The sequence below is a fragment of the Clarias gariepinus genome, chromosome 24 (assembly GCF_024256425.1).
Source record: "Clarias gariepinus isolate MV-2021 ecotype Netherlands chromosome 24, CGAR_prim_01v2, whole genome shotgun sequence".
NCBI lineage: Eukaryota > Metazoa > Chordata > Actinopteri > Siluriformes > Clariidae > Clarias > Clarias gariepinus.
Genome location: NC_071123.1, coordinates 16,481,820 through 16,625,998, shown reverse-complemented (window position 1 = coordinate 16,625,998; position 144,179 = coordinate 16,481,820). Strand labels below are relative to the sequence as shown.

The 144,179-nt window shown below is 39.8% G+C and overlaps 4 protein-coding genes across 17 annotated transcripts; all 4 read left to right on the top strand.

Moving 5' to 3' along the window:
* The first annotated feature begins 2,467 nt into the window (after positions 1 to 2,467).
* On the top strand, positions 2,468 to 38,962 carry rasa4 (RAS p21 protein activator 4). Of its 2 annotated transcripts, XM_053485692.1 has the most exons (21): positions 2,468 to 2,714; positions 5,828 to 5,884; positions 9,354 to 9,467; positions 9,714 to 9,775; positions 22,815 to 22,947; positions 23,111 to 23,192; positions 23,880 to 24,014; positions 25,449 to 25,540; positions 28,313 to 28,430; positions 29,909 to 30,062; positions 30,152 to 30,216; positions 30,309 to 30,421; positions 31,999 to 32,191; positions 33,231 to 33,368; positions 33,642 to 33,786; positions 34,172 to 34,344; positions 34,426 to 34,563; positions 36,748 to 36,883; positions 37,134 to 37,254; positions 37,338 to 37,399; positions 38,795 to 38,962. In XM_053485692.1, the coding sequence occupies exons 1-21, from the start codon at positions 2,650 to 2,652 to the stop codon at positions 38,920 to 38,922; spliced, it is 2,424 nt and encodes an 807-aa protein (XP_053341667.1). In that variant the 5' UTR covers positions 2,468 to 2,649; the 3' UTR covers positions 38,923 to 38,962. The 2 variants fall into 2 exon arrangements, with proteins under 2 accessions (XP_053341667.1, XP_053341668.1); XM_053485693.1 differs by lacking the exons at positions 2,468 to 2,714; positions 5,828 to 5,884 and having other exon boundaries at positions 9,408 to 9,481.
* An 18,614-nt stretch (positions 38,963 to 57,576) lies between these two features.
* clip2 (CAP-GLY domain containing linker protein 2) lies at positions 57,577 to 92,836 on the top strand. 3 transcript variants are annotated; one of them, XM_053485274.1, is made up of 17 exons: positions 57,577 to 57,716; positions 60,403 to 60,604; positions 67,265 to 67,788; positions 80,456 to 80,580; positions 81,238 to 81,451; positions 82,097 to 82,294; positions 82,433 to 82,536; positions 82,623 to 82,683; positions 85,782 to 85,832; positions 86,654 to 87,532; positions 87,629 to 87,686; positions 87,766 to 87,849; positions 88,841 to 88,997; positions 89,725 to 89,884; positions 90,930 to 91,118; positions 91,369 to 91,431; positions 91,541 to 92,836. In XM_053485274.1, the coding sequence occupies exons 2-17, from the start codon at positions 60,490 to 60,492 to the stop codon at positions 91,550 to 91,552; spliced, it is 2,994 nt and encodes a 997-aa protein (XP_053341249.1). In that variant the 5' UTR covers positions 57,577 to 57,716; positions 60,403 to 60,489; the 3' UTR covers positions 91,553 to 92,836. The 3 variants fall into 3 exon arrangements, with proteins under 3 accessions (XP_053341249.1, XP_053341248.1, XP_053341250.1); XM_053485273.1 differs by lacking the exon at positions 85,782 to 85,832 and adding an exon at positions 83,192 to 83,296; XM_053485275.1 differs by lacking the exon at positions 85,782 to 85,832.
* Positions 92,837 to 95,399: 2,563 nt separating this feature from the next.
* On the top strand, positions 95,400 to 116,718 carry gtf2ird1 (GTF2I repeat domain containing 1). 10 transcript variants are annotated; one of them, XM_053485612.1, is made up of 27 exons: positions 95,400 to 95,674; positions 102,301 to 102,430; positions 102,606 to 102,747; positions 102,953 to 103,135; positions 103,307 to 103,490; positions 104,507 to 104,805; positions 104,949 to 105,044; positions 106,369 to 106,452; positions 107,497 to 107,680; positions 108,226 to 108,251; positions 108,404 to 108,527; positions 108,792 to 108,835; positions 108,928 to 109,008; positions 109,315 to 109,401; positions 110,422 to 110,475; positions 110,560 to 110,625; positions 110,890 to 111,073; positions 111,198 to 111,262; positions 111,547 to 111,612; positions 111,711 to 111,978; positions 112,285 to 112,313; positions 112,425 to 112,472; positions 112,571 to 112,648; positions 112,921 to 113,113; positions 113,205 to 113,242; positions 115,412 to 115,527; positions 115,638 to 116,718. In XM_053485612.1, the coding sequence occupies exons 2-27, from the start codon at positions 102,305 to 102,307 to the stop codon at positions 115,704 to 115,706; spliced, it is 2,934 nt and encodes a 977-aa protein (XP_053341587.1). In that variant the 5' UTR covers positions 95,400 to 95,674; positions 102,301 to 102,304; the 3' UTR covers positions 115,707 to 116,718. The 10 variants fall into 10 exon arrangements, with proteins under 10 accessions (XP_053341587.1, XP_053341585.1, XP_053341582.1 ...); XM_053485610.1 differs by having other exon boundaries at positions 112,568 to 112,648; XM_053485607.1 differs by having other exon boundaries at positions 108,913 to 109,008.
* A 3,888-nt stretch (positions 116,719 to 120,606) lies between these two features.
* dtx2 (deltex 2, E3 ubiquitin ligase) lies at positions 120,607 to 134,426 on the top strand. 2 transcript variants are annotated; one of them, XM_053485723.1, is made up of 9 exons: positions 120,607 to 121,340; positions 122,993 to 123,536; positions 126,306 to 126,364; positions 127,152 to 127,274; positions 128,250 to 128,314; positions 128,477 to 128,638; positions 130,132 to 130,293; positions 130,599 to 130,688; positions 133,335 to 134,426. In XM_053485723.1, exons 1-9 carry the CDS (start codon positions 121,037 to 121,039, stop codon positions 133,584 to 133,586), a joined length of 1,761 nt encoding a protein of 586 aa, XP_053341698.1. In that variant the 5' UTR covers positions 120,607 to 121,036; the 3' UTR covers positions 133,587 to 134,426. The 2 variants fall into 2 exon arrangements, with proteins under 2 accessions (XP_053341698.1, XP_053341699.1); XM_053485724.1 differs by lacking the exon at positions 127,152 to 127,274 and having other exon boundaries at positions 120,608 to 121,340.
* The last annotated feature ends 9,753 nt before the right edge of the window (positions 134,427 to 144,179 follow it).

The following is a 144,179-nucleotide window of genomic DNA, read 5'->3' as shown; positions in this document are numbered from 1 at the left end:
TTTGAAGAGCCATATTGTAATTTCTACCTTTATATAATGTTTTTAAAATACGCATCATAAAATAATATAATTCAAATTCATTATATTACAAAAAATATTTTTGGATCGAAGCATCTAAAACACATAATGGTTTGGGAAGAAATTCATGCACATATAATGATAAAATCCTTTGTTTAAAATCAGCATATACTTATACAGCAAATACAGTGTATAATACATACAGACTGTATATACTGTACCTAAACATTTTGTGTAGTTTAGGAATTGAGCTTCATTTGCAGCGAGTCCATGAAAAACAAGGGAGATGTGAAAGAGGTCAAGACAAGCAGACTGTTATTGCAGTGGGTGTATCTCTGTCTTTCACAAGGGTTTATTTCCTTAAAATGGAATGCTAGCCACAGGGTTGCACAAATCAGTGCACTAAATGCATCAAGAAAAACATCTGGCTTGAACTGTTTATTAACAGTCCTCTATTGTTTTTCTACTAACTGTACTATTAATAAGAATAATGTTATAATAATAAGGGGGGGGGGATTCCATGGTAATTTTATAGCACAGTTTTATATTGGTTCTTGATTGATGTTCGTTAAAGCTTGATTAAAGCTCATTAATGACAACAGCAAACAAAGGCTTGCTTTCACATATGGCTACTGTAGCACAAATTGCTGAGATACATGTAATTGATGCATGCAAGGATCTGGATCTGGACCATAAAGAAATGGAAGGAGGAGGCCTAGGCTGATGAATCATGTTTCATTGTTCATTATGTGGACGGCCATGTGTGTAGGTATGTACATGTAGGTATGCATCTCTAACCTAAATAAGCAGTGGCACCAGCATGCATTATGGGAAGAAATCTGGCTGACAAAGGCAGTGTAATGCACTGAGCAATGCTCAGCTGGGAAAGCTTGGCTCCTGGCCTTCATGTGGATGTTACTTTGACATGTACCACCTACCTACGCATTGTTACAGGTCAATTGTGCCTGCTTCATGGCTGGGGTATTCTTTAATGTCAGTGGCCTCGTCCAGCTGGGTAAATTGGCCATACTGCAAAAAGAAATGTTCTGGAATGGTTTAAGTCAGTTGACAAAGAGTGCAATAGAATAAGATTCCTTAGATCTTGCCTCAACTAAGTAGTAAGGGGATGTGCTGAACAAACAAGCCTAATCTATGAAGGCCCCACCTTGCAAATTACAAGATTTAAAGGATCTGAGGCTAACATTTTTGTTTTGATGTCACTAGGAGAACTTACACAATATAGGGCAGGTGGTTTTAACATTATGGCTGATTTGGTGGTTTTGAACACTATATTATTTGCCGAGTAGCTTAAAGTACTGGCAGAGCTGTTGTTAAATACAGTATATTCAGTGTACAAACCAAAATGTTTTGGTATTGGTGATGGATACTCCCCACCCTGGAGAAATATCTGTCAATCACTTAAGGGGTCGAGTTGCCAGCTGGATGGCCAGTTGTCATTCACACACTACGGGCAAGTTGGGAACGCAAATTAGCCAAACCTGCATGCTTTTGTGCATGTCTGTGGGAGAAAACTGGAGTTCCCGGAGGAAACCGACCAAACACAGGGAGAACATGAAAACTGCATGCACACAGGCCTGAGGCAGGAATCAAACCCTCAACACTGGAGATGCGAGGTCACAATGCTAACCACTAATATATATCTATATAAATAAGAGAAAGTTTTTTTTGTCTTTACATTGGTCAGAGCTCGCTCTTCCAATGATATGTCTATGTTTCATACATTGGAGGACCCAAAACCAGTCGCAGAAAACGTTTTGAGCAGTTATTGGCAGATTATAAACCGCAAGTTTTGACTGATGTGTCAAACTGTAAGTGCTGGACAGAATTTAATAAAACTTTTGCAGTATCTAGATATATGTCTGAAGTTTAACCTGCACCATAAGTGAAGTCAAAATGCTGAGTAAAAGTGATGTTATGAAAAGTTATGTGCCGTATTTAATAATCAACTTTAAATTAGGATGCTAATAAGCTACTTGCTCAATGTAAACAAACACCTGCACCAATATATTATATTATATTAATAATTGTAAAGTAATATTTCTTTGTATTAATAAGTTAGGCAGAGAGTTCTGCCATACAACCTTAGTATAACCTTTTAACTATTTCTACAAACTCTTTTCTTTTATTTGCTTTTCCTTATATATATATATATATATATATATATACAGTAAAAGCAACCTGGAAAAAAAACACATTACTCTTTAATGAAGAGTATATAGACTGCCACGCCCTCCTTCAGTGTTGCCAAATACGGGTGTTTACATAAACGTGTTATTCGGTTATTCAAATGGCATTGGCTCGTTTTACTTTTTCGGGTGTGTTTATACCAAACAGTAACATCACGTCGGTTGAGTTTTAAAGTGAAACAACAGGAGTTTTCCAAACGTTTGAGGCGGTGTAATGTATTCCAACCTGGCAACCCTCACAACCCATTGCACGCGCACTGAGCGTGTCGTTCTTAGGTAAATCTGTCTGTAGTGCCCCGGCGCTCGCGCGCGTGTGTGCACGTGCATGTGCGTGTGCGTGCGCACGCCAGCTGTTTGCCCGAGACCAGTTGTGTGTGTAGATATTTGTCATATTAGTCCGTGATAGCGGGCTGCACCGGTACAGATGGCCAAGCGGAGCACCCTCTTTATCCGGATCGTGGAGGGCAAAAATTTGCCCATCAAAGACATGTGAGTAACAGTTTGATGTCATTTCCGGGGATAATGTCAGCATTTCAAGAATTTGGGTTTTGTGATTTAAATCTTGGGTGGGAAAAAGTTCATCAGGGATCCCTGGATGTGCAGAAGGACTCATTGAGATAGTGATTGTGAGATGCATTGGTTAAAATATCTATCTATCTATCTATCTATCTATCTATCTATCTATCTATCTATCTATCTATCTAATTTTTAAGATCAGATCCTATTACATTACAGTGACATTGCTATTATGAACAGTTGATTTATATTATTTATGTTAAGTTATAATTAGTTTTTCTATATTAACATAATAGATGCATTTTCTTTCTATATATATATATATATATATATATATATATATATATAATATTATAAGAATATGTATATATCCATCCAGAATTTCTGTGACAAGCGTCATGGATCCTGGTAAAAATAACTGATATAAAGTTGGATTTAGGGGGATTAAAAAGCAAATTTTGAATGGATATGGACATCCATAAATTGCTCTCTAATCCCCCTAAAACCAAGTTCATATCAGTTATTCCAACCATCCTGTTTGGCAGAAACAGTCCTCGTTCCCTAATCGATATTCATCTCAGTCACGACCAGGTAACATGATTATAAACAACCCCATTCATTGTTGATGGACATGACTCTAAAAACATTAAAAAAAAAAACTCTTGGTTAAATATGTAATGTAAATTCCCTTGGTTTTTAAACGGACTTCTCATAGTTTAATCCTAATCATAGATTTAAAATAAAAAGTTGCATTAGTTTAATTTTTCAGCTTGGACATTTCCCAGTTATTGTCAAGCACGATAATAACACGTCTTGCGACGGATGGAGCTTAATTCCTCCTAATGGAGTGTGAGCGGCGAGAGCACATTTTCAGGGTAACAGTTTGGTATTAGCATGTAAGCACACGTCAGACGAGTCTCTAAATATTTGCTCCAGGTGACACGTCGAGCGAGTTCCCTGCTGGATAGTGCTGCCCATTTATCTCTAGCAGGGGCTTTGAACCAGAAGTGAAACAAGTGCTTTTTTTTTTTTTTTTTTAGTGCTGACTTGCTTGGTTATGAAACCCGTCCTCGCCCACAGCCTCAAGCAGTGGTGCATTAAAAAAAAAAGAAAAAACAACAGAAAAGATAAAAAGAAGAAAAAACTGCTTGTCGACCCAAGTTATTATTTTTTTCAAAGATTTTAAGAACGCCCCAGTTTTTGTTTTCTTGTTTGTAGCCTTGGTAGAGTTCCATTATGCGTGTGTGTGTGTGTTCTGGCGCTGAGGGACAGATGTCGTGTGGAGTGTTTACACTGACACTCTGGCGACTTTGCCAAGCGGACCGGCGACAGATTGCATCCGGGCGGCTTCGCCGACAGCCCTTACACGCGCCCGGCACTTGGGAACATGAGAATAAACGCCGTTCCATCTGCAGAATCATTTCGAAGAAAAGAGCAGTTATATAGTATATAACACTGGCTCCCATGATCAGATCAGAGAATCGAATTTGGCATTATGAGTCATGTGCTGGTTGTACACGGCCAGTGATGTCCATGAAACCATTTCAGCATGTCAGTGACTCATTAGTTTAATACTGAACTAGATCTAATTGGAGTTAATGCATTTGTTTTCTTTTGGTGTTTTGTATCAGTCGATGTCCCGCGAGCAAATTGTCTCACACGGCCCTTTAAAAAGTTCACTGGTTGGCTTTGGTACAGGCTGCGTTGCTGGACTTTGTCATCTTTAAGACTCTCCAGAGATGCATTCCAAAAGAAAGTGTGTGAAAGAGAAAGAGAGAGTGTGTGTGTGTGTGTGTTGGTAATGGAGATGTGACCTTTTTGGAAAAACAAGAGTGCAAAAAAAGTGTTATTTACAGTATAGTTACAGTATAATGTTGTCGTTGGTCTTTCTGCTGCTCCCAGCAAAATAATAATAATAATAATATTAATGATGTCATGATGTCCTCACAAGGACTGTAAAACACAGATGTGTGTTAGTCTGTGTGTGCGCGCACATCGCTTTCGCTATCATCTTTCTGCAGGTACTGTTGTGTAGACGCATGTCGCGTGCGGTTCAACTGCCTAGCCACGCAGCTGTCTGATCTAACACCTGAGTCTGGGTCTGACAGACAGCTTTTCACCCTTACACTGATAACAATAGGCAGAGATGATTCACCTTATCCACTGCCACATTCCCTCATGTTACACACACACATACACACACGGCGCTATTGAACGCTAGTACCTCTGGCAATCCATTTCTCCCTCCACTGTCTCTGTATGGACCTGTGTACAAAATATGTCCTATACAGGACCCGTATATGTGTGTAAACTTTTATATAAAGCTTTTTAACATATAAATGACTTAACGTGACAAATTGCATTGGAAAAAAACGAGCATTCTACTGGTTGTTACACTCAGCATCTGAATGAGTTATGTATGACACATCGTATTTGCGATGACACCAGAGCTTGGTTTTCCAATCCTCAATCTTCATTGGAGACTCAATGACTAGTGCGCTCAGTTGACATCACCAAAAGTGATATTAGTGAAAAAATTTCTTACTTTTTTTTTTTTTACGATGCATGACATTAAAGGACATTGTTCGAGTAAGCACCCAGACACATCTGTCAATTTATCTGTCTGTGTCTGTCTTTGTCTCTCCCTGTGCCTGTCTCTTGACTGGAGACTGCTTTGAACTGATGCTCTCCAAAGGCTTCACCGGGGACTCCTTCGTGTAGGCGTAGCCTTTGGCGTAGGCTTTGACACACCAAAGGATTCGCATCTCAACCTGTGGCACATGGGATGAAAGAGCAATAGGAGCAGGATAGAAAAGAAATCCTGTGTTTTGTGTTAAGGGGTTTGTTACAAATTAAGGCTGGATTTTGTCGTCTTTCCATGCAAGCGCAGGGTAGCCCCGAGTGGTTTCGGGGACGGACTTATAAAACTTATAAAACACGGAAAATCATGCTTGTTTTATTTTTTTTTTGGGGTCTTTTAAATGAAGTCTGTTCCCTATATAAAAAGTTTTGGAATTTACAACTTTAACCAGTGCTGTTTTACATTTTTCATTCTGCATTAACTGCTCTTATTAATGCTCTTGTAGAACCGGAAGCAGCGACCCGTACTGCATCGTGAGGATTGACAATGAGGCTATTATAAGGTAAAGTATAATAAAGTAAAATTTCCACTCTACTTAAAGGATGCCAAGCTAAAATGAAACAGGTTCTCTACAGCAAATAACATTTCCGTTCCTGTCTTCGTAATTGTAATCCTGAATATTATTCGGCTGGGACAAACTGCTGAGAGCGCCGCTGCAGAAAAACACCACGTGCTGCGATCGGTTGCGTCGGCATTATTTATCAATGACGTCGCAACCCCCTCTGTGTTGAATCGAGACCCTGGGTGCGGCTCTTACAAATCAAAATGAGTCACGCTTCGTGCTAAAAAGTCCATTAAGAAGGCGTCATCGCATCACTATCAGCACGAACTGACTCAAATGCTGCGTATGTTTCTCACTGCAAATGGGATCCTGTAATTAAAAATGTTCAAATATGGCGAGGTGCTGTTGAGTAATGAGAGCGCTTAGTCACGAGGAAGAAAATCACGCGCAAACCCTAAGACAACACGGGCATTTCAGACCAGGGTACACGGAAAGCAAACTCAAGCATCTCTGGTTAATGGGTTACTACAGGAGCTGAATTGTCTTGTGTATTCCTAATCACTGAGTGTTGACTGAGCTCTTACTGAAAACACTTCAGTTGTCGCTTCGTTCAATATCTGGTCGAGTTATTGCAGGCGAACAGACCGTTACTGGTATTGCCTGTGTTTTAGTTAAGGTTTAATGATATGGATAAATTCTGTATATAGTTTTATGGCTGTAGGATACAATTCATACTCCAGATAATACACAGCACCAAAAATGGTGTTTATACCATGTTACATAATTTCATTATCATAAATCCCCCCCAATATCGTCCAAGTAAGATAAGTATGAAAATATTATAGATAATAATATAATAAAATATATAAGAATATAGTTTCACAGTAAAAGAATGCTGGACACATACTTTCACTGCGATTATTACTGGGGCAAATCCAGGAATTTTTATCTTCAGACAGGAAAACAAGGTAAAATACACGGATGAAGCATAACAACAACACCACTAACAGCTGAAATGAACACCACTGATCACTAGCTATACATCAGTAAACTCCTGAGAGGATGATGGAACAAGGCTCACCCATGCAAGTGGGAACCCATTGGGTACAATCCCATAGAAAAGCCCATGCAGCACAAATTACCTAAGAAAAAGTCAACACTGGCCATCATAAAGGCACCAGAACACCCAGTGCACCACAGCCTGGTGGCAGCCCAAGGCCACCAACCTGGCATTCAAACTCCCCATACCCCAATCCGATACAGCACCCAAAGGATCCGCTGTCAACGTCCCACAGCACACGTCCAGATGCCCTGAGGAACCACACACTGAGGGGACTTAGCTACCCTGATGGACAAGGGGAACCCCATGTTATGGCTGATTAGTAATGTAAAGACAATAAGATAAGAGGACATGGCAACAATGGAATGTATAGTGAAAGAAGTGCAAGAAGGGAGAGAACAGGGAACAGGTGAATACGTTCAGAGCTGTAACGATGGGACACCTGACCTGAATTTGTTGGTCAGCATTGGACATCTACTCCCCAATGGAGCTTCACTGTTGTCTATCGTGCTCATATATGGAAGCGAGACACATTTGAACAAATTTGGTGTAAAAGAACTCAAGTGGCTTGCACTTCGACTCTGTAGCACCAACGCCAACTCCAAACCTCCTTGTCTAACATCAGTGCTCGTTCTCGCCAAAACTGTTAAGCCACCAACCGCTTAACTCCACTCCACGCTTCTAAATATGGTGGAAAGCCTTCCTGGAAAAAGGGGGATTATTATAAAGTAATTTATATATATTAAAGGATTTAGCCTAAGAGTTGCCTGTGAGATTGTTTTTATTTGCAAGAGAAACCTTGAAAGAAGCTGACTCAAAACTTTTTCCGTTTAAGGAAATTGGGCAGGTCAGAAGAGGTCTGGCTGTGGGTGGAGCCTATTTCTAGTGGCTCTATCCTTTACATGGCAATCTCTCAAACAGCACCGTTAATGCATGTAAGATTGTTATTTGATGGAGTAAAAGAAAAAACAAATGGGTTAGATAAAAGGAGCTTCTTTGGGTAATTAACTCAGTTATAATCCTTTATAGAGGTTATTGATGTTTGATGTTGGAAGTCTAGCACTTGTGAAAGATTCCATGCCAAAGACTTTGCTGTGTGGTGAACCACAAAATTCCATGAGATGGAAAATCATCACTGAAATCTGTTTCAAACCTGTGTGATGCGAACAGCTTCACTCGCGAGGTCATAATTACTGTATTACCCGAAGTGATAAATATTAAGCATCAAAACCTTCATACAAACCGTTTAAAAATCAGAAACTGTTGTTTTAAGGAATTTATTCCCCGTGTCCATTGTGAACGTCTGAGCTTTTAGCACCTTTTTATGACTTGAATGAGCAGGAAGTGCTTGGATTTGCACAACGTGCATAATGAACAAGAGAGCATTGAAAAGGAGCATTAACTCCGTACACAAAGGCTCAGTGAAAGTCCAGCAGAGAGCCTTTAATCAGACGTAATTCTAATATAGATGTAAAAACAAACAGCGGTGAAAAAAAAATCAGACTGTTTTAATAAACGTGTTTATTTTCGAGAACTAGGAGAGCAGCAGAAAATCCTGAACTAAAGCGAAGAGCAAGAGGGTTATTCTTTGGAGTCGGATTTAATGAAATGTCTTAATCTCAAATCGGAATCTATACATGGACTTAACATACAGATGTCCGGCACTGGTCCAACAGAGAGCCTGGATTAAAATTATATTTAATTTATAATGTAGTTTTACACTTTGATACAGTACAGAATGGGATAGTAACTTTGGCGTCTTCTAGGCGTTTAGGTCAAAGTGGGACTTTTGATTGTTTAGAATAACAGAACGCAGTTAAAAAGAGTTAAAAGCTTTATTTCTCTATATAATCCCCTGCTTTACTACTAATGCACTTATCCCAGCGTTTCACTAGTGCTTTGATACCATCAATATAAAAAGGAGCTTTACATCCAGAGCACTGGCCTCCCAGGAACTCCTTTAATGACCCAAACATGTTGATATGGCTTAGAGCGAGGTCATGTGGCAATAACTCACACCTCAGCCGGGATCACTATTCACCATTTAAATGTTTTACTAAGAACGTTTATAATAAGAATCTCATCACTCTATTGTGCTTGAAGTTTCTGTAAATGTCATCACAAGTCCCGGTTTGACTTGAACACAGTTCACACCCAGTTAGAGTAAGGTCAGAGTACTTCAGCTAGTGTAATGATAAAAGTTACATCAATGATTACATCTTTGTATTTTGTAATTCATCTAATTTGTAATCAGTAACAGTTTCATATGAACTTATCTCCCACTGAGAATACTTTGCCTCAAGTTAGTACTTTGCACATTCAGCTGTATTAAGTGCTGTTCTCAGCAATTTGATCTGTTTTTACCGAAATACTGCTTCTCAAATATATTTCTGTACACTTCCTTCTCAGGACTGCAACAATATGGAAGACGCTGTCGCCTTTCTGGGGAGAGGAATACAATGTCCACGTTCCACCCTCCTTTCACACCGTGTCTCTGTACGTGATGGATGAGGACAATCTCAGGTCAGGGTCCCGATGTGCGTCACACTCAGTCACAAACACACAAGCACTGCCGTTTCCTCTCCACTTAACCAATTTAACACGCCGTTTGCTTCATCGTGCTCAATCGTAAGATGCTAATAACGGTTTGTTATCGCTGATTAATGTTTCTCCGCTGTGTAGACTGTATATATGGTTTAGATAGATATGAATGAATGAACACTTTGAATTAACACGCTCACATGATTTTCCGATCTGGCTTGGTTCCAGCCGTGACGATGTCATCGGGAAAGTTTCCATCAGCAAAGACACGCTTAGCGTCAAACCACAAGGTAAGTCACTTCCGACTAAAGATACCCCCACCCCCCCACCCCCACTTCCAATTCCCACTTCCATGAATTGACTTAATACTTCCTCCTGTACAAGTTGGGTTTCACAGAGTTGAGATTTGGAATATTGCGTAAAATATAGATATAAAAACATTTTGTAGGTTATATTGCTATATAATTTGATTTCGAAATGCTTTGAGTTATTTAATTATTTAGTTGGATAAAAATTTTATTGGATTTGTTTTGAAGACAACAAATAGATACACACTTTATATGGGTGCAAGCAAAAATGGGTGCACCAAGTTTGATTTGCAAAAAAGAACAAAAGAAGAGCAGCATTCAGCGATTCTGAATGAAGTTTTTTTGTAGTCTGAGGGTGTACCCGATGCTGAAACAACTCATAAAAGAGCGTAAACGGCAGAGTATGGAACAGAAATATCCTCAATTGTGGACCGAGAAAATACTCAAAAGTACGGTGGTCAAAAAGTGCAAACCAAAATAATAAAACTGAAAAACAAAATAACAAATTCAAAATCAAAATAACAAAACTGAAAACAAAATAACAAAAACGAAAAACAAAATAACAAATTCAAAATCAAAATAACAAAAACGAAAACAAAATAACAAAAACGAAAAACAAAATAAATTCAAAATCAAAATAACAAAACCGAAAACAAAATAACAATTTAAAAAAAAGTAACAAAATAAAAACAAAACAATAAAACGGAAAACAAAATAACAAATTCAAAATCAAAATAACAAACCCGAAAACAAAATAACACAACCGAAAAACAAAATAACAAATTGAAAAACAAAATAACAAAATGAAAACAAAACAACAAAACCAAAAACAAAATAACAAAACCAAATACAATATAACAAATCGGAAAACAAAACTACATATCCAGAAACAAAATACCAAATAAGAAAACACAACGACAGACCAGAAATGGCAGGTATAGTTCGCAAATTAAATTCTTATTGCTGATTGGATGAGACATCTGTCACTCAAGACAAACAAGAAGTACTATCAAGTAAAGTCAGAACAATTTTTAAAGCACATTTAACACAACTTAGTTGATCAAAGTGCTGTATAAACCTAAAATACTGATATGAATCCTTAAATGAAAATAGGTATATTTTATATACATACTATATTTTGAGTGACAGATGTCTCGTCCAATCAGCGGTCTAATCCAATTTGGCTGAATTGTCATTGTGTTTTCTCATTTAGTAATTTGTATCTGGATATGTCGTTGAGTTTTCGGTTTTGTTATTTTGTTTTTCGGTTTGTTATTGTGTTTTGCACTTCTCGGCCACCGTACAAAAGTCAACCAACGGCTGGAAAATGTATCAATCCTTACAGTTTTTTGGGATTCTCAAGGGCCGGTCATGGAACATTATCAGGAAAAAGGTTTAACAGTCAACAGTGCTCGTTACAGTGAGAGGCTATACAAGGGCACCTACTGTACGTTTTGAGGTGTTTAATAATCCTCCCTATAGTCATGATTTTACTCCATCAGACTTTCCCCTGAAAGCAGCTCTATGGGAATAAAGATTCACTTCTGATGAAGAAATGAAGTCAGCAGTGCATTTGTGGCTCGCAGCTCATCTTAAACAACATTATTTTAATGCAAGAATTTGAAAGCTTGTTGGCAAATGTACATCATTTTTAAAAAACTGTAAATTATGCTTGGGTCTTGCGTCTGCGATCGTCTCTTCCACGGCTCACACAGAATCCTGGAATAGGTTGGGCTGTGAAGCATACACCATTGCACCCTTCATTTTCAGAGGAAAGAAGGCAACATTTGAAGGAGCCTTGGAAATGTGACAGCCTTAGTCACGACGCTGTGATGGAATCAGAATTTAAATGGGTCTTTCGAAGGATGCTGCCTGAATTGAGACAGACAGACACATCGGTGTATTCCTAATGCTATGCTTTTAACCAGAGATCCTATTCAACTTAAAAAAAAAACATTATCATGATTGAGGAAGTGTCTTTTGCGGTATATATTGTTATTCATTCTATCGCTCAAGCCTAGCAGCTTTATATCATATAAAAGTGGCATAAAGCTACTAAAGGGAAAAAAAATGACCTGTGGTTGCCATGGTTCCACTAAATCCCCCCCAAACCTCACCACACACATGTAAATCATGTAGAACCTTTTCACAAGCTTTACATTTACACAATAATATTCCAATGATAATGGGAATGATATCTCAATCGGGATACAACCGCATCATGTAAACAGTTTCAGTCGGAACATTCTGACCCGATCCGGAATGAATTTTCAACTGGAACGAGAGGAGTGGTGTAAACCTAGTTAAACATTAGCCATCTGAACACTCAATCTGATCGTTAGAATAAATATATACTTTCTGCACAAGGGTAACTTCAGGTCATGTGACAAGTTTCCAGGAGGGAACGCCTCTCTCCCACTTGTCCTCACTTTAAACATTCATCCACTGGGTCTCTGGCTGAGGTCAGGGCACTGATTGATTTAAGTTTCATACTTAGGAAAGCATCTAACCAATCACGGATGAGACTGGATTCTTACATCTAATCTGACCTTAAAATTGGAGGGAAAAATCCTTTTTCATCTTCTGTTATGTTTCAGAACCACTTTGACAACAAACAAAAAAAATTAATTGAGTATGTAAACACACGTCTTATCGGATCAGCATTGAAATCTCTCATCACAATCTGATTAAAGAAATGCCAGACAAGGATCTGGTCCAACCTTAGTAACCAGCCCTCTATACACCATCCTCATACACATTACTAAATGCATTCCAGACCCTGATCAACATAAAAATCTCAAAGTTTGTATAATTTCATGCTTTCATGCTCCAAATTATACCTATATTGTTTGAGCATAGGGTTCAGTTCTATAGTTACACTTGTGGTTATACCTATGGTTATAGTTCAATATCCTGAGAGAAGCAGACCTCTGAAGTTCACATAGTTTAGAAGCCCACCAGGAGGCTTCAAGCTGTTGGCTCAGCGGACTGACTCATGCAGGGGCAGGGCTCAAGTCTGGAACTGATGTTAAGGAGGCTAAAGACAGAGGCGACTGAGTCACAGAGCACTGCGTTGGCCAACGTTAGCGCCAGTTATTATTCACTGCATGCCGGGGGCGATTTGCCTCGCTTGACCCTGCATCGGAACACTCTGACATTTGGGGACATAGTTACTTTTTATGTCATAAATTGAACAAAGAAAAACTAAAAAATATTATTGTGGCACTGTGCAAAAGTTTGGGCACCCTACATAATAAGTACTTAGTAACACCTCCTCTGGCAGATATCACAGATATCACATAAGATCTACCCACACATTTTTAATGATGTTTTAATCAGGGGACTGTGATGGCCGTTCCAAAACCTTCAGCTTGTGTCTCTTGAGGTATTCCATAGTGGATTTCGAGGTATGTTTAGGATCACTGTCCTGTTGTAGAAACCATCCTCTTTTCAGCTTCAGCCTTTTTACAGATGGTGTGATGTTTGCTTCCAGAATTTGCTGGTATTTAGTGGAATCCCTTCTTCCCTGGCTGCAACACAACCCCAAAGCATGATAGATCCACTGCCATGCTTAAAAGTTGGCAAGGTGTTCTGTTCATAAAATGCTGCTCTTTTTTTCTCTCCAAACATGCCTTAGATGATTGTAGCCAAAGAGTTCTATTTTAACTTCATCAGTTCACAGCACTTGTTTCCAAAACGCATCAGGCTTCTGTAGATGTTCTGTTTCATACTTCTGACGTTGGATTTTAGGATGGGGATGTAGGTAGGGTTTTCTTCTGCGGACTCTTCCATGAAGGTCTTGTGGAACGGTGCACCACCACTCCTGAGTCTGCTAAATCTTTCTGCAGGTTTTTTGCAGTCAAATGGGAGTTTTAATTTGTCTTTCTGACCAGCATATGAGCAGTTCCCTTCGAGAGTTTTCTTGGTCTTCCAGATCTCATCTTGACCTCCACAGGTCTCTTAGTTCTCTTAATTACGTTTCTCACTGCAAGCTGACAACGCTTAGCTATCTTCTTGTAGGCTTCTCCTGCATTGTGGGCATCAATGACTCTCATTTTCAGAGTCTTACACAGCTGCTTAGAGGAACCCATGCTTGTTGAGTGTCCGCAAGTGTGTGCACAAGGTTTGAATAGTCAAAGTATTTGTAAAGCTTCGAAATTGGCATTTACTAATGACAGCTGTTGCCATGCATCAGATCTAACGAACTGATTTTTTTACTTTTTACAAGGTCTGAAACCTTGTAAAAAGATTCCGAGACTCTTAGGGCACCCAAACTTTTGCACAATGCCATAATAATATTTTTATATTTTATGTTTTTTTTTATTTCATAGTTTTAAAAATATCTAGAGTCTAGAATGTAGATAATGAATCAAACCTTGTGTTTAAACTTATGGCTGGTACTGTATATATATGTGTGTGTGTGTGTGTGTGTGTGTAAGAAAAAAAATTCTGTTGCGTTCGCAGCCTTGCCATTTGATATTTGATACCAGCCGCCTCGAGTCGAAACCCTTATCACGACTACTGGAAATGTAATGCAAATTAGAGCCCAATCGTCGATCACACATTGCATTAGTCCCATTAAGCCTCAGTCATTATACCGGTAATGTGACATGGTAAAAAGTGGCCTGTGTTTTTTTTTTTTTTTTTGGTTATTTTCAGATCACATGATTGCCCTGGTTCCTGAAATCTCCCACGCAAACACATCTGAAACCTCTGAGATAGATAAGAAGGTGTTTTGTTTATTGTTATAGGGATCGTATGGGCGTCGGTGTTGGATAAGACGATATTGTTACAACGGTGAAGGAAGGAAAGAAACACAATGGGGCATGTTGTTATAGGAAGACAGTCCAATACTAAGTTATTGTTCTGTTGACATTTGAGGAGGGTGTGCAAGTGTAGTTAGTTCACTTAATGAAATATACACTTTATAGAAAAACCGCAAAAATGGGTTCCCTTTTTATATAAACGTTCAGATTAAGACATTTTTTCTTTTTGTTGTTGATGTGACAAAAATTTGATTAAAAGATCTTTTTCTGGATCTGAGACTTTGACCAGTTCGAACCTCTAATCGTTACCTGTGTACATGTCATGCAAATCAGAGTCTGTTCCCCATCGCGTTAGTCCTGATGGTGCATTTAAGCAGCAGCCATTTGTATGCACACCCTCTACTCCTCGGCCTCTCCATGAAGCGAGACAGCTTTTGTACTCTCTTTTTCTCTCAAGGCACGCCGGTATGACTTAATGAGAAGGCTGTGTTGAAGAGGCCATGGAAATAGCAGCGCGCTCCCCGCGCCGCGGTTGACAGGGTGTGAATATGTTGCCCAGCTAGAGCCTAGCGAGTGACTCGAACTCATCTCCAGGGAGCTGAAAGCGGTTTTTCTTTTTTTTTTTTTTTTTAGTGCGAGATCTAAAATCACAACACGATGGCTTTTCTAATAAGTTAAGGCTAAACCTGCTACTATGCCACCTATAGCAAGGGCCTTTTAATCTGGTAGCGGACTGTATGTGATACTCTGATTAAACAGCAGCCTGACCGACTGACTAACTGACTGAATGACTGACTGGAGCCGGGCACGCTAGTGATAATGGAAAGTGACGTGTTTGAGGGGCATGACGCAGGCGTCACGTTGAGAAGGGATGAAATGCGAGATGGAGGAAGGAAGCGGGAGGCAAACTGTATCTCGCGATTCCAGGTCAGTGAGTCATCTGAAGTTTTTTTTTTTTTTTTTTATAATTAGATCATTCACATATTTATATATCAAAGTATACCACAGTGCTGTTTGACCGGTTTAGATTCATTCTAAATACGTTTCCATAGCAACACCTCATTCACATGGACGTCAGCCATTACTTTAAAACCTTGAAACATTAAGGATAATACTGTGTGCCACCAAAACAGCTCTGATACTTCCATGCTTGACTCTACAGGACCTCTTAAGGTGTGTTGTGATAGTAGATCTTAGATCTAGCACCAGGACTTTAGCCGCGTATTCTTTAAGTGCTGTAAGTTGTCAAGGATCAGAATTGTTTGTTTGCAATTTGGAGACTGGATGAACATCTCAGACGATGTAGCGGTAAGCACTGTCGCCTTGCGCCTCGGGGGTGCGGGTTCGATTCCCGGCCAGGTTCGATTCCCACCTCTGTGTGCATGGAGTTTGCATGTTCTCCCCGTGCTTGGTGGGTTTCCTCTGAGTACTGCGGTTTCTTCCCACAGTCCAAAGACATGCAGATTAGGCTAATTTAGTGTTCCCAAATTGCCCGTAGTGTGCAATTGATTGGCACCCTGTCCAGGGTGTACCCCTGGGATAGGCTCCAGGGCCCCTGCGACACTGTACACAGGATAAAACAGTATAGACGATGAGTGAATGAGTAAGGATAAACATCTCTTTGCCTGCTAAGCTCCACAAACAGCAAGCTGTGATGCACTGGATGTTCTGGTACCTTTCTATCACAGCCAGCATTACCAGTATTTTCAGTTACATTGGCTTTCCCGAGCCATCAGACCACACAGGCTGGCTTTTGCTTCCCGTCAGGCATGAATATGCCTTGGGTACCCACGATACTGTCACTATTTTACTGACATTTAATTGATAATCAGTGTTAATGGTATGTCTGAACAGTGTACAGAGCGTATCATTAGATCAATACAGGCTGACCCTGAGATATAAAAAGGTGCCACTGGCTGCAGACAATCTTTTTGAAGCAGAACCATTCGAAAGGTTATCCCCCAGTGTGTGTGTTGTCACTTCCTGCAGACCTTTACAGCTTCACATGCTGGATCTTTTATAACTCATAACACCGATATATATTACTCTGAGGAGACCGGATTTTCCCTGTGATATTTCTTTTTGGTCGTTTCAATATGAATGCCATGTCATCTCCCAGCACTGCAATTGGATAGTCTAATAGTCACCCACACACCCACACACACACACACATTTGTCTGGCGGTTATTATAGTCATTTTCAATCCAATTTTCCTCTCTAACTGGTGCCGCAGGATAGAGTAACAAACAACGGTTTCACTGTGCTTTCGGGCGAGGTCTATTTCATTTTCTTTTCTTGTCACATTTTTATTTATAATTTTATTTTTGCCATCCTGGGACCACAGGGATATGGTCTGGAAATGTTGGGCAAACGTCGAACAGCGCCGAGTAATTGACTAAATTTGCCCAACTCATTATTGTAACACTATTTCGAAGCAAATGTCGGATGCGTCTTTCCGTTAGGTTCGAAAATCACCGGCGTGTTCGAAACCCCCTGGAGTGACACAATGCGAAACGGCAGAAGTGTTCTTTCCATTTAGCTAAATGGTAAAATTGACAAGGCTTGGCCGGGTGCAATTTATGTTCAAGCTACTCAATGGAGCAAAACGAGGCATAATGAGCCATGACAAGACTGATTTGGAATACTAATAAGGAGAACTTCTGTCAACTTTTCTGTTGCGATTTTTAACGATCAAGCTTGGAGCCTGTCCCAGGGAACCGGGGGCACAAGGCAGGGATCCGCAATCGCTCCCATTTTAGAAACAAAAATCAGCGTGACTTTGGATCACACACGTCGAGCAGAGGCAAGATTTGAACCCCCAACTGCGGAGACGTGATGAGACACCAAAGTGCCCACATTTAGCAATATTAGGTGTAACTAGACAGTGCAACATTTCAAATGTAACCATTGGCGTATTTCTTTGGTGTAAGTGGAAAAGTTTATAATGGTAAGGGTACCTCTGCTCCGGTACCTTCAGGTTCCATTACACATTTTTTATTTGTTAAAAGCACGTGTCTCCATGTGTTATAGTATGTACAGTACTGGAATGAAATTAAAAGTGATTATACTGTCTATAAGCCAGAATTCACACTTAGTGGTTTTGGTCAAGCAGCCTGGATTTTAACTTCAGCTTTTCAGGCACTTGAAGCCACTGACCTCTATGTAACTACAGTATGAGGCTTCTCCTTTTCGATTCTCGATTGATTTCTAAAGTAAGATAGTCGTCTTCTGTCTTTGACCTTGCTTTCTACTTCCACTTCCTCACTGGATTCCTCCTTGCTCGGATTTTGTAATTCTGCCAAAGCGCACACGGGTCTACCCTTAAGCCGCAGATATGACTTAATCGATTACACTGCGCTTCCTAAAGCCTGAGGCACGAAGCAATTGATAAGATGTCAGGTTTATTTTTAGTCTTCAGCGGATTTATGTCTCTAGACAGACGATCAAGATTCAAGCTAACAACAGAGCTTACAACTGTTAGACATAGTTATAGGTAAAATATTACACCACCAACATGGGATCCATTCTAATGGGTCAGAGAAAAAATGGGTGTTTTGTACAGCGGTAAGATCACATATTTCTACAGTAACAAAGTTAATGTGTATAGTCACATTATGTAAGGATACGTACTGTACTGTAGGTTTAAATAACATTTAAATGAAGGAGTCTCCAGTGTCAAAGCTTTGGAACATGGGAATGTCCTCAAACTAAAAGAAACTAGTTTCTCACTAACATGACGAGCTGCATTTAACTTGAGGGAAAGAACAAATGATGAATTGTTTTTGAATAGAAAAGGTTTAGCTTTGAGATTTTTATGTGGTATAAAAGAAATGAAACAGTTAAGGAATAGCTGTCTGTGGGTTGTTCTACAGTGACATGACTTTGAACCTACCAAGAATATTTTTAAGAAAATGGTTTATATAGGGTTCAACTTCAAGTCTTACATAATCCGCTCACTATTTACTATGTTTCCATGAGCCAGTGAAATTAAGGAATGTTTTACATGTAATTTTCTTGTTAGAAATAAAAAATATATATATTTGCATATCAATGAAACAGAACGCACAAAACCTTTTTTTTTGGTTCTTATAATTTAAATTGATATAAGCTGAATAGGGATTGGCCCCCTGTCCAGGGTGTACCCCATCTCGTACCCAAAGTCTCCTGGGATAGGCTCTAGATCCTGTACATAGAATAAGTGATATAGAAGATGAATAAATGGATTAATAAGTCTTATAGATCTTCAAAACATGGTCCCAGCTGAAAAACAACTCCTGCCTTCTGATATCCCTGAAAATTGCTCCTTTTTCAAATGCGCCATTTTAGTGTCTGTAATATTAAATAGTGCACTGGGACACCCCTTTGCTGACGTGCGTTTTCTTAGCCAATGAGAACGCAAGAAAAAAACACACCTTTTCCCCCACTCATCTTTAGACCATTATTGGGCATTTCCCACTTGTTTTATAGCTTTTCCAACCTAAGGTTGGTTAAAAACACACGGAAATGTTTATTGTGTTTATTTATATTTAAGAGTTTTAATTCACAATGACATCTTCATTGTTCAGCAATATTGAAGTTAAAATACAATAAACGACCTAATGAAGGCTAGGTTAGCTGTTAGCGGTTAGTCGATAACCTGTCCATCTTAAGAAACCCGACAGCCTGTAGATAGTTCCATATCAGTCTGGTTTTGAATTTTATATCACTAAACAAATGTAATTAAGGATATAATCACTTATATAAATAACACTCTTATATAAATACATAATGGATATCCGTTGCTAGTGAAAGCCAATACGTGCTAAAGTTAGCAACATTAGCCCCAAAGACTGACAAAATTCAGCAACCGAGTTTTAAAATCAGATGTTAACAATTAGATGTGCAATGATACACAAACGCACAAGTGTTTCAGCAAGACGTAAAAAAACTTTTCACTAAAAAATATACCATGGCGCCTTCTTCAGCTTTTGATTTAGGAACATTGTGTGGACTTTATGATCCAAGAAAAATCATTTTGTTTGTTTGCTTTTATTTTCCATCAAGTTTCTTTCCCAAATGTTGTAATGAGACCTAGTCATGTGACTAAGCGCAACATTTAAAAAACAATTGCAACTTTGCGTGTAAAAAAAAACATCCTTTTTTTATTGTACAATTTTAACACATTTACTTGGTCACGGTATATAAATCGTTCAAACAAAGACCCTTGTCTTCTTAAAACATTTTAACCAGTGTTTAAATGAGTTATTCTTTTGTTGTGAGGTTCAAAAAATGAGCTGAAGACATCTTTATAAATGTTTGACTAACGACATTACTTTGTGCAGTACATAGAATCTGCTGTATTCTTTTTCCATTCCTAACGTGCCAGATGGCTTTTTTAAATCTAGCTTTTTTAAGATTCTTGGCTTCACACTTAGAGCTTCAGCTTCTCACTAATTCCCGAAGCAGATGTTCATTACTGATGGCTGTTGACATTATTTCGAAAGTGGTGCCGCTGCAAACTAGGTCACCCAGTTTCCCGTCATCCGTCTGCTACTGCGCTTGATGAACGCGTAACGTAGCGCATATTTTATAGCTAGAACAGAAAAAAAATCCCGAATATGACCCTTTTATCATTGCCATTGTTTGTTGTTAATGTACAGGGTGGGTGAAAATGAACTAGGCAATATGTAATGGCTATAGAACTTCTAGTTCTATAGAACCTTCTGGTGCACCACCCCATTTTGCTCTTAGCATTTTCCAGGACGTTGGCTGGGACGACAAGGACCTCATGAATGGCCTGCAAGAAGTCCAGATCTCCGTCCATGTGATATTTTTCACAAAGGATGAGGTGTACTGTACAGGACAAAGCCTTGCACACTGGAGGACTTGGAGGCTTGGATTTAGGAGGTTCTCAGCCATATCCCTAACTACCTTCTTCAGAAGACATTCAGTGCATTCCAACCTTGCCTGTTCAAGAAAACTGGTTTACGCCACCGTGCCTATGTCGCAAAAAGATTTGCTTTCTTTTTCCCATGCAATAAATACATGTACAAATAGTTTTAATAAATTTTTAGAAATCTGGACTTTACCTAGTTACTTTTCACCCAAAGTACTTTTACCTTTTTACTTTTGTATTTCTAGTGTATATACGCACTTCAGATTTACGTACGTAATGTCTTTTGACTTTGTAATTATAAATATGAAAAAAACAATAAGCGAAGGTGTGTCCAATAATGATTCATGCACCACAAATTACAATGCAATTACAGCTTCGAAACAGCTATGATAAGAAGCGATTAGCCTTTTGGCAGCATTGTGTTTCAGTTTAATCCACTTCTCCTTAGCAAATCATCTTTAAATCCTCAGTGTAATGTGGGTCCCTGTAATGGAGTCTCAAAACATGATGAGCTTAATTTCTTATCGCCAAAGAGCTTGATTTTTGTTTCGTCTTATTCCCCCCAATTTTTTTTTTTTTGCCTTAGCAGGGGAGTGTAGAAACAGAGATGATGAAAGCCCCAACTATTATTACTGCACTTTTTCGGCCAAGGAAACTATGAACAAAAATGCGGCTCACTGCCAGGAATGGGGTGCTATTACTTTTCTAAGGAATCAGGATGATGGTTCTCGCAAAAATTTTAAATATGACAATTTGTTTGGGACCTCCGGTGAACAACTTTGCTCTGGTTTTGTTAAAAATAGGTTACACCCCTTTCAAATCCGTCCTTGAACTCATTCCATTGAAAATGAATGGAGTTTTACAGTGTAGAAACAGTGAGTCAGTAAAAAAAAAAAAACATCTGTTTCTAAACTGCCTCTTCTTGCTCTATTTTGCACAACCCCCCCCCACAAACCTCATACCAAAACGTTCAACTGGGTTACCTCTCTCAAGCAACCCAAAAATCACTACTCTTGCACCAAAAGTCCCCAAGAAATCCATCTCTGAGTCAGATGACAGGCCTCCATATTCAAGTGAGTGAGCTGTGCAGAGAGGTGCGCTGTTATTGTGACTTGGCTTAAGCCATGCCGACTCTCCTTATACACACCCACTGGACTCATAGTGATTATATCTTTGTAACTTTGTTGGTGCGAATGAGCCATTTATACCGAAAGTGATGCACCATCTTTCAGGCCCTACTTCGCAGTTTCTCCAGAAATCATCTCCAGTTTCTTACTTCCTTCTGTGGAATTCTTGTTCCTGCTGCTTTCATGTCCCCTTGCAACTTTTTTTTTGTTGTGACAACTGACTTCTTTATTAGTTTGGAGGCATGCTCAGAATTTCTGCGCGTGCTGGAAGTATATTAAACAACAGAAAAAAGTCTCTAAATGCTTCTTTGCCCTTACTGTAGGTGTTTGTGAATTGTCAGACAAAAAAGGCACCTCCAGGGTCCGGGTTTGATTCCCACCTTGGGGTCTTTGTGCATGGAGTTTGCACGTTCTCCCTGTGCTTGGTGGGTTTCCTCCGGGTACTCCGGTTTACTCCCAACAGAAGAAAAACATACAAGTTAGGCTAATTGGTGTTCTCAAATTCCCCGTAGTGTGTAAATGTGGACTGAAGGTCCTAACATGGTTGTAAAAATGGGAATAAATACAATGGCCACCATTGAAGGCTATTGGCCTCCTCGGCGTCTAGTTGGACTACAGAGGTTCCTAGATGGATGGATGGATGGATGGATGGACACATAAGAAGAACTGAGATGGATTCTTTTCAAGTTTCTTTGACTTATGCTAAGTGAATATATTGCTTTTTTTAATGGGCGGGGTTAGGTTTTTTGGGTTATTGTATATGATTTGCAGGCGTCAGGGATCCATTATCAGTACACAAGCGGCTCCTGGATTTTCCAGGAGATGTGGGATGTCGGGAATCTGATATGATGTGTGTTTACATACTTTCTATTCTATCCTATCAGACATAATAAGCATTTCATCACATATGACACTGTGTATGGTTGGAGACATAACAAATAACATTTGAATTTGAATTAGATTTTCCTCCAACCCTGACGTTTGGTTAGTTTTCCCATTTTCTCAGATAAATACCACCTTATGTGTTGTGATTGGTTAGAAGAATTCAGTCTCATCTATGAAATGTGAGCTAATCACTGTTCATTCCATACAGGGGATGCAAGTAAAGATGGATTGGAGAGGGTTGGTTGTTTTTACCAATTGAGAATTAAGGCAAAATTTCTTGCCTGGACACTCAAGTGAAATTATGTTTATGTAACCATATTCAGAAATAATATTGACTGAATGTTGGCTGCTGTTTTTGCCGCATGCAGGTCTGGATAGCTGGATGAACCTGACTGAAGTCGATCCCGATGAAGAGGTTCAGGGAGAGATTCACCTGCAGATCTCACTGCTGGGGGACGGCGACGTGCCACGCAAACTGCGCTGTCAAGTTCTGGAGGCCAGGTAACTTTAAACCACATGACTAAATCTGATGCGTCCCAGCAATTAAACTGGACTGAATTCTATAACAAAAAGTTTTGGGTATTGAAATGCTTTGGTCTGGTTCATATGAACTTATTAAAATGTACTTTTTGTTTTGTTTTGTTTTTGTTGCTCTTTTTTTTAGGGATCTTGCTAAAAAAGACCGCAACGGAGCGTCCGATCCATTTGTCCGAGTCAGATATAATGGCAAAACCCACGAAAGTGCAGTAAGTAAACGTGTCCTCGGGTTTCCACTAGTCCCCAAAAGTTAAACAAATGAAGCTGGGGAAGGGTGAAGGAAGGAAGAGGAACCCTGTATGACATGCCATCCTTTGTTTAGCTTCTCCTTCTCTCTTGGTCTCTATGGAGGGAGAGATAGTGAAGAAAAAAGTAATGAAAAAGACTATAGAATAAAGGTAGTAAGATGGAAGGAGTGGAAAAAGGATGGATGACAAGGGAAATTTAAAAGGATGGAAAAAGGGTAAATATCCAAGTAAAGCTAGGGAAAAACGAAAGGACGGGAATATGAGTAAAGAAATAGCTGATGGAAGGAATAAGTAACAAATGATAGATAAAATGAAGTGAAGAATTAATTAATGGAAGAAAGAATAATAGAAACTTTCACACTGTACTAAACACATTAATGATTTTTTAAATTAATTATAAACCCGTCTTCCCACGGTTCAGTGCACAAATATCAAATGTCATGAATATCTACAGTACTGTGTATGCTGCTAGCAGTCTTGCTAGATTTCTTTCTTGTTTATATTTTACAGTATTTCCCCATTGTCTAAAGATTTATGACACTTATATCTTAAATATGGCCAATATGCATCTGATGATGATGTGCTTAGCTCTGTATCTCCACTTCATCGCTAGCTGCTGTAGACTTACGCAACACTGTGGCTGTGTAGGTGGTGAAGAAGTCTTGCTATCCACGCTGGAACGAGAGTTTCGAGTTTGAGCTGGACGACACTCTGACCGACAGCCCTCTCAGCGTGGAGGTGTGGGACTGGGACCTGGTGAGCAGAAACGACTTTCTCGGAAAGGTAAGTTCTCAAAAGCATTAGAAAAAAATCCCTCAATGTGGCTGTGTGCCAATTCCCATCCACGAGCCACTTCTTCACTATCACATGACCGAGTCAGATATTTGTAGGATGTCATATTAGCAAAGACATGGGATGTGGGATGTTCTATTAGCAAAGACAAACTAATGACCCTCTCTCAAGCACATTTACATTTACTCATTTGGCAGGCGCTCTTATCCAGAGCAACTTACTTATCCTTTTCTTTTATTTCTTGTCTCCATCGCTGTCCTTACTTAGCCCTTGTTTGCTGGAGCTGTGATTCTGCAGGTCTTTTGTTGGTCAGTTTGATTCATTAAATTGATGGGCCAGATTTTGATTCAGGATCAAATCACTCTTTAGATAAATTTACAAATGTTAAACATTTAGAATTCCTTCTAAATATACAACAGCTTTTGCAGAATTTTGCTTTTTTCGTCCTCTTCTTCTTTTTGAGTTTATGGCCGGTTAGTGCAATACTGCCATCTACTGAGCTGGAGTAGGGGGAAAGAACAATTTCCACAAGTTATATACGTTTTCAGTGTGTATCAGCTACTTCTAGCAGTTCTTGATAAGTTCTGCCAGAAATATAGCTGCTTTAGACAGTTCAGACAATAAACTGCTGTCGAAGTGCTGTTGAATAAGATCGAACTATTAAGGAAATCACAATGTCCAAATCAATCAGTTCACAGCTCTGTTATTATATGTTTTTGTGCATTATAAAACCTTATCTTCTATATTCACGTGCCGATTTTACAGCTAGTATGGATTGACGCTTTTTTAATATTGCCTACATATGTACATACATTTGCAAAATTTACAACTTTTTGTCGGGCTCTAAAACCTGCATGTTATACATGTAGGGCATTTGTAAAACTTGAGGCAATATGATGATGCAATATCAATACCAGAATAAATTCTGATTATAATTTTATAATGTTGTAGTAATTGCAAAAAGTCATAAGGATTTTATTATTAGTATTATAAGTGTATTCACATAGGTTATGGGTGCCGTTTAATAGGAAATTAAACAAGAAATCAAGAGAAAACATGTAAATTATAATGGTCTTATGATGGAGCCTAGGGGAACACCAGAATGAACCTGAGCTGATTTGATGCTCTGTTATTGAGATCATACTGTATGTTCGACATATTTACATTTGTAATCGATGCATTCCTAAAAAAGTAATTTATTTATGACTAAAGTGCTAAAGTATGTGCCTTTGTTTTCTTTTGTAGAAGTGTAGAACATGACCTCATCAATCATGTGCGAGGTCACATTTTAGGGTTCATTTCAAGTCAGTCAACCCGAATTTCCCACCCTGCGAATAAACGTCTCGATCATTGTCTCCGCCTCGGCTTACTTTGACATTTAATTTTCGAGTCATTTGACTTGTCATGTCCCATGCTCTCCCTCAGGTCCTTTTCAACATTAACAGGCTGCAGTCGGCACAGCAAGAAGAGGGCTGGTTTCGCCTGGGGCCTGACAAACCTAAACACAGCCAGTACGAGTAAGTGGTTTACATTCCTGCCATCTACGCCCCAAAAGTCTATACAATGAAAGAGTAAAGAAATCTGAGGAATGAGATTCAGAGACAGGCTTGAGACCTGAGCTGTGCAAGAATCGAAAAACAATAGTCATGACAAGAAATACAACATAGCTAGCATAGGTTTGTATCGGCTCGAATGATAGGACATCCTAAAACAATAAACAGAATGTTTTTCTAAATATAGTTAAATATCTACGTATATGGACGAATCTTTTTTTCATTCAATAGCCTGTATCTCATTTACTTCCTTCAGTCAGTGTGTACATGGAGGATTATAAAGCAGACTAAGATGATCTCGGGGCTTATGAGAATACAGGGATTGGGTCACTGTGATGACAAATGTGGCATCTGTGAATGTTTGTGTCTGTGAGAGAGAAAAGGGGAAAGCGATGAGGATTACGAGGATGTCACGTGTCAGGTGTGACAGAGTTTATAGCACGGATCGTCCATCCATCTGTTCATTCATGCATTTACACACTTTTTCACTGTGTGGTCAGAAGATGATGATTCATTTTTTAAAGCAGTACCTGACATTATATGATGCAAAAAAGAAAAGCAAAAAAACAAACGTGAAATTAATAAATAGCACAACAGATGTTACATTTATGCATAATATTGTAGTAAAGCTAAAAATCATAAATATAAATATGTAAGTATGAAGACCTACTACAAATCATAGAAAACTACCAAATGAGTAAATAGGTAAATTAATCAGAAAACAGATTTAATATTTATGATTTTCTGCATCTGTCACTTTTATCTTTTAGCTTTAATTATATAAATAACTAATATAACTAAAAAAAATTGATAGATGGATAGATAAATAGATAAATAGGTAAATGTAATATTTAAATAAACAGAAATAAAAGATAACAAATAATTAAACAAATATACAGTATAATCTATTATTTTTTATAAAAAATAGGAATAACATAAAAATCTCTCAATAGTTCCGAAATAAACAAGGAAGTAACTAAAATAATAAATTTATAAAAAATTTATAAATAAATGGTTAAATAAATAAAAAAAATATGTTTTAGCTGTTTATTACAGTATATAAATAATTACATAATTCGGCAACTCAAAAAATATGATAGATAGATAGATAGATGTAATATGTAAATAAAAGGGAATAAATAATTAATAATTAAACAAATTAATATACAGTATAATCCATTATTTTTTTTTTACAAAAAAATATGAATAAAAAAACAATCTTTAAATTATTCCGAAATAAATAAGAAAGTATTTAAATGAATAATATGGTGAAATAAATAGAAATAAAAAATATATAATAAACAAAAAATAATAATAAATAAATAAAGTAATTAATGAATTAATTAAATAATGTTCCAAAGATCTGATGATGACCATTGCATCGCATTTCAACCCATTCTTTTACAGCATGTATGAAAAATCATTGACATCCTTCTCCGACATGGTGATGTAATCCTAATGAAATTATTTGTAGGAAAAATCTGAAGGCTAAGAGGAAAAAAACTAAGCGCAATCTTTACATCCTTTTTTTCCTGCTTAATGCATGCTGGAATAAGTCAAGCTGCCATCGTTATTATTATAATTTTTTTCTTTATCTAAAATTTTCTCATCTTCCTCCTGATTGTTCAATTTTTTTTTTTAAACGCCTCTCCATCTGCTGCCTGCTGTTCGGTGACTGGCTGCCGATGGCGGTGCTTGGCACACGCTCATTTGTCTTGAAAACTCCCACTCTCCCGTAAGTGATAGTCCTCTTTGGCATTGAGATCATGGAGTGCAAGTGATGGAGTGGAGCTGAGCGAGGGTGTGCTGCGAGTAGGCGCCGGGAAAAATATCATGCCGGAGAAGAAGGAAAAAAAAAAAAAAACAGATGCGAATCAAAATAATGGCTGGTATTTTCTCATACAAGGCTTGGCATTGCAGCATGTTCTTTCTGGAAAGGAAAAAAATTAAACAAAATGGCACAGTGGGATGGGATGAAATGGAAATTTTATATGCTGCAGATGACATTTTTTTTTTTTTTTTCATGACTAGTCCCGTATTAAAACTTGTATGCCCAGAAAAATTTTAAAAAATCGTTTTTAAAATATAATATTATCAACCAAAGCAAATCATTTCAAATAATTCTCGTAGTTTGCTGAAGCTCATATAGTTCTCGTTTCATTAAACATTTCAAACAGATCAAACAGGGTGCAAAAACACTTTGATTTGTTTTTTAAGCTCTGACAGATCGGATGCTTCTCTGACCTTCGGCAGCTGCCGCCTCCAGACCGTGACACTGTTTTTCCTTCCCTGTGCTCGTTTTCAGTCGATTTCTTCACGCCAGCTTTCTACACCTCCATCTACCCACATGCTGTTAAAGCAGTCTCTTTTATGGGCCGTTTTATTCACAGTAATAGAGTCATTTTCTTTTATTATTGTTTGTCTGTCCTTCTGGCCATATTTCCTGGAACCATTTAAGTGGAGTGAGTCAGAGCTTGTGTGTGTGTGTGTGTGTGTGTGTGTGTTTTTTTTTTCATTTTTTTTTTTTCCCGTAAGCTAAAAGCAAGACAAATCGCAGTATTACACAAGCGTATGAGATGAGTGAGTGCGTTTCTTACACTTATTTTTCAAAATGTAGTAAAACCTCTTGACTTCTATAGAAGGTTAAATATCATTGAGGTTTGTGGTGATGGCAAAGCTGTTCCTCAATACACATCTCTCTTTCTCTCTGTCTCTCTCTCTCAATTTCTCCCTAAGAGGTACTCTGGGCTCCTTGCGGCTGCAGCTTCGGCTCAGACATGAGACGGTCCTGCCGTCTAGCCATTACCAGCCACTCACAGAATTACTGGGCCGGTCCGTCGAGACTCACCTCAACGTGAGTCTGAGTCATTACCACATATATGACTTTACAAAGTGGCTTTTATTTCTGTTATTCTAATTTTAGAAAAAATTACTTCCTCCAGCTTTGTCTGATGACGACAGTGGGGATGGCATAACCAATTCGCTTTAAAGGGAAACCAGCTCGGAGCTTATTTTGCTTTCAAAAGGGGTTATTGTTATATTGTTCTTGATTAGCTTTTGTCTGGATCACCATGAATGGGTCCATCTGTGTCCAAAAAGAAGGTACAGTGAAACCCCCGATTGCGAGTAACACGGTTTGCGAGTGTTTCGCGAGACTGGCAAAGATTTTAAATAAATTTTTACTTGAAAAACGAACAAGTCTTGGTTTACGGGTACCGAGTATCATGTATCACGCATGCGCTTTTTGTTTTGAACTGAGCCAATGTTTTTTCTCACTCTTGCTCTGCGGAATTGTGGGTAATCATCTCCTCTGCTGGGTCTTTGTACGTGTCTGTCAGTGGTATAATCAACATCCGTGCACGCATTTTCTCCCTCAGCCTATCGTTATGTGTGCGTGCGCGTAATTTGACACCTTGCCGCGTTCACACACACACACTCTCTCTCTCTCCCTTTTGCTCTTTCTCCCTCTCTCTCGCCTTTAGTGTGTGTGTGTGTGTGTTTGTGAATTGGCACGGTGTTAAATTACGCGCGCACACACATAACGACAGACCCAAACACACACACACACACACACAGCGCCTGCGCGCATATATGGAAACACTTATCTGTCCGGATTTATTTAAAAAAAAAAATTAAAGGTAAAGAGAAGTTCTATTTTTATTTTATATCTTGTGTTAATTATTTTTATGTATTTATTTTTTGGGGCTGTGGAACGAATAATTCGAGTTTCCATTATTTCTTTTTTTTTTTTTTATATATATTTTTTTGTTTTTTTTTCCAATTTTCTCCCTAATTTAGTCGTGGCCAATTCCTCCCCGTCACTAGGGGGCTCCCAAATTAAGGCTACTACTACCATTCAGCCAGGAGGGCGAAGACTATCACGTGTTTCCTCCGAACTGCTCGCTTACGCACCATTAGGGGCAGGAGTAACACACTCTGAGGAAAGCGCTAGCTGCTCCTTCCGCGTACGCGAGCTCACAGACGCCCCTGATTGGCTGTAGAGCCGTGATTAATGTGGGAGCGCAAGTACCTCTCATCCCTCCCCCCTGAGAGAGCTCGGCCAATCAGCTCTCTCTGTGCCTCCGGCTGTGAGAGGAAAACAGCATCACCCGGGGTTCGAACCTAAGTTTCCATTATTTCTCATGGGAAAATTTTATTTGGTTTACAAGTGTGCTTCCGGAACGAATTATGCTCGTAATCCAAGGTTCCACTGTATAATATGCAAAACATAAAGACATTATGTTGCAGAGCAGTCCAACTTCTTTCTTTTCTTGCTCATCCCCACCCTATCTCACTGAAAGCTCTAACATGAGAATACGGTCTACGTTATAGGGCAACTGGCCCGACCTGATCCTGCTAATCGATGAGACGACGACGTCCGAAAACAGACAGGAAGTAGCCACGAACCTGGTGAAGCTCTTTCTGGGTCAGGGACTTATCAAGGAGCTCCTGGATGTACTTTTCAAACTAGAGCTGGAAAAGAACAGTACGTACAGTATATAAAAAATCTTATTTACGAAATCTTAACCTGACGACGTGGTTAGTAACACCCACGCTTTTTCTGATGTTCCTCAGCCGAACCCAACACCCTATTCAGGAGCAACTCTTTAGCTTCCAAGTCCATGGAATCCTTTCTAAAGGTAATTGAATGAATCATATTCTTTTTTTTTCCCCTCCAAAGATTTGAGTTTATTGTTTTAATAAACGTTTCAATGTTGTTTCATGCTGGAAGGTGGCCGGAATGCAGTATCTCCACAGGCTTCTGGGTCCCATCATCAATCGCATTTTTGAGGAGAAGAAGTACGTGGAGCTGGATCCTAACAAGGTGGAACTGAAAGAAGCTGGGTAAGAAAATGAGCCTAGCCATGAAGAGCCACAGAAAGTTCTGGCAACAGTGTCTTCTCATACGGCCAATAGGTTATGTCAGCGTTTACACAGGGAAACGTAGAGAGGAACAGAGCTAGCCTAGGTTTAAGCAAAAACAACACCTGCCAATCTGATTTAATTTAACAAAATGGTTTCAATCCCTTGATATTCACCAGCCTGTAAAATAGCACTTCATCCATCTCGGGACTGGCACATGTGTTCACCCCCAGTGGCTGGGTGTGGGATACAACCCCAAGCCATTGTGAAGCCTACCAGTGAACCACGAGTGCCATGATTCATGTGTTGATTTTTTAAATTTTTATTATTTAAGTAATCTCATAATGCATAAGTGTTATGTCATAAGTGTTTTTTTTTGCCTATTATGCAAAATTTACTTTTTAGTTTACATTTTTGGAAATTCAGACACACCTCAAGTGTGCAAGTACAAACAAAAATCATCAGTTTTCTCCATGTATTAATATTATCTACGGCTTAAACAAGCCAATTAGATTTTCCCTCTAATGTGACCTCATATAAGAGCCATGGTGTAACTCAGCAGTAGCTAATTTACATAAATACTGAAACAGCATGTAAGTGAAACAAAATGAGTGCAAAGTATAAAAATAGCTAAATTATGTGACTTTTAAAGTGATGATGCAATGCCATACAACTTCACACAAAAAGAAAAAAGATGAGCTGAGTGAGCACTAATCCCTAATGCTTATGGATCACTTTATTTAAATTAATAATTTCATCCAAGTCTAAGCACCTTTATTACAGACCCATTATAAGTGTTTGCAGCATGGAAAGTTGTTCTACTGTCTAAAAGGTAATTCAAATTAAACTCACTCTAATGGACAAACCTAGAGTTATGGCTAGAAACCTTTTTTTTTTTTTTTCGTTCCAATACTGTAGCTCAATGGTTCCGAACCCTGTTTATGGAGGACCCTTTGTTCTGCACATATTAATGTATTCCTGGCACTATCAGACTCATTTCTATTCATCTTCAATATTCAATTCTGTTAATTAGCTGATCAGTTGAAGGTCATGGTGTGCTGGGAGTTGAAAAAAAACTTTTATAACACTAAAATGTGCTGGGCACGGGGTTCTCCAGGTCCAGGGTTAGGGACCACTGCGGCAGATGATTAAAAACTCTCTTGAAGCAAAAATTGCTCTTTTCTCTTGACCTTCTTTGGTGTGTCTAATACCCCGTGAAGATCCACACCTGGGCTCACTTGAGGCTGAGTGCAGCTACAAGTGGGCTCACTAGTCTGTCTGATTAAGTCTGGGCACAAAACTTGTCACACTGTTTCACTTCTTCAGCACCAGACAAATTCCCTCGATGGATCAAATACGAAACAGAGAGACGGTTAGTAAAGGCTCGTTTAAACCCACTGTGAGAGACATGGTCACATAATAGTTCTTTAGTTAACGAAAAATTCCACAAAACTATTAGAATTGTACATTTCCTTTTAGACGCCCCATTACTAATAAGAACTGTTTAAGATTTTAATGTAGAACTCTTTGCTGTACTTTTATTTGCTTTGGGCTTAAAGGTGCACGGGACTGCATCGGCTGCAGACGGAAGCCGACGTGATCCAGCAGAGCTCCAGCCTGCTCCAGTCGTACCTGTCCGAGCTCATGACGGCCATCTCGCAGTCTTCCTCCTACTGCCCGCTGCTCCTCTGCCAGGCCTTCCAGCAACTCTACCAGCGAGTCCAAGCACGTTTCCCAGACCCAGAATACAGGGTAAAGCTCTACTCATAAAGTCAGCACCAGGCTTTCTTTTGATTTTGATGCGTTCGATTCCCACCTCTGTTTCAGTGTGCATGGAGTTTGCATGTTCTCCCTGTGCGTGGTGGGTTTACCCCAGGTACTTGCCAGTAGTGCATGGTGTACCCCGCCTCATGCCCTAAGTCTCCTGGGATAGGTCCAAAGATAACGATAAAGATAAAGTGGTATAGACGATGAGCGAGTGAGTGAATGAGACGGCAGACGCATTCGAATTCATTTACTCTATGAGCTGTACAGTGTGTGTTTGCTTTATTCCAGCATTTTAAAGCCTAGGTGTCTGTGATTTAGTGGCTCAACCTACTGCGAAACTTGGAAATTTGCCCTTTTGCTGAGAAGTGCTCAAAATGTGCTTAAAATGTGATTTATGCTTCATTTTATAAGTGAGGAAATAACTTTTTATTGTTTCGAATAAATGTCATCAAGCCTGGCTCCTGAAATATATGGAGTATTCTAAACCGTAAAGACTTGGAAGTGTTAAGTAAGAAACACAATGTTTCCTGGTGTTTAAAGAAAACTTTTAACACCAAGGTGGTATGCCAAAGCGATTGGTTTCTTTTTACAAGGGGCGTTCAATAACTAGGACTCCTTGTGAATGAAGGCATAAAAGCGATTGACATTTATAGAAGAGTTCAAACATTCAAAAGGTTTAAAGATGTCTGTGAATGACGACCCCAGCCGAGGCGGACACCTTGTCGCCAACTGGCGGGAAAGACGCAACAGTCCTGACTGAGCTCAAAGCCATTCCAACATGTTTGGGTTATTAAAGGAGTTCCTGGGAGGCCAGGGTTTCAGAGGTGAAGCAGGAATCTGGACATGGCTCTGGCGTAGAGAAAACCTTTTATCTTTATGGTGCATTAGTGTAGCAGAGGATTATATAAAGAAATAATGTTGTTTAATTAAAAGTCCCAGTTTGACTTGAACAGTCCTCACATAACAATTGCCTTGAATTGGTAAGTACATTGCTGCTTCCTAACTATGTCACTCTCTCTTATAGAAAGTGAAGTTCATCGCTGTGACAAGCTTCCTGTGCCTGCGCTTCATTTCTCCTGCCATCATGTCCCCTAAGCTCTTCCACCTGAGGGAGAAGCACGCCGATGCCCGCACCAGCCGCACTCTGCTCCTCCTGGCGAAAGTAACTTCGGCTTCAGAGTCATTTCACAACATATCATCTGACGAGAGCTGTAAAGGCGACCTGATATGCAAAATTTACTTTTTAGTCATTTTTTTCAGATCACGTCTCCACAAAACAGACCATTATGAAAAATATTTTTGTCAGACATTGCAGTTTTTAATTAGTGTTACATAGTCATGCATTTGGGTTAAGGTCATTAAGGTGTTTCTGAAAACAACTGACCTTGATTCTTGACACATTTTAACCTTAAGCTAACACGATCCCGCTTTCCAGGCTGTTCAGACCATCGGCAACCTGGACACGCTGGTGTGTTGCTCTAAGGAGCCCTGGATGGTGCCACTGCAGCCTGCCATCCAGCAAGGCATCGCCCAGCTTAAAGACTTCATCACGCGCCTGGTCAGCTGCCACGACTCGGAAGGTAAACTGATGAATTCAATAAATTGTAATTTTCCTTTTTAAATAAAAAAAAAGCATGCTCATTCCAACTTGTCGTATTTGATCAAACTGGAGATGCCTGAGCAGTCAGAAAAACTCATGCTTCTAATGAGATTTTGGAGTGATTAGTTGCGAATTAGTGTAGGGAAGTCCATTAAAAAAGCATGCAGCTTGTCACGTTATTGAAAAACAAAAACTGCTTCTGTCCTGAAAATCTAAAGGAACAACCTCTGACTGTTTACTGGAGACTTGCTAATGTAAACAGACGTTTCCCAGACAGTAGTCGTATTCTATCACACGACTGTAGATGCAGCACCTAATGTTTGAATCCACTTATAAATATATTTTATTCACGGTTTTTCCACCAGACCTCGGTTTGCGAACTCGCATGACCCTCCAGTGCGGCTCCATGGAAAAAGAAGGCTTCCTCTTCCTGCACAAAACCAAAGACAAGAGCATTCTCATGACCTCTCCCTTTAAGAAGTATTACGTCATGCTCAGCAAAGACACGCTGTCTTACTCACGGACTCAGCATTCCAAGGTGAGTGACACTACATTAACTTCTCCAGGTCTCATCCATTCCGAATTCGCTTAATTCGTTTCTGTTTTTACGACGAAGCAGAAGAGCTCGTTCATCTCCCTGCCCAAGATCCGTGCGGTGGAGAAGGTCGAGGAGAAGTGCTTCGGCAGTGCCAACGTCATGCAGATCATTTCGAGCGAGGACTCCGGGCAGCAGGAGACACTTTACCTGGATTGCAAGGTACAAAAGGTTCAACAAGGGATTACAAACCAAATTCTAATCCAATTCTAATTGCTTTTCTCCATAACTTCTATCCCTGATTGGATCACTGGCCAATTCCCTAACCAGCAAATTCTTTCTTTTTACCAAAGAGAATGAATAAATGTCTTTCTCCCAAGCCAGGTATTGCAATTCGCCCTCTTCAGACACCCATTATTGGCTAGTGTCACTGTGATTGACAGGGAAGAGACAGCGTGTCAACCTATTCACCCAGAGCGCACAAGCAATCTTGTTATTTTGAACCCCTGGTCACAGATGTCGGTGGCATCATCGGGATTTAAACGCGCCGTCTTTGTAAATGCTTTTTTGTTGCTCCACAAGAAAGTAAAGAATTTAACTTTGCATAATAAAACTTGTTCTCCCAACCATGCGCACAGCTTGTGTATAGTCCCACACAATTATGTTGTTTTTTTTGTTGTTGAATATTTTATAACCAAACTCCCACATCTGGTTATATAACAATTTGGCTGGATCCTATAAGGGTGTATATTTATTTATTTTTTGTTTTTTTTTTCCGACTTATGTGAACCTAGCTGGTGATTCTTATGTTGCATAACGGTTTGGAATATTTTAACCTCCCGCCTATGAAATCGGCCATAACATTATATATAATCATATATCACATGCAAATGAACTTGAGTAACTTCCAATGGTTAATATGTTAATATTAATATGATGTTAACCCACCCTTTGCAGCTATAACAGCTTCAACTCTTCTGGGAAGGCTTTCCACAAGTTTTAGGATTGTTTCTTCGCTCTAATTCATTCCAAAGGTGTTGAGGTCAGGACTGTGCAGGCCAGTTAAGTTCTTCCAAACCAAAGTCGCTCATCCATGTCTTTATGGGTGTTGCTTTGTGCACTGGTGTGCATGACGGCCGTCATGTTGGAACTGATATGGGGTTGTTTTTCAGGAGTTGGACTCTGCCTCTTACCTTCAGTGAAAGGAACTCTCAATGCTTCTGCATACCAAGACGTTTAGGAGAATTTCATGCTCCAAACGTCCTGTTCCTACATGACTACGCACAACAAGGTCCAACTGGTCCAATATGACCAGTGCACAACTCAAGGTCCATAAAGACATGAATGAGCGAGTTTGGTGTGGAAGAACTTGACTGGCCTGCACAGAGTCCTGACCTCAACCTGATAGAACACCTTTGAGATGAATTAAAGCGGAGACTGCAAGACAGGCCTTCTCGTCCAACATCAGTGTCTGACCTCACAGAATGGTCAAGAATTCCCATAAACACAGTCCTAAAATGTATGAAAAGCCATCCCAGAAGAGGCGAAGCTGTTATATCTGTAAAGGGTGGGCCAACATCATATTAAACTTCATGGATTGACAATTGGAAGTTCATATGCATTTGAAGGCGAATACTTTTGGAGATATAGTGTATGTACAGTACCAGCAAACCGGTGACAGGATCATGGGCACGCAGGGCTCATCCATGCCTGTATGGAGCAAAGTCCAGTCCGTCTGATCTGATCCCACAGAAAAGCGAATGCAGCACAAATGGCTGAAAAAGTCCGAGCTTGCGACGATAGAAAAACAACAGAACGTCCAGTGCACCACAGATCACCGCACACGGGGCCCGGCAGGCAAAGAGCAGAAAGGAAATCCGACTCGGCCTCCAAACTCCTCAGATCCCAACCTGATTGACAACAAAATCCAATTCATGGAGGCCCCACTCCACAGTCTAAAGCATCTTCTGCCAAACACCACAGCACACCCTCAGAAAGCCTGCCGGGCCACAGCCCAAGATGGGTCACAAAAGGAACCCAAAACCTAGGTGGTTTTAACATTATTAATTTTAATGCTATGTCTGATCAGTGTATACATACAGTAGAAGAGCAATTAGGAATGACGTTAGTAAAGAATCAACCCTCGAAGGTCAAGTGTTGCCCTATCAGCTGCTCTTTTGTGACATTCTTTAATTTAACTTTAAGTCACAGCTTGTCATTTGATAATTTGGATAATGTGAAGCCCCGGGTCTTAAACTTACTCTGAAGTTGGAATCACCATCCGTAAAAATGTTGAGTAAACATTCTCATTCAGACATTGTGCTAATTGGGTTTTGTAATAGCTGAGGCTCAGATATGTCTCTCTCTCTCTCTCTCTCTCTCTCTCCATGACATTTCTTTCTTCAGAGTGTAAATGAACTGAATCAGTGGCTCTCGGCTTTACGGAAAGCATGCAGTCACAACACCAACACTATGAGCTGTTATCATCCAGGCATCTACAAGGCTGACAGATGGAGCTGCTGCCACCAAAAGGAGAAAACAGGTACTGCAGATGGTACAGCAAGTGCAAAAGTTGGAACGGCTGATGGTTTTTGTTTGGATGAAATAAAAATATATATCCATTTTACAGTTATTACAAAAGATTTTAAAATTGAAACGTATGTGAATACTTAAAAAAAAAAAAATCAAAGACAGTAGTTTAATTTGTGCACATGCCCTTACCCCTGCTCTTACCATTTGACCATTTATATGTATAATAATAACCGTCTAAATCTTAAATCTTCCTATTTCAGACCCAGGCTGCGATAAGACCAGGCACGGCGTCACCCTGCAGGAATGGTCCGACCCGCTCGATCCAGACCTGGAAGCTCAGCTGATTTACCGCCACCTTAGCAGCGTCCAACACGCCATGAGGTACTCACTGACTCACTCGGACTCACGGTTCATAAATATAAAAGCATGAAATTTGACATGTGATGCTTTGTAATATATTCCAGGAATAAATATTATGAACTGATAAAGCAAGAAGAAGCTGATGACGAAGACGATGATGACCAAGGTAATGTGAAAATTCTTTAAGAGTTCACAGATACAAAACTGTTACTGTAAATACCAAAATAAATGTGTTAGGTCACAATTATATTCAACTAGCTCTGCGTCAATTGAAGCTCACGCTTAAAACACAACGCAGAGGCTTGTAGTTGAAATAGTGGGCATGTGGCTTATAGAGATCTTGATTGATCTCTATAAGCCACATGGCCACTAATCAATGTCATATACTGCCTGGCCAAAAAAAGATTTCATTTAGTCACCTTTAGATTTGATTACAGCACACAATGTGTGGAATTAATTCTTCCACAATTACAGTCATGGAAGAAATTTTTTTAGTATATTCAGGTCAGCTGACTTAAATTTATTGCCACATAACGTTGCTGAGTCTAGACCTGAGCGACTGAAGCAACCCAAGATCATAACACTGTCTCCAGAGGGGACTAGTCAGAGGGGACTATGCATGATGGGGGCATTGCGTCATGCGCTTCCCTTCTTACCCTGACCCTTACCATCACTCTGGAATAGGCTCAATCTGGACTCATCAGATCACATGACTTTTTTCCATCACTCCAATGTCCAATCCTTACGTTCCCTAGCAGATTTAAACCTTTTCTAGTCTCATTAACAAGTGGTGTTCTTATGGCCACACAGCTGTTTAGTCTCAATCCTTGTCACATTGTGTGTATTTCAAATCTCCTTAGTTGTTTTCTTTGCTCGATGCAGCTCAATAATTTCACAACCAAAATAAGCTAAATGTGGGAATATAGAAGAAAATGAAGAACAATATACATGACCTGGCCAAAAATGGTCACCATTTCAGAAGGATCAAGGAAAGGAAAGAACTAAGGAGGTTCTAAATAGCTGGAATTGGGTTAAAAACCCTTTAACACATAATCAAAACCTGGAAGGGTTGGGCCCCCGAGAGACACGGTGGTAAAGTTCTCAACCAATCATCTGGAGATCGCTAGTTTGATTCCCGGGTGCTTTCTCAGTGGGTTGAGATGGAGAGGTAATTAGCGCTCTCACACCAAACATAGGTCTACAGCCAATCATGGGTGTCTGTGGACTCACGCAAGCGGAAGTAGCGGATAGCTCCGAGTGTGTTACGCCACTCCAACGGTGTGTGAGTGAGCAGTCCAAAAAGATGAGATGATAGTCTTTGGCCCTCCCTGACTAGTAGTAGTAGCCCTAATGTGGCTGTTCCATACTGACGTCTGGGAATTGGATACAACTGTATACTGTAAGAGTAGAGCTGAACCATTGAAAAGAAATGTGTTGTTCTCTTTCCTTGACCATTCTGAACTGGCAAGGTTTTTTTTTTTTGGCTTGGTAGTACATACTTATACTTAACATAATCACTTGTTTGGATACTTTCCTCATGATTTCTCATTGTTTCTTCCAGATCAGAAGAAGGTTGACGGTATAACCAGCCTTTTGAAGATTCTCCAAGATCTTCAGGAAGCTCACGCCGTGGTAGAAGAGGAGGAACGTTTGAAAAACAAGAATGTTTTCCTCGAATTACAAACATAAAGACAGAAGCTACCAAATAAACGTATTAAATACTGGGTGACACCAGTGGGGGTTTAATACTGTATGTGAACCTGCTAAACTGAAACGCAAAGAGTCCAAATTTCAGAACGGTGTGAGAGCAGGTTCTTATCTGAGCTATGATACGTGGGCTGCCTTCAAAAGAACTTCTTTCTCAAGCAAGTGTAGGACTAATAGTGTGTAGTGCGTATTTTACATGAGTGTACATAAGTGTTACAGGTTATTAAGGTCACCAACGCAAGTGCACTGAAAGTTATGAGGTTTGGCTGGTTATTCTTGCTTTTATAGGCACTTTATCAGGCATGGATTTTATCATTGTGTTATTTAATCAAACAAGCATTACTTTTTTTTTTCCTTTGTAAATAACGAGTCCACAAGTATACAGTATACGCTCTTATTTTAAATGATTTTACAAGTGGACTTCCTGTGTACAATTTTATGGGTTTTTTTTTTCGTACTATTAATTCTGCACTATTTATTCATACCCTGTTCCTGATTGTTTGTTTAGTGGTTCCCAGAAATTCCCGAGGGTCTGCCACAGCATGGATTTGACTAATTAGCCTCATATCATTGATGGATCCTTGATCTCTGATTTAAACATGTAGGTGCGAGACGAATCAGTATTTTAATCTCTGAAGGTGGAAAGGTTGTGATGTGCGTTATCACAAAGGAGTAATTAACTACAGGGTGATTCATTTGAAATAGGCCCCCGAATATCCTGTAATAAGTCTCACTATGATGAAGCCTTCTAAACCAAAGAAAGTTTTCTTCTAGACACATCTTGTCGTGGCGCTTCACGTGTTTTGAATGTACCAGAGCCAGTGACAGAAAAAGAAAACCATATTTCTTTCCAAATTCACTTTGACAAATTCACTTTTTAAAAATAATTGGTGACCCAATAGGTTTGCACTATGAAGATGCGGCCTCTTTTAAGTGAATAACCCTGTATATAGGAAGCAGTACGTCACAACATCCTTTTTTTTTTTTTTATCTCTAAGCGTCATGACACAGTCGAGCACAAGTTATTTTTTGCACTGTCATTTTTAATTCTATTCACGAGCATTGCAATACTAATGACAAAGATAAAGTGTATGTATTATGTTTAAGTGTTTCACAACAATTGTGACCTTTAATCAAACTTAAAGCAAAATCAACCGAAAACTGTGCACTGTTGAATGCAAACGTTTGCTTTTTGGGTGATTTAAATCCCTTTTTTAAATGACACCTACAAAAACAATATTAAAAATGAATCTGCAGTATGTGCAACAAGAAAACAATTCCAATCTTGAAGCAAATACGTATATAGTGATTAGTGCAAAAGTGTACATTTAGAAGTCAATACAATACAAGTAAGCACGTTGAGAACTTACTAAAAATGGCGCTAGATTTTAATTTCCTACGGGTGTGCAGATTTTTGCACCCAATGGTATGATGTAGGAAAATGATTGTAATACATGTCAAGTATTATAATTGAAGGTTTTAATGAAGGAAACTACAACTTTCATGAAGGTAAATGTGTGAAAAATAGGTGCCTACTATTACAAATAGAAGCTTTGACTTTTAACACCTTGCACCTTCAGCGTCCGCATTCGATTCACGTCTCGGTTCTTTGTATATGGAGTTTGCATGTTCCCCCCGTGCTTGGTGGGTTTCCTTCGGGTTCTCCGGTTTCCTCCCACAGTCCAAAGACTTGCAGATGTTGCTAACTGGCGTTCCCAAATTGCCCCTAGTTTGTAAATAAATATGATGGTCAATATTGGCCTCCATGGTCCCTAGATGAACTATAGAGGTTCCTGGATGGATGGATGAATAACCATATACAGTATATATATATAGCGAATAATATTTAATTCAGTGCACTATACCCTTTCCAAATCCAATTCTTGCATTTCCAATCCAATCTTGCATTCCTTGTGGGCTCCTGCCAATAAGCAGCTCATATTATCTCCACATTATTGACAGTATTGCTAAGTGATGCGGCACTTGGGATGCTCCATCTGTGCTCAGTATTGATACAGTTATCAATTATTCAAATCTTGAAGTATATAGTTTCTATTGTTGCCACGCTTCAATTTGTCAATTGTCAATTTTGTATATTATATTAGTCTGTCCAAAACCATTATCTTTTACAGACATGCATTTTTTATATGCATTATAGCGTGTTCTATTGTCATGACATGAATGTATGCATGATACTGTATGAGATGATTTTTAGGTAACAGCCTTGTTTTGTACACTAGGTGGCTCTGCAACATTAAAAAATATATATCCCACAAGCCTATTGTATATAAATCTGTGAAATCTTTAAAAGGGATGAATTGATTTATTTGTTAAGATTAATCCATTGATTAGATCCATGAAAGTGATGATCCCTAACTGAAAAGTCGCACTTATTCAAGTAATTTTTGAATTCAAGCATCGACTACACTTTGTCTTGTAGCATGATTTTTAAACGCTTACTGGTATTAAACACTCAGCTGTTATAGCAGGACTGCTTTTGTGACGCGCCCAGAGTGATGATGGCTTCGACAGAATGGATACTTTCTGTAGGATGAATTATTGATGCCATATGGGTTCGATTTTAAATCACAAGTGTGCACCGGGACTAGGACCCTTTAGGATAAGTGGGCGATTAGATATGAGACTAGATGAAGAAAGAACATTCGTTAATATATCACTGTATACAAAATCTTTATTGTGCTTTAGATAACTGAGATTTAAGTCACCAATTATGTTTTTAAAAGAATTGAATCTACTAGAAGCTGTAAGTCAGTAGAAGCTGTAGAAACCAGTGAAACTAGTTTATTTTTTTCAAATAGTGAAATGGTAAAATTTGCCGTGGAAATATCTGAGACGGTCAGTTTTACCACGGGAATGAAGGTGGGCAAGATATAACTTAAAGTTGAAGCTAGAGGGATTTATCACAGGAGGGAGCAACATTGGTAAAATATTCTGCAGAAACAAGTGGGATAAGTCAGGAGTGTCAGGAAGGATTGGTCAAAAACAAGACTTAGTTCTGTACACTTCATTCCTCTGTTTTGTGTTAATAGGAGAAGCCTTTATAGAAGAAAATTATTACTATTGAAATTTTTTAATATTGGGGGCAATTCTACTTTCAGGAGCAGGTAGGATTGGTCAAAAGCTTCTATGGAAGTCGGTGGAACTGGTCAAACTTTCTGTGAAAGTAGGAATTTTAAAGAGAGCCCCAAATGTCCTGAAAGGTGTATAATTTTTTTTATCTTGTACACGCAAGATATTATCTTGTGGAAACAACTCATTTATCTTGTGCAGGTTTTTTATAGTTTGTTCAAAAGTTATTTATCTTGTGGAAACAAGTAATTTATCTTGCGGGAACAATTGTTTATCTTGTCTGAATAATTTACTATCTTGCGTGCCCACAGCTCACCTTCTAACCATAAAGAACATAACTGTTGAACAATAAAGCAGTAAAATACCTTGAATCATCAAAGTGTCAATGTAAATGCAAATAATCCATGTTTCTATGCGAAAGATTAGCATGCCTTTAAAATTATGCAGCTAAATAACTTGTACACACAAGATAATAACTTGTCCCTACTGTACATGATGGATAACTTGTGAAAACAAGATAAATACCATGTGTGCACGAAAAGATTACTTGTTCCAACAAAATAATAATATGTTCCCCAAAAATTAAAAACTGGTGGAAACAAGATAAAAAACTTTTGCAGACAAGGCAATAACTTGTAACCACAAGATAATTAACCCCCCCAAAAAAGAAAAAAGAATTAAAACTGGTCAGGATTTTAACGGCTTCATGGGTTACAGATATCTCTGGTGTAAATCACTATATATGGCACATTATTTATTTTGTCTTTTATCGTATTTATATTTTTCCATAAAGGACTAACACATACAGAGGAATGTACAGAACTGTAGGATGTACAGTAAAATCGGAATCATACTAAACTATGGCCAAAACAACCAACTATATCATACAATCTCAACATACTGCTATTAATATGATGTAGCCTGAGACTGTCTCACAGTCCGTTAAAAGCAGTTTATTTGCCCTAATGTCTTGCCTTATTTTCAAGCTTGTAAAGTTGTGTCAAGTATGTACAAGGTCACTTATAAATGTACTTTAGACACTAACACGCACTGTTTTCCAATAAGAAGGCGATGGACCAGAAAAAAAAACTGTCCCATGGGTATGTGTTCATAATAGACGGTTAATAAATCTTTGTACTATATAAGTCTTGCATGCTGTGTCTCATAAAAAGGAGCAGTTTCAGTGAATCACTGTGTCTTACAAGCTGGGGGAGGAATGTGTTTCCTGTTTATGGCTGTGAAACTTGAGCAGTCCATATGTTTTTCTCATCCGCTTGCCCACACAAATCAGACCAGCACACATCCTGCTGTCTTTGGCCACTAAATAGTCCATGTATGTGTTTCCATAGGTGGCATAGTATCACAAACTGTTAAGCACAGTCATGCGAACATTTCGAAATAGCCATACGCTGTAGAACTCTCTCCTGTCCATGTTGAAAAACCAAAAAATATAGCTTTATATAGCTTCATAAATGAAATATGGCATATTACAATGCTAGGTAAAAGCTTTATCATAATGATTCTATAGACTTTTGGGGAGAATCTGCCATACATATGTTTAGTTTGTAACTATAGAATATACACTGCCTGGCTAAAAAAAAATATTGAGCTGCATCAAGCGAAAAAAAAAAAATAAAAAAAAAATAAGGAGATTTGAAATTACTGAAACTTTTTAAAAAAAAAAAAAAAAAAAACCTCAACACATTATGTCTGCCTGAACAGATAGTATTGAACTGTCAACTTTGTGGAAGAAATGTGGTCAGAACAAAAAATCATAAATGGAGATCACCTAAACACTTGATGTGGGATGTTCAAATCAAAACTTTTTTGAGGACTTTTGATTGTGCAGAATAACAGAATGCAGTTATGAGATTAAAAAACTTTTTTTTGTATCCCCTCTATATAATCTTATAATATAATCTATATTACTAGTATTTCAAATAGCATGGAAGGAGAGCATCCTGAACTATAGAAAAGCTCTTAGTGTAGCTAGATCAACATATCTCTCCACTCTTATAGAAAATAACAAAAATAATCCTAGATTCTTATTTAATGCTGTAGCCAAATTAACCAGAAATAAGACCACTGCAGAAATCTCCACAACAACATCATGCAATAGTGAGGACTTCATGAACTTTTTTAATAATAAAATTGTAAATATTAGGCATAAAATTGAGGTTTTGAAACCGAACAATGTAATTGATGCAGATGTTAATCTAGCCATGTCAGACCAGAACCTAGAATACTTTACTCCCCTTGAAGAGAATGAACTAATTTCACTCATCTCTTCTTCAAATTCATCAACCTGTATATTAGATCCTGTACCGACACATTTTCTTAAACAGATAGTACCAGCAATAATAGAACCCCTGTTGAGAATAATTAATTCTTCACTCAGCATTGGATATGTTCCAAAATCTTTTAAATTAGCAGTTATCAAACCAATAATTAAGAAACCTGACCTCGACCCCTGTCAGCTGTCCAGTTACAGACCAATATCAAACCTCCCCTTTATCTCTAAGATCCTGGAAAAGATAGTAGCGGAGCAGCTATGCTCATATATACATAGAAATGGCATACATGAACTGTATCAGTCAGGATTTAGGCCTCATCACAGTACAGAGACAGCGCTCGTTAAAGTAGTAAATGACATCCTATTGGCCTCTGATTAGGGTTGTGTAACTATGCTTGTATTACTTGACCTCAGTGCAGCTTTTGACACTGTTGATCACGCTATTCTTCTTCACAGATTAGAAAATGTAGTGGTAATTAAGGGTACAGCCCTTTCCTGGCTCAGATTCTATCTGACCCATCGTTATCAGTATGTAGACTTAAATGGTGATTATTCTGCATGTTCTCTAGTGGAGTTTGGCGTTCCGCAGGGTTCAGTTTTAGGTCCACTGCTTTTTTCCCTTTACATGCTTCCTCTGGGCAACATAATCCGTAAGCATGGTATTAGTTTTCATTGTTATGCTGACGATACACAGTTATATGTCTCAGCAAAACCTGATGAGAAAAAACAGCTTACTAAAATTGAGCAATGTCTGCAGGACATAAGAAATTGGATGCTAATTAACTTCCTTCTGCTAAAACCGGATAAGACAGAAGTTCTAGTCATAGGACCGCATACAGCTAGGAGTAAAATTTTAGATCACACCGTAACTTTAGATGGCCTTTCTGTTCCATCAAATGCAACAGTGAAAGACCTTGGTGTGATTATTGATTCCAGCCTTTCATTTGAAGCACATGTAGATAATATTACCAGGATAGCATTCTTTCACCTCAGAAATATTGCCAGAATAAGAAATTTATTGTCGCTAAACGACGCAGAAAAACTAGTTCATGCTTTTATCACCTCTAGGTTGGACTATTGTAATGCCTTACTGTCTGGTTGTTCAGCTAGATGCATAAATAAGCTTCAGCTAGTCCAGAATGCAGCAGCGAGAGTCCTCACCAGAACCAGAAGATATGAGCACATCACTCCTATCTTATCTTCACTCCATTGGCTCCCTGTGAAATTTCGCATTGATTTTAAAATACTACTCTTGACATATAAAGCATTAAATGGTCTCGCGCCGCAGTACCTGAGCGAAATGCTAGTGTCTTACGATCCGCCACGCCTACTTCGATCAAAGGATGCAGGCTGCTTGTCAGTACCGCGTATTATGAAAAATACAGCTGGGGGCAGAGCTTTTTCTTATACAGCCCCAAAGTTATGGAATAGTCTTCCAAATAGTGTTCGGGACTCAGACACAGTCTCAGTGTTTAAGTCCAGGCTAAAAACCTATTTATTTAGCCAAGCATTTTTATAAATAGATTTGCCATAGGTAAAGGAGCAGATCTGGGGGACTCATGGACGTAGAGTATTATGGTGAACTGGTATGTTTGGATGCTGTCTTCCTCACTCTCACTGATCACTCAGGTTTGCTGACGGTGAGGTGATTGTTTGCTTTACATGTCAGGAAGCCCTCATGTTTGTGTTTCCTTCTGGCTCTCCCTTTTAGTTATGCTGTCATAGTTAGTCCTGCCGGAGTCTCTGCTTGCACTTTACAGTTAATATACATTCACATTATACATTGTGTGACTGTGACCATACCTAACTGCCATCTCTCCTCTTCTTCTCTTTCCCCCCCTCTTTCTTTTTTCTCTCTCCTCCTGTCCCCCCCTTTCACTCTTTCTCTCTCTCTCTGTCGAGCTACACATGTCGTTCCTGAGCTGCCAGTGATCCAGACTCCCTCTGCCCTCCGGACCTGTCTGACCCATCCTGGTGCCCCGCTTCTGGCTGAAGATCTCGTCACATGGATGCCCTGTGTGTCTCTCTGGGATGCGTCTGGTGTCTGGGAATGATTCTCTCCACCTAGAAAATGGTTCTGGCCTTGACTGGTGTTGGCAACTGTTTCTCTGGGGACTTGACAGTTCGATAGTTCATGACTGGAACTTCTTACAAGTCTACCTGGGTCTTCAATAACTACCTGGACTCCATATTAACATCAATTAACATCAGCTATTATAGCTGAACTGCCTCCCACCCTACACACTGTATAAATGCAGATCATTTACTGCTTTCTGTTTCACCCAGATGAGGATGGGTTCCCTGTTGAGTCTGGTTCCTCTCAAGGTTTCTTCCTATTACCATCTTAGGGAGTTTTTCCTTGCCACTGTCGCCCTCGGCTTGCTCACCAGGGACAAACTGACCATTTTGATTCATACAAATTGTCACATCTGAGCCACCTCAGTCCTGGGGAGTAAGATCTGGCTCACCCGTCTACTGAGCCGTCGCTTTGTCTCCCCCTAGTGTGTCTGCGTGTGTAACATGTCCTCCCTAATTCCTAGATTACCTGCACCTGTGTCTACCCCGTGTGTGTCCCTATTTATTCCAGCCGAACCCGTAGCCCCTCGTCTGTTCACTGTTTTCACCATGCTTTGTGTTCCCCCATGTGTCTGATCAGTGTGTGTTTTTGTCTTAACCCAGGACTGAGGGAGTCTGCAGGCGGAAGACCTTTTTGTTTCGCTCACGGAAAAGTTCAAGTTCAAGGCTGACCCTGAGGCAGCGCTGAGTTCCTCGCAAGGCTGTAAATCCAGTCGTTTGGTGTGACCTAAGTACTCTTCATAATTTCCCGCCTGCAGACCCGGCCTGGGGAAGCTCGTCCCCATTTAGTTTTGTTATCTTTGGTTTCGTTTCGTTCTGTGTTTTTTTGGGTTTGTGAATATTAATAAATATTCTTAATTATTTCCAGCCCTGCGTTTGCGTTCCTTCCCACCATAGTCATGACAGATGAACAGACCTTTTTGAACGCAGCAGGGATACCCCTCCCTGAAGATGAACCCCCCTACCTTGATTACGTCCGACGACAGCAAGGACAGATTGACGCGCTGGCGAGGTCAGTTCTCGATCTGTCGCGCGGCGTCCAGAGCCTCGCCACTGGCCCGTCCTCACCCCAACGCCGGTCCGCACGCTCTCCACCACGTGCAGCCCCACCGGAGAGATACGCCGGAGACCCCGAGGGGTGCAAGAAATTTCTTCTAGCCTGTGAACTCTATCTGGCCGACTTCCCTGACCTTTCAGAAGGGAAGAAGGTCAGTTTCGTCATTCAGCAGCTAACGGGGCCGGCGATGGACTGGGCCGCGGCGGTGTGGAACGCCGGCGGGAGCACCACTTCCAGTTTCCCACAGTTTCTTCAGGAATTTCGCGCGGTTTTCGACCACCCGGACCACGGAAGGACGGGGGAACAACAACTGCTGAGGCTGAAACAGGGACCATCTACAGTCGCGGACTACGCCGTAAAATTTCGGATCCTCGCCGCGGAGAGTGGCTGGTGCGACAAAAGTTTGCTCGCCAGGTTCCGAGATGGACTGCACCCCGACCTGCAACTGGAGCTGGCATGCAGGGACGCGGGCTTGTCACTAAATGACAGTATTCAACTAGCGATTAAGCTGGACCAGCACCTCCGTGGCCATCGCAGATCGTATCCAGCGAAAGGAACCAGCGGAGGGTCCGAACCGCGTCGACAGCTCAGCCTCAGCAAAACCCCCGTCGAACCGCGCGAACCGAGCCCGCCGGAGCCGATGGACGTGGGCACATCCCGCCTGTCGGCCCAGGAGAGACAACGAAGGCTGTCGTCGGGGCTATGTTTTTACTGTGGGGGGGGTACACATCAGCTTCGTAATTGCCCGTTACGCAAAGTAACTGCACACACTCCACCGCGCTCACACCACAGTTTTTGTGTACAAGCCACTTTATCATTTAATAACCATTCTATCTCTGTGTTTCCCTTAATAGATTCGGGTTCGGCTGGAAACTTCGTCTCATCTGCAGTCCTTTCCTCGCTGCAAGCTCCAGTGTCGAAGCTTCCGCACCCGATCACAATTAAAGCTCTAGATGGCAAAACCTTAGTATATTCGCCTGTTGAACATCTTTCCGTGCCCCTCCGGTTAAAATTTCCCGGTCATGCGGAGGAATTAAAATTCTTTGTGATTCCTCAGCTAGATCAAGCCGTCGTACTGGGTTTACCATGGCTCAGTTCTCACAATCCCAATATCGATTGGGCAGGCTCACGCATCATTTCCTGGTCCCCAAGATGCGCTAAATTCTGTACACCGTCCACGTTAACGGTCCAAACCACCACTATTGAAAGTCCGACCGCCCAGGTATCGACCACAGTGCCATCTGAGTACACTTCGTTTAAAGAAGTATTTAGTGTTAGGGCAGCCGCACGACTTCCCCCTCACCGTCCGTGGGACTGCGCGATTGATCTCTTGCCGGGGAAAACACCGCCTTGCTCACGCATTTATCCATTGTCCGTGGCGGAAACACGGGCCATGGAGGAATACGTGACTGAGGCTCTCAGTCAGGGGCTCATCAGCCGGTCCACGTCACCTGCATCGGCAGGTTTCTTTTTTATTGAAAAAAAAGGCGGGGGTCTTCGTCCATGTATTGATTATCGAGGGCTCAATGCAATTACAGTAAAATATAAGCACCCCCTGCCCTTGGTACCGGCCGCTATCGACCAGCTCCGCGGCGCGTCCATATTTTCCAAACTCGACCTCCGCAGCGCCTATAACCTCGTTCGTGTTCGCAAGGGAGATGAATGGAAGACTGCATTTAGCACGACATCAGGTCATTACCAATATAACGTGATGGCTTATGGACTGGTAAATGCACCTGCGGTGTTTCAGGGGTTCATGAATGACGTGTTTCGACATATGTTGAACCGTTTTGTCATAGTGTATTTAGATGATATCCTAATATACTCGCGGTCATATGTCGAACACGTCCGTCATGTAACCGCCGTCCTTCATCTACTAAGGGAACATGGGCTCTATGTGAAAGCAGAAAAATGTGAATTCCACAAGAGTGAGATCGCATTCCTCGGCTATCACATAGGACCACAGGGGGTCGAAATGGATGCGACCAAGGTAACGGCGGTGCAACAATGGCCGGAACCCAAGACAGTAAAGGCGCTACAGAGCTTTCTTGGGTTTGCTAATTTCTATAGGCGTTTCATTAGGGGCTTCAGCACAATGGCAGCACCGCTCACCGGTTTGTTAAAAGGGAAACCACGACGGCTACGCGCGTTTTCGCTGGAAGCACGTACGGCTTTCCAGCGCCTAAAACACGCTTTCACCTCTGCGCCTATTCTAAAACTGCCTAACCCAGAGAAGCCCTTTTTAGTCGAGGTCGATGCGTCGGAGGTGGGGGTGGGAGCAGTGCTGTCACAGCGCCACGGCCACCCAGAAAAGCTCTACCCCTGTGCTTTTTTTTCACGGAAATTGACACCTGCCGAGCGCAACTATGATATCGGGAATCGCGAACTGCTAGCAGTCAAAGCGGCGTTAGAGGAGTGGAGGCATTGGTTGGAGGGGGCCAAATATCCATTTGTGGTACTAACAGATCACAGGAATCTAGAGTACCTCCAACAAGCAAAGAGACTTAACTCTCGTCAAGCCCGATGGGCGCTGTTTTTCACGCGCTTCCATTTTACCATCACGTACCGTCCCGGTTCAAAGAATATAAAGGCGGATGCGCTATCCCGCTGTTTTCCGACGCCGGATCCGAATTCGGATCCTGAAACCATACTGCCTCCGTCACTTGTCGTGGCTCCGGTAATGTGGGATATCGACTCGGAGATCACCCAGGCGACACGGTCCCAACCCGTGCCGCCGGGGTGTCCACCGGGCCGAACCTACGTCCCGGAATCACTTCGGGAACGAGTGACGATAGAGGCACACTCCAACTTATCTTCAGGACACCCCGGCGTTTTGAGAACCTACCATCTCCTGGAACCAAAGTTCTGGTGGCCAAACATGCGGGAAACCGTGAAAACAGTAGTTTCGTCTTGTACAGTTTGCGCAACAACCAAAACCCCTCGATGCTTGCCAGTTGGAAAATTAATGCCCCTGCCCACACCGAACAGACCATGGTCCCACGTAGCCGTGGATTTTGTAACGGATCTGCCGGTGTCAAAAGGGTACACTACAATATTAGTCGTGGTAGATCGCTTCTCTAAGGGATGCAGATTCCTCCCATTTGGCTCACTTCCAACCGCCCTCCAGGTGGCAGAAACCCTATTCGATTCGGTGTTTCGCTACTACGGTATTCCGGAGGACATTGTTTCAGATCGTGGTCCCCAATTCATCGCGAGGGTCTGGAAAGCTTTCTTCCAGAAGTTGGGGACCACAGTTAGCCTAACGTCGGGTTATCACCCCGAATCTAATGGGCAGGCAGAGCGGACTGTTCAGGATCTCGGGAGGTACCTCCGGGCATATTGTAGTAGTCGACAACATGAGTGGGCAGACTGCTTATTCTGGGCGGAATATGCGCAAAACTCACTGAAACACTCCTCGACCGGCTTAACGCCGTTTCAATGTATACTGGGGCACCAACCACCGCTTTGTCCATGGGATGCCACTCCCACCGATATCCCCGTGGTGGATCAGTGGTTTAAGAAAGCGGAAAAAGTATGGGAGGATGCGCACACAAAGATCTCCCAAGCAGTTCGCCGTTTTAAAAAATTCGCCGATAGACGGAGAAGGGAAAGTCCTCCGCTCCAGGTAGGAGATCGAGTGTGGCTCTCGACAAAGGACCTTTCCCTTAACCTTCCATGCCGCAAACTCTCCCCTAAATACATCGGCCCCTTTCCCATTGTTACATGCATTAACCCCGTCTCCTTTAAGTTACAGCTACCTGCACATATGCGTATTAACCCTGTCTTTCATGTGTCCCTTCTCAGGCCAGTAGTACGAGGGCCCTTGGACGGAGGCGTCGCAGAGCCTTCGCTCCCCGGGGCTGTGGAAATAGCGGGCGCCCCTGCGTTTAGGGTCAAAAAACTTCTAGACTCCCGGAGGAGAGGAGGTGTTCTGCAATACTTGGTAGATTGGGAGGGGTACGGACCGGAGGAGCGCAGCTGGGTCCCGGCCCGTGATGTGCTAAGCAGAGAACTCATTACAGAATTCCACCTAACACGGCCGGATCGCCCAGCACCCCGACCTCCGGGCCGACCCCCCCGCCGGCAAATCCCGCGGGTCGGTGGATCCCGACTCCCTCCGGTCACGCAGAGAGCGCGCCCGCACCTCTCCCGGGCAGCCGGTCCTGGGAGGGGGGGTAATGTCACATCTGAGCCACCTCAGTCCTGGGGAGTAAGATCTGGCTCACCCGTCTACTGAGCCGTCGCTTTGTCTCCCCCTAGTGTGTCTGCGTGTGTAACATGTCCTCCCTAATTCCTAGATTACCTGCACCTGTGTCTACCCCGTGTGTGTCCCTATTTATTCCAGCCGAACCCGTAGCCCCTCGTCTGTTCACTGTTTTCACCATGCTTTGTGTTCCCCCATGTGTCTGATCAGTGTGTGTTTTTGTCTTAACCCAGGACTGAGGGAGTCTGCAGGCGGAAGACCTTTTTGTTTCGCTCACGGAAAAGTTCAAGTTCAAGGCTGACCCTGAGGCAGCGCTGAGTTCCTCGCAAGGCTGTAAATCCAGTCGTTTGGTGTGACCTAAGTACTCTTCATAATTTCCCGCCTGCAGACCCGGCCTGGGGAAGCTCGTCCCCATTTAGTTTTGTTATCTTTGGTTTCGTTTCGTTCTGTGTTTTTTTGGGTTTGTGAATATTAATAAATATTCTTAATTATTTCCAGCCCTGCGTTTGCGTTCCTTCCCACCATAGTCATGACACAAATTCACATTTCATACAAACTTAAATAATTCTTTTGACTATGTAAAGCTGCTTTGCGGCAATGAAAATTGCTAAAAGCGCTATACAAATAAAATTGAATTGAAAAAGAAATTGAATTGAATAATCCCCTGCTACACTAATGCACTTATCCCAGTGTTTCACTAGTGCTTGGATACCATCAATGAGCCATGATCAGATGCTTTACATCTGAAGTGCTGCCCCCCCAGGAACTCATGTGGCCCAAAACATGTGGAAATGGCTTGAATGAAAGGAGGGATGCGGCAATAAATCCCGACCAAGTTTCTGTAATGTGCAAGTGGTGTTTGTGAAGGATTGTGTGTACAGTTTCAACAGACAGATGTGCAAGTTGGTGATAAGCTAACCATTGATTTTTCGAGGACCAGGCGCTCCACTCGCTGAATGTTCACAGGAACGACTGCAGTGGGCTCCGAGCCACCTCGGCTGGAATCGGCGTTCATGGGTATATTGGCTCTATTTAAAACGTTTCCACCATTTAAATGTTTTACCACGGCTAAGCATCTCATCACTGTCCTGCGCTTGAAGTCTTCTGTGAATGTCAATCAATTTTACACCTTCATTCGTGAGATATTTTATCATATACTGTATGTAAGTCCCGGGTTGACTTGAGCACCCCTCATACAGTACATTACACGCTTATACTGTATCAATGCACTCGTTCTAATATGTCATTGTTTCAATAGTATTAACGTGGAAAGGGACTTATGTGTCCAAATGAGAAGGTGAGAAGTTGCATGGTACTGTAAAAGAATCAACAGGAAAGATAAACAGTAAAACCAATAGCTACAGGATATTTAACAGTGACAGCCAGAGCATTTCCAAATTTGGGACTAAACTTCAGTTTGCTAGGGAGCATAAAGACTGGACTTTGAAAAAATGGAAAAAAAGTTAATGTGATGTGATGAGTCCAGACTGATTGTATTCCAAAATGATGGTGCATCCGGGTAAGAAGAGGAGCGCATAAAGCGATGTACCCATCATGCATGGTGTCTACTGTGAAGCCTCTGGAGACGGTGTTATGATCTGGGGTTACTTTAGTTGCTCAGATCTAGGTTGTTCTTTCCTGATATCACAGGTATATTCCAGGACTCATATTGTGAAGGAATGTTTCTGGGATGTTCATGAGGAATCATTTTCACACATAAGCTGGTCCCGTTATTGTGTGCTGTAATCAAAGCTGGTTGAATGAAATCTAAGAGTGTGTGACTTTTTCTGGCCAGGCAGTGTATGACATATTAGAACAAATGATAATAGAAACCTTGCAGCAGGACGGATTGTCAAGGCTGCAGTTACTGAAAATTAATGACTTTCTCTTCGGAATCAAGCATTTCAACATGACAAGTAAAGATTGCTCGAGCAGCCTGAGGTTGGGGTTTTGGGTTCAAGCATTTAAACAGACCGCGAGAGACAAATTAGCATACATTAGACCTGTGTAGAATTATCTGAAGTGAATCTTCCGTTGCAATAACCTTTGAAGGAGCTAAAAAATTTTTGGACTGGATCCCCGGTTTGAGTACACCAGCATTATAAGAGCTTCGCAGCCTAAGCACTAAAAAAGGGGCCATAATTTCGCTTCATGTAACACTGATATTGGACCTGTTATTCAAGCATTTTCATGTGTAGGATAAAATGACTTGAATAATAGATGGCGTTAGAAACTGTGATGAAATTGAGAAGAGGCGAGGCAAGTGACCTCAAATTACTCCTTCCAGAGGTCTTTTACCTCCATGCAGTTTTAATAATTAATATCTTAGCAGCTTGTTGTTGTATCCAAATTTCTAATATATGAATCCAAATCTGTGAACTCATTTATTCATGCATCAAAGTAACAATTCAAGCTAAATATACAGAATGCAATTAATGTAGGTGGGGCCACCCCTTACTTTGTTTTTGATCCTATCATCATCACCTTTTAGTGTGTTCTTGCCCTCGTTCATCACTCCACATTAAGAGGTTGCCTTTAGTGTGTTATTGTCCCTTTATCACCTCTCTTTGCCATTATTTAGCATGTTTACACTCCTCTTTGCCACCCTTTTGTGCTCTTGCCCTTCTTTTTAGCACATTCTCACCCCTCTCACCCCATATTCACAACCTTTTAACATGTCCTTGGCCCTCTTTGCAACACCTCAGTGTGTTCTTACCCTTCCTTAATCTATTCTCATCCTTTTTTACATACATGAATGTGTTCTTACCCCTTTTCACCAACATTCAGTGTGTTCTTGCCCCCTTTTGCATCCCTTTAGTGTGTTCTTGTGTTTCTCCATCATTTGATGCCAAGTGGTGACCCTTATTGTGTTAGTGCCCCATTTTTGGTCCAATTTAGTAGTGTATTTATTGCCCTTTTTGCAACCCCTTGCTTATCTTCACAGCCCTCTGTGCCACCTTTTAGCATGTTTATGCTCCTCTTTGTCACTCCTTAGTGTGTTCTTACCCCTTTGCCACTGATTATTGTTGTCTTACTCTTCTTCGCCATACCTTATTGTGCTCGTAACCTTTCTTAGTGTGTTAGCTTAGTGTTAACTTTTTTTTGTCCTTCTCCACCATCATATAGTGTATTCTTGGCTCTATTTGCTACCTATTAGTATGTACTTGTCTGTCTTTGCCTTCTGGACACACCACTGAAAATGAGATTTCTCCAGTCACTTTAACACTCTGGCTGCCAAAAATCCTGTATGCTTGATTTTTTTTTTACATATGTACTGGTTGCTAAGCAATAAGAGACAGTAGCTTTTCCTGATTAGGCTGCATGAATGATGAATGACTCTGGGGCGGCTCGCCGGAAGTGGAGAAACTCCAGAGGTGCCTTCCGGAAGCAGCGATTTCATTCGCTCCATTTGTGATGCACAAGCAGGACTGTTCGATTCCAGAAAACTACTGTAGGATATGACTGATTCTGATTCAAACTGTATCGTTTAGGTTGAGTCCGCAAAATAATTGTCTAAATGATATTCAGTCAGTCAGAAAATGGAATAATAAATAAGTGCTAATGATAGCGTATGTGGCGTATGAACAAGATACTATGTTGTTGCCACTACTTACCAGGCATTGAAGCTAAATAGTATGATGTGTGGCCATGAGATACTATGTTGTGGCCACAACTTAATAACCCTATAGCATATAGCCTCTTTTAAACTATACACAAATTTAAATTGATTTAGTTTAAACTGTTAGTATACAGTATATGGATAATTATTTATATTTATTCACTGAAACACAGCATAACTCCAGAACAACAATCATAAACACATCTAAGACATGACTAATCTCAGTACCACATGTTCTAAGGTCATGGCCATAACATAGTATCTCATTGCCATGCTTTACACTATTTTGTTCCCATGCCTTGGTAAGTTGTAGCTATAACATAGTACTTGGTTTGCACAACCAAGTCATGGCCACAGATTTTTCCCACAATGTCAGAGAAGCTATTTACCTTTATAAACTTCATGCTATTGTTTTTTAGATTTATAAAAATATATTTTTGTATAGTAATTAACATAAAGTTCATATTAAATTACTGCATAGAATTGGATCGAATCAAAATTTACCTGCGATTCACAGCTATAGTTACTACTAATCATTTTTGGGATTAAATAAAAGACATATGTGAGATCGTGTTTAAAAAAAGCTCTTTCTGAAAATTGTTCAAAAATGTGTGATGAACTTGTTTGATTATTTGGCTTCAACTTCTAGAGTTGGAATCTGACTCAACATCAAATTCTCAGCTGTAATACATGTGTAAGCTTCTAACTTTAAACACAAACAGCCATTGCAAAAAGTTTTGAAAATTACACAAATATTAATTTTTACAGAGTCTGCTGCTTCAGTGGGTTTTTTTTATTATAGTTTTTTATGTTACTATGGTACACTGAAATATGATTACAAGCATTTCATAAGTGTCAAAGGCTTTTATTGAAAATTTATTTTATGCAAAGAGCCAATGGCTGCCTATTCTTGCATAATCAATGCTTGGAGTTTGTCAGAATTTGCATGATTTTTGATTGTCCTCCCACCTCTTGAGAATTAACCACAAGTCATCAATGGGATTAATGTCTGAGGAATTTCCTGGCCATGGACCCAAAATGTCTATGTTTTGTTCCCTGGGCAACCTAATTAGCACTTTTGCCTAATGGAAATAATTTCTCACCAAACTGATCTCGGATGCTTGGGAGAAGTTGCTCTCAGATGTTTTGCACTATTTATTATATATACATGTCTGTGTTCTTAGGCAAAATTGAGAGTGAGCCCACTCTCTTTGCCTGAGAAGCAACCCCACAAATAAATAATCTCAGGATGCTTTACTGATGTCATGACACAGAACTGATGGTAGCGCTCACCTTTTTTTCTCCGGGTGAGCTTATTTATGGATGCCCCACACAATCAGAACAGGGATTAAACTGAGAAAATTACTTTACCCCATTCCTTTTGCAGAATATTAGTCTGTCCTTGATGTTTTGCCTGGAGAGAAGAGGCTTCATTGTTGCCCTTCTTGAAATTTATTAAGCTGAGCGCTATCATCAGTCCTGTGTCAGACCATTTATGTGTTGGGTTGTTTCTTAGCTAAGGGAGTGGGAAATACTGTAAATACTGTATTTGTGTCATTCTTAAAACTTTTGGCCACAGTATCTATATACAGTCATGTGTAAAAGCTAGTATTCCCTTTTTTAATTATGTTTTTTTTTATGCAACATCATATACTGTATGTCTTAGATGTTGTAGTTTTTTCCCCAACTGTTTTCCAATGACTGTCCTTTATGCTTGTGTACGAGCTGCGAATCACCACCGGACAGAGTCGATTCTTGTCGAACCGAAAAATGGCCTCGACTCCACAAGTTCCGATTCATTCAATCCTCTAATCGGCTCATTTCGGTAGTGATTCGCAGCTTGTGCACATGTGGACACATTTTTGACTAAAAACAAGCTTAATATTTATTCCTTTAATACAGTTTTGTTTGATACACGTTCCTGCAGTGGTCCTCTAAATTAGAAAAAGCTGTGTAATGAAAACACTTTATGTAATCACATAAAAACAATCACAGCTGTAAAACTACAATGGGCACAATGGTACTTTCAAACTGAATTAATGAATGAATAAACACGCTGTCTGTGGTGTTTTCTGAGTCCACACAATGATAGATAAAATCAGGTCATGCCTCATGTTTAGAACTAGGGACAAAATTATTGTAAATTAATCATTTATGACAGAAAAAATGGTCATAATTGTACAGTTTGCTACAAAACGTCCCCGGCGTTTCCCTGCAGTTAGCATCCTGCTACACTCCACCCTCTCCACCTCAGCATCCATGTTTTTCGCATCCAAGTGTGTGTGTGTGTATGAGGGAGTGTGTGAGGGTGTAGGGAGTGGCAGCGACAGAGAGCTCGCATGCCGGCGGATACGCGAGTGTGTCTCATTCAGAGGAAAACGCGACGCTGCTCTCGGGCGGTTTCCGTTAGGACTTTATAACGGCTGGACTTGACGAGGTAAACGCCATTTCTATATTTTTGTTGCTTTGCTGTAACGGTTGCGGCGCGTGACAGGGCCGCGCGAGCGAACACGCCGCATAGCCAAAACAATAGAGCACAGTTTCGTCTGCGGCGCGCGCACGTTTATAAACTTTCACAAACATTATTTTGGGGGTTTTATTATTATTTTGTCTTCGTCTTATCCTCCTAAAGATATATTGTAGATGCTGATTAATTAAAGCCCAGAAGCGCTTTAAGAGAATGAGCTCTACCTCTATCTTTTTGTCTATCGCGCTTTTATTAATATTTTTATTATTATTTTGTAAAATAAATTATTAGTTTCAGTATTAGCTGATCATATGTATATCTCATATATATACACGTCCAGGAATTTTACATGATGTCTAATGTTTAAGGCTCTGGTGTGCCACATCTTATGTGAAGATGATGTATTTAGCATAGCCTTCAGGGACTGTCTCAGTCCTCTCCACCAGGGGGCATCGATATGACCAATGCACGGTATGATTACTGTTCTGTCTCATATCGCGGTTATCGATATATCGCCATACAAATACTGTGCAATGATACAATACAATCAAAAGTCATGCCAATAAAGTAAAATATGAAATAAACAGACATTAAACCTCACTTGACCTTAATTTATGATTTCTTTTGGCACTGGCTGCTTTTAAAACAAAACTGAAAGTGACTCCCTTTTCTTTTCGCTAACATTCTTGGGACCCATGGTGCTATGTCTTCACTAAATCTTGCACAAAATGTCATAAAACTCTCAAAAATATGTAAACTTAGTTCCCTTGGTTTTGAATAGCTCATGGACGTTCTGTATCCGCAACATAGCTGCCATTATTATAAGTAACATTATAAAAATTAGCGCGTGAAAAGCCTCAGATTTGCCTTTTTCCCTAAACTCTGAGCGAAGAAGTCTTAAACCCACTCATTACACACTCTTACACCAGTCTCAAAACACTGCAAGCGCTAAATAATTGAAAATCATGTGCGTCAGAAGCCCCGCCTCATCTTGCGCGCTCACTGTCAAGTTGAGTTTTGAGACTTTGGAGGTGGTAAAACGTCACCATTTCTTTATAATCCTAAATATGGTACATACTGTACAATTTACACATTTGACAGATAACCGAGATATGTGTAAAATGTTAAACGCTTGTATTCGAAGTTTTGTATTGCTTGAATGCTGCTTTAGGTTTTTAAGTAAGAAAAATGATGTTATAAGGAGCAGGCTATGTTTAATTTAATGTTAAAATTTAAACTTATTTTGAAGGTTTAAAATATAACATCAAATTGGGATATTTATAAAATCATGATACTTATAGAATTTTAATCGAATTGGTGCTTAGGTATTGTGATAGTAACTGGTGATTTAATTCCAACTGTTTATGGGATTAATAATTAAAATACATTTTCACAAAGATACAGAATAAACAAAGGACATCACACAAGGTGACTGCTAACTTTTGTAAACCATCAATTTAAAAAATATTTTATTGCAGTGTTTTTTTTTTCGTCCTTCTTTGAGACAGTTACAGATTGAATCATCTCCTGTTTTTCCCTGTTTTTCTGCTGTTAATTTTGGGGTGTTTTTATATTCAAAGTCTGTTTCATTTTGATCATTGAGAACACAATCATCCTGTGCGTGGGAACTGTGGCCAAGTCCACATGAAGAGGTGGTCTTGGTCACAGTACTGCCTGTAGCGCAGGGGTAGCTCAGTGGTTAAGGTATTGGACTATGGATCACAAGGTCCCAGGTTCAAACTTTACCACCACTGTTGGACTTTAGAGTTAGGCCCTTAACTCCTCAGATGTATAATGAGATAACAATGTAAGTTGCTCTGGATAAGGGTGTCTGCCAAATGCTGTAAAGATGTATTTGGGCATGGATCGAAACAAATATAAAATCTGTATGGCACTTATCAATCTCATCTCCATATCAGATTAAGTAGGAAGGTACACAAAAGCATAGCTCGACATTTTCCTCCAAATATCAATAACATTAGGCACAGCGTACAAAAAAATGTCTATAAAAATGCACATTGTTTTATGATAGTATTTGACAGCCTGAGTCAAATACCTTATGTGTGTCAACATAATAAAACATTCTGATTATGCTATTTAATAGATCAATTAGAAGACAACAGCAACAATTGCATCTTTACCATCACTGCTTATGTCTTTCCTTCTTGGCATTGTGTTAACACACACCTAAAAGATCCAGATCAGCAAATTGCCAAAACCTCCGAAGTGCTGATGATCGATTAATCAAGAGCAGCACCTGGCTACAACTTACCTTCTTATATTCTGTAGTAGGAGTAAGGGGGTAGTATTGCCATACAGTATTGCCTTTTTTTTGGCCCTCATTTTTGTTAAATAAATATATTCTATGGAGGTTCTATACGGAGTTCATTGTTTTGTAAAAGTTGGTGATTTTTTTGTTCTTTTTTATTCTCAGGAACCGTTTCTTTTTCATATAGTTTTGTTTGGGTTTTACATTATGAAAGTGTATCTTTGGATAGAACTTTTTTTTTTGTGATTTGCACAAAAATCACAGTACAGTTTTTTTTTTTTTCAGTACAACCACTGTACTTTTTTTTTCACTAAATGTACATATAAGATAGATATAAGGTTGTAAATTACTTCTGTAACTGTCTGATCAGATCACACTTCTTATTAGTCCTACAGATAAAATGGAGAAAGAGCGACCCGCGTTCTGAACATTTAGTGCCTCCTGGAATCCCCACCCACCTTTCAAGCGGACACCATGAACATGCTGAAGTCGAGCGGCCTTAAGATCCCTGGCAGGGGTCCGAAACACTCGAGCCCGGTGGGACGAACCACCACGGGGTCACCGTCCTCCCCTGCAACTCAGAAAGACAGTAAGTCACCATGTAGTCCCTAATCTCTCCCCACCAGTGCATAACACGCAGGAAGTCATGAAGCCTTCCTCTACAGTTTGCCATGATTCAGCTGTTTGTTTTTTTTTAGTGATGAATTGTAGCAGGGGATTTCACGGAGTCAGGTTCAGGAATGAGCTCTCGACTCGTTGTTTTTTTCCATCACAGTGATTTCTAAAAGAGAGAGAGTATGAACTGAGTAGTAATCTCTAGGGCTGAGAACTACATTGTGTGACACAGAAGGGCGTCATGGTTTAGCTCCATTGTGGAATGCTTTGAGCGGGAAAAGGAAACGCAGGAAGTGAAGTCTCGATATGTAAACAGCAAGCAGCCTTTAACTGCACACGCTTTATAAAGTAAAAAGTCTCGTGGTTCGCTGTTTATTATGTCATGCTATGGTGGAAACACTGTCATAAACGGCTCGTATTATTACTAAAATCGGTGCAAATATTCCCAGAACATAAGTAAAAAGTTAAAATAAGTAAAATTTGTAGCAGCTTGCCTTTTTGTTGGATTTTATAGTCTTTGTCTTTTTATCCAGCAGATAGAATTATGTGCTTATGTCTCCAAGGAGCAAGGACTTGTCCAAAATATGACATCTGGTCTCATGATGTCTTTTGAAATTAAACACAGGGCTGGAGATGAAACTGTAAAAAAGTGATCATTGGAATTTTTGAATTGGCAAAAAATTCATATAAATGTGAATTGTTGGCATGGTGAGGTTTTCCATGAGGACTTGTTTATTTAGGCTTTTTTTTATAAGGAGATATAAAAGTAAAGACAGGTATAAGGTTGTACAATATGTAATCCTCTTTCAGTGCACTGCAAAAAATGACATCTTAGCAAGTAAAATGTCCTTGGATCTAGCCAAACCTGTCTGTATCATAAAATAACAAAACAAATATAAGATTATTAACCTTTTTTCCAGTCAAATGTAATCTGGGAAAAAAAAATGCAAGCAAATTGTCTAGTTTACTGGGAAATACTTTCAACGAATTCTTTCCATAAATAAATTCCAAAAAATTAGCAAAATGATGTGCCCGTGTAACTAAACCGTTTTAGCTTGCACTTTAAATTTAGTTACTAGAAATGCACTTAATAATCTTACATTTGCTTTGTTGTGACCTATTCTAAGAAAGTTAGGGTTAGGTTTGCTTAGATTCAGGAATCTTCTCATTTGCTAAGATGTAATTTTCTGTTCGCACTGTAATCATACAGACACATGGAGTTATTGGAAGATGATCAACTACATGGTGGTCGCAGTGTTTCTGCTTTCCACGTGTAACTTTATTAAGTGGATGCATTTTCAGGTGTTTCAGGAAAACTTTAGCAAAGATTAGCATTACAAAAGACGACTCACAGATTCCATTCAGATTGTCTACAGACTCTTGGAAACAGCCTTTCGGCTGATCAGATTGTCCTCATTAGCTGGAATATTTCTAATTGCACTTGTTTGACAGATGTGGTGTTCCGTGAGGGGTGTTTTGGATTTGGGAACGGCCGCTGTATAAATTACATTAACTCACAGACCTTGACTTGATTTTTAGATACGACTTTTCATCAAAACCACATCACAGTGAACAAGGTTTTATTTTTTATTTTTAAAAAGGAAAGGAAATGCTTGTATATGGCAAGTGAGGGCAGGGCTAGCTGTCGGAGAGCCAGGCGTAATTACAACACAGTTCGCCAAACGTCACATTAGACAATGAGACAGCGAACCAGAGTGTATTTTGGTTCTCAGTGTATGTGTGTAATGAGTATCATTACCATATAAACACTTTGCTTTGGAGACAAGGCTAAGTGCAGTCATAGGTCTGCGCTTAATGTGCCAGTAAGATAGATATTAATATTAAATTGACCTGACTTTCTGATTCCAGGCATTGAATATATTAATAGTCAAGATCAAAAAGTTGAAGTCGATTTTTTTTTACTTGGCTAGAATAAACATGGAAAAGCGAAATGAAGTCTGGTTGGTGTTTTCCTGTAGGAAAGACAGCTAGTGGATTGAGCTTTGACTTGTTGAAATTTAACTAACCGTGGCTAGAAATGAAGCCAAGACAATCGGCAAGTGATCGAGAGCCATGGTCAAGGGGACGTAGAATTGTGGGGAACCTGTACAAAAAGGAGAAATACCGGAAGCAGTGAAACAACTTTGTTGTTAATGATGTTACAACAGCTATAAACACCTCTCTTGTTTTTTCTCTCCAGAGTTGGTGAAGGTCATCCAAGGTTCAGACACTGGAGACTTAAAAAAAAAAAAAAATTAATAAACTAAATTTCTAACTTAAATTATAAACTTTTAAAACCGAACCATCCAGCATACAATTCCCTGTCTCAATAACTTTGGTCAGTTACATTCTTGACTTCGCACCTGGGAGTTGTCTATTATAATTAAGCAATATCACACTCGAGGCTGTGCGTTGTGTTGTGCTGAATATCAGCGCAGCTGTGACGTGACGTGCGACTGTGATATTGCTTTTATACAACAGTTCTACAAACACCATTTATTCTCAACAGACAATGATTTGTTTTAACCATTTAGCATTCTGTCAGTTATTGGGGAAACTAGCATTGAGCTGATAATTGACAATTAGCATCTGACAGTTAGTCTAATTACCAGGGTAAAAGTAGTTTAAAATTTTTCGTTACTGTTTAGCTAAAAGGTGAGGAGAAGAAATCATTAATGTGGCAGACAATTCTAAGAAACTTACGAAATTGATACTGTATATTTCCATGTATTCCACTTTAGAAAATCTGCTCACTTCTGGGGTTTTAGGGTTGAATGTCAAATAGCATAAAATGGAAAGCTAGTGCTTTATATAGGTTGTTAGAATAAGTTGGATTGCCTTGTTACAAAGACCAAGTAGTGCCCTTCTTCAGGGGTTAGTGATGGATTTGGGATTCAGCCTTGTGTTAAAAGCTAGTTAGCTTTGTCGCTCTTGTTAGCCGTGAACAAAAGAATACGGATTCTTGCTGAAAGTGCTTTTGTGACTGATTTTGATTGTGGGTTTTGGCAGGAAGGTGCTCTCTCCACTTTCAAGTACTGCAGAGTGATACATATAGTTAAACATCTCAGTACTGTTATGCTCTATTATCAGCACACATGAAATGCCTCTAGTCAAATCAGATCACTTAGTCGGAACTAACTGTTGTATTATTGAAAATAATAAACACCTTCTGACCCCTCAGAATTGAGAATTTAGCACCACTGGGACATAGCATTACTGGGGTACTGAGATTTTCGGAATTGAATTCGTTTTTGATAATCAGCCGATACTCTGAGCTCTTATCTCCGCATTAAATCATTATTTATTGGTTTTCAGGAAAAAAAAGTCAGGTTTGACAAGGTTTGTTTGGTGATGAATCGAATTAGCATCCTGTACTCATTTCGGGGTTTTCCAGCAGATGTTACAGCTGCTACATTGACTCAACCGTTCCAGTTAGGGATGTTGTACAGTAAATGATCATAAAGGATCGTACAGTCGAAAAGGAACATGCTATACAAACATGATGATGAATATCCAAGTATCTAGAGATCTAAGTATCTAGCAACCATGAAGGATGGGCTGCTATGAGACTCCCGTGTGTGTGTGTATATATATGTGTGTGTGTGTTGGTGTGAGAGGCTGAGCTGAGGTCATTGTGCCTGTCTGTCCTGCTGAATGTTTCGATTCAGTCAGAAGGAGGGGATGACTGCCACAATAGTGCCTCTTCTCCTCCTTTGGCCCCAGAGTGTGTGCATTCAAGTGTGTGTGTGTGTGTGTGTCCTTCCCGATTTCCCGTTACCCCAGCAACTTAGCCAGAGGGGCAAAGATGTCTTGGGCCTTCAGCTCTTTCGGCGCCTCGGCCCACGACTTCCGGCGTGAGTATTGCTGCTAACGACAAGCTTTACCGCAAGATGATCTGAATACACCCTCTGACAAACCCACATCCACCTGTAGGGTAGTTTTCTTGACTTAAGAATATTGAGGATTTTAAAGCTGTTACTGTTTTTAATAAGCTGTTTTCTAATTCCTGTATTTTGAGTCTTATTATTATTACAATTACAACTGAACATTAGAACTTGACCACTGAGTAATGAAAGAAGATGGCCTCGTCTAATGAATGACATATCTTTTACGTCATACAGATGGCCGGGTGTGAGTGTGTTCATCACCTACAAAGGTCTAGTGGACTTCAGGTCTTAATTGGTCAGAGCTGTTTTGGTGGCAAAAGATGGGAGACCTACACTACTCGATGTTAGGCAGTTTGTTACGATGTTATGGCTGATCGTTGTGCGTGCGAGAGAGATAAAAAGATATGAATATGAATCCATCTGGGAGATGGCCTAATTATTCCTTCATGAAGATTAGTCGAAAATGGATGGCTAAAAAACTGACACACACCAAGACCTAGGAATCTAACGGTTCAGTCAGATATTTAACAATAAAGCTCTGAACTGTAACCTCTTGAAACCTGAATGTCCACATACAAGGACATGGAATTTCTCCTAGTTACTTTGTCTTTATGTTTGTGTAAACTTTACATATTAGGACCATATTTTGCTAAAGTTATTTTTGTTTGAAAAAAAAAACAGTAAGAAGTACTCCTCCGAGTGGCGCAGTGGGAAAGTGCTCGTAGCTGTAAACTCTCGCAGCCGGAGGTCTAGTGAGAGCTGATTGGCTGAGCTCTATCAGAGGGGAGGGATAAGAGGTACTTCGTGCTCCCACATTAATCATGGCTCTACACCCACTCAGGAGCGTCTGTGAGCTCACGCAAGAGGAAGGAGCAGATAGTGCTGTCCTCCGAGTGTGGTACTGTATGCCGCCCCCAGCGGTGTGTGAGTGAGCAGTTCGAAAAGATGCAGTCGGCGGGCGTCACATGTTTCAGAGGAAACACGTGATAGTCTTCGGCCCTCCCAGCTTAGTGTTGGTAGTAGTAGCTTAATGTGGGAGCCCCCTAGTGACGGGGAGGATTAGAGTAGAGTCAGATAGTAAAGTCAGAGGCTGAAGAGATCAAATCATGCATAACTTAAGCACACTATAACCGAAAAAAAAGGATATATTAATTCTAAGGTATCAACATGACAATACTATTTTAAAATAATAGAAATTAGAGTCTCGTTCTCGGACACTTCTTCCACAGGATAAATAGAGTGTGATATCTATTGTACACGTTTCTGGACGTGACCTACAGGATCTCCGCAGAAGGGCATTGGTGGCTCAGTGGTAGGTTTCTCGCCTACCATGTGGAAGGCCCAGGTTCAATTTCCAGCCAATGCCCAAACCCCAGCCACAGCCCAGATGCAGTGCCAGTCCCAAGCCCGGGTAAAATGATAAGGTTATGTACGGCGTGAAACCTGTGCCAAGATCAGTTTGTCCGCTGTGACAACAAGAACTAAACATAATCCTTTATTACAAGCAGTCATCACTAAATGAAGAACTCCCCAACCCTCACTCAAAGCTACAGTGCTAACCACTGGTCTCAGATGTCAAATAATTTACGTAAAATTTTAAAGCTAATGCACTGGGAGGTTTATTTTTCCTTGGAAGTATTTGGTTTTGTGCTTTTTTATATTTTCCAATAACCTTCGTTTGGCTGCTCCTGTCAAGGGATCAGCCGACCATCTGATCCGCAAACAACATGACACAGGTTTTACCCCGGTTACCCTTCCTGACCCAACCCTCCCATTTATCCAGGCTTGAGACCAACACTCCATGCAGTGGCTAGGTAGGACGTCTCACAACCCAAGACGCCGGGGCTCAAAGCAGGATCCCTGGATCCACAAATCAACAACCTAGAAATAGAGGGGAAATGCTAGTGTTTTTGTAGTGATTACTCATTTGTAATATTTGGCTCAAATTGGTGTTTGATTCACCCTTAAGCTTAAATTATGTTTTGCTGAATAAGCGACCATGGCGTGTCTTGCTACGCTGTCTTTTTTTTTTGTTTGGTAGGAGTCTGAATGCCCGTGTTTAAACGGTCCAAATGACCCGTCCAAATGCAGGTGATGATGAGCGAAATCTAACCACATTACTGTTTCCCACCAGTGAGCATGAAACATGCTATCTCACCGATGCTAGCGCTAATTTGCTTATATCTTGACTTCATGCTTGACCATGTTTGCCATTTGAACATATGGAAGCAATTGGCTTAAATACCTAAACCCCCTCTTCCCTTTCTCTTTAACTGGGTTTTGCAAGACCACAAGCTGCACAAAACAGCCGCATGTGTCAAAGGCTGGAGCTGATAATCTGTGAATTACGGTAAAACACCCACTGATTTGGGGAAAGCAATGTAGTGCTGAGTGCGGCATGAAGACTGCCGTGACCTGGAGGACAAGATACGAGCCAACTCTCTAATCCTGTGCAATGAATGAGATGTGTGGGGAGTGTGCGGTTGGCAGCCGTTTCAGCGTAAATACTGGAAATATCTTACAGCTGAATAAACCAATGTCAAAAAATATTAGAGTATATTATGAACAGAGAGGCCTTACTATGGAAATCAGTTATACTTGTATAAATTGCTGTGAGTTTTATACACTAGCCTAAAGTTTTATAATTAAGGAAATGTATTGTGTCCTCTAAGAAAAAAACAACAACACATATTTGTATTGTGCAATTGATTGATTTATTGATCGAGTAATTAAACGTCTCTTTCCAGATGTTCCTCACAAACAGCCCGCGCCTGCCCCGAGCAGCAGTGCATCAGACAAGTCGAGCTCAAAAGCTTCTGAGGTGGGCGACGAAGTGCCGAGTGACTTTGCGCTGGGTGAGCGCGTATGGGTGAATGGTGTGAAGCCGGGTCGTGTGGCTTATCTTGGTGAGACCCAGTTTGCCCCAGGTCAGTGGGCAGGAGTCGTTCTTGATGAACCAGTGGGCAAGAACGACGGCTCAGTGGGCGGCGTGCGCTACTTCGAGTGCTTGCCTCTCCAGGGTATCTTCACACGGCCCTCCAAGCTCACGCGCCAGCCCGCAGCGGAAGCTGGCGACGGCCACCCTGCAGACCCTCTTACTGGACCGAACTGCCAGACCGGCACCGGTTCCCAGCGGGTGGTCGTACCACTGCGAGAGGGAATACTGAACAGCGCTGCAAAGACCGGAAATGAGTCCGGTTCCAACATGTCCGACAGTGGCTCGGTGAAGAAAGGTGGAGAAAAGGATCTGCGAGTGGGAGACCGCGTGCTGGTAAGTCTGCTTTGACTTTCAATTTTGATGCAACGACTTCAAATCCTAGTTGAAGTTTACCCTATATGGACAAAAGAATTTGGCCAAACCTGTTAATTATTAATTTAGGTGTTTCAGTCAGGCACCTTATCCTCAGTAAAGGGCAATCTTAATGGTTCAGCATACCAAGACATCTTGGACAATGCTATGCTTCCAACTTTGTGGCAACAGGTCATGGAAGGTCCTTTTCCATTCCAACATGACTTTGTCCCAGTGTACAAAACTATAAAGACATGGTTTGATTACTAACGTGTGGAAAATCTTAACTGGCCCTAACACAGAACCCTGATCTCAATCCCCTTTGTGATGAACTGGAACAGAGATTACTAGCCAGTAGTGATGCCCGCTTTTATGAAATTATTTGGCCCGCCCCAGCCCGCCCCGCACCACTGTATCTACTTTTACAACCCGCCCTGCCCCACATCCGCGACCATTAAATAGACTTACTAGGCATTGTTATTGAAATTTAGCAGCTTGACCTTTTTTTTCGTTTAATGATGTAAATTCCCGACCTCAATTTCTTCCGCGTTTCGTCTTCAGTCTTCACTTTTATTTCTTTGTTTTTGTTGTGACTGGCAGCGGTAGCTGCTTGGCACTTTCGTGACTTGTCACGTGACGTAATCTTATTAAAGAACTTAATAAAATATGAAAATAGATATTCCCAAATATTTTATATGGGCTATAGGAATTGCACACAACATACATGGATTTTTTTATTTAACTTTGTTTTTAATGACCCGCCCCAACCCGTCCGGCAAATAAAGTGACAATTTCTTTACCTGCCCCAACCCGACCCGCGGGTAACCAGACGACCCGCGCATCACTACTAGCCAGGCCATCTCGTCCAACATCAGTGCCCGACATCATAAATGCTCTACAGATTGAATAGGCAAAGATTTCCACTGAAACACTCCAAAATATTGTGGATAGCCTCCCAAGAAAAGTGGAAGATGTTATAGCTGCAAAAGATGGACCAACTTCATATTGAAGTAAACGTATTTGCATTGCAGGTTTGGCCAAATACTTTTGTTCATATAGTGTACTGTATGTTTAAAGAAAAGATACTCTGACCTGCCCTAACCCTTCCCAGATTTTAAATATCTCTACATCCTTCCATCCTCTTATAGCCTTCATCGAGAGCTTGCTATTGGTCCACTTAATCTATGTCTTTATGCAAAGTCCATGGGTCAGCTGTCTCAGAAGGAAGCACGCAGCAGCCTTTCTATGCTGGTGTCATCTCTTGATTGGCTTTGGGTCAGATTGCTTTTCGTTTAGCACTGCGTTGGGAAAAAGCTTTCTAAGCAGTCAATAGCATTAACCAAATGGGATTACCACCAAGCATCCCCCTCCAGTGATCAGCTATCGATCAGCAGCTCTAACTGTTACTGTTTTCCATTAATAAGGGCATGGTGGAGGCGTTACGCACTGGTCAGCATCAGCCTAGATGGTTAAAGTTCAGAGAGTGGACTTAGCCATGAAGGGAAAGTGTGAGCGTTGTAGGTTGTGCAGCGTTAATCATTCCACAAATGGCATTCTATGATAAATACCCCAGTGTTTGTTTTTGGGCGAGTTTCCACGATTTTCTCCTTAATTAAGTCGTAGCAATTTCCCACCCGTCTTTCTGTTTGGGTACTCTCCTATCAAGTTAAAATCTACCACACAGGGAGGGCAAAGGCACTGTATGATACGACTGTCCAAGACCTAAAATGGAAAGGCAGAATGGAATAGAAAGATTTCACTACAATCAAAAGAGTAAAGATATGGTGTGTGGGTATGACAGCAGTAGTAGGAGTGAAACATGAAGTATTATATGTAATGATGTGTGTGTCACTAGCAGTGTTACTGCCTATGTTTCGAAGTGCAAATTAGACTTCTAGCTGCGAAGGGCTGCGGCACCACTCGCACTCTTTGGATGATAGGGCGAATATTTTACTGTTGCATCACTCTCGAGCCCAATTTTCAATATTATCAGTGGTCTGAGCCTGTCTGTACAACCCGGGGATGGTAAATTCTGAAATCCGATTGGTCTTCTGTACTTCTATTATGACACCTGGTCCATATACAGTAAATGTAGAGTAGAATAATGTATAATTGTTGATATTTGGAAGGAGTCTCTAGTGTCAGCTCTCAGAAGTAAAGTTAGGCTTTTTTTCTTCTTGACCTTGTGCTTTCTCTGTAACAAAAGAGGTTGGCGAAGAAACAATGGCATCTAGCTATTATAACAAAGGTATTAGATAGGGATGCACCGAAATTTCGGCCGCCGAAAATTTTCGGCCGAAATAGCATTATCGGTTTCGGCCGAAACGTAAGAAAGCGCCGAAAATAAAAGCCGAAATTGTCGCCACGCCTCTCCCATCCTCCCGTCTCGTTCGCGCTGTCATTACGCATCAAACACGGAGTATGTCGGCGGTTTGGAAGCACTTCAAAGTTTCAGATGAGGACAGCAAAGTTGCAATAATTTTAATTAATTTGTAGGTTTTTAATACAAACAAAAAGAAAATATTTTAAACATGTTTTTTAATGAAGCCATTTTCGGTTTCGGTATCGGTTTTCGGCCAAGTGCATCCAAAAATTTCGGTTTCGTTTTCGGCCCAGAATTTTCATTTCGGTGCATCCCTAGTATTAGAGTAATAGAGTGGGAATAAATTGATTCAATTACCCATCACAATTCTTTTGTATGGCAATTCATAAATCAACTATTTGTCTTTGAAATATTTTTTAACTTGCATTTAAGGCAGTAAAAATGACTAGGACCTTGGACTAGGAGGATCTTTAAACTGTTGTAAGATTGAATTATTTGCAAAATTAGTTTAGCATTGTAACATATAGTTACAATTCTAAACAAACTTTGCAAATAATTTGAGATATATAAAATGTATATATTTATAAAATTGTGTCACTAACAGAATGGCACCTAGGTATCGTGATATCCTATCATGTGGTCCCTGGCGATTCCCATCCCTAAAAGGAAATAACTTCTTTGTGGATCTACCACAACATTAATTGTTAAATCCATTGTAAGGTACTTACGCAAGAGTTTATTTCCAGGTTTATTTTTTTTTCAACTAGTAACTTACGCAATGTGTTATTACATAATTCACCCAGCTTGCTTTATTCTAGTTTATTATACAACTTTTTACTGATATCAACATGCCATTCGGTTTTGTCGATGCTTTTTCTTAATCTTCTCCATTGCAGCCGAATTGCGTCAGCGTGTTGATCAGAGATTTTCCTTTTGTGCTTTTAGTCTGTTTTCACACAGCCTTCAGGTCGCTGCTGGCTGTTTGTAATTAGACACCATCCAGGGAAAAGCTATTCATTTTCACTTTCTTTGTAAGAGTTTTACAGCTGAGTGCAAAACTTCACCTGCCCTTAGGACCAAAATAAGGGGTACTGTACAACTGATTAATGATGGACATTAAATATGTTTCTTATTTATTAAAAAGATTGCTTAGGTCAAACTGTGTAATTTTATAGTATAAATATTGAATAAAAAATTTGTATCTACCTTTATGAATGTCATGTTAAATCGCTTCTATTTAAAAAATAAATGTGTCTGGTACACCGAAACCTTGGCATACGAACTCAATTAGTTTAGAAGGCGGGTTCTTCAGGAAGAAATTTTTATTGCTATACAAATGTTCCCATAAGAAGTAATGTAAATGCAGATAGTCTATTTCAGCCACCCCCCAAAAACATATATATAATTTTACCAATTTCCAACACTGTAATGAAAATTTTGCATATAATTTTTTTTTTTTTAATTTTATTTTGTGAACTCGCTTTACTTGTCTTTTCATCGACGCAAACAATTTTTGTACGGCTCCCTGATGTACACGCAACTTAGCTGGTATTCCTTTCCATTTGTTTGTTCTCAAGGTGAAGACTTGTGAGGGAGGGCATTTGTCTCATATAAATATACTGTATAATATATATGGGGGTGCATATTTTTGCTTTTAGTTAAATATGTACAGTACATCATCCCTTGATAGTGATATTAACGATAAGATTTCTTTTAATGGCAAGTACTTTAAACCTTGACAAGCTGTAGTTTACATAAGGAACACGCACACACATATGAGGATGTGTATCTAATATTACCGTCGTCATGGCAACAAGATGTCTGGTTATGCTTCCAGCATGGCGGGTAGGGAAAGTGATTTAATATAACATTGGGATAACGGAGGCAACAGATTCTACAATGAGTAAAGCACATCAACGTGTATACGTACATTCTGTGTGGTCAACTGAACATAAAACCGAATTTTTGTTTCACAGCTGTCAGAGAGCAGACTTTTCTCTGCTGTATTCCCTGACGTTAGCTCCCAGGGAGGGATCTCGTATTACCATGACGGCGTTAAAGCACGTGAAGGACTCCTCAATGTCGTGTAACTCAGGAAAGCAAGCCTTTTGGTCAATATGCACAAAGATAGTGGTGTTCCTCGTAGTATCTCACATGGTAGAGGAATAAAAGTCATTGTATAATAGGATAATGTGTTTAGAGATTCCATTGGCAGTAAAATTTAAATATGTTTTTAAGAAACACTCAGACTTAACTTTATAATTGTCACTTTAACACATTAAACTATTATTGTACATATCAATGATGCACGCACGAACACACACGCGCACACACACACACACACACTCTCTTTCTCTCTGCTTTACACAGAAACACTGCTCTGTCGCAATTCTTTTCAAAGGTAAAGTGCAGGTTAATTTGTTTTATTTTTACTTTACAGCAGTGATTTCGTTAGTGTGTCACTCAATTGAGTGTGAAAAGAGTGGAGAAAGGGTAACTGTGTAAGACGAGAAGAGGGAGGGGATGCACACACAGCGCCTGCGCGCACAAACGGAAACACTTATCTGTCGGAATTAATTTTAACTTTTTTTAAAGGTAAATGGCAGGTTAATTTGTTTTATGTTTATTTTATATTTTTTGTTAATTATTTTTATATATTTATTTTTTGGGCAGTGGAACGAATAATTTAAGTTCCTTTTATTTCTTATGGGAAAATTGGTTTATGAGTGTTTTGAAATATGAGCCTGCTTCCAGAACAAATTATGCTCATAATCCGAGGTTTCATTGTATTATAAGTGAAAATATCTCAAATATAGTTACATTTATGTACAGTCTTAAACTTTATTGAAAGTCTACAGCAGATCGAATATAAATTATTAAACTTCAAAAAAAAAAAAAAGGTAAATTTTAAATTATTTTTTACTAAAATTGTAAACAAAAAAAATATTGTTCTATTGACAGATCATTTTACTAGTTTTAGGAATTTATTTTTTAAAAGAAGCAAAATTCTCTGCCAATAGAGCAAGAAATTTTCACTTTTTTTTACAATTTTAGTAACATTTGACTAGAAATAAGCGTAATAATCTTTACATTTGTTTTCTTGTAAACTTATTTGAATAAATTATAGACAGGTTTGGCTAGCTTCAAGAACATTTCATTCGCTAAGAGATTATTGTTTGCAGTGTTCCTGAAAGCTTTACTCTGACTGATACAATGCTGACACTGGGGACTCCTTCCTAAAGCGCTAAAGTCTGCTCAATAAAACATTATGTATGTTTTTCAGTACAGTTCTAAAGAGTGCCTATTTAACTTGCTGTGTTGTTGTTACCTAGTTAGGCCTACCAGCTCTTATGCTACATTTAGAACAAAAAGTCTTAATTTGCTATTTTCGACCTCTGACTAGAAAAAGCACAAAGGAAACATTTTAATTTTGTATTCCTGTTTTGAAACTTGTGACCGTCTGTTTATTCCATATTCATCATGTAATGTCAAATCAAAATGGCTGCTCATATTATTAAACAAAAAGTAAAGTGTCTGTGGGTGTGCTGTGATGTCTGGCACCATGAAGTGTGTGTTAGGTTGAGGTCTGGGGAATTTGGATCCCAGGTAAAAAACCCGTGAACTTGGGCTTTGGTTCCGCAACCATGGATTGACTAGAGACTTAAATCCCTATAATCCTGTCCCCAGTTACTGATATATAATTGATAATCAATGTCAATCAATTTACCTGACAGTGGTGTTGGAGTGCTTTTACATTAGTAGGCATGATCGAGTCGTACCGTGCCCAGGAACGATTGCTTTGTCCCCCCGTCCCGTGTTTACATTATAATTATATGCAACTTGCGTTTTTTCAATTCTCCCATACTGCAGGTGGCAGTATGCACCAAGTTAATTTAAAACACAAAGAGAAGAAGAGAACGAGAAAGGCAATCTTCACGCTACGTCTAATATCATTGATGTTTCAGAAATGACTTCATCAGCTATGGCTAAAAATGAGATTGGCGTGTGCTGCTCTCACACAGATTTTAAAAAACACAAATGGCCCTTAATGTTGTGGCTGATCAGTGTATATCACTTATCACAGTTAATGGCTTCACTTTGTGTTTTTTTTTTTTTTTTGTCCCTCATAAATTCGGCTTCTACAACTAGGAAATAGAGATTCCCATCCTGTAATGTGTAACACGGCCTCAATCAGTTTCACTCAAGTCATGGTAATTCCATTGGGGTTAAATATTGACATATTGTATATTGATCTTTCTATTGAAGTAGGTTCTCGAAACCACAAAAGGATTATAAATCAACAGCCAAGGTTGGTTCTTTACAAACGCCCTCAGGTTAGGTTTCATAGAAATGACAGAATGCATAATTTAAAATCGCAAGCTGGCACTTTTCAGCTGCCTGTATGTAATCGCAGGTTTTGTCTTGTGGAATGCAGAGTTAGCTCTTAACCGTGGCCTGTTTGAGCAACAGGAAGGTGGATTGTGTGACTGCCAAAGTGAAGGCTCGGGCAGATGTTCTGCCTGCTCTCAGCGCTACAGTTTTGAGAGCTATGTCTGAGAGAGAGATAGGGATCAAGTCCTGTCCTTTGTATCCTGAGTCATATTTTTAGTGCGCTAACTGACCGGAATTTGACATGTTATTTCTTTTTCACTGAGTTCTTGCTTTGATATTGCAGCACTTCCTGTGTCACCCACTGGGATGGATTTTTAAAGCAAACATCAAGGAAGTAGGAAGCCCGAAAGCACGGCCAAATTTTAAACAGACTCTCCTTTTAATCTGTGCTTGAGTTGCCTCGTCATTCAGAAACCTGGACACTTTAAACAATTGTGGAGTGAAATTTGATGCTCTGGTAAAATCTGGCATCATAGTCCAAGATTTATATCGAATCCTACACTTATGTGGAATGGGATGGAAATCAAAGTTAGTGTTTAAAATGTTTACAGACTAAATCTTTATCATCGCATCATTATTACATGTAGTCGAGATTCTAGGGCATAAAACGTTACTGGTTATGTACTTGGAGGAAAGTAAATAACAGGTTTGTAGTTCCTGTTATCGCTCTGAAGTTTGTTTATTTTCAAAAACATTGGGTGGTTGGGCGCTATCAGTTTTTTTTTACTTTTGAAAGAACATGTCATACATTTTTATCCATTTAACATCACAGAACGTTCTCAAAGCAAGTTAATGTCTGTTAAAGTGCCAGTCCAAAGCACATCTCACCCTTATGTCCATCTGGATGTGCTCTCTACCAGATTAGAAAAAAGCTTCGAGGACAAATAAACCACCTCCACCAACACCTCCAGTAAGATTTAAACCAGACACGGAAAAGCATTTTTTTTTGCTTTTGCTCACAGTTTGCTTTTGTTACATTATCGCCACATGTGCAATAAGGCTGTCTCATCTGCTTCCTGTCTCGTCGGGAAAAAAAAAATTAAGAGGGACACTAAGTCACAGCTGCTGAGATTGAGAACTTTTTCACTGAGGTCCTGCAGAAACTAAGTGATGGTGTTAAAACTGCCAGCAAGAATTGCAATCGTATGTATTAGTGATGTATTCAAGTGACGGAAGGTGGTAGCTTAAAAATCAAATTATAGCAGCTTGTTTCAGCTCAAAAACAAATCGTCTGTCCTTACATTTCAACTGGAACGTAACGTGTTCTGATAGTGGAGGGTTCAGGGATAAGCCATGTTCCAGAATATTATTACGTGTGTTTAAATAATGAGACGAAACATTGGATTATTCTAATGAAATAATGTTGGTCTATGGAAGTTTAGACACCATATGACCAAAAGTATGTGGACAGTCGACCATTACACTGGCAGTGGCCAGTGGTTGCTCGAACAGTTAAGTCTGTAGGGTACTGGGTTTTTGATAGGAAGATTAGGGGTTCGAACTCCAGCACAACCAAGTTGCCCCTGTTCAGCCCTTGAGCAAGGCCCCATCTATTCCAGAGGCGCTGTATCCTGGTTGATCCAAGCTTCCTAACTGGGATATGCGAAAATTACAATTTCCCTAGAGGATAATTGTTATATTATTGGAGTTTTTGGGGGATGAACTGGAATTGGCACTAAGCTTGTGCTCTTGACCTCAGATCCCGACCACACTCGTGTGGCTGAATGAGCATAGCCATGCTTCAAATTCAAGTGGAAACCTTTTTCCAAAGCGTGGAGGGTTTTTATGAGGCTGAAGAGAGGTCCAGCTTCGTATTGATACTCATGGATTTAAAATAGGAACGTTTGTGTGTGAAAGAGAGATCGTCCAGTATTAACATGATCTCGCCCATATATATCATAGATAAATAATTTTCTGTTCGGGAATGCTTGGATGAAAGAACATTCTTCAGTGTTCTGACACATTTGTTAGATGTAGTGTAGGTGAAATTAAAATAGTGCAAAATTCACTGGTAAGTTAATGATGCAGCGATATAAGCAAATTATATATAAGTGCAATAATAGTTAATGAAAAGATTAAAAAAAAAAAAACCTTTAAAATCTATCCCAAAATTAACACCAACAGCCAGGCAAGGAGAAAAAAAAAACATGCTCACACTGCTCCTCTGTCACATCCAGGGTGAGGGTTAGCTTTGAGATACACACACACAAAAGCTCCTCTGTCTGAGGTTTTTGCTGGAGATACGACCCTGATCACTGTGCAACCCTGGCCCGTGTTTGTTAGCCCGAAATGAAACAAGGTGGCTTTGTTTCCTGGGCAAAGCTGTGGCACCGATCCACAAAGTAACGCATGTGGAAAGCGATCCAAAGGGGATATTGTAATGCTTCCCAGAAATCAGTAACAAATATGATAATTAAAAGAATATTACTTTCAAATAAAATTTGGGATATTTATTCGAAAAAAGTGCCACAGGGCTCTATTTCAGGTCCGTTTTCAATTTGGAATATATGTTTATTCCTTTGTTTAGAAGTAAATGGTTTGACAGGAAAATGAAAACTCCATTTTGGCAGTTTTGAGGACTGTATTTTTCTTTCAAAGGAAGCAAGAAATATTACAAGCTATTAGGAAAAAAATTTTTTGTTGTTTCTTTGAGTCACACAAGTGATATATAGCACAAATGGCAAAAAAATCGTTTAGATCAGTGTGGATTTTGGATAATTTTGCAAAACATGGTCAACCTGTCCTCCAGTGGATAAATCAGGCTGCAGTTGTTTGTGGCCATGTAAATACACAATTTAGTATCAGTAACAGAGTAAAAATGCTTTGATGGTGTTTTTTTAGTAAACCACTGGCAGCAACTTGGAAGAAAACAATGTTGAGTTTTGTCACACAAAATCTTTTTAATTGCACAGTTTGTTAAAGATCAAGAAAAATACAAAGACTTCAGATTGCAATATCAGCAGCATCTTTCCCCCACAGGTTTCAGTTTTATTTTGGTTTTAAATCACAGTGTGCCATAATGTAGTATAGGGTACATCATATAAGTCAAATGTTTGCACACAAGTTTGGATTTATTTTCTAAATAAATATCTAAAACAGTACTGGATTTTAACTACTGGATTTTAAAAAACTTATGGAATTAGGTAAATAAAGCAACAACCACAACAAGTTGCTATTTTAAGAAATGAACTGTTCTGGAAAATTTCTTGCTTGACGAGTATTGTCAAGTGCATTTGTAAAATGTATCAAGCGCCATAATGAAACTGGCTCTCATGAAGACCACCCCAGAAAAGCAAGAACAAAACTTACCTTTACGGCAGAGGAGGAAAGTTAATTTAGAGTTACCAGTCTCAGAAATCACCAATTACCAAATTAACCTGTTAAAGAACAAAATCAAACAGATTCCCAAACTCATAACACGTATATCTCATGTTTAATGCACACTACATGATCATGTGCGTCCTGACTGCTGTAGCGTTATTTTTCTGCCTATTTTGCTTACGGAAATGTAGTTACTATTCTCCTAAATGCAGCAAAATGAGTGCTAGTGACAGTTTAAAGCTTCTTTAAGAAGACTAGATACAGATTTTCAACAGAACTGATTTCTTATAGACATTCATGTGTGCCTGAGTACAATAATTTGCCAAATGAGTGAAAAATGGGACTTATCTCATTTTGCTGGCAAACTATTCATGTATTGATTTTTTTTTCAACAAGCGAATGTGTCTGTACATTGATTGATTGAAGTCAAATAAAGTGTAAGTCATTTAAAGTGAGGAGCATGCATAACCTCCTGGTCAGGGGTCGGGAATCATGAGTTATGCACTCTAGTCGAATGCAGCATCAATCATACGTCAGTAATGTCCATTTTTCAAGGCAAGAAATGTCAATGCACTGCTATTGTTCTAATGAAATGGCAAACTGCTGTCATTCCTAACATGGCCAAAAATAACCCAAACAATCCTATAATTTTTTATCTCCTTAATTTGGTTTGGGTAAATGGCATGAAAGTTCTTTTTTTTTTTTACAACAGTGATAGTGATGGAATTTGATTGTTGCTCATATGCTACAGATACAGCGAATAAATTCCTGTTAAACATTTAAATGTTACAACAAAAGGCTGAACAAATTGATTTTCAGACATACAGGAGGATTTCTCAGGGTATATCATGGCAAAACACCCTTGATTGGGGACAAATGTACTGTATGTGGAGAAAACAATGGAAGAAAATAGAAAAAATAAAACACTTGTGGCTCAGGGCTGATGCCCAGCAGTTTGCAAGTACATGGTTGGTTAAAGTCAGCGAGGTCATTGCAGATCTCCGATTACTCATTGTTACTTCACAGTCCCAGAATTACGCTTCTCCAGACCACATTCCCGGGTTTGAAGTGATGCAAGTCACTTAGCAATGAAGCAATTCATTTGATCTGCTGGGAACCAGAACTGTTGTCAAACTGCTTCAAGGTGGTCCTTGTCCTTTTCGGGGGCTGGGGGTCGTGCGTCATGCTTTTGCACCTGGATGCATGTAGGGCGGATCAGACCCGTGCCGAATTCGATCTCGGATTGAGCGCATACTCATGTCGACTTGCAGGCATGCAAATGCCATCCTGAATTTCTTCCGAGAGTTTGACACATACTTGCGTTCTTTTCGGATGGACTGATGTTAATCTTCATACACATCATTACTCCATTTCTTTGTGTGCTCGTAAGGCATGTATTTTTTTACACTGCAAGTATTTTCTGATTGTAGGTGTATGTCCTAAAAATGTTAATGTGAAATTCATATTCTAGATTCATTGCACGTAAAATGAAATACTTAAAAAATTTATAGAATTACAGCTTAAAGCTCAAGAAAACAAAATATCTCTTGGTCTAGATTAGTACACACACACCAGTCATGTAAGCACACTTCCACATGTTCAGGGGATGATCAATGACTTCTTTCACAAGGTGGTTAAGCCACAGAAGGTTATCGCTGAAAGGGCTGGCTGTTCAGAGTGTTTTTCAAAGCATATTCGTGGAAGGTTGACTGGAAGGAAAAAGGAATGGAGTGAGGCTGGAGTCAGTGCATCAAGAGCCACCACACAAAGACATCTTCAGGAAATAGTCTACGATTGTTGCATTAATGGTATCAAGCCACTCCTGAATCAGAGACAACATCAGACTTTTCTTACCTGGACTAAGGGGAAAAATTGAACCGTTAATCAGTGGTCCAATATTGTCATGGCATGGTTTTGCATTCTGTTCTGAATCCAGTGTTAAGATTAAACAGTTAGTGATGATATGGGTGACATGTCATCTGCTGGTGTTGGTGAACTGTATTTTATCCAGGTTTTTTTTTTTTTAATATACTAGATTTTTGATTTTCATAAGGTGTAAGCCATATTCATCAAAATGATAATACATATTCAAGACTACTTGATTTAAATACCACAAGGCTAGATGTTAATGCCTGTTCCATATTAATTTTCTTTCTTTCTTTATTAGTTACACTGAGGACTAATGAGTGACACGTTCAAAAATTAAAAAACGATCTTCAAGGTTGTAGATAAAGTCCTGCATTGATTTGTAATTCATAATTTGTCCTTTTATTTAACATTTCCATCATCAGTACAAAGTGCCACAAGGCTCTCTGTTAAGTCCTGTCTGAATTCGAAAGATATTCATTGTTTAAATACAATATTAGCTAAATAATGTTTCTTAATTTAGGTCATAACCTTCTTCATTATTAATATACTTTATATAGTAGCAAGCAAAACGTGATGCTACGTACTTCACCGTGGACAATTAATATAATTTCGACATCACATTATTCTTTAGCAATACATGCTAAAAAGATGCAATAATAATGCAGCAGATAAATTCTTGCTAGTCTTGATATTTATAACATTGTGCCAACCCTGACTTCTCAAGCACCTTTATTCTCTCCTCAGGTGGGCGGCACGAAGACTGGCGTGGTGCGCTACGTCGGCGAGACAGACTTTGCCAAAGGCGAGTGGTGCGGCGTTGAGCTGGATGAGCCTCTAGGGAAGAACGACGGAGCTGTGGCTGGGACAAGGTCTGGGTCACGAATCTTACTCCACCCACATAATGATACGCTGCGCTGAAACCAAACACATCTTACACAGAAAAAACAAATAGCTTGCTACCTTGTATTACATTCCACACACACTGCCAGCCAGTCAAGGTTTATTTTTTTAATAAAAAGTATTTATAAAAGTGGTCATTTATATTCAAAAATTTAAGCGTAATAAAATATAAACCTCAGGTGTATGTTGTGTAAGTCTACACATATGACTAAAGAAAGAAGAGTAGAAAAAAACTGATGTGTACACAGATGGTAGAAAATCATGGGCGATGTCCAAAATAATGTCTGCATGACTCTGTGGCTTGAAGAAGCTGGGTAAATAATTGAATTACATCACTGTGTGCATCTGGCTTTTTCATGACTACAATTACACACAAATTACTAAGTGCAGTTTGTTCTCTGTGAGCTAAAATATTTTCTTTCTATTCCCACTAAAATGCTGTCACACCTCCTCGTATAGAAAACTCTGACCAGTCCGAATTGAGAATTCTATAGTGCCCTGATTTCTTAATAATAACTTAGTTTATTTTTAGTATTTTATTGTCTCATTTCCAGCATTCCGATCCACTTAGAGTACCCAGCTAGACCTTGGACCTACTTCTTCATTTTTGTTCCATCTGTGTTCAGGTACTTCCAGTGCCCACCCAAATTCGGCCTGTTTGCCCCCATCCACAAGGTGATCCGCATCGGCTTCCCATCCACAAGTCCGGCTAAGGCCAAGAAGAGCAAACGCGTGGCCATGGGAGTGTCGTCACTGGCTCACAGCCCCAGCAGCTCGTCCATCAGCTCTGTCAGCTCCGTGGCCTCCAGCGTTGGCGGCAGGCCTAGCCGCACTGGCCTGGTGAGGGAGACAGGGGGGCTGGTTTGTTGTAGGAGTTAAGAAGATATATATTAAGTTAAGATACTTCAACTATTTAATCCTGTAGGGGAAGTGGAAGAGAGATGGCAGTTGGTAGCATTTATTTGCAAAGCCGGATGGGACAGATTGTCTGTTTAGAGATCCACAAGTGAAGATCAGAATCACTTGTATATGGAATAAACTTAAGGTATACTTTAGTACGTGGTATCTTGGTATACGAATTTAATCTGTTCCGGAGGCGAGCTTGTATTGCAAAACGCATTTCCCATAGGAAATAATATAAATGCAGATAATCTCTTCCGGCCACACAAAAATATTACAAATATTACCAATTTTTAACACTGTAATTATATTTTTGCATGTAAAATATGAAATAACTAAGCATTAAGCCTCACTTAACCTTAATTTATGATTCCTCTTATGCGCAAAATGCCGAAAAAACCCCTCTTTTTGTTCAGCTCAGTTCTGAAACTTGTATGCTGGAAAAGGCAAATTCCTTGCAAACTTTCTGTTCTTAAGGCAAGAGGTTTTTAAGGCAGGGCATTCGCATGTCGAGGTATTAAGCCTATGACTCTCATTACTCATTTGGTCATGTGACTAATTATATCACCCCCACCTAACTCGCAGTTGACAGAGACGTCGTCCCGTTATGCGCGCAAGATCTCCGGCACCACCGCGCTGCAGGAAGCGCTGAAAGAAAAGCAACAGCACATCGAACAGCTCCTGGCCGAGCGCGACCTGGAGCGGGCCGAAGTGGCCAAGGCCACCAGCCACATCTGTGAGGTGGAGAAGGAACTGAACACTCTCAAAGGCCAGCACATGCAGGTACATCCTAGTCCTATAAAACTATAACCTTGTCTGTTATACTGCAGTTAGCTGCTCTTAATCATAGATTAGCCTTTGATTTACAGTTTTATAGTAGAGTATTTCCCCAGTTATCATCCTCTTTCCCACCTTGTTCAGTATGCAGCAGAGGCGGAGAGCAACCTGCAGCAAGTACGCACCCTGTTGGCCAATGCGCAGAGAGACAAAATGGAACTGGCCAATCAGCTTGAAGAAGAGAAAAGGTACGTCGTACCTTTTGTTTTGTGCGGCTTTATTCTCCAAATGAGATGCTTTCCTGACTCCTAGTGGTTGTTCTGTGCTAAAACAGGAAAGTCGAGGATCTTCAGTTCAGGGTGGAGGAGGAATCCATCACTAAAGGGGATCTAGAGGTATTTCACCGCACTAATTATGTGAAATTAAAAAATAAATCCCAAATCGCACAGAAGTATTCACTATACACACAGTGCACTGTTACTAACTCCTACTAAGTCAACTAATATAACATGTTTGTTAAAGACTAAAGGGGGAAAAACATGTACAATTAACTTCCTAAAGGCTGTTTGTTCTGTTTGGACAAACATGCCCATTAAACATGAGCAAAAACAATAATTGTTCTAGAATAGTGTCTTTTTGGATGTTATAACAAAGAACAAAAAATACAAAGGTGTGAATACTTTTGCAAGCCACTTGACATCTGTTCTTTGTATCCTCCTGCCTCCCTTCACCTGTTTCCTCTCCTTAAGCTTTGTGAAAGGATATCTTTTCATAAAGTCAAAACTCTCTTCTTCTTCTTCTACTTTGTGTCCTGTTTTGTGTGTTTCTCCTTTCTCTCTCTTTTTTTCCCTCTTTCTTTTCTCGTTCTTTTTTTTTTCTTTCTTTCTATCTATCTTTCCATAGACTCAGACCAAACTGGAGCATGCCCGTATTCGGCAGCTCGAGCGGAATCTGCGTTTGGAAAAGTCCAAAGCAGAGAAGCTTCAGAAAGAGTTAGAGGAAAAGATGGTAAACACGCAGCGAGAGTAAATGTCGCGCCTGCTTGTAGCCATCTCCCCCTCCTTATCTGCTTTTGGTTCTGCTTTTTTTTTTTTCTTGGTTCTGTGATGCACCAGCCTGGCCTGAGCTTCTCGCTCACATCCAGCACGTCAAGGTCTCCATCATTTACTTTGCAGCTAGAGCCTTCTATCAGTCTCATCGACTATCCTCGTCATTTCATTCACTTCAAATATGTTAAGCGATTAATACATAAATTGGCCCTGATTCGATTTTTCTGTTGTATTTTCCCATAGTTTTACAGTAAGAAGGTCATTTATCTTGGAGCCCCCCCTTAGCTGTCCATGCGGTGCAGTTCCATCACTGACATCCAGGGCCATTCCAAACTCTACTTTCTGTCTTTAGGACCTTTCTATACTCTGTATATTATAATCCTTTCTATTCCACCTGGTTAGGAGTGTGTCGGAGTTATAATTCCACTTGTCATGGCCGTGATCTCTAGCCTAGAATGTCAGTAATGTGATTTTTGGGATAAAACAATTGCATTCATGAATGGTTCCTCAGTGGGGTTTCAGTCGGAAAGTTGGCTAAGAAGAGAGAGAGTCTCTTTAGTGAGGGTCTTCACCCAACCTGAAAATGTTTCTCAAGAGCAGAGAAATCATAGATAAGTCAGGGTATGTCATGACGCATCACCCAGTGATAATACAACGTTGTACCATTCTCAGATACGAACTTTGGTTCATTGCCCTTAGTTGTACCGTTCATTCTTTCCAATCGTCCGATTCTAAAATCACACACAGGTTGTCATTCTAACGCTTTCCTTATGATAATAAAGAGAAACAGAAACGGTTGATAAGGTAAGTAGCAGTTTTCCTAAATTAATGAAAACAAATCTTCTAGTTAGCGTAAAGTAAAAAGTTGACTACTTTTACACCGAAGAAAGGATTAAGAATGAATTGAGACGTACAATATAAAAGGCAGCATGGTGGCGTAGTGGTTAGCACTGTTGTGGTCTTACACCTCCAGCATCAAGTGTTCGATTCCCACCTCGGGGCTGTGTTCCATGTTCTCGCCATGCTCGGCAGTTGTTCTTCAGGTACTCTGTTTTGCTCCTACATCCATAGACAATCAGAGTAGGTTAATTGGCATTCACAAATCGTATGTGCATGTGTGCTGCGATAGCTTGGCACCCTGTCCATGGTGTACCTTGGTTTGTGCCCTGGGATAGGCTCCAGGCCCCAGGCCCCCATGACCCACAGGCTAAGCAGTATAGAAGATGAAAGAACGAACAAAATTAACTCAAAAATTGGTAATTCTAGCTAGCTGACTGTTTTGCAGGTTCTTTGTTGGTGAATGTGTAAAAAAAAAAAAAAAAAAGGACCATATGGTGATCAATTTCCTGTTATGAAAACTGCACCCTAGGGTCCAATATTATCGCAGTCCTGTATATTATAAAAGAAAGGTGGCAAAGTTTATGCTATACATTTCAATAAAATGCTATACATTTTAATAAAATATTGCCTGGAAATTGAAACAATTGAAATGTTGATGGCTTTGCCTTTACATGACATAATACAATCTGCATTGTATACATATGGCACTGTTATCTTTGGAGAGTATTATTGTTTTTTTTTGGCAGGGTTTAGCTCTATTTGTCTACTTACAACAAAACATCAGTGCAAATCAATACAAAGTTCTTCTAAATGATAACCGTTATTCTGTGAATTGATGATCAAAATTAATTAGGTAGTAAATCTCGCAAATATCGCACAATTTTTCAACTGTTAGTTGAACACATTAATAATCAATTATCAGTTATTTGTATATACTTAATGAAAATAAGGTGCTAATTCTTCCTTAATTTTCTGTAAACAGCTGTTGAATTACTTCTCTTATCTCTCCATCAACATTTAAAATTTAGGATGATATAAATACAATCTCCGATATTGCTCCTTGCCTAAGCTGTAATATGTGAGCTATGGAGAGACATAATGCACAACAAATATTGCGGAATTGGTTACATTTTGAGTTGTAATTAATCGTGATTGATCATTAACATCCCTAATGTAAAACATATAAACTGGCCTTTGCAAAGACCAGATCTCGAACCAGTTCTGAGTGTATGGTGACATGCTTGCCACCTTCATTATTAAAAGACAAAATCTGAGAAGATCTTTTGAAAGAACGGTCCTCAGCTCTCCAGCCCAGATCTAGAGAAAAGCAGAATCAATTCCCGGTTGTTCTGGTGACATTTGTCAGCTAAACATATTACTAAGACATGTTTTCTTTATCATTATTTTGTCGGATATGTATAGAGTCTGATTGCTGACGTTCAATTTATTTTTTCTTTTGACACAATAAAATCTTCCTTACAACCAATGTGTGGGAAGCTTTTCAAAACTTAAATGGAACATGTTGTTTTGTGGTCGTTGAACTGGGGGAAGTGTCACATGCACTGACCCAATTTTCCAATTTAAGCTTTGCTGTTTATTAACAGGGCAGAAGGCGCCATCAGGCAACACCCATGAGGTTGGGTAAGAGTATCAAGGTGAAAGAAAACTGCTAATCCAGTGTGTAGTCCAAACTTTCTAAACATTTTCCTAAATCAGCAGTGAGCTCTAAAAAGAGTGGTGTGATCCTTCGCTCTCTGTTTTTCTCTTCCCTCTTCTGGGATTGCATCTCCGAACGTTTTCCGATGCTGTCTGATGGCGGCATGTATCTTCAGTGATTTCATGAGAAATGCAAGGGGACAGTCTCTGTAAATCTCTGTCAAAACTAACACTAGGTCTCCTCTTTCAAAACCCGGGATACTTCAACTGGTTCTTCTTTCACAGCTCTTTAGATGTGTGTGTGTGTGTGTGTGTGTGTGTCTGGAATGCATCATCTCACATTTGCTTGGCTGCTTCTAGGAACGCAGAATGACTTGGCTTGCTTGGGTTTGTCTCCTTTCCTCTCGTAGGTTGCCTTTTCTATGCTTTTCATAGAACATAAAGCGTGTGTAAAATGATGCTTTTGAATTGGACTTTTTACTTGGCTGAAAAAAGCGTCAGTTGAATTGAAATTGTGCACGTGTAAAGTGACGCTGAGGATGCATTAGACTACGCTGAAGGTTCTGCTTTTGTGGGCAACTTGACAGAACATTTTATAGAAACCTACTTAAGTATAAAATCTGGAAGATGAATTGTGATTTCCGTTGGTTTGGCTTAATTCCAACATTTTACATTACCATACAGTAGTTACGGTGAGTTTTGACAATTCTCGCCATTAAAATGTTCTGCTCTTAAATCAAACCCATTCAAAGCAGGAACTAAAGGCTTGACCACAATCATAAGAAGAACAGGGTATAAAAATCTCTTCTTTGTCTACCAGCAAACCACGGTTGAGGAGAAGAGCCGGGTAATGCAGCTAGAGGAGGAATTAACCCTGCGCAAAGCTGAGGTGGATGAACTCCAGGCACGCCTGCAGAGAGCCTCGTCTTCCGGAGTGGAAGGTGGAGATGTGATTTCCAGCTCTGAGGCTCTCGTTCTGCGTGAACGCTTTGAATCTGCACGCCGTGAGGAAAGCAGCCAATTACGAGAAAATTATGAGGCCATGCTGGCCGCCAGCCGCCAAGAAACTGAACGCGTCAAGGCCATCACAGAGCGGCAGGCCTCTGAGATCACAAAACTCCGCCAACGGCTTCAGCAGGCCACACGTGAAAACATGGAGATGATGGATAGCTGGAAGGCCAAGCTGGACACTCTGGTTGGGGACCACCAACGTGCCCTAGAGGAGCTCAAATCCTCACTGATCAACGATTCCAAAGCTTCTGAGACCAGTGGAGGAGACGGAGATGGTCCCACACCTGAAGTGAGAGCTACTGTAGAGAGCATGAGGATGGAGCAACAGCTGGAGGTGGAGAACCTCAAGGCCAAGCATGAGATTGAAGTGGCTGTGCTGGCCAAGGAACGTGAGGAGCTTCGGGTCAAGGTTCAAGAATTGCAAGATAAGCTAGAGGAGAGCGAGGAGAACACCAGGAACAACCAGGAGCTCAACGAGTCCGTGGAGAAGCTCCAGGAGGCCGAGCTGAAGGTCACCGGATTAAGAGAGAGGCTAGAGTTGGCAGAGAAGAAGATGGCCGACTATGAGGCTCTGCAGAACGCTGAAGCACAAAGCCGAGCTGAGATCCGTGATCTGCAAGAGAAGCTGAGGGTTAGCGAGAATCGACTACAGGCTGTCGATTCTGATCATATCAGCCAAGATGTCAATGTGAGTTATTGGATTGTAAATTTAAAAAAAAAAAAAAAAGTTTGAGGTGTTTAATGTGAAAACTTTGATAATGTCTGCATTATTATTTTTCCTCAGATGATAGAAAATAATGACAGCTCTGAAGAGAAGATTAAGTTAAAGCAGAATATGGAAGGTATGTAAACTGGTTAATTTTTGTCATCATTTGAGTGATAATGATTGTGACTTTAATTAATGGTTCTACATTTCCACAGAAACTTTGGAGAAACTGGCAAAAAGGGAAAAAGAAGTTTCCACTCTTACTACACAAGTAGATGACCTCAAAACACAGATAACGGGTAATGAATACGTTCTTCGTCTGGATTCATTTCCTACAGTGAAATCTCAGCTGTATTGGGAAACAGTGTGTGTGTGGGGAATCGGGGGATACTTCTTTCTTTGTGGAATGCTGGGAGCAAAGATTCCGTGAACGTCTGGGTTGTTTATGGAGAATGTGATGATTCAGAAGAGCTGGTTTTGATTAATCGTATGGGGAAGATAGAAAGAGGCAGTGGACTATGTGACGGGTCATTCTTTGGTCTGCGATGTGACAGCAGATTTTTCCTTGTATCTGCTTATTTTGCACAATACGCACGTCACTTCACCATGTTTCTGAGCAGTTGGATCGTTAGATTGCAAAGGGTCAGCAATATTTTTTTGACATTTACACACTATTTGTAGTGTGTAGGGAAAATAACATCATTGACCAGTGCACTGTTAAACAACTAAAGTACACCATCTGGGCAAAAGTAATTAGCTGTTTCAGGAGGGTCAAATTAATGGCCTGCAACAAGCAAAGAAAACAGTAGGGCTGCAACAACTATTCGATAAAAGCGATAAAAATCGATTTAAAAAAATCATTGCCAATTTCATAATCAATTCGTTGTGTCGCGCGACGCAAAGACATTTGATTATTAAAAAATAAAAACTTTAGTTTAGAGTAAACACACTCGGTCTCACGCGTTGATGCTAGCAGAGTTCCGCGCCTCATAGACAGGGCGAAGCAAAGAAAAAAATACGAGCGGAGGTGGAGGAAAGATACATGGCGGAGGCTGCTGGGTCTTAGTGCGTGTCTCTTACTTACAGCTGACGACCTGAATGTACTGAATGACCAGGTTATCACAGGCATATCACAGGGGTTAAAACTGTAAATTGGAGGAACAAGGAACGAGGAACAATTTAACACATGAATTGGCCACCACATTGCATACCTTAATCAAAGCTAAAGGCATTTGAACGAAATATTTGTGTGCAAAAATGTTTTCTATTTTCAATATCATTTGCTTGTAGCCATGGAGACTAAAATCCGTGTGGGGGAGAAAAAGGTGGACGGCCTCCTCAGAGACAAAATGCGTATGGAGGCAGAGCTAGAGGCCATCACCAAGAAATCCCATGATGCATCAGGCCAGCTGGTAATCATTAGCCAGGAGCTTCTAAAGAAAGAGAGGTAAGGAATGTTAGCAAGGTTTCAGAAAGAGGTATTAGAGCCGCTGATGATTTAAACCCCCGTCCATCTGGCGGCTGATTTAAGTTGCTTATTTTTGATCTTGTTTTATGAAGTAAACTTTAGATCAAAGCGTCTACTCTTTCTCTTTCTCTCTCTCTCTCTCTCTCTATTTCTTTATTTGTACACAACAGAAACCCTGTAACCAATCGCTGTTCGAACTTTTTACTTCTTCATCTTCACTGAAATCTGCTGGCTGTCACTCGCCGTCCCAAAGTGCTCCCATGAATTCTTCTCATTTCCCCATTTAATCCACTTACGAACCATTTGGGTTAATGAGGACAATCCGTCTAATTAAAACTCCTCCTTAAGTGTTATTCAGCCTTTCAGATCAATGCTTATATCCTGGCTTGAAATGCCACCTGTGCTTATAGTGGTTATTTACATTTATAAAATAAGTGTCTTAAACAGATATATAGCCCCAATAAATGAAAACGATCTAAACTGGTTGTTTAAGTTGAAGGGATTTTGTTCAGTGCTGTTTGAGAGTTTTGTGGAGTTCAGGACTATAAAAAGCTCATACTGTACCATCAGTGACTAAATATGATTGAACATTTTTTTTTTACATAATATAGCTTTCAGTTTCAGTAGGTAAATGATGTACATTAAAAAAAAATTGAGAACGTGAGATCTGTCCTGAATTATGTGTTTATTTCCACATTTGCGTTAGGAGTCTGAACGAGCTACGCGTCTTGCTGCTGGATTCGCCGCGCCACTCAGCCGGAATGGACCGCGACCTGAGCCGCGAGCTGCACAAGGCCGAGTGGAGGGTAAAGGAACAGAAGCTGCAGGATGACATCAAGACTCTGAGGGAGAAACTGCTGCTTCTGGTCAGCCTCCATATGGTCCACTATTTTGATTTACATCATCTGGGTAGCTCAAAGACCTCTTGGCTTTCAAGAATACTCTAACTGGATGTGCTTTATTACTTTGGCTTCTCTGATAGAAATAGAATTGTGCTATAGTTTTTTTTTAAAGTAGCGTTTGAGTTTTGAGTGCACTAGAGGGTGTTGGATATAATTCCGGCGATACATTGTGACAGTAGAAGCCTAATCAGTTTGAGAGATACCATACGTAGAAAACATCTTGGTCAGACTGATCTAGCGTCTAATCGAATCTAATGATCTATAATCATTAGTACTTTAATGTATATACTGATCAGCCATTAATATTGAGTAGGTTCTTATACACAGTGCATCACATGCAGCATTAACCTTTTCATCAATTTGACCATTTGACAAGCACATATTGTTCTTGACTACACAAGCCAGCCTTCACTCCCCATGTGCATCAGTGATCCTTGGTCAGTGTTTTTAATTGATTACATTCAACTGGTTTCAATCAAAGAAAATTGAAAAATATATTCAGATGTCCTTTCGGTCTCTGTCCATTCCTAAGTAAGATCATCGACATTTTATCCTTATTTTAAAAAAATAGAAGATAATCTCTGGCAAAAATAAAATAAAAAAATCAAGTCTACCACATGTTTAATCAGTGCGTCCAGAGCTGCTGTTCAAGTCATTACTTGACGTGATATCTGATTACCCACCAGAGCTATGCTCAAAAACTAATCAAGTAATTGTTTAATTTAAAACCCACTTGTCACGTGATGAGAAGGTATATGATCACTACAATAAATATCGTACATATCAGTTAAAATCATCTTGGCTACATACTCTTTGAATAATGTTTGCTAAATGCATGACCTCAAAATCCTACCATCTTAAAAAAAGACCGACTTATAGAGCTTAAATCACAAAATTCTTGTTCGGAAACATCTGCGTCACAAACTTGGGGATCAGACTTTGGTCAGAAATTAGACATAGACATGTAGGACTAGTAATAATACCAGGATTTTCTCTCCCATAACCTCAGGGGCGCGAGAGGTCGTCACCTGAGCATCGTCGCTTCTCTATGATGGAGGCGACAGGGAACGACGCCGAGGTGGCGCGCCTACGCCAGCGACTCTTGAGCACCGAGGAGGCCTTGAGGAACGCGCTGGAACACAACCAGGAGGTGGACCAGCTGGTGCAGGCCATGCGCACGCGACCCGATAAGAGCCAGGTAATGCTGCACAAGTGGAACAAATCTGATTTTTCCATCTGCTCTCGGGATGCGGTGTGATTTTTAAATCTTAAATATGCAAACAGGATACTCATATCTGCACTTTTCAGATTTATCATTGGGTCCTTTGAAATTCTCGCGCTGTGGTATATGAATGGTCTAACGCAATTCTACCACCTTTATTCGTTGGGTCTTCAAATTAAAGCGTTCTTTAAACGAAAGGTGTTGTCCTTTGATTTTTTTTCCCCAGGCATACAGCAGCACGAATTCTGCAAACGGGATCCATCAAGAAGACGCTGCCTTTACGGAAGAGGTTCATGCTAACACCCATCTCTTTTATTTTGTACCTGACTTCATTTCTAATTTTGCCTTCCACTAACTTTAAAAACTCATGTATACTTTGTATTCGTCTGTCTGTTTAGGGACAACACTGATGATCGGAGTCGTTGAAGCAATGCTCAACCAGTTAGGGAAAAATCCTGGAGGTACGCTGAAAAAAAAAAAAGAAGAAAAAAAAGAGAGACGTCAACTTCGGATCAACGTCTCATTGGACTGCTTTGCATTTGTTTTTACAGCTCGCAACAAGCCGACGAACAAAACCGCAACCACTTAGCAAATGTGTATGTAAAACAGTGTGAGATGTTATTTAAAAAAAACAAAACAAAACTAAAAAGCGAACAAACAGAGCGTTATCTTTAAAGCGGTACGTTGCGGTAACGGTTTTAGACTCGGACCGCTAATCCACCTTGTACACTACCTCCAGTACGGACAATTACTCCGAGAGAAGCGAAGAAAACGCAGCTGCCTTCATGCTCGAGACATCCATGGAGTGAAGTGCTGTAGTCTGATCGGCCAGGATGCAGTTTAGTAAAGCTTTTTGGCCTCGGTTTTTACGTTAATTTATTTGCTTTTTATGCTATTGGAGTTAGATGGAGCAGTTCTTCTCGATTTTTGCCTTGAAAGACTCGCTACTCTCCCATAGCCTCTGTAGTTGAATGTCTGAGTCAAGGAGACAGTCAAGATGTTTCCATTCGGGCTTGTTCTTGTTCTTGTTCTCGTTTTCTTTTTTCCCCTCTCATGTACTGTACGAATGCCACAGTGTTCAGCCACCAACCAGTATCCATCCTCTATAATCCAGTAAAATAGTGCACCATGTTAGGGATTCCAGCGTTTCCGATTAATGGGACTTCACCACTGTATTCCTGTAAAAGACTTGAGAAATCAGACGCTCAGACATATTATTCAGCCTAGTACTGTGTTTATGCTGTATATTTATGTGTCATGATACAGTTTCCACCGTAATCGCCGACCTGCTAAGTCGAAGCAAATTTCTGCCTTTATGAACGTACGTCATCTAATTCAGCGACAGTAATGATGATGCACGATTCCACAATTTTCTACACGCGAGCACATTACAATTTGAATGCTAACAGGTCTGTTTAAGTAATGATATCCACCCTGTTACAACAATTAGCCCAAAAACGGTTTCAGTCTTTCTCCGATTGAATATTTCGGAAAAATGATTAAGGGATTTCATATCGGAAAGAACGGATAAAAACGATAGGGCTGGCCCCATGTTTTGCAAAAAAAAAAAAAAAAAAAGGAGAAATTTCAAGTTGTTGGACTGGAATGTTCTTTTATGCTGTCACAATAAAGCGATTTACTCCCTTGGCTCTAGCTGTAAACTGTCCCCGGGATTCAATCATTAAACAGAAATAAAACAATGTGTTGTTTTGCTTTTTTCCATTCTTTATTGTTTCATTCAATTTCTTTTGCAGCAAATAGATTATGTAATATGTATGACGATATGTTAACTGGATTGACATTGACAAGTGGTTTTTCCCTGTAACATTTTCATTTCTGTCTCAGCAAACCAAAGGTATTTATCACTGATGGCTACATACAATCTATACATACTACAACTCGTCTAAGGTTTAGAGTTTTGGGGTTAGTGTTGGGGTTTTATGTATTGGGGTTAGGGATTGTGTTAAAGGTTAAGATTTTTGGGCATGGGATTAGTGGTTAGGGTTAGGTTGTAGGGATTGGGGTTAGGGTTGGTGTTTAGGTGTTAGTGGTTAGGGTTAGGTTTTAGGGTTAGGGGTCAGGTTTAGGTTTGGAATTAAGAGTGAGGATTAAGGGTTAAGTTTAAGGAGATGGTGTTAGGGTTTAGGATTTTGGTTAAGATTAGGCTATTCTCAATGCTCACCCTGTCTCATTAGGGTAATGTCATTGTTGGGGTGTTGATTCTGGCAAATCACAGGCCAGTATGTGTAATCCTAGACATAAGCAAAAAAAGGTTATTATTTATGATATATGGAAGGAGTCTCCAGTGTAAGAATTTTATAACAGTTTTTTGTTGTTGTTGGTTGAAAATGGATGAGAAAATAGAGGCTGATAATTAAACAATTATATGAGAAATAATGATAACAGAAACATGTTCCACACTGTTAACTGTAACTAAATGGTTCATGTTTTTTTTTTATAACAAAAAAATATGACTAACTTGTTTCAGAAATTAACTGTGCAAATGTATAAATTGATTGTGTTAATACTACATTATGATGGTGGCCATTAATTGTTGCTGGAGCTCGATCAGCCTTGGAGTGGATACAGGAACTCTGCTTTCACCAGAAGACAACTATAACCCAGGTACTTTAATAGCTAAATAATGCAACAACGTTTCCTGTTATCCATGATGTTCTTATCACCCTTAATTTCTTTCTTTTATTTATTTATTTATTTATTATTATTATTATTTTTACACATCCTTTGTTTTAATGCACCGCACATCTGGCAGTGATGACTCCCATTAGCCAGTAGGAGGCAGCATCTTTATACTTCAAATTAATGGCTATAAATCATTAATTCATTTTTCAGATATGAATAGAGAAATGGCCATGAGAAATGTTTGGCTTTTATACAGAGTTGTTCCTGTTCTGATAAAAGCGCATTGTAAAAGAGTGGTATATTGGACTAATCAGGCTAATATTTCCTTTGCTTATAACTTGGGTTTTATGATGTGAATTGGTTTAATGTACATGTGTAACTCTCCTATATAAATTTTTCCATGTTTTCTATTGGGAATGCCCCGATAGCTGATATTTTGGCTGATGGTAGATATCAGAATAAAACACAACAAGGTGTGCTGTTATAGCCAATAACTAATCGGTGCCACAGTGTGGTGGTCTGAAGTGGCATCATTCTGTGGGATGGATATTTATTGTATGACAATTTGCTGCAGTATATTTGGAAACACTTTGGGATGTTACAGGAAAATAATAAATTTCCTAAAAAATAAAAAGATGAGTATTATCATGTGTAATTATATGGCATGTGTCAGTTTTCTATTTATTTCAGACAAAAAAATGGCTTTGAAACTAGAATCAAATAGAACCAGACCTGAAACCACTTAAAAATTTTTTTTTACATTTTAAGTCAGTAGTCTGAATCAGCCCAGAACATTTGTTACACTAAATAAGGAAATCGTCACCATGATCTTTAGCAAATACACAAATACTGCGATAGACGTTTAAAAGATTCATCAACTTGTCAGTTTGGCTTTCCAAGAGTATTATTAATGTATTTTTAATGTAGGCTTGAGCAATAGTTATATATATATATATATATATATATATATATATATATATATATATATATATATCCTTAGACCAAATATCAAAGTAAAACATGTATACAGTATAAATCTATAATGTATAAAATTACAATATATTTTATATATTTTTCATATAATGCTTTTCAGAGCATTCCCAGTTGGATGATTTTGAGCTTGTGTTACAGTCGGTGTGGAGTTTCAAAACTCCATGTCCATGCAGGTGTTATCTGGGTTCACTGGTAAAAAAAAAAAAAATTATAATAATCCTACACAACTGTCACTTGTAAAACATCTAGTTGTGAATACATACAAACAAAAACCTGGTGTCTGATCTGGCATGCATTCTCTCACCAGTGCTTCACTGCAGGGTTGACCAGGACTAAAATGAATAATATGTCTAATAGTATTGTACAGGATCAACTAGATCTTTCTTTGTATCTTGCCCTTTAAGAGTTCTTTCTTTCTAAGAAATGTTCATGTGTAAAAGTGCACTCTTAGGTTGCAAAGAAAAATAAGTTCTTATATATTAATATAAACAGAATATTATAATGTTTTTATTCCCTCTATACAGCCCCCACCTAATCACAGACACACACACACACACACACAGATGGCTCTTTAATCCTGTATGTAAATCCCAGCCAATGGATGCGGGTGTTGAGCTGGGCTGGGATTAGCGGAGGCGAATGAGTTTCAATTTTACTGGATTACAGAACAAAGAAAAAAGGGGGAAAGGGGACAGTGTCCCTGCGTTTAAGACAAGCAAAAAAAAAAAAAAAAAATCTCAGCGTAATCTCACGGAGAGGAAGACGAGCGTGCTGGAGATTATGCGCTGTCGGTGAAGTCGGCGTGCTTTAGACCGGGATTCCGCCCTGCACTGTTGGATTAAAACACGGAGAGAATAAAAACACAAACAACAACCACCCGGGCTGGGATTGACAAGGTAAATACAAACCACAGTTACTGGGAAAACAGTCGTCTTGTTTTGTTTTTCCCTTCCGGATTTTTTTTGGTTGACTTATAACCAGGTAATAACTAAACCCTTCTCGGGCACGTGACTTTTTTTATGGCTGAAATTACAGATTATAATTCTCAAGGGGGGAGGAGGAGGAGAAGGGGGGGGGCGGCTAGCTAGCCAGCGTTAGCACGAATTAGCAAACCATGCTAACTAAAAAAAAAAGAGGGGGCAAAACTCAAACCTAGATAGTGTTTTATTTAATCATTTTTGTGCGACTAATGAAGCGTGTTTCGGTTTCTGGTGCTGTTTCGTGCACCGTCTCTAACGCGACACGGATTTGTTATTTATTATTATCATTATTTTTATTTTTATTATTGTTTGTTCGCCGTTAGCAACTTGCTGTAAAACTGAACACTTTCTATTGTTGCTGGTTCAAGAGGTGTGTGTTTGTTTTCTTGGTAGTTAATAAAAAAGAAAAAAAAAAAAGAAAGAAAAAGAAGCAAAACGCTTCAGGTGCAGAAAATATTGTCTTGTTTTATTTCCGGCTGTGAAATTCTGCCTAATGGACATTAATAACATGCCATGAACTGAGAAGGTCATGTTTGCAATGTCAAATGCACATTATTACTGCTGGCTGATAGGTGACTACTGTACACCAGGAGGATAATTAGAGTAAATATTATACAAAGCTGGATGTGACAACTATTTAAAACAAGAAAGAAAAAAAATCTGACGCCTTGTTTCCTCAAACTTTTATGTTTCGCTTCTTTAAATAAAGGAATAAATAGCAAGTCTAACTTTAAATAATTGTTTTTTTATTTATTTGTTATGTTCGCAACTATACACAATATGATATGCAGTGAAATGCTTATACGGCTGTTCATGACCTAAAAAAGAAAAGATGAGATAGTAAGAAGCTAGAAAGATAAATAAATTTTATCAATAACAGAACAGAAAGAATTGCATGTAAAAGGAATGCAAAATATAAAATCCACAAATGTCCAGATATAGAGTAACAGTAGAATAAAATCTACCAAATGTATGATGTATAAATTATATGGAACGTTCAATATTAAAAGCGGTATAAGAAGGCTAAAATAATTGTTTTCATCATAACATTTGTTTGATGTTTTACTTAACACAGAGTGAAATTTACCAGTTGGTCGAATATCATTTTCTTAAACCTCTTTTACCTAAAAGATTAGGTAATGTTGTTATAACCCTTGTGTATTTATGATACAAGACATTCAAGAGACTTTATTTGCCATTTGTACACATACAGACAGTATATTGGTACATTGGAATTTTTTGTGCAGAAACTCTCAGAGTTGGTGATAAGAAAAGAAAGATAAAGTACAGTAAGTCCCCTACATGCGAACATTCGAGTTATAAACTCTCGAAGATACAAACATTCGTTCACGCATGGTCTAAGGTGGAAGTTAGATCGCACACAAGTTTTTTTGTTAGTTTTTTTCTTTCTTTCTTTTCCGCCCAATTTTTCGATCCTAATTTAGTCATATCCAATTCCCATCTGTCATTGGTGCATTTTCCCCATCAAGGCTACTACTACCAGTCCGGGAAAGTTGAAGACATGTTTTTTTTCTCTGAATCACGTGACGTCTGCCAGCCGCATCTTTTCGAACTGCTCGCTCATGCACCGCTGGGGGCGATTTAACACACTCGGGGGACCGCGCTATCCGCTCCTTCTGCTTGCGTGACCTCACAGACGCCCATGGCTGGACGACTGCTATTTTTTGAGATTTTGCATTCTCATTGTCTTGATTTCCTATTGACTCGGTGATCATGTAAACCTATTTGGACAGGAATAAGTTTATCTTAAAAGTATGAGTACATTTAAATGTTTCACATTTGAGCAATGGCAGACACCTTTATCCAGAGCGACTTCCTTTTTTTTTTTTTTTTGATTTTTCCCCGATTTTCTCCCTGATTTTAGTCGTATCCAATTCCTCCCTGTCACTGGGGAGCTCCCACATTAAGCTTCTACTACCACATAGTTGGGTGGGCCGCAGACTATTACATGTTTCCTCCGACCCACTTGACGTCACCGATCGCATCTTTTTGAACTGCTTGCTCACACACCATTGGGGGCAGCGTAACACACTCGGAGGAAAGCGCTATCCGCTCCTTCAGCTTGCGTGAGCTCACAGGCGCCCCTGATTGGCTGTACAACCGTCATTAATGTGTGAGCACGAAGTAGCTCTCATCTCTCCCCTCTGAGAGAGCTCGGCCAATCAGCTCTCTCTAGGCCTCCAGCTGTGAGAGGTTACAGCATCACCCGGGGATCGAACCAGCGATCTCCGGGTGATGGGGCGAGCGCTTTACCACTGCGACTTACATTTTATTTTATTATTTACAGTGGCAACTTGGTGGTACTAGGGTTTGAACCTGGGACCTGGGATCTGCTGCGATTTTGTTGTATTGTTGGCATAAAGAGAGAAAGTATTTGTAATTTGTTTTTGCAGATGTTCGACAACAATAAATTATTTAGTATAGCTAATACTTTAATACATTATTATTACATTATTGTGTTTTTTTTTTATATATACAGTATAAGTTACATGTTTATATTTAAATTCACTTTCCTTGTTGGTATTGAATCCCCCCAAAAAAATTCTTAAGTACATTATTATTTTAAGGTCAGTTTGTTGGCGAAGCCAGACATTCCAACAAATATCGTGCAGTAAGGAAATGTTGAGAATTTACATATTGTGATATACATTTTTACTTTTTTGTCATGTAGCAAAAATGCTGCTTGTGCAATGTACCAACTAGTCTGGTTGTAGTATGGTATTTGTGTGAATAATACAACCTTGTGCAGTGTTGTATCACTGACCACAGCTATTCTAGTGAGAGTGTTTCTCACCACGTGCTCTAAACTGTGATATGAACTCTTGTCAAATACTTGTGTCTGGGAATTCGGTTACTCCAGTATGAGGATACGTCATGGCAAACTCGAATACAGCATTTTGATTCCCTTAAAAGTGATTAAAACGGATCGATAAAATGTAACTGTTCTGCTTAGTAAAGCTCTCCACCATTACAGGAAAATTGTCATAGTTAAGCAGTTTTAAAAATGGCAATTAATTGTGGACACTAATATCTCCAAACATGGTATGAGTGGGCAGCGTCTAACACTTTATCATAATGGACAACTACAAATTCAAACTGATTTTTCCCCCTATTTCCGAATGAGGATATTTATTAACCATGCTGTTCATAAAAATGTGTCTATAAAAGCGCAGATCCCTGCTTATTATTATTATTTTATTTTATTTGATGTAGAGCTTTTGATACACAATACTAAAAAGTCATTATGCAAGCAAATAAATTGACCAGCAGTATAAGCTTTATAGACAAAAAGGGAATCCTGTCTGCAGCCATTTATGCACTTATTAGCATTTTGCCCTCACACTTAAAGTCTATGTGTCTCTTTAGGACTTCACCACATGGACTGGATTACTGACAACCTAATGACGGCACAGCAGAGGTTAGAGTAGATGAGGGAGACATCTCTGAAATAGAATGTGTGAGTTCTGAGCACGATTATCACATGCGTTCAGGTGGAAATGTCACTGGATTGGATCATCTTTTTCACCACATTGGGTATCATCACAGTCGGAGCTGAGTGGGAAACCCACCCAGGGATCCACAATAGAGAAGAACATCTCCTGAAAACACCATAAATAAGATTTCCAGCACGTTTCTGTCAGGGCTCGAATAGCCGGAATAACAAAAAGCTGCAGCTGGGCAGAGAGACTCCGAGCAAAACATAAGTCATTAATCTGACTGCTTAAGCATGTCAGTTTGGCTTGCTCTCTCTCTCGCTCTCTCTCTCTTTCTTTCTCTCTCACATTGCATTTGGAAATGTTCTTAAGATGCCCTTTTTCTTTGCAGTGCCTTTATGGTTTCATCTGGTCGACCGAAATGTTGATTGACTCGCTTTGCCACTGCAAACCCCTTTTTTTTTTATCTTAAAAAATTCATTTCTGTGTGTAAAGGAGCCTCATAAAGGGGCTTGCAATTTAACACCTCGAGTCGGAGTACTTGCTCCGCATTGACCTCAGGAATCTGCTCAGGCATAACCGATACGATAAATTCCAAACCGTAAAAAGACGTGTTAGTGGCCTGATTCTGGGAATGCAGGCTTACCATCCGTCTGTAAACCGTAATGGCTTTCAGAAAGGACTCGCTCGCTTCAGGACAAGTAACAGCACCCGAACTTTACTGGCTCACCTCTCTCGGTCTGCGTGTGCGGTTTCTGGCTTCACCCTGAGGCCAGGATAATGGCTCCCAGTGTCTGCAGAGATTAAAAGGCCCGGGCCGCATTGTTCACATGCCTCTGGATTAGTTTCCAGGGAGACGGATTGCTGTTGCCATGAGAATGCAGGGTCCGGAATTAGGATTGTAATCTTGTTTTCTTTCTAGGACAATTCACCCTGAGTCTGTTTAAAGATACTTTTAAAAGTGTCCTTGGTTTTCGATTACTTTGATAATTCAGTCCTGTTTGCAACTTGACCCTCAGTGGCATCTTCAGTTTCAGGATTAAAAAATGAGTCTTTCTTCTTTTTCCCTTTCTGAGCTTCTGAGTCATAAATGAAATTCTAGTAGTCATTCATGTCAAGCATCTTCTCATGCTTCTCAGCTGCTAATTTCCTTAACTTCCTTATAAAACTGCAAAATTATACCCGAGACTATATTTTAAGCAAAGGATAGTCACACCAATTATTGACTTTGCTTTATTAATTATTGCTTACTGCTTTTCATGAATTCTTTGAATGTAGACTTGAGTGAAGACTTTTGCACAGTACTGTATTTACGTATATTAACATGGACCTCATACTGTATATTATTAGTCTTTAGTCTAGCCTATGCTATCTGCCTTGTAGTTCTTGACTTAGAATTAATATAACAATGTTTCCTTATAAAATGGAAAACTAACAGTTTGAATTGTAACTAAATGTACAACTTATGACTTAAGTCTCAAACTTGCAAAAAGATTTTGCTAGCTAGCTATTGTTAGTTCTTATGTTCAATTCAATTCAATTTTATTTGTATCGCGCTTTTAACAATTGTCATTGTCGCAAAGCGACTTTACACAATCAAAAGAATTATTTAAGTCTGTATGGAATGTAAGTTTGCATGAATCAAAATGGTCAGATAGTCCCCGGTGAGCAAGCCGCGGGGGACAGTGGCAAGGAAAAACTCTCTGAGATGGTAATAGGAAGAAACCTTGAGAGGAACCGGACTCAACAGGGAACCCATTCTCATTTGAGTGAAACAGAAAACAGGAATTGATCTGCATTTATACAGTGTGTTAGGTGGCAGGCAGTTCAGCTATAACAGTTGATGTTAATTGATTTTAATATGGAATCCAGGTAGTTATTGGAGACAACCGCAGTCTGTCAACACCAGTCGAGGCCAGAACTGTCTTTATGGTAGAGTGAAACCATCCCCAGACGCATCCCAAAGAGACACACTGGCCATCCATCCATTATGTTGAAAATTTGCACTTTGCACAATAGTACCCTTAAAACTTTTTACAAGACTTGTTACATCAATAAAAAAAATAAATAAAGTTAGGCTGCCCCTCTGGTGAAATTGGTTTGATTTATGCTTTTATCTATCTCTATTATATTATATATCTCTATCTTATACTATTTTGTTTCCACCTCTTAGTTGTAATGAACCCTGTAAAATAGCAAAAATGTGTATAAACAAACAAATCTATAGACAGTATCTCCTTTAAGAGTCACTGGAAACTCCTTCCATCAATGTAAAATACATTTGTACTTACAGAAAACCTCGTCATATCAACAGTGATTTTATATTGATCTGATCCCCTATGTAAACTGTTACTATAGAAACACTAACATATAACTTGATTATATATGATTATCGTAAAAAGGATTATTCCAACCAATGCTAACATTATTAACCATACATTAGTACCAGGTAGTGTAATCTTGTTTGTGTAATGCTTAGGCGTACAGTTCCTAGTTTGGTCAAGTCATGAATGTAAAGAAGCCTCCAAACACAGTTCAGTTTTAGTTCAGGTCCCTTACCAGGTGGTGTGTGTTTTCAAAGAGCGAATTAACAACGAAAGGCATTAAAGCAATAATCTGAGCCAGTTTTAATTGGTTGACAAAAGCTTATCGTAATTAGCTACTTTCACGTGTGTAACGGATTTTGGTGCATTAGTGCAGATGAGGGTATTACTATCACTTTTTAAAGCTTCTTAAAGGTTTTTATATCCTCGACTGCGTTTCTCAGACATGAAAGCAGCTTTAGGAGAAGAGTACCGACTCCCCTCCCGAATGTGGAACAGAATCAAATAAGTGCTACTTAATGAACAAAGACTTGTTTACTGGTGCTGTTCTCATCCACGCGATCCACATCAACAGTGCTTCTTTAAAATCATCGCAATGGAAACGATGACACTGTAGTCTAAGGGGAATTATTTTTTGTAAGACTACTCAGAGTTATATTGAAGATTAGAATCAAAAGCAACGATTAAGAGACTTTATTTTTGTATTTCTACCTCATGATATAATACTGAATATGATTTCGAACTGTGATTTTTGACCATTCAGAGACATGGCGCAGCTGCGGAAGCCGGGCTGTGACGGGATGAGACTGAACTCTCGTGCCGAGCTCCGCGGGCCACAGACATCTGCCAGACACGAAATCCTCACCAGCTTAGTGTCGGCGCTGGACTCTGTGGTACAACTCAGCCTCTGCTTCAGTAATCTGAAATGCCGAATGGGCATCTTTAAAGGAGCCAGACTTACATAGTACAACACTATAATCAGTTGCTCCAGCAATTATTTTTTGTAATGGAATAAGCTTAGACATGTTTTTATTTTCCCAACTTATTTCTGACTTATATTCCCTGCAGTGCACCGCTATGTCCAAGCTGAACGCGGAGGTGGCCTGCGTCACCGTGCACGAGGATAGTGTGATCGCTGTAGGAACAGAAAAAGGGAGAATTTTCCTCAATTCCAGGAAAGAAATCCAGACAGACTTTCACAAATTCTGCAGTGAGTCCTTCAGATGGATTTTATCCATGTGTATGAGGAACTGTTAGACCGAAACAACAAGCTAACAGCTCTGTATAATGAATTTCTCTAAGACGTTATTGCATGAACCCAGGAGGGCCTGCAGAGCATGACATTAAAGGCAGTATTTGGCACCGCCGTCTAGCTGTTTTCTTTGTGTTTTTATTTCTTTCTTTTAATTCCACAGGGGTCTCCTGTCTGCAGGCATTAAATTCAATCAGCTCCCACGCCAAAGTTCCAGATACAGAAAGCAGCCGGACTGGTAAAGATGGTTTACCACCAGCTAAACAGCAGCGAGCCTTAACAGACGCTCACTCCAATATCTTTGTCCTGAGGAAGATGGTGGAAGAAGTCTTCAGCGTACTTTATAGTAAGAATTTAACCTGTAAAAAAAAAACGAGTTCTGGTTATATCGCCTACAGCGCTGTAACTGTTTCACGTGAAAGGTTATACCTCCATATCAGCCGTCTGCTGTTCTGAAACTTTTAAAACAACCTAGATGTCTGAACCCCTTAAAGAACAAAAGCCTGATGTGTTTCAGGTGAGGCTGTAGGGAAGAGCAGCCTGGTCCCCGTGCCTTATGAGTGGATTCAGAAAGAGCCTGGTGCTGTGCTCGTTCACGGCCTCCCCGATGGTGTGACCCTTAGAAGACCTGCTGATTACGACACCAAGACCTTAATGAAGATCCTGGAGCAGAGCAACCGCATTCGCTTTATCGTCAAACGGTCAGAGACGGGAATTTGAGCATGATAACGAATCATGACATGTAGAACAACTACATGTGGTTTGCTTTATGGTTTATTATGTTGTAAAATCGCAAGGGATTACATCTGATTTGTTTGTTAATAATGTTTTGCTCCATTATTTTCATTGCATTATGCATATGTATTTGTGGGGATTTTATTTAGCTGGTTACCAACATTGAGTTTTTGAAGGGTCCTCTCACATTTCTGAACTCTTACACACACACACACACACACACACACACACACACACAATTTATATGTACAAATAATAAGGCTAAGTTACCTCGGCAATGCTAGCATTACTAACAGTGAGTAAAGGCTAATAAAGGGGCTAGTTAGCATTATCTTGTCAACAATTTTAGTTTTCTCCTTTTTAATGTTTACTATTTTCCTTTGAAATTAATAGAATTTATATGCAGAAATGATCATGCTTTTATTTTTTTTTAAAAAGGCCAAATTTAGAAATGCTAGCATGACTAACAGTGAGTGAAATCTAACAAACACCAGCCTTAATATTATTGCTTTTAGAAAATACTAGCAATTTTAGTTTGGAGTATTCCTCCTTATTACTACTTACTATCTTCCTTTTAAAACTAAATTATATATGTAAATAATTTATGTGCAAAAATTCTAACATAATGTAGGTCACTATAAAGTGCTAATTCACCTCAGAAATGCTAAAATACCATGATTAAGAGTAAGTAAAAGCTAACAACAGCTAGTTAGCATAGTTCATTTTGCTAAACTGCTTCTTCTTTGTTATACATTTTTAGCAATATGAATAGTTTGGACTTGAGTATGTTTTATAAAATCTTGAGGTAAAATGTTTTAATAAATGTTTTATAAAGATTTCATATACAGTAGCAAACAAAAGGTTTAATGATAATCATAGAGCTGTTAAAAGATTGAGGTAGTGTTGATGTAAAATTCATTCTTTGAACTATTGAATGAAGTTTCGAGGTAAAATGTACAAGGAAATTGTGTTCTGAATTCAGAGTGCCAGACGAGGCCCAGCGCGATGGTAAATCCTGTCCGGAAACCAATCACCACCCCTCTCCTGCTGTTAAGAGTGCCAGCAACCACACGCCTGTTAAAACCCCCGCACAGGAAGTGCCTGCTAGCAGCTCCATGCTCTCCAGCTTCCTGTATGGAATGCCTGTGCCTTCCCAGACACACCCAGATGCTAAGGGCGATCCGAAGCCCTCGGTGCTGCACACCCTCGTCAAGGAACGGCAAGCAGCCTGGGCACCAGTCGACGAGAAGGCCACTCCACCCAAAGAGGCCACTGACAATGGTGAGTGGTTTAGTTAACACAAAATATCTAATGTTGATCTGCTATGTCGTTTTTCGTTTTATCAGACCAGTTTTGCCTGTTTTTCATGCTTTTGAAGTTTTTGAATGATTGATTATTAATGGTGGTTCCTGTATGTGTTCTAGGTGAGCGGATAGCACTTGCAGGAGATGTCGTTCAGAGCCCTCCCAGCATCCACATCTCCAAACGCCTACTCTTTTCCATAGTGCATGAGAAATCAGGTGTGAAGCAGATCGAAAGTTATCTATACAGTATATGTATAGACACACACACACACACACACACACACACACATTGTTATATAAAGAAAAAGAACAAAATCACAGTGAACCACTTTGTATAGTTTTATATTAATCTACATAATTAACATAACTTCAGTAGCGTCCAAGATCTGTTTTAGTTTATTGTTTAATAGAACTTAACTACAAGGCTGTTTAATCTGCTGATATGGTGTCCTTGCCTTATCCCCGTCTAAAGAGAATGATGTACCAGAGATTTAGACTTTTAGGTTGTTCAGCTCTATCACGTCCTCTTCTGTACATTCAGCTTTCAAACCTTTAACGATTAGTATCCAAGCCAAGTATCTGCAATAACCATGTACCTGTGTTACACATAGCCACTTTAATATAGTAGATTCACTTCACTTAATGAAAATATCCACACTAAACCACAATGTAGGTAGCAATTCTGGTGGTACTTTGTATTCTAAACCTTTAAGTCCAGTCTTTTTTGTCTCCAGTGCGTTTATGTCAGATTAGTATAATAATAATAATAATATAAATTATTATTAAAAATTGTCATTGGAAATTGGTTGTCCATTTTTGTTTGAGATTCTTATAGATTCTAATTCTCATATTAAACCCAATCATGACTGCAAGAACATTGCATCCTCCATGACATCACTGCAGCAGACAACTGTGGTCTTTTCAAGGGACTAATAAAAATACTGCACCAACATACAAAGCACCACCAGAATTGCTACCTACATTGTGGTTTATGGTGGATATTTTTATTAACTAAAGTGAATCTACTATATTAAAGTTAAGAGGAATCACTATAATTAAGACTTTAAATGTAAACACTTAAATATCACTTGGCGCCAAAAGCCGTGACCAATGGTTGATGACTGATAAAAAATAGGGTTCTTGGCCAAGACCCTGCAGCAGGAATTAGCAACAGGAAGCTTTCAGACACTGCCAAGAGTCAGACCCGGTGTTAATTGTCTCCATTGACTAATGCAAACAAACCCAGTAGACAAAACAAAGCACCGGTTCTCAGCTGCACGTTGCAATATAGAAACTGTTTAAACAGTTAGTGTTTTGATGCAGCGAGATATAAAAGCTACTTTGATGCCAAAGGTTGTGATTCAGAGTAAATGGTGGTATATTAATAACTAAAAAAGATATACTAGGGTATTGATTCAGTCTTGCAATTTATTGTCTAAAACACTCTGTTTTGTATTGTTAAGTCCAGTGCATCGATTCGGCTTTTTGCATGTCTGCCAGAGATCGCATGGTTTAAATGTAATCATCTTGTCTTGCACAGAAAAATGGGACGCCTTCATCAGAGAGACAGAGGACATCAACACACTACGGGAGTGCGTGCAGATCCTGTTTAATAGTCGCTACGGTGAGCCAGTCAGCCATTATCTCTGCTCTCATATACACACACACAGGGGGAGAGAGAGAAAGACAGACAGAGAGAGTGAGAGAAATAAAGAGCCACTTTTACTTCACCTTGCAACTATATTTTAAAGGCAATACATTTTTATATTTTGTCTGGTTTCATTTTAAAACGTCTGTGCTAAAATAAACTTTCACCGGTTTAAACCTGTTCATGCTTTCAAGTGGTAGCTGCTGTGTTTGTGTTCTCTTTCGATTTCTAACTGAATGAACGACCCAGTTCCATGTCTAATCGGAATGTTTAGTGTATAATGTGTTACTAAAGATATTCGCATTCCTATTATTAGTACTATATTCCTGTGATCCCCTAATATGATTAGATTGCCCAGTCCTGATTATTAGGTGAGTCAAAAAAATATCCGCACTCTGGTTATATCAAAACTTCTGTCTTATCAGAGCTTGACGTTCTGCTATGCAGGTGTGAAAGTGTTCATTTGTAACTGCGGTGCGACCAAAAATGAATGCCACACTTGGGGTTTGTGCGAAAGAAGAGCAGCATGCAGTGATTCTTTGATGTGGTCTGAGGGTGTAATGTGGTTCGTTGCCGAAAAAAACTCACGGAAGAGCATAAACAGAAGCGTTTGGATATCTGCAAACAAAATTTGGATCGACACAATAAGGAAGGTGAACGTTTTTTAAAGAGAATCACTAATGGTAAACATTCTCAATCGCTGACCAAGAAAAAGTCAAAAAGTCAGTCATAAAATGGAAAATTGATGCTTACAGTTTCCTGGGATTCTCAAGGGCCAGTATTAAAACATCAGGGAAAAGGTTAGAGGACAAAAATTCCCTTCTGATAAAGAAGTGAAGGGAACGGTGCATTCGTGGCTCGCCGCTCAGGCTAAAACATTTTTAATGAGGGAATACGAAAGTCTTTCGTGAAAGTTAATTGAAATAAATTCTACAGCCAGAGTGCAGATAAATTTGGACTCGCCCTCGTAGTTCTAACTATAATGGTAACTGTGATTAATTGTATGTGTTAAAATTCCAGCTGAAGCGTTGGGTTTGGATCACATGGTCCCTGTGCCGTACCGGAAGATCGCCTGCGATCCGGAAGCGGTCGAGATCATCGGAATACCAGACAAGATTCCCTTTAAGAGACCTTGCACTTACGGAGTGCCTAAACTCAAACGAATCTTGGAAGAGAGACACGGCGTCCGTTTTGTCGTGAGACGGTGAGTCCTCTCGGACGTTTGAAAAATAGGTTTGCCTTGAATAAATTAACATAAGAATTGTTGAGCCAGATGAATCATGATCTACTCTTTTCAGAGTATGCTTAAATGTTCAAAAGTCAAATTGCCTAGAGAGTCTCATCTTTCAGAAGTCAGAAGTCATTTGGTTGTCAACCTTTAACATAACCAGATGTGAAGGTGATGCATTGTTCATTCATTTAGTTCATTTTGCGGCTCAACAGTGACTACATGAACTGTAGTGTTTTTTCTTTTCTTTTTTTTCCTTTCATCTCATGAATAAAACTTCCAGCCTCCTGGTGCCATCTGGCAGATTGGCGTTTGCCGTCCAAAGCGCTGCACCGCTCGCTGGGTGTAGTAACCACTGCCATTCGCATGCCAGTGTGCACCCGCCGGTTTGGCTTAATGAGGAATTCTCCTGCTGAGTCTTCAGCCTTGTGCATCCAAATAAAGCAGCTCAATATGCCGAGGCGCAAGCCCGTTTCTAGCCCGTGTTTGTTTACATGTTTGTTTTCTTCCCCCCCTTACAGGATGTTTGATGAGCGAATCTTCACTGGTGAGTGTCAGATTTACTGAATTAGGTCTCACAGCGGGGCTTGTGTTTGCCTTGACAGGGTTTGATGTGCAACAAAAAATTTCAGTTGCATGTTCTGTGGTGTTCTGTTGCCTAGCATGCTTTTTAAAAAATTTTGTTTTAAATTTTATCAGCTGCAGGGAAAGTTGCTAAGGAGGAAGGCAAGCAGGATGGCTCCTCCCCTGAAGACGGCTTCCCAGAAGGGCTTAGGGTGCCGAGCTCCGCCCTCGAGCTGGTCAGCAACACCCACAGCAGCAGGTAGACGTCAGCGCACATCGGCGTCGAGACTGGCAGCTCGGCTAATTAGTTTTAAACGCCCGAGCCTGCTCGCTCAGGCAAAGCAAACAGCGCTAATTGTTGTTGAACTTCAGGAGAGCACTATGCCGTTTAATTAGACTACTGCAAAGCCCTTTAGCGTTGCTTTGAAATATTTCCCTGTCAGTCAGGGTTAGCTGTGTTTACTCATTAAATTGCTCTTGCTCCTCGTCCTCTTGATTTGTTTTCAACGTCTTTGTCTCTCAGATCCACCAGTTCCTGTGTCAGTCCCTTGGCAGACTGTGAAGCAGGTGAGCGCCCATCACCCTACATTCAGCTTTATATCAGCAATGGCTGAGTTTTTTTCTCTTTTTTTTGTTATGAACAGAAAATGTGTTTTTAGGGCCTTCGGGAGACTGCGTACCTTTAAAAAAGGTCAAAACAGAGCCACCAGATGGAGAAATCATTCAGGTCACTGTACCAGGTACGAGCTTCCTTTCCCCATACTGAACCTGATAGACGTTAATGTCGAACGGACCCTTAAGTAGTGAGGCACGTTACATCCTTTTGTTCGTTTTCATTTCACTACACAGGAGTAAAAGAATGGGAACAGGATCATGTCATGATACTATAAGAACCATTCATATTATGAAGGAAATAAAATTCCTCAAATGTCACTCAATTCGAAATGAGTAAAACGAGCCAAGCTACATATAAGAAATGATCGACAGGCATGTACTAGATACAGAACAAGAGAACATCACAGGTCTAATAAGTTTCTGTGCTTTAGAGAACACCGCAGCACCGGAGGAGCCAAACGAGCCTCAGGTTGAACTTGTGACCCCTGATCTCCGGCGCCCCCTGGAGCCTCTAGCAGGTAACCGCTTCCTTGTCTTTTTCCCATCAGGAGCTTGGAGCAACGTCTGGCTTTGGAAATTTCCCATTCAGACACAGTGGTAGATTTCCAAGGCAAAAAGCAGGGCACTGGTGATGACCTTATTAGATAGTCACCCCGCCTTTTCCCAGTGGCCAATGTAGCTTCCTTTCCTGGTCCCTAGTCCATGTTTCCTTGTGTTTATGTCTATTAATTATACAAAATACAAAAACTTTTTTGTTACATGTTAATAAACCAGTGTTCCAAAGGATTTTCATCTGTATATTGCAACCTGCTTGGCTGTGATTATTTATGATGCAATAAGACTTTACTGTAAGTTTTTTTTTTTTTTTTTGGAGAAACTTTCAGAGACATGTAATCCTGGACAATATCATGAAAATATTTTAATTAATGGACAATACTTGTGAAATTTAAAATCAGTTAGTTTACCCAGAATAAGAAATCAGGGTTTTTTTGGGTACCTTTTTAATTATCACAAAATAGAATATTGCAAACAACATTCCCAGCCCGGATAAGATCCCCTCTTCATTTTTTCCTCCTTGTATGCTGTTTTGTCAAACCTAGTGAAGAGTTGAGCTTTCCCTTAGCTCTTACCCCAGTTCTGGACTCCAATACAGTGTTATAATACAACAGAGTTAATACTACACTTCAGCCACAAGTAGCATCGGTCAAAACCATCCTTGAATCCAAACCATCTGTGAATTCCTAATATTTATAATGTACTTAGTACGAAATACATCTGAAATTCGAAATATAACCCATGTTCCTGCTGCTGGAGCTGAATTGTTCGTATTAACTCTTTTTTTTTTCTTTTCATTTGATTAATTTCATTTAATATGTTATTTTAAAGTCTGCTTTACACAAATGGTCATTGGAGTAAACAAAAGGTGAGTGAAACATTAAAGCATTTAGGAGTATTAGGAATAGCCCATTTTAGCCATCCATATTAACAAAAGTCGTGGGTTTGCGTTTTGTGTGACGTAAATGATCTTTCCTGTTTAGTCGAAGAGCTGGTGCAGAAGTCAGCGTCGCAAGGTCTCAAAAGAGTTGTTGAAGGTAAGCCAAATTTTATCCAACGCTTTTGCGTTTGTACACAAATGTTGGGCAGTTTATTTGATTGTCTGTCTGTTTTTTTACCAGAAGACATCGGAGAGATGATTCTCCAGCTGCGAAAGCAAGTGGAGAGCCTCTTCAGCACGAAATACGGTGAGCACCCGTGCCGTTATTAGTGCGGTCTGTAATTCAAACACATTGCCATGGTGACGTTTTTTGTTCAGTATTTGTGTAAGGAGTCGTCAATATCAGAGCTTTGTAAGAGTATGTTGATCAATAAAGAAATCCGTGGTCATCTTCATATCACTGTTATATTATATCTATTTACCAGCACTCTGAAGTATATGGTCAGTTGTATATTTTTGTAGAATAATTATTTCTTATATCCACACACATTTCCAATATTCTCTTCTCTAGCGGAGGCTCTGGGCCTGCCCGAACCCGTGAAGGTACCCTACTCAAAGTTCCAGATGTATCCCGAGGACCTGTACGTCACAGGACTACCGGAAGGGATCACGTTCCGGAGACCGAACTGCTTCGGAGCAGCCAAACTTCGGAAGATTCTCAGTTCTAGTAACCAGATCCAGTTTTTTATCAATAGGTGGGTCCAAATAAAAAAGGTGCCTGAAATTAAATATATATATATATATAATTCAGCAGTCCAAATATGGAACAGGAAAAGAATATTGTATTAAAAAGTTTAATAATTTTTGTCTTAATTCCAGGCCAGATTTGCTAACTGAAACTCAACTGAAACATGAACCTCCATCGCAGGCGATTTGTGATCCAGGTAAATATACTTAGAATTATAGTCACTGTTTAGGCTTAGTTGTTGGCACTACTTCTCTGCTGGGAGTTTAAATCTTTATAAATGGTGTTACCAAATTGCTGAGGTGTTTGACTGGGTGTGTGAGTGTGTGTATTGCGATGAGTTGGTATACTATACACAGTGTAATCTGTCTTGTGACCTAAGGCCCTTGGGATAGGCTCCAGGCCCCCAGTGACCCTACACAAAGTTACTATTTATTTAGACATAAAAACATGTAGCTGAGACCTTTCTCATCATTACAGCAGAATGCGATCCTAAAGACAGCCTGTTGGAAGACCCTGGACCCGCCGCCAAGAGACCGGGATTCTTAGGTAAACACGTTAGGTGACCGGACATTTTTATCCAACACAATGTTCACCATGTTAAAAGATTCTAGATCTGATCTTTGTTTCATTGCTTTGGTTGACAGACAGCTTAGAGGCCAAACTGTCTCGCATCGACTTGGCCAACACACTAAGGGAGCAGGTCCAGGATCTGTTCAACAGGAAGTACGGCGAAGCACTGGGCATCAAGTATCCCGTGCAAGTGCCTTACAAGAGGATCAAGAGCAACCCTGGCTCGGTGATAATCGAGGGCCTGCCTCCGGGAATCCCCTTCAGGAAACCCTGCACGTTCGGCTCGCAGAACCTCGAGAGGATACTGGCGGTGGCTGACAAGATCTCCTTTACCATTATGAGGTGAGATGGAAAATCCTTTCCATTATGATGACGAACAAGAAATTGTGAAGGGTGTGATAATATCGTCAGTTAAACTGTTTCGCTAATATAGATTAGGTTTATGTGTTCCTATCTGATGGCCCCCCAGCAGAAGTGTGATGAAGTTTAGTCACACACACCCAGTGTCGGCCATAATTCAAAAAAGTTACAGCTTTACTGCTGACGGAGTTTATGATAGTTATTTAATTGTCCCATATACTCTACTTATCGCAAATATGTAATTAAAAAAGCAAAAAAAATTATATCACTAGTTTTTTGTCTTTACAGGCCTTTCCAAGGACTTATTCCCAAACCAGGTACAAATTCTGAAACCATTTATTCAATCATTCCTTGCTGAAAAACATAAGCGTGCACAAACAGAGTTTATTTTATATACTGAAGAGATTTTCTTCTTTTTCCTTTATTAGCACCAAGAAGAATCACTTTATTGAAGAAGGCGTACTCGTCAATAAGTGGTAAGAACATCGTATTAGTTTCTAATTCGCTATATTTTCATTTAGTTACACCTTATATAATGTGTACACCGAACAATGTGTTCATTATTATGCAGCAGAAGAGGAAGACATCAATCGCATGGGTGAAAAAGTTATATTGAGAGAACAAGTGAAGGAGCTGTTCAATAAGAAATACGGTCAGTATTAGGGATGGGACTCACCAGAAAACGATGCAATATTATGAGGATATCTAGCGGCTGATTCTGTAAATATCTTGATATGATATTTTTTATTTATAAGAAATTACTGACAGATTTTGACAGATTTAATAGATTTTTAGAGTCAGTGTGGCCATACATGACATCGCTAAATCGACATTTCCCCAATCTCTACCAACAGGTAGAGATATTACATATTGTGTGTACTTTTAATATAAACAGGCTGGTGATGCTTACATTTTCATTTTCAGGAGAAGCTCTAGGTCTGGACCGACCTGTCGTCGTCCCTTACAAGTTGATCCGAGCCAGTCCCGACTCCCTGGAGGTGTGCGGACTTCCAGAAGATATTCTTTTTAGAAACCCTAACACCTACGACATCATTCGATTGGAGAAGATTCTTGAGGCTAGAGATGACATAACTATCAATATCAAAACACCTTTACAGTACGTACAAATGTATAGTATAGTCTTATTTTCCTCTAGTTTGTGAATGTTTAATATAATGATTCTAATGCCTATTATTGTTTTTGTTTAGGCCTTTTGTACAGCTTTGTCCACAGACTTCAAGTTCAGGTATGTCCCCATACTAGGGGTTGCAAGACTTTTTTTTTTTTTTACTCACCAGCTAATTCATAAATGCTGCTATTTTATGCAGTTTTTAGTGAAGTTAAATGCTCATAACAAAAACAAAGTGTGTGTGTGTGTGTGTGCCTAACCATATACACACAGGCTACAACATACAATTTCAGACTTAGTGTTTTTAGGCCACACTATTAATGATGAAAACTAAATAAATCAGAGCAGTATCTGTACTGAATATTTCAGCTTTATGGAGATCCTTGTGTCAGTCCTCCATATACAGATCCATCCTAGTGTTTTCTGTTTAGTCATGTATTTTCTACAATCTAGAACAATGTTTAAGATGTATAATTAGGTAATTAAGTCACAACAACAGTCAGTTGTCATTTTAAGACACATGAAGGTCAGTGGTTCTGGACTAGTTCTTTCAAGAACAGTATTGTGTCAAGAGCATTTGCAAAACCGATCAAGCACCATGACGAAACTGGCTCTCATGAAAACCTTCCCAGGAACGCAAGACCAAAACTTACCTCTGCTGGAGAGGAGAAGTTCATTTAGGGTTACCAGCCTCAGTCTTGAATCACCATTTAACAAGCAGCACCTCAGATTAGAGCTGTTATGAAGGCTTTACAGAGCAGAAGTTGCAGACACATCTCAATATCAACTGTTCAAAGGGGATTGGTAAATATTTTTGTTTCTTTCAGTAAGTGTTTAAAGGAATAAAAATCCAGAAAGACCATGAATTAGAAGGTGTGTCCAAACTTTTGACTGGTACTCTAGCTCTGTGAGTATTTTGGAACATCTGGGAGGTTTTTCCAGCTTGATAAAGACCTGGGTTTGAACTTCCGTTGACACAAGGCTGCCATCCAAAAAAACAAGTCTATATCGGGCTCTGTCAGCAGTGGAATTGCAAGACATGTGCATCCTATGATTATAAACATGATTGTCCAGACAGTACTGGTGATTGTTCAAGAATGTTGTTGTGGTTTTATTTAGCTTTTTACCTCCGTGTGACAAGAGATGAAGGATGGAGACAGGTGGGTTTGCTGTGAGCAGACTTGGTTTTCAGTTTTCCTAGGTGAACCTTTTCTTTCAACTGAAACACAAATTCTCTCTCACACACACACACACACACACACACACACACACTGAACCTCACTCTTGAGCTCTGCTGTGCATTCTTTTCCACTTACCTGACTCGCTACATCCATGAAGCAGAGCTTGACCACCCCCCACTACCACAATCCTGTAAGTGATACCAGACATAGCCATCTGTGCCCCTGCCTGTGGATCATTTGAATTTGAAGGCCTGAGGCACCAGATACCAGCAAGTGATCTGTGGTTTCATATATTTCATGTGAAGGTGCCAATGAAGCAACAAAATGGGTGTGGTGCAAACAAAGAGTAAAGGCTCTATCAGAGAGTGGGGTCTGCTCATTTGATGGCCAGGCAATGAACTGGATCTGGTGCCCCCATTTTCATAGGTCGGTCAATGGACTAGTGATGTGATGTGATGTTTAAATAGTTAGGAACAGATCTACAATAGTAGCCAGCCAGTCCCTGGAACTTTCATACCTCCATTTTGGTTTTGGGTCTTGGGTCTCAAGCTGCGAGTCTTCTATGTGGCCCATGTGGAAGCCCACATATCATACTTTTACCTGCATAATTCAAACTTTTTTGGATTGGCCCTGAGTGTTGGCTGTATCAAGGATTACAGGAAATTGGAGTTAAGGAAATCTGCTAGTATCTCTTAGTGAGAGCCAGTGTTGTGGTGGTAGTTTTGTCTGGTCAAATCACACCAAACCGATCAATCAGTTTGTTAATTCAGGGCGTTGGGGGGGACATATTTTTCCCCCTTTCCTGGCTCTTGCTCCCTTGACAGACCAGGACTTGACCATGGCCCCACCACCACAGTCTAAAAAAAATAACTGTTGGAGGGATTCTTTTAGTCGTAAATGAGGCTATAAAAAATAAAAAATAAAAAAAACCTTGATACTTTACTGGCTGTGAAAAAATCATTGTTTTTTTTTATAACCCCAAGCAAGAACTAGTGATAGCATCAGTCGAGTTGTCTAAGCAACCCCATCTGTATATTTTTTGTAACAGAAATATGGATAAATATGGAAAATTTGAGTGTTGTATAAATTTGTCAATTGCTCCTAGAATCAAATGAAGTCGCAGTGAATCGTCGCAAACGAAAACGAGTACTGGATAGCAGTCGAAGTGTCCCAGCTCCAGGAGCGGACCCTGCCAATTCAACCAACCAGATTCCAGTAATGGTATGGCACCAACCTTCGTTTTGACACTAATATTATAATTCCATGCTTCTCATTCTGAATTATGATGTTTTTTTTTCCAAGGCTGAAATATATCTTCTCTCTCTCATTAGCAATGGCCCATGTACATGGTGGACTACAGCGGAGTCAACGTGCAAGTTCCAGGCAAGGTTAAATACTAAGCCGGCCCCTTTGAAAAAGAACACTGTGGGAGAACCTGCATCTGTTTTCACCTCAGCTGGAGCTCCTGCGCCTGATCACGCTGTATATCAAACTCATGTGTCGAAGCTGGCAATCATGAACTCCTCGAGCGTGATGATGAAGAGAGTGAGGGGGGTGCTCATCGTGCTTTCAGGATGCCAAGTGCTTAATTGCGAAATTACACAGATCGTCACTTTCCAATTTGTCAAGTTGTGCTTTATTTCCTGAGAAGGTTGCTTGTGAAAGGAGTGTTTTAATTTTCTAGTGAGTAATGCATTACTGTGCATTATACAGTTGCCCTGTACGTGAGGCCCTGCAAGCAATCATTTACTAACACTCTGATTAAGGGTAATAGAAATGGATTCTAAGAAGCGTTTATTCCCAGACACGGTTGTTGATGGGATAGATAACCCCAACTGGTGCTGAACACATGCACACTGCATACTACTCCAATAGTAACTGGCGGTGACTCATAGCTAAATGTTGTATTATTATTTATTTATTTATTTAAAAGTAAAGGAATTTGCATATGCAGGGAATGTGAGGTGTTCAGTACAAAGTGTTATGTGCTGAATTGCGTAACTGATAACTCAAAATGAATTAGCTACTGTATGTACTCTGAGAGGTTTTTATTTTGTATCATTTCATTTGTTTTTGTTTTTCTTCATTGGTTACATTAAGTTGGAGTACCCTAACATAATAGCACTAACATATTCCCATTAAAAGGCGTTTTGTATTATTAATATTATTATTATTATTATTATTAGCCTTGTAAGTTACTCCTACTCTCATGGATTATGGAGGATGAGATTTCACAGAGAAAAAAAAACACCATGAATGTATTGTATGTAAAGAAAAGACTGCTATAACGTTATTCAGTATGGACTTTCTGGAATCGCCAGTATTTATATGCTGTACTTTAATGCCATTTAGGCCTTTTAAATAAAATGTGTTGCCTTGCGTTCACTGCAATTGAGCGTGATGGTACATTAACTATGTCTGATTTTTTTCTTCTTCTAATAAATCCACATAACACTTTCAATTTCATTCCATGTAGATATTTCTGCTTGACTGTAAAGAACGGTACAGTATTATCACTCACTCACTCATCGTCTATACTACTTTATCCTGTATTCAGGGTCGGGCGGACCTGGAGCCTATCCCAGGAGGCTTATGGCGTGAAGGTACACGCTGGACAGGGTGCCAATACATCGCAGGGCGCACACACACATTCACACACTACAAGCAATTTGGGAACGCCAAACAAAAAACCTGCATATCTTTGGGAGGAAACCGGAGTACCTGGGGGAAACCCACCAAGCACGGAGAGAACATGCATACTCCTTGCACACAGAGCCGGGAATTGAACCCGGACCCTGGAGGTGTAAGGCAACAGTGCTAATCACTACACAACCGTGCCGCCAGTACAGTATTATAATATTAAAAATTACTGTACAAGTGAAAGATTAAAATTAGAGCCACATGATCTAGTTACCCTTTCCCAGTATCGCCTACAGGGATCATATACGAACATGCTGTTTATATGACATTCTTCTACTCCTCAACGTAGGTTTTGTGATGCTAGCTTAAAGCATTGCACATTATCAAAAATATATTTTAGGCTTTTCCTTTGGTAAGAACGTTAAACATTAGCTTTACAATGCCCGCTATCGATACGTTATTGATAGCAAAAATCCTGCTAGATTGTCTTTGGCGGCATGATGACATTGTGGTTAGTACTTTGGCCTCAAACCTCTAGAGGTCCTCTCTGTGCTTAGTGGGTATCCTTTGTGTACTCCAGTAACCCATCCAGGGTGTACCCCGCCTAGTGCAGGTTGCAAACATACGGTGATTTCAACAATATGGCGCAAGTTTGATCATCAGTCAGGAAACCAACCCCCCCAGCCACTGCGCAAGTGCCCCCTTAGTGCGGGACAGATAAATTGCTGACACGGCTGGAAAACCTGTGACAAATCAACATACGCACACCCGGTGATCTGCTGTGGCGCCCCCTAATGGAGGCCCAAAGAGGAACCACAACATTGCTGTCTGTTTAAAATTTACTGGGAACTATGTCGCTCATATTTTAAAGATTTCTGAAAATCCTACGACTCACAGCCAAAACAGGTTTTATACATTATTTAACTTTATAATGATGAGCAAATTTTCTGTTTTTTTTTTTTTTTCCTGCAGTTGACCTAGGAATTGGGTAATTGATTCAGTGAAATGTGTATAAGATATATTTAAATAGATAATCTACACACACTTCATTCACCATTAATGATTCACCCTTGTTTCTCATTAAAATCACGAGTCTGCCTACAGCGCCATCTGCTGGTGTAATTTGTGACACTGAGATACAGTATAATATTGTACAGTATACAATGATAATGATAAATACGAATTAAAAAATATTAAACGAATAAAAAATTAACATTAGAAATATATAATAATATAATAACATTTATTTATTTAAAATTAGAACATTTAAATATTTTAACAATACTGTACATATCCTTTGGGGGCAAAGAACAAGACAATTATTCTTATTCTTATAGTTGTTTTGTTTATTATGTTCTAAATAAATAAAGAACATAATCTCATCATTTCAATAATAATGACTACTATTTGTAGTATAACAGTACTTGTACTACTATTACTTATGACTAAGAATAACAATAGAAACCACAACAGCATTAAAAAGAACAGCATTTTAGTATTCCACCAAAAACTACCTCTACTACTAATATTTATCATCATCATCATCATAATCATGAGAAGAAGTACACTAGCAGCAACTGCAACAACAACACTTACTTACTCATTGTCTATACCACTTTATCCGCTGTACATGGTTGCGGGGGTCTGGAGCCTATCCCAGGAGACTTGGGGCACAGTGCAGGGTACACCCTGGACGATCCATCACAGGGCACACTGTCTTTAGATTTTGCGAGGAAACTGAAGCACATGGGGGAAACCCCACCAAGCACGGGAAGAACATGCAAACTGAAGACCACAGGCATTCAACAAATGTCTTTGGCCTTGTCCCTTATGCTCAGAGATTTCTTTAGGTTCTGTGAATCTTTTGATGTTATGCGTTGTATATGATGAGTTTTGCAAAGCCTTTGTAATTTGACATTGAGGAACGTTGTTTTTAAAGGATTCCTAAATCTTTTTTTTTCACACTCTATCACAGTTTAAATTGGCTCTGCCCATCTTTACTTCTGAGAGACTTTGCCTCTATAAGACATTCCTTTTATAGTTAATCATGTTACAGACCTGATGTCAATTAACCTAATTAATTGCTAAACGTCTATTGTGAATTAAATATTGGCTCAGATAATTTGAAAATCTTTTAGTTTTCATTTTACTTAAATAAAAAAAAAAAACGTCCCAACATTTACGGAATTCGCGTTGTACTTCTACTACAACTACTATTAGCACTACAAATAATAATAATAATAATAATAATAATAATAATAAAAGAATAATACTAACAGTAATAACACAAACTGAATGAAACCTATTATAATTATTACTACTTCTACTAAAATAAGTAGTAGACAAAAAAGGCAACACTACTAGTAGTCCTATTACTACTACTACTATCACTACTACGACTACTACGACTATTACTACAACCAATAATAATAATAATAATAATAGTAATAATAAAGGGAAAAAATCAATACACCAGTAATAACACTAATAATAATAATAATTATTATTATTATTTTACTCAAGGATGCACTACTACTACTACTACTACTAATAATAATAATAATAGTAATACTGAATTAACCCGATTATTATTAGAAACACAGCAGGGACAGTGGTCACATGCATTTAAAGAGGATATCCCAATACCATTATAACATAATTTTAGAAAAGGGGGAATTTTATGTTTAGACCTCCAAAAAGCCCCAAATGCTGGGAAAAAAAAGCATCACATTATGATGTCACTCAATGTGATGTCACTGAGCGTAATGTCACTCAATATGATGTCCCTCAGAAAGTTATTTTTTTGGCATAAGTTCAAGACATCGTCACAGCTGATCATGTTTGAGATATCAAAAATCCCTTTACAATTTTACATCCTCAATGTCTTTAGATCACCTAAATTCCCTTGAAAAAGTATATAAAATTCCTTCCTGTTGAGTTGTGCCCATGACATGCAGTGTGAAAGTTGTTCGGCTTAATAAGCTCTAAATGTGTACCAGGTTTCCTACAAGTATGTAGGAGATATGCATCAAAATCTTGTGTGACTCTCAGGCAACCTAATGGCAGCAGATTCCAACCTGTTTGCCCATTTTCATGGGTTTTTGAGCATGTTAAGTCATTAAAAATCCTTAGAAAACAATAGGGCCCTTCACACACTATGACGACATAGGGCTGATGTCATAGTGCTTGGGCCCTAAAGACAATAGGGCTGATGTCATAATGCTTGGGCACTAAAGACAATAGGGCTGATGTCATAATGCTTGGGCTCTAAAGACAATAGGTCTGATGTCATAGTGCTTGGGCCCTAAACAAATAAAGAAAAAAAATGCTACAAGTAATAACACTAATAGTAATACAAAATTAACCATATTATTATAACTACTACTTCTACTAAAATAAGTAGAAGACAAAAAACAACAATACTAGTAATACTATTAATAATATCAGTATCATTAATAAGAATAACACTACTAAATAGAAGAATAATACTTTTATTATTACTATACATAATTGTTGTTGTTGTTGTTATTATTAGTAATATTATTGTTCATTTTATTGGTGTATATGCTTGAGTTTGGTGTCTTTACTCAGGGGGCTTGTTTATTGTTCAGAGAGGGAGCACACACACACACACACACAGAGTCGCTGGCTTCCCGCTTTTGTTTTGGGCTCCGCTTAGCGACCACAGCGCACACATACACACACACACACACACACACACACGCAGGAGGAGTTTTTTCAACACCTTCGGATGATATACGTCTGGAAAAATGGTTTGGTCAGAAGTTTATCTCACTGTGACCTGATTAAAGGCGCTGTGAAGCTCTACTGCTAGAGTGTCGGTTAGTAACTGAGGGAAAGAGGCGCTAGCTGGCTAACGCTAGCATTAGCAGGGTTAGCCTAGCTGTAAACGATGCGCGCTGACTGTTTGCCAAACTAAAACCCTGGTTAATAGACAGCCGGGTTAATCAGGTTGGAGACACGTCAGATGAACCCGGTTAGCAAGCTCGCTTTAAGAGAAGATAAATAAGTAAATAAAATAAATAAAAAGATCAGCTAGTTTGTCTTCCACAAGAGACTGGGTTGAGGAATGGCCACCGCTTCCGGTTTCTCTTCAGGCGTGAGCGGCTCACGGAGCGCCGCGTCTCTGTCCGTGTCCTCGGCCGGAGCTGGGGGACAGGCGCAGGGCATGGCGGTGGTGTGGGAATGGCAGGACGACTCGGGATCGTGGCGGCCCTACAGCGGCCAAGTGAGCTGCTTTATAGAGCAGTGTCTCCAGCACCATCGCAGCGCAGGCCAACCTGTCACCACCGTCTCCCTGGGGCAGAGCGACCCCAGCCTGGCCGCCTACATCATCGACATCCCGAGCCTCAAACAGTTCCGACAGGACACCGGTGAGCATCTCTGTCTCTCTGGGGACATTATAACGTCATTATAACGCTTATCACTAATAAGGGTGCCATTACATATATGTTGAAACCCCCATCTCATTTTAGTAAAATTGATTTACACTTTTTGGAATCACTAATTATAAAGTTAATTTCCACTCAGCCAGGAACCATGAAGGTGTGAGGTGCTACCACCACCATGTTACAATCAGACAAGTAACATATTAGACTTATTTAAACATCTCACTCACTCATCGTCTCTATAAAATGGCTTTATTCTGTATGTAGGGTCACGGAAGGGAGGGACGCGGGGTACACCCTGGACGGGGTGCCAATCCTCCGCAGGGCACACACACACACACACACACACACACACACACACACAAATACACATTCACACACTGGTGTTATTAGATTTCGACAATTAGTCAAATCTGCATGTCTTTGGGTTGTGGGAGGAGACCGGACTACCTGGAGGAAACCCACCACGCACGGGTAGAACATGCAAACTTGAGAGGTGGGAATCGAACCCGGAACCTGTAGGTGCGAGGTAACAGTGCTAACTACTAAGCCACCTTATTCAAACAGCTTATCATTATTGTCCTGTCCGTTCAAAATTGAAAGTAAGAACCAATAAATTCCTCACGTTGCATAGTTTGAGTCACCGATCTGAAATCGATCTTGTTTGCTTGGGAAATTTACTGAAGTTTAAAAAAAATATTAGATTTTTTTGTTGGTAAAAGGTAGAGATCAATGTGAAAGTGAAATGTTATTTTTTAGTCGGAGACGTGGATGCGTCAGTGTGCCACATGACAGCGCTGGGTATTTCCACAATAAAGCCTGTTTGTGATGTCTGATCTTCAGTAGAAAGGGAGTGACTGTAATAACACACTCCACCTGAGCTAACACAGTTAAAGGCCAACTGTTAGTCTTTGCTGACTTTGTAAAGTCTCTGACAGTTGGTTGGCCTTTTCCATTGCGTCAAACGTGGCCAACGCAGCCCAGCAGCGTGATAGGTCTTTAGCGTTTCAGCCACGACAGTGACCTTGTTTTTCGAAAGCCTCGTGACACCTGCGCTCCCCGCTGACTGCACAGGATGGACGAGGGAGGAAATAGTAGCAGGAAATGTGCCTTGGGTTCAGACAGGAAGGACATGGGTTAGAGTAACTCTATGAAGTCTGACTTAAAAATAGAACTTAAGCAAATCACGAGGTAATTTTAGACGTTTTTGCATGTTTTTTTTTCTTTTTAAGCAAAAGAAAACATAATTGTGTTGCTGACTAAAGGGCTTGTATATTCATGAATATGACTTTCATTATAACACTTATCAATACTAGGGGTGCCAATATATCTGTTGAACCCCAGTCCCCCTTATTCATTTATAGATTGGCCAATTCACACTTTTTGCATTAATTATAAAGTAAATTCCACTTCCTCCAACCGGTAACCATGGAGCTGTAAGGTTCTACCACCATCATGTTAAATTAGATTTGTTTTTTAAACACCTCACTAGCTCATCGCCTACACCCCTTAATCTGTATACAGGGTCACGTGTCATTTACTTCAATAACATACTTAGGCCAAATTTTTTGGTGGTTTTTCTCCACCCTTGTGCCCGGTCTGTCTGTACTAAGCTTTGGTGTTTCTTTCTCGGGCAGGTAAGATCCGCTCGGTGCGACGCAGCCTGTTCCCTCAGTCACCCGTCCTCGGCAACGGAGTGCTCTGGGAATGGGCCAATGATGAAGGCAGCTGGACGGCATATGAAATGCACACCTCTGGCATCCTAGAGCACAGTTACCTATCACGCCAGGCCAAGGCTGACTTGGGACCGCATGGCAATAACTACGTGGTGGACTTTACAACGTTCGAACAGATCAACAAGACCTCTGGCTATCGGCGGCGTGTGCGCAGGCAGAAAGGCACCCCGTACCCGCCTGCAGCGGCCTCGGGCACGGGCTCGGTCATTCACTCGGGCCCGGCGTGCACGTGCCAGCAGTGTTTGAGCCACGGACCCATGCCTGGCCGCTCGCGCCACTCTTTCTCAGCCGCAGCCGGGCCATCCTCAGGATACTCGCCGTATCCCAGAAGGCCGCTCTCTGTAGGGAACATGGCTTGGGGAGGACCCTGGAGCCCAGCAGCTACATCTATGGCTCAGCCTCCAGGGCCAGTGCAGTCCTTTCCAGCTACTCCCAATGGCTTGAGGTGAGATTGAGGGAGAATTTCCAGATTTGTCAACCTTGAATGCTGCGAATTATTAACACGACCTAGCTGATAGAGTTGATGCACCTACCAGTAGTTTTTCTTTCTTTCGTGTTCTCCGCTTTGATGTATTTAAAGAAGACACTTTTCTGGAAGAAGAAGGTGTCAGATCAGTTGGATTTGACTTGACTTCCCATTCATCTGACACCAAGTAGTGACACATTTTTTTCCTCTAAAGCTCCCATCAACTCTTTCCTTAATCGTCATCTCACTGTTGCCTGTTGAGTCTGTGCTGAATTTAAGTTATTTATACATTTTTAAAGCACTAAACAGATTAGTATACAGTACCAGTCAATGCTTTGGACAAAGTTTTTTTAGATTCTAGAACAATACTAGAGATTTCAAAACTATGAAATGACACGTATGGCATTCGCTAGTTAAGTAACAACAATAGTCAGTTGTTATTTTAAGACATGAAGGTCAGGGGCTGTATTTACAAAGCTTCTTAAGTTTAAAACTTGCTCCTAGTGATGGAATTCTAAGAAAAGTCTTAGAATTATGACATTTTCTTGGAATTTTCCCCCTTAAATTTAGGACAAAATCTTAGTAAAGATAAAAATGATTCACAAAACATCTTAACCCTAAAACCAGCTCCTAAGGTAAAAATTGTTAAGAGTAGAGAGGAGGACTTTTAAGAGGCTTAAGAGTTTCTTTAGCAGAGGACAAAATGGTGAGAAGAAGAAATGTTCTACAAACACTGAACATAAAAGTAAACACTGCTCTTCTGTCCAATCTGGTTTTCTTGTTTTTACTTCCCTCCATCTCTCTTGGATTGTTGGCCTCAAACCATCTAAAAGTGCATTTAAAAAAGACTGTCCTACAATCATGTAAATTGGTAAAATCTGAGACATTTTGCTTCCATCAATCTGAAATGGATCACAAGTATTAAAATCAGTTTGGGAAAAAAAAATGTAAGAACGTAAATATAGTAACTACTTTGTGGAAATTAGTTGCTTTAAAAGTAGACACATTTTGAACATTTGGCTGTTTTAATTAACTTTAAGATATTGAGCCTATAACAGAAACTTTGCATAAAGTAGCTGTCATTCATGATTATACAATTTCTTTATATACAAACATTATGATTTCAATGTCTTCTATTTTCATATATTCTGTTTTTACAAACAGCACATTTTAAGACCTTTACAGATTTATCAACCAATCACAGTCTTTGAATCGCTGCATCATCCCTAAGAACGGGGTCAACCACACCTCCTCCTCACTAAGATAAAGGTTTTTGTACTTTTCTTTTCTCAGAGTTGCTCTGAGAAGTTTCCTAAATCACTTTTAGTCTAGGACTTCCAGCTAGGACTTTTTTAAGCTAACATAAGAGCTCTCTGAGAGAATTCTAAGAAGCTTTGTGAATATGGGCCCAGATGTTCTGGAATAGTTCTTGAAAGAGCAGTATTGCCAAATGTATTTTTCGAAACCAATCAAGCACCATGATGAAAACTGGCTCTCGTATAAGAAATCCCAGAAAAGCAAGGCCTAAACTTACCTTTGCTGCAGAGGAGAAGTTCATTTAGAGAAATCACCAAACGGTACCTCAAGATTAGAGCCATTATGAAGGCTTTAGAGAGCATAAGTAGCAGATACATCTCAATATCAACTGTTTAAAGGAGATTATTGCCTGTTCAGTATTGAGTTTCAATGTAGAAAGAGCTAAAAAAAAAAAACAAAATCAGGAAAGAGTTAGAAGAGGCATCCAAACGTTGACTGGTACTATATAGTGTGTGAAATGTTGCAAATGATGACAAAGCTAGTTTTTATGACATTTACACCGCTTTTGCATGTTACGCTGCTGTGCTCTAAGTACCGAAGAGGAGAAATAACACTGTAAGCACATGCAAACCACGCTGTTACCCTGTTTATCCGGTCTCGTGACATCTGCGCCTTTAGTAATATGCACAAACTAGACCAACTCACCAAGCAGCGTTCGTGACTGGCTTGTTTAAATATGGAACATCCAGCACTAATATAGATTACAGCTGGAGACTATTGATCTATTATTGATGAATACTTACTGATCATTAGAAATTGTGTTACCTTGCACATTTTCAGCTTATCCACACCTTTTGCGATAATTGAAAGAGAGAAAAGAGAGATTAAAGAGCATGTGTTTACAAAGTAATGCCCAGGGTTTATTACAGCTTATTACATCCTGATGGGAACGATGAGTCATCTTAACTCTGAGCGAGAGAGTGTGTGTTTGTGTGTGAGAGAGAGAGAGTCATTAGGGAAATTACACGGTCAAGTGCATCAGTGCATCCTCAGTCACCGATGAAATGAAAATGAAATTAACTAACATGGCGTGACATGAAGGGGGTATAACAGGAAATCTCTTGTATTCAGTCTTAACACCTCTATCTAGTTCTCTTTAAGCGAATCCAAAGCCCCCCGGTTCATGACTCATGCGTTTGTATATCAGCTCTACATAGCCTTAAAAACCCGAGGCCGTGTCTCAAGAAGCGTGGCGGTTCGTAAGAGATTGTTTGGGGGAAACCCTCAGATTTACGCTGCAGTCGTTTGCATTCCATCAAGCAGTTGGAGAGATGACAACCAGGAACAGCCTGTTGTTTAGATAAGGGTTATTTCAGCCTTTAAATGTCACGATTTGGACTTGCGGTTAATTAAAAAAAAAAAAGACTTTGTGATGTAAATCTTATGCAGGAATCGTCAGTAATTGCTGATGATTATTTTTCTCTTTTACAGCATCCCATCTATCCCTTTACAGCTGAACGGTTCCAGCAGCGTGAGTGCAGCCTTGGCAGGTACTGTACACACACACACACACACACACAGTCAAACATGTATCAACAGCTTTTTTTTTTTCTCCCATGTGTCTTTGTCTTTAGTTTCTCTACACTAAATGTACATTTTGACCAATAAAGGAATCACCTTTCTTGTGAGTGTCAGTCAGTCAGTCAGTGTCGCTTCCCCCGGCCAAGCAGATTAGCGTGACCTGGATGTTAAATGTTTCCCAACTTATAAGCCCCGATCTTCATTGTGATACATTTGATCTGTATGCTCCGGATACATTCTTAGTCCTCATCTTAGTCCTCATTCTCCCGTCCAAGTCGTTATGCTGTGTGTTTGCAGGTTTCCGTCAGATTTTAATTTTTTTTTTTACCACCAGCATCCAAGATATTATAGTCTTAAGATTGGACTTGACAGGATCTTGTGGGAATCGGGGTGGGGATCTGCAGTTAATCAACAAGAAAGAAGGCTTTGCGAGAGACAGAACTAGGATAACGAGGCTCTCGCCGCCCTCCGCAGCAAGCCAGATGGGCTGAGGATCTGGCGGTACAGCTCGCTAAAGCGCAGTCAGGTGGATGACACTCACTGTCAGGTTTCCTTACCGTCAAGGGATGCTCCGAACTCACGCCCTCATCACAGCATGCAACCACCCCCTCACTTGTGGTTGGCCTGCTCCACTTTTTTGGCTCATCACTTTTCCTCTCCTCCCCCCCTCCTTACCTTACCCTCCCTCCCTCCCTTACCCTCCCTTCCTCCCTCCCTCGCATGTTTTCCACCTGGCTCTCGGGGCCGGCTGTCCAGGCATGGCTTCCATTTTGATGTCAGCAGCAGGACTGGGAGTTCGCTTCATGACCGGCCCCTCCGGCAGGCCCAACCAAGCCCAGGCCAGCTCCGTTAAGAGGGCAAAGAGGCAGCACAGGACAGGTAGCTAAGCCGCGCCAAACATAAACACCTAACCCGACACCCCAGAACTTGCCCCTACCGCCCACACCCCTGTGTCTTATTCTTTTTCTTTTTCTTCTTCTTCCTCACATGATTCTGCTGCTTGCTCTAAACAACACCTTGTATATTTTTATGAATTTATTTAAAGAAACCTCCAGTATGTGTATGTGATGTTAAGCTCTGTAACTCTCTGCTGGTCTGCACGAATAGCGGCCGTGATACGTCGCGCATGCACACGTCACGCCGCCTTTTGCCACGCTCGCCTCATTTGCCTGTTTTTGTCTTCATCCATTACTTGCACGTCCTTTAACCTGTGAGAATTTAAAAACACATCTTAAGCAGTGGTCATAACACGTTGCGGGTCAACACCATGCTGCGCGCACCCTCGGACGCTTTCCCTTTAAAAACTATTCAGGCGGGGAGATCTGACGAGATTCAGCCGAAACTGACACTCACAAGCAAGCCTAACCCACTTCCTTTTTAATATCCGCTAACTTTCAGCGTCACCGTCACTTCGCTCGACTTGTGCACAGAACTCGGTGCAGTAAGACCCCAGGAGTGGTGGTGAGGGGGGACCTAAACTCGAACGCTGCTTCACCGCGATTCAATTTCAATTCTTCACTACAGCTTGACTATCACTCTGGGAAAGCGGTATCAGATGATTAGCCTTTAGTAATCGTATCTCCTTTGGAGCCGCTTGTGCGCATGCAGGAAGTGGTGCAAGTGAAAGCGAAGCACTTTCCCAGAGTACATCTTTTTTGCTAAACCGCTTACCCGTCTCAGCTCAGCACTTTTTATTTATTTTATTTTTTTTGACGTTAAAAACTTTTTGCGAACTATCGGAATCATTTTATTATTTATTTTTATTTTTTGTAGCTGTGAATTACTTTTTCCAGCCAATTGAAGGAATGCTTACCTTTTGGATGTGTATAAAATGCTTCCGTTGTGTGTCCTCAGCCACCCCGAAACCCGAAGAGGTCATCAAGAAATACATGGAGGAAGTGCGAGCGATCCCTGACGAGGTACGAAATCAGTCATGATGTCTTCATTAACACCTCCCAACTGTTGCCCCAGGACGTGCAGTTACAATTCTATAACTTGGACATTCCTTGACATTTGTAATTGAATGATTGTATTTGTTTCCCCTGGAGGAAAAAGTGAGACCTGTGATGATGTCGTTTCAGGACTGCATGATTTGCATGGAGCGTCTGTCCTGCCCCTCCGGCTACGACAGCCCTGAAGGGGGCAGCCAGGCCCTGCAGCCCAGCACAGTGGGCAAGTTCACCAAGTGTGGACACACTTTACATATGCTCTGCATGCTGGCCATGTACAACAACGGGAACAAGGTAGGACACTTTCAACCCAGGACATCACTGAGCTGTGTGTGTTTTAAGATTTCCTTAATGCCACGATAGTCTCAAATGAACTCCTGAAATAATAACAGCCCTTACGTGGGTTTTAGCACAATTATTTCCTGTTTAGCTGGAGCTCAACAGTGCTCTTATGCAGTGCTATTTATAGTTATATGTGCTATAACTTAAAAATTGATATATAACATTACAGGAGAATATATGCATTGCTGTAAAGAAAAAAATATATAGTACAAGACAGAAATTTGTGAGAAAGTTACCAGAAGATCTCATATTCTCCAGCAAGCTCAGTAAAACCTAACAGCTGTTTTCTTGTAAAACTCCTGATTTAAACAATGAGTTTTCACTCCAAATATTGACTGTTTATTTTATTACTCTTTATTGCTTTTTATAGAAGTTTATTTTATGCAGAAATGTTTTCAAAAGCATTTTTTGGAAAATTCCATATATCATATATTCTAAATTCATCTCGACACTTTGATTTACTTATGGCGCAGGTTAAACGTCTGAGTAGTGCAAAAGGTTCGATAATCCTATTCAGCCAGTTTTGCGTGCACACAGCTGCCGATAACTTCACCCCTGCTTCTTCATTTATTGACTTAAAGAACGAGTCCTGATCAAAATAAAAGTGCACAGAATTTGCATAGAATTTTATTGATGACGATTGTAATCGTGGTTATGTGCTGCATCACAATAAACCACAAAGGATGCAGAAATTAAAAGAATGCTGCTCAGCCATCTCCCTCGATCTCTTTCATTTTTCACTCTCGGCGCTTTGATAAACCACAGAACTGCATTCATGTCACAGCTCCAGGCCGCCCTACATGACGTGGCGTACTCTATGAAATTTAATGATACTCGCCGAGTGTTCATTTAAACTTTTCTTTTGAGTCTTCTAATATTGCAATTCATACATACCTCTGATATATTTTTTTTTTCTTTTTTTAATGGGATGTTTGATGATGCATTAAAACGACAGTGTGAATATTAGACATTTGTAATATTTTAAATGATTATTATTATTAGGGATGCACCGAAATTTCGGCCGCCGAAAATTTTCGGCCGAAATAGCATTATCGGTTTCGGCCGAAATGTAAGAAAGCGCCGAAAATAAAAGCCGAAATTGTCGCCACGCCTCTCCCATCCTCCCGTCTCGTTCGCGCTGTCATTACGCATCAAACACGGAGTATGTCGGCGGTTTGGAAGCACTTTAAAGTTTCAGATGAGGACAGCAAAGTTGCAATATGCAACATTTTTTTAATACAAACAAAAAGAAAATATTTTAAACATGTTTTTTAATGAAGGCATTTTCGGTTTCGGTATCGGTTTTCGGCCAAGTGCATCCAAAAATTTCGGTTTCGTTTTCGGCCCAGAATTTTCATTTCGGTGCATCCCTAATTATTATTTTTTTGCTGCTGTATTGGCGTACGTTTAAACTTTCTGACGTTGCTGTTTCTGTTGTGTAAAAGGATGGCAGTTTACAATGTCCCTCCTGCAAGACAATCTACGGTGAAAAGACCGGCACCCAACCAAAGGGCAAGATGGAAATATATATCATCCCTCAGTCGCTCCCTGGCCACCCGGACTGCAGCACTATACAGATAATCTACAACATCCCTCCTGGAATACAGGTCCATTTACATATACACACACACACACACATATATATATATATTTATACACCTTAGTTAATTTGGTCCTCAGATCTAAAATTATATTATTCGACTTCAAAGAAGTACATGACATTTATCCGTTGAGAATGTTATCATCATTATTATTAGATCCCTCTCATTTTGTCGTTTCATTTGCGTGGGTGTCGACTGATCAAAGCAGTCGTCCGTCACCCAAACCTGACTCATGTGCTTTTTCCAAATGATACCTTCAGACGATCCAGACGCTTTAATTTACACCGAGGGATTTGTGTTTCTGTCCTCAGGGAACCGAGCACCCGAATCCCGGCCAGCCCTACACCTGTCGGGGTTTTCCACGCTTCTGCTTCCTGCCTGACAACGACAAGGGCAGAAAGGTATCCAGGAGTTTTAATTACACTGCAGTGTTTCCCACAGGTGTGGTATCCAGAGGAACCAGTGTCGGCGTTGCCCGACAACACAAACGCGCTCTACTGCTTAGAACAGACAGCAAATACATATAGGATCTTTAACACAATGTTTGAGTTTCACATTTCTGAGAGTCAACCCACTAACCCTCCCCTCAGTCTTCCTGTACGTGAAGAGGAAGACAAAGTCAAATTTAGACTTTTTGCTGTACAATGATGGCACTGCTCATCAATGCATGTGAAAGTTAAAAACCAGAGCATTTTCAGCCATTTCTTAAATGAATGTTTTAATAAATAAATATATAGAGATCAAGATTGTGCAGTATAGAGTAACACACTTTTTTCAGTACAACCTAGGCAATATGATACATTAATCTTGTTTTATTTTAAACAACTATACAAACATGAAAACTAAAAAAGAAATTCTTAAGATCATCATTTTTAATAGTTTTAGGTTGTTCTGTGACTTTATAATAATAATAATAATACAGTGGAACCTTGGTTTACGAGCACAATTCGTTCTGAAAGCGGGCTCGAATTTTTAAACACTCGTAAACCCAAATCGAATTTCACCATATGAAATAATGGAAACTCTAATTATTCATTCCACAGCCCAAAAAAATAAATACATAAAAATAATTAATACAAATAAAAAGTAAAAATAAAACAAATTAACCTGCACTTTACCATTTAAAAAAAAGTAAAAAAAAATTCAGACAGATAAGTGTTTGTTTGTGCGCGAGAGAAAGAGTGTGTGTGTGTGTCTGTGAAGGCGAAAGTAGGAGGGGTGGGTGTGGGTGGGTGTGTGTGTTGGGTGGGTGTGTAGGTGGATGGGAGGGAGGGAGGGAGGGGCACAGTGTCTAATGACGCGCGCGCACACAGACAGAAAGAGCAGGCTGATAGAGAGAGAGAAAATGGATTTTTAACCTCTCTAATGAGACTTGCTTTTGCTTTACATGTACGCTGTAAACACATGATCACAGTGGTTTAGTAAACAGTACACGCGTGCACAGATGTTGGTTATACCAGTAAAAGACGAGCACTAAAACTCAGCAGGGGAGACTTTTTTTTATATTTTAAAATCAGGCAATGATCAATGGTGTGTTGTCAAACGGATCCCGTCAAATTTTATTTATTTTTTTTACTATGTATTTATTTATTTTTAAAAAAAGCTCTCAATCACAAATATTTATTTAAAATATGAATATCTTAGTCACTTTGTGTCCTAGGCAAACGAAATTAAATAGGCTTCATGTTGTAATATTAAAGATTTATTTATCAAAAATCAAACGGATATAGATTTTATAACTGATTTCACAAAGCTTCAGGAATGTTCAATATGCGCTGCGCCTGTGACACGACCCACGTGAAGCTCCTGTCAAACACGCTGTACCGTATCTCGTGTAACATCCTACAGCACCTCAATGATTCTCTGCTTGAGTTGCTCTAGGCCTGTAGGAAGAGGAGGGATAAAGACCAGTCCTTCCACATTGCAACATAGAAAAAAAATCACAAGGTGTCAAGTCAGGTGAACGTTGTAGATATTTTAACAGCATATTGTCATTATCACTAAAGGGGGGGGAAAAAGTAAAACATTAAACTTAGTTTTTACACATCTTGTTAAAATTTGAGATCGTTTGAGCAGGAATTGGCGATGTTGTTAGACTTTTAAATGATGTCAGATCTTTTGGGACACCCTGTATATACACACCACTTTCACGGTAGCAGGATAAAGGGGTACAGGAGCAGTAGCGCGAGAGGAAACTGTCCTGCTACTCGATGGCATCATTATCCTGGACAGGTTTCTAAAAATGTGTTTGCAATTATATTTCAGCAGCCTGTCGTCCTCTATGTGTAGGAACTGAAAGAACGACATAAGAGCTCTTCTAAGACCAAAAAAAGTGCGTGAATGACAAAGGTCTGATTTAAGGTCATGAAAAAAGAGGGAAAAAAATAATGTCCTTTCAGTAATAGAACCAATTTGCTGTTTACTGAAGGAGACTGCAAATAGCATGGTGCGTTAATATCATGTGAACGTTAACATATCTTAATATTGCAGTTTAAAGTAGGCTTTAAGTAAGTACATATCATCTTGTTCCTATGGAGTGCATTGGCTGATATTTCTTCTTCAGCAAATTAGATATGAATGGGCCTTGATTGCAGGGGTCTAGATTATAGTACATGCAGCCTTTAAGGAGTAAGGAAGTGTTCACTTATTTATTAACATGAACCGCCGGCGCTGGAAACTGACCAGAGGGTTAGGTGATGAAAAATTAGCAGACGACGAGCCAGGGTTCAACAAGAGGAAATAGTTTATTGCGTCTGGGGAAACAGCCAGTATTTAGACCAGCTTAAAGCCGATGAGTGCGGTGACGAGACACTCAAGATATGGAAATGCAGCGATAGAGATTCCTATATTCGAGGGTTGACATTCGTATGAGGACAGAATGTTTAATACACAGATCACACTTATCATGCCGCATGATCCAAAACCATGTATCTAGTATAAACGTGGTTTAATTTTTCATTCAGATTATACATGGTTGAGAACTGGATTATTTTAAATGTTTTAGTAAAACCAGAAAAAAAGTTTCTAACTTCACTATTCCTGCGCAGGTGCTGGAGCTGCTGAAGGTGGCGTGGACGCGGCGGCTGATCTTCACTGTCGGCACGTCCAACACGACAGGCGAGCCCGACACGGTCGTGTGGAACGAGATCCACCACAAGACCGAAATGATGTCAAACGTATCCGGCCACGGCTACCCGGACCCCAACTACCTGGACAACGTCCTGGCAGAGCTGGCAGCGCAGGGCGTAACCGATGACTGCCTAAAAAGAGACACTCCTCGGCCACGTGAGCCCGAGTAGCTCGCGGAACGTTACAGGGGAGGGGAAAAAAAAGAAACGGACACAATCGCTAATCCTGCTTGATGATACAGAGACACTGTGTACGACCGTAGTAAGATTTCGAGCCTCTAGAAATGCTTGGGTTAAACGGCTTGTAACATAAAATGCCGTCACTAGGGGGGGAAAAAAACAAGCCTGTAATCGCATCTTTTCGAGGACATCCGCTAGAATTGATTCTCATCTAGATTTAAAAAAAAAAAGTCAGACGTACAACATACAAAACAGGCTTCTGTTATTATTATATCTTTCTCCATCGGTCAGGCGCTCAGATCTTACTCGGTACATTATCTAAGGATGAGAAAAGAAAGGAAAGCCTGTTTACAGTATGAAGTCTCGATGAATGTACATATAAGCTGAGGCGGTGATGTTTTCCGATTGTGGCGCTCCGGTATTCCGATTTCTGAACAGCCGCGTCGCTTTTGTCACACCGTTCGAGAGAGAGGCAGCTATGAATTGGGTTCGAACATGCAATTTCTCCGTAGCACTTTTAGCTTCCGCGGTGCTGTGAATCATAAAGGGATTCCTAAAGCCACGTGTAGAAAACCAATAAAGCTTCGTTTCTCAGCATGGCTTTACGTTCCAATACTACATTTCATACTTACATTCCAGCCCCTCTTCCAGACCTCTCTATAACGGATGTCTTCGTATTAACCACCCGGGCAAGGATGTTTTCAAAATAAATCAGCGGCATTGCTTGGAGTCGTATTAACAAATGTAACATGTAATTATTGCAAATCAATGCAAATAGTTTTTACTAGTATTGTACTAATTGTATTACAAAATTAAAGTGTTACAAATTGCGACTATTTTAATTCATGCTTTTTCAAAATGCTTTCTCGCTCCTGTGACTACAGGTATTTAAAAGCACAAGGGAAATGTTTTGTACGTATCATTTATGTTTATAATAATAATTATGACCCGAGACACCATTTCACCCTTTGCACATACTTGCGCCCATATTTTGCCTTTCCACTTCTTTCCGCCACAAACTTCGACTTTGGAATGAAGAGAAGTTTAGGCGGGGAAAAAAAAACCCCTCCTCATTCAGAGAAACTATTTCCAGGTTACTTATAGGGAAATGATTGCAAATGATTGCAAATGCAGAATTCCCACAATGCCGTGCAAGTTCCATTACTTGCCACAGCTGGTGACGCTCGTCCGTCCACGACAGCCACACGCATTCATCATTCTGTGGCAAGCGTTAGGGGAAATAAAATGTATGCAAACATCTTTCTCTCTCTTGATTTGTCTATATAAATATATATCACGCTATAGCAATAAATATTCGATCATGCAATATGTTTCTGGAAAACTTGATATCCAAGAGAAAACAGTGATATCCAAGTTTACCTCTATACAAAAAAAATCCCTCCATCACTTCACCTTGTGTTACAATCCATGCAGCTGTGTCTAATTCCCTAAAAACCTTTCTGTTTAATTTGTAAAGGGACAATAACCAGAGCATTAAGACCATAACTGTCGAAGGCAAGTTAATTTATCACTCTAATATGGATCTGCTGAGCCAAGGAGAGCAAGAGACGAATCATCTAATTATGTCGAATGTACGCACCCTGTATGTTGCGTCTTCCTGTTCTGTACACGCCCACTGTATATCTTCTGCTTTTAGGATTCCCGGGAGGCTGTTAAGATTGGAAGCGCTTGTGACATGTGGCATTCCTTCCCTGTTTACCAGGCTTGTTTTTTTTTCTTCAATATATTTATATATATATATATATATATATATATATATATATACTTCACTCCATCAGAGGGCAGTGTTGAACTGCGAGATTTTCCCGCCTGTCCAGACGACGCTTCTTGCTCAGAAAACGATATTGTGGATTTTCTGAGCTGGGAGGGGAAATTTTTATTATTTTTTTTCTCTTTTCCTCAGCTGTTGTTGCAGGCATGATAACGTCTCGCAGTAAAGCTGTCGCACCTACCTGTCATAACTAAATAAGCATCTTCCACAACAGAGGCAGAACGGCGCACGCTCCGTTTGTTCGAAGACGTTCCCGTCACCAAAACAATGTTTGCTCGAAGAAGCTTTGGCTCCTCCCTGACACACTGCACACTTTAAGCTGGGGTGAGTGTGACTAGGCCATGTTGATGGTTCATTACTCGACATGAATTCGGCACTACACGAAATGTAGTGAAGGGTGAGTAAGCCATGTTCACTCGTTTTGCGCGCACTGTGCCACACTTGTGATAACAACAGGCGCAAATGGATCGGCTGTCAGGATTTCAAAGGGATTTGGATCACACAGGATCAACAATCCGATCAACTTCCTCTGATTATGTTAACTTTAATGATACTAATAATATTATGCACATTTATTCACTATAAAGTTGCTTCATTTTAAAAAGGTACTGTAAGTAACCCAGTTACAGTATGTATGTTTAATGTTAAAGGTTACTACGTTTGTGATCTCTCATCAGCTTCTCTCTCTGTCTTTTTTCTTTTTTTTTCTGAAAAACTGCACATTGGACATCGGAGACACCTCCCTTGCAAACATGCCTAATCAACATCTATTCCAAGAAAATGTCACCGTATTAGCAGCTTGGTTGTTATGTACCATTTCCCCCATGTAGATTGTTACTATAGAAACAATAATGTTTTAGAATTTCTGTCACAGCCGCTGTTGAGGAAAATTCGAATCGAGATCAAACAGAATGAGGAATTCGATAGTGCATGTGGGATAAAGGTGAAAAATGATCCGCATTCCGGTTATATTAAAACGCCTTTCTGTCTAAGGCTACTTTCTCCCCAGTCAGTGCTGTGCTGGTGTGAACCTGTTACATCAGTTCATTTGTAACTGTGCAAGCGAAAATGGACAGACCACTTGTGCTTTGCATAAAAGAAAGGAAATGTGCAGTGATTCGTGTTTTTTTGTCTGAGGATGTATCTGGTATACTACGTATTATTTATCGAAGACTTGGTGCACAGTATTGAGAAAGTGTTTGAATATCTTCAATCAAAATTTTTAGTGATACTAAGGAAGGCGAAATTTTTTTGTGACGAGACATGGATTTAAAAAGTTATTTAAAAAAAATTCAAAAGTCAACCATCAGCTGGAAAAATTCTTATAGATGCTTTACCAGTTTTCTGGGATCCTTAAGGGGCGGTATTGGAACATTATCAGGGAAAAGTTTCAACAATCAACAGTGCTCGTTACAGTGAGACGCTTATTAAAGAGCTGAAGCCTAAGCTTCGGATTAAACGCAGTGTGCATTGTGATCTTTTATGGCGATGCACATCTGCACACTTTTTCCCACACTGTCGACACTATGCTAAAAACATTTTTTGAGGAGTTAAAGCATCCTCCTTATAGTCCAGAGCCCGTATTTACAAAGCTGCTTAAGCCTAAAAGTTGGTTCTAGAATTATCACACTTTTCTAAAATTATTTACACTTATTATAAGGGAAATTCCCCTTAAATTTAGGATTAAATCTTAGTAAAATTATTCACAAAACATCTTCGCCCTGAAAACAGCTCCTAAGGTAAAAATTTAGTAAAGATTAGGACTTTTAGGAGGCTTAAGAGTTTCTATAGCAGAAGACAAAATGGCAAAAAGTAGAAATATTCTCCAAACACTGAACGTGAAAGGAAACACTGCTCTTCTGTCCAATTTGGTTTTCTTGTTTTTACTTCCTTTCATCTCTCTTGGATTGTTGGTTACATACCATCTAAAAGTGCAACTTAAATTGACTGTCTTAAATTGAAAGCTTTCCTGCTTCCACCAACCTGAAATGGAACACAAGTAATAAAATCGGTAGAGGAAAAAAGTGAATTGCTGAGTCATCCTTAGCAATGGGGTCAACCACACCTTCTCACTGAGATAAAGGTTTTGGTACTTTCCTTCCTCAGAATTGCTCTGAGAAGTTTCCTAAATCACTTTTAGTCTAGGACTCCCAGCTAGGACTTTTTAAACTAAGATAGGAGCTCTTTGAGAGAATTCTAATAAGCTTTGTGAATACGGGCCCTGAAATGGATAGCAGGTAGTAAAATCTGTATGGTAAATAAATGTAAGAACTTAACTACTGTGTGGATATTTGTTGCTTTAAAAGTAGACACATTTTTAACATTTGGATGTTATATCTAGCCTATAACAGAAACATGAAGTGTTTGCATGAAGTAGCCTGTAGTCATGATTATACAATTACTTTATATACAGACATTATGATTTTACTGTCTATTCTATTATCATGTATTCTATTTTTTAGAAAGAGCGCATTTCAAGACCTTTATAGGGGTTAGAGGTTATTTTTTATCAACCAATCACAGTCCTTGAATTGTTGCATCATCCCTAGCAACGGGGTCAACCACACCTTCTCACTAAGATAAAGGTTTTGGTACTTTCCTTCCTCAGAATTGCTCTGAGAAAATTCCTAAATCACTTTTAGTCTAGGAGTCCCAGCTAGGACTTTTTAGGCTAAGATAGGAGTTCTCTTAAAGAATTCTAAGAAGCTTTGTAAATATGGGCCCTGATCCCGCTCCATTAGACTCTATTACCTGTTTGGTCCCCTAAAAGCAGCCCTACGAGGATGAAGATTCACTTCTGATGAAGAAAAGAAGACAGCTGTGCATTCGTGGCTCGCAGCTTAGACTGAATTTTTTTTATGAGGGAATATGACAGCTTGTTGACAGATGAACATAGTACATTGAAAAAAAAGTCAAATGTATTTTCTAATAGGTAATTAAAATAAATTCTACAGTCAGAGTGCAGATATATATATATATATATATATATATATATATATATATATATATATATATATATATATTTATTTATTTTTTTTTTTTACAATTTTCTTTGGCACATATCCACACATCCTGAGTCAAAAACAGAGAATGTAAACCCCAGTTACAGTACTTTCTTCTCACAGTAAATCTAAATTAAATATCGCACACAAGCCTCAACCTGACCTTAGGATAAGGTTTCTTATTAATGCTAAGATCAAAATACGTGGAAACCTTTAACTAAGAATGAAGGGAAAAAAAAATAAAGGGGACGGCCTCTCAGAATCAATTTGGTCAGTTTAGCTGTTCAGCCTTCTGACCTGTGCACTCAATACTAAACAGATGGAAAAATAATTCTGTTACGGCTAATAGCTTTCCTGTAAATGACGCTAGGCATTTACTTTGAACCAACGTGTTGACGAGCTAGTGCATCCTTCGAAGGCCAATTCAATGAAGACTTCTGTTACACGATGTGTACCACTAAACAAAGAAGGAATAAAAAACTTTTATCTTAAGCTGTTGACACAAATTTGACATCTTGGAATGTCTACTGTGCTGACCTTAAAAAGATTCAAAGCTAACTACAGATAATTCAATATTTTCGTGTAAAAGGTTACAGTATACATTTGCAGGAATTTAATACAATTAGGCCTTGTTCACACGGGCGTTAAAATCGAGCGTTTTTCTTGTGTTTGTAACGTCCGGTGAGTGCGGATCAAGCGGCGAGTGTTTTCTACACATGAGTCAATGAGAGTGTTCTCACGCGCTTTGGTGACGTGCGTTTGTCCGGCTGCGCGTTTATATTGCATAAAAAAGTAGTGCGTTTTCTTTACGTTCATTTTACGCTTCGGGGGACCGGATATATCCCATGATCCTACATGTTATACATAGGGAAATGCAGAAAAAGGCTAAATTAAATAAAATAAATTGTTGAAAAACATACGCGGAAATTTTTGCATTTCTTCATAAACCACAAAAGAAACTTCCTTTAATCCGACGTTGTGCAGTCAGACAGTGAACCCAGTAGCGGCGGGCTTTTATATCCAGTTCCCGACACACTGCCCCCACAGGTTAACACACAAACTACAATTTAGGCTGCAGGCTGACGTTAGACAGAAACAAACGAACGCCGGTGTAGAAGTCAATCAGGTGCCACTACAAAACACAACATAAACGTTTGTTTATCCCAAAATTTATCGCCCGTGTGAAGAAGGCCTTATACATAAATTACAATATTCATAACATCAAAGATAATTATAAAGTATTCATAAAAACAGCACTAGTTGTATCTTGTGTAACCAGCAGACATTGGTTATCACTTATCAATGTCACCAAATGCCGTTTAAAGAGTTGCTTAAAATAGGTTCTGATATATGAATGTTTTTTTGTTGTTGTTTTTTTTCAACATGGATTGGCATGTGGCCTAGTCAGTAGCACTTCCTCCGCATGCACAAGCAACATTCTTCCTATGAAAGCTCTCTCTTCACGCTCCGTCTTCATGAACATAATGAGCCCCGCACTGACTGCATCTTATTAGGAAACATCTATGCTGTTTGTTGTCAGTAATTAAAATGAGCAGAGAGGTGGGGGGTTGTGATGATCGTACTCCAGTGCAAATACAGTTCGTCCCTCAACTGACTGCTCATTTCCCCCTCATGCTTGCTAATGAAAAGCCGCGATGTTGTTTTTGATATTAGCATGGGTGACATTCTTGTGGCTGCGTGTCCTGTAGGGTGTTTCTTTAAAAAGTTTCTAAAAAAAAATAATTCCCTGAGCCGAGCGCTTGGAAACCAAACGTTTGCTTAATAAGGAGGACGTGTAAGCAGCATGTCTGGTTTTTATGGCGCCATCCATTTCAGCTTCCAATCGGAACCCGACCGAATCGACCACATCGGGTGCCTCGTGTAACAAATGTGGTCAGTCGTGTTGAAACGAGGCTGCATCTTGACCACTGAGCAGGATTCATTAACCGAGATCGTTTGTCAGCACAAACCTCCAGCTCAAAGTTGACCTCTAGAGCTGCTGCTTATTATTCAACTCTCACGACGCTCAGACCACCCGAGTCATCATTTCTAAGATTCTGCTGCAGGAGAATACGCTGTAATCAGTAACCTGCTGATAGGGAAGCTCCATCAATCTCCAACCCCTCTGTCTTCTCAGAATCTATAAGAATTCCAATTCACAAAAAGAAGAGGGAGTAATTGATAACTGCAGGTCTTGTAGCATTTCTGTTGAAGTATTTGCATGCACGTTATGTTTGGACTTCTGTTCTTGGACAAACTATGTTTATGATCATAAAATTGTGTGTTAAAAGGAAAACAAAATTGATGACGAAAAAATAATGTAAACTTCATCAATTATAGATGTTAATACTTTATTTCAAAGCTATTGTTGGCAATTACAGCTTCGAGACGTCTGATAAGAAGTAATTAGTTTTATGCAGCATTATGGTTCAGTTTTGGCCCATTGCTTTTGGCTAATTGTCTTCAATACATCAAGGTTATGAAGATCCCTCCGTTTCAAAATCTTTATAAATTCTCAGTAGGAGACAAGTCAGGAGCTTGGCTAGGGCGTGCAACGGCTTCTTCAGTTCTTTTGGCTCCATGCTCGGGGTCATTGTCCTCGAAACGTCCATCATCTCTCCAGATTCAGTTTTTTAAGATTAAATTCTCCTCTAATATGTCCACCCATGCCTTCTTTACGATGTTCACATCTCCATGACTCATTATGCCAGACTGTTGTTCTTACTGTAGATTATCCTGCAACTCTTTTTTGAATAACCAGTGGCATCTCTCTTGCCTTTTTTTAATCATCTTTCATGGCCCATCTTTCCAGGAACAATTCCATGAGCTTTCCGAATACGAATCGTACTGACAGAGATGGTAAAGGATGTTGCTCTTTACCTTTTTTTATTAATGTTGTTTAATAATGCTGTCCTATATATTGAATAAAAAAAATATCCCGTCCCCATTTCCCTATTTCTATTTTTTATATAAGGGGCTAATTATAGGTTTGTGTAATGAAGATCGAAACAGACATAAAAATATGCTAATCTGAGTTTAATTAAACAAATAAGGAAACTTTAATTAGCCCCTTACCAGCGTTCCTTAAAATAAAGTGTCCCACAATTTCTATGAATTTTCATGTGACTTCACGTCAGCCGCCCCATTAATCACTTGCACTGCCATATCTCATTAATGAGTGTTGATCACACCGGGTATGTTCCTGACTCCTGCTGGAAAATTGCAAATTTCCAGGAGCTCTGCCTCTTGTGAGTTGTTCTGCTCCTCCTCACAGTCAAGGCGCTCGCAGTTCATTACTGGCGACTGACAAAGCCAAGCTTCCGGCCCTCATCCTGCAGCTCGTAATTAATAATGTAAATGGATAGGAGTCTCATGCTCTAAGGGGTTCCATAGTGCCATAACATTTCCATTTCTACATCTCATATGTGTCAGAGTATGGTTGTGCTTTGCTTCCTTTCGCCTTAGCCAGCAGTTCGGAAAATGCCAAAACGATGGCCTTTAGAATAAATATTCAGCCAAGAGGGCTGTAAGAGGTCTGCTAAATTAGCTCCAAACCGTGGCCTCTGGCTCGCCTCTCCCAAGCATATCTGCTTCCTCATTAAAAAGATATGCTGTATGTTTTGCTGGATCAATTTGAGCAAATGTGAGGTTTTTTTCCCCCCTTCTGTGTGCTGGCCACTCTTAGGATATATGAGGTAATAAGTATTTTTTGGCTGCACTGTCACTGCTGCAAGTTTGGATATTAGCTTTTTAATTAGATAATGGGTGAAATATTGGAATGTTCTGTCAGCATCTCGGTATTGCATTATGACCTCACTTCAGGCCGCGTCTTGGGGCTCATTCAGCGGCCGGTCTTCTCTGCTAACAGCTCTCGTGAGGAATTATGTGGACTCTCCTTTTCCTGATGCCATCCATCAAATTATCTATCGATCCTCAGCATCTGAAAATTGGACAGGAACCTCTATCTAGACGGAGGCCTAACCTGTCTCTGTGGTTTAATGGGCAATATGAGATGATGAGGAGGTCTACAGACAGACAATATGAGGTGGACTATAGCAATAAAAATAATAAAGGCAATGGTGCAGAATGATAACTGTGAGTTTTGTAGGTTGGGTGGCAAAAATATTAACAAATCCAAGATTCCCATTGGTGTCTGCTTTATTGGGATGGGGTGATCTGCTACAGTAGGTCTTAAGCAGGACTGGGTTAATCAATTATGTAGCCATGGGTTATGAATTAATAGATGGAGATAAAGTCAAGTGGAAAGCACTGACACTGGAGGCAAGGGCAAGGGCTAAAATGTCATTCACACTCATGGTCAAATATGGACCTTTTAAAACCAAAATGCTGCATTCCTAATAGTTTTTAGCTTGATCGATCATGCTGGACATATCCGATTCTGTGAGAGCTTCCAAATGGTGCAAAAAAAACCAACACATTTTATGGCGTTACATTATCAAAATTTGCGCACGTTAAAAAGCCCTAGATCTGTTCTATTCCCCAAACTCTCTGAGCGAATTAGTATCGAAACCCAATCATTACACTCACTTACACCAGTATCAAACCTCTGCGAACTTTAATTAGTCTTAAATACATGCGTTAGAAGCCGTGCATGCCCATGTCGTAAGGTGCGCATGCTCACAAAAAGCTGACTGCGCTGTGCTCAAACTGCTTACAATCTTACAAGTGGTACACTCTAAACTATTCACACCTAGGCATCCTGTGTGGTAGGAGTAAATGAGCTTTTAGGTTAATTTGGTTTAAGTGAATTGTTAAACTCTTGTATTTGAGGTAATTTTGTATTGGCTAACAGCTGCGATTAGTTTCCATCCATCCATCATTAACTGCTTATCCATAGATGGACTGCGGTCATGGGGCTATTAGTTTTTAAGTGACAAAACCAATGCTATCGGGAATGAGCTACATTAACCCATGTTCAATTCATGTTCAAGGTATCAAACCTTTCAGTTATGACAACTGATTTCATGGTCTTCAAATTGTCACAAAAATTTATATTGAATCGGGATATTTTTAAAACCGTAATACTTTGTTTAATGAATCATAATATTCAACAAATCGGGTCCAAGTTATCGTAATAACATCATATCGGATGGTTACTTGTGATTGACATCGCTATTAATTATGCTGCACTTCACATTCGTAATTAGTTGCAGTGCTCCGTTTTTGAGGCAAAAGAACATTCTGGACGTTCTTGTTATTCATGTTTCGACAGCTCCGTACTTTTCCCTGTTAATAACTTGCTGCGAAACACAAACAAACAGACAAACAATTGATTCTCTTTTGTGGCTGTGATGTGAAAATAAAAGCCTACTTTTGTGAAATCTGGGCTTTTGATTGTGCAGAATAACAGAACACAGTTATGAGAGTAAAAACTCCCTTTATTTTTCCAGACAATCCCCTGCTACACTAATTCACCTACAGTATTTTTGCATTTCACTAATGCTTTAATGCTTTAATATGAAGATAAAACGTTTTCCCAGTACACTGGATCCATGATTGGACGACCTGCTTCATATTCAAAACTCTAGCCTCCCAGGAACTCCTTTAATAGTCCATACATGTGAAAATGACTTGGAGTGAGGTCAGGACTAGATGGGCGGCTGTGGCAATACCTCCCAGCCGAGTTTCTGTAATGTGCAAATGGTGTTGGTGAATGATTGTGTATACAGTTCCCACATACAGACGAGCCGCTTCTGCAAGTTAATGACAAGTTATCTGCTGATTTTCAACTATCAAGTATTCCAATCACCGAACTGAACCGGGTTCCGA

What these genes read in the sequence shown, in the direction of transcription:
- rasa4 (XM_053485692.1), top strand. Translation starts at nt 2,650, where the DNA reads ATGGCCAAGCGGAGCACCCTCTTTATCCGGATCGTGGAGGGCAAAAAT. An exon ending in GCAAAACCCACGAAAGTGCA is followed by an intron (nt 23,193 to 23,879) that starts GTAAGTAAACGT and finishes GTGGCTGTGTAG; the next exon opens with GTGGTGAAGAAGTCTTGCTA. An exon ending in CCACCAAAAGGAGAAAACAG is followed by an intron (nt 36,884 to 37,133) that starts GTACTGCAGATG and finishes TTCCTATTTCAG; the next exon opens with ACCCAGGCTGCGATAAGACC.
- clip2 (XM_053485273.1), top strand. Translation starts at nt 60,490, where the DNA reads ATGAACATGCTGAAGTCGAGCGGCCTTAAGATCCCTGGCAGGGGTCCG. An exon ending in GGCCTAGCCGCACTGGCCTG is followed by an intron (nt 81,452 to 82,096) that starts GTGAGGGAGACA and finishes CCTAACTCGCAG; the next exon opens with TTGACAGAGACGTCGTCCCG. An exon ending in TCACTAAAGGGGATCTAGAG is followed by an intron (nt 82,684 to 83,191) that starts GTATTTCACCGC and finishes ATCTTTCCATAG; the next exon opens with ACTCAGACCAAACTGGAGCA.
- gtf2ird1 (XM_053485603.1), top strand. Translation starts at nt 102,305, where the DNA reads ATGGCGCAGCTGCGGAAGCCGGGCTGTGACGGGATGAGACTGAACTCT. An exon ending in AGCAACACCCACAGCAGCAG is followed by an intron (nt 108,528 to 108,791) that starts GTAGACGTCAGC and finishes TTTGTCTCTCAG; the next exon opens with ATCCACCAGTTCCTGTGTCA. An exon ending in ATCCAGTTTTTTATCAATAG is followed by an intron (nt 111,074 to 111,197) that starts GTGGGTCCAAAT and finishes TCTTAATTCCAG; the next exon opens with GCCAGATTTGCTAACTGAAA.
- dtx2 (XM_053485723.1), top strand. Translation starts at nt 121,037, where the DNA reads ATGGCCACCGCTTCCGGTTTCTCTTCAGGCGTGAGCGGCTCACGGAGC. An exon ending in TGTACAACAACGGGAACAAG is followed by an intron (nt 128,639 to 130,131) that starts GTAGGACACTTT and finishes GTTGTGTAAAAG; the next exon opens with GATGGCAGTTTACAATGTCC. An exon ending in ACAACGACAAGGGCAGAAAG is followed by an intron (nt 130,689 to 133,334) that starts GTATCCAGGAGT and finishes ATTCCTGCGCAG; the next exon opens with GTGCTGGAGCTGCTGAAGGT.